General features: G+C 52.5%; 3 protein-coding genes across 10 annotated transcripts in view; 2 read left to right on the forward strand and 1 right to left on the reverse strand.

Moving 5' to 3' along the window:
- Nucleotides 1-3,616: 3,616 nt before the first annotated feature.
- On the forward strand, nt 3,617-69,969 carry ZNF710 (zinc finger protein 710). 8 transcript variants are annotated; one of them, XM_032836931.1, is made up of 5 exons: nt 3,617-3,667; nt 58,033-59,524; nt 62,746-62,937; nt 63,443-63,617; nt 67,282-69,969. In XM_032836931.1, the coding sequence occupies exons 2-5, from the start codon at nt 58,061-58,063 to the stop codon at nt 67,446-67,448; spliced, it is 1,998 nt and encodes a 665-aa protein (XP_032692822.1). In that variant the 5' UTR covers nt 3,617-3,667; nt 58,033-58,060; the 3' UTR covers nt 67,449-69,969. The 8 variants fall into 8 exon arrangements, with proteins under 8 accessions (XP_032692822.1, XP_032692827.1, XP_032692819.1 ...); XM_032836928.1 differs by lacking the exon at nt 3,617-3,667 and adding an exon at nt 47,097-47,491; XM_032836935.1 differs by lacking the exon at nt 3,617-3,667 and adding an exon at nt 48,828-48,832.
- Nucleotides 69,970-71,436: 1,467 nt separating this feature from the next.
- Nucleotides 71,437-88,624, reverse strand: IDH2 (isocitrate dehydrogenase (NADP(+)) 2). The gene is made up of 11 exons (XM_032836808.1): nt 88,448-88,624; nt 79,041-79,132; nt 78,023-78,188; nt 76,666-76,826; nt 76,437-76,580; nt 75,299-75,435; nt 74,966-75,117; nt 72,412-72,524; nt 72,146-72,243; nt 71,959-72,051; nt 71,437-71,568 (listed from the first exon to the last, which is right to left on the reverse strand). The coding sequence occupies exons 1-11, from the start codon at nt 88,572-88,574 to the stop codon at nt 71,484-71,486; spliced, it is 1,368 nt and encodes a 455-aa protein (XP_032692699.1). The 5' UTR covers nt 88,575-88,624; the 3' UTR covers nt 71,437-71,483.
- Nucleotides 88,625-136,107: 47,483 nt separating this feature from the next.
- Nucleotides 136,108-140,087, forward strand: part of SEMA4B (semaphorin 4B) — a 35,381-nt gene continuing 31,401 nt past the window's right edge. Inside the window, exon 1 of the mRNA XM_032836954.1 lies at nt 136,108-136,278. The gene's annotated coding sequence lies outside the window, so the exon portion shown is untranslated. The remainder of the gene's footprint in view (nt 136,279-140,087) is intronic.

The following is a 140,087-nucleotide window of genomic DNA, read 5'->3' on the forward strand; positions in this document are numbered from 1 at the left end:
AATGGACTTGTGTCATAAAGAAATAATAGAGATATAAAATGTTTACAATGCAGGAGCTGGAACACCAGGGTCTGCCTCCAACCAGGGGCATTTTGGTGGGGCCAAGTTCATCTGCCGGTTGCTTGGGGAATGAGGAACCCAAGCAAAGGCCTGAGAGGTTTTAAGGGATTTCATTCAGGCTCTGGAGGAGTCAATAATCTCTTTTTCTCCCTCTCTCCCCCTCGTTGTGAATGTCTGTGTCTACTTCTCTCCGCTGAGCAAACACAGCCAGGTGTCTGCTCCTAGGAGCCCTCCTGGATTTTAGGATTCCTATTTGTTCTTCGGGCAGGCCATACAACTCCACTGATCAGGCGAGGCCTCTGGAACTCCGGTCTCTACATTCCAGTCATGTTCAGGAGATGACACCCTGGGCATCCTGATCAGACATCGGTGTTACCCCAATCCCAGTCACCCACCGGGACAGGGGCCATCTTTGAAGGAATGCTTCTCCCCCAGGGAGCACATCACATTTCTGACACCATGAGTCATTCTGGTTTCAACCCAGAATGTAATGTCACTTCCAGGTTGTATGGGCACCTCCCTGTCAGTCATTCCCTGATTTATAATAACGAATAAAAGTTACCATATATCGGCGTTTCTGTCCCAGATCCTGTGCTGGGCATGGGCTCGGGCAAGGCTCACAATAACTCTGTGAGGGGCTTTCATCTTCGTTTTACAGATGAGAAAATTTGGGTCAACTTGCCCAGGGACATGCAGCAAGTAAGCCTGGGCCCTTCCACAGAAGGCCCAGTACAGGAGTGACCAAACCGAGTCTGTCATTCACTGAGGCTGCTGTTACCCAAGTTCATGAAGCTAGCAAGTGGAAGAAGTTAAAATGTGCTGTATCTCCCGCAGATACGGGGCCTCCCTCCCCGACTTACGCCCTAACACACTCCCCACCGGCCCCTCCCTGACTTGTGTGCCTGACGGCCCTCACTCCCCACTCCCCCGTTCTACTCCACACTACAGCAAATACTTGTGGCAATTCCAAGAATCTGTAAGAATGTTCTCTTTTGCCCTGGGGCCTTTGGACAGGCTGTACCTTCCCACGCATTTGCCTGGCACAGGCCTACTCATTGAGATGGCACCTCCTCCAGAAAGCCATCCCTGAGCACCCCAGCCCAAGTACCCTTAGGGGCTTCCTTGGTCATCCTGGCATGTATCACACAGCATCGTGGTTGCCTGTCTTCTTGCCACTTTTCCTCCCCTGCAGGGCTGCGAAGCCTAAGCGAGGGCCACTCCTGCCGATGGCGAGGTCTTCAGCAACCAGCAGGGTGGTAGGCACAGAGGAGGGAGCCAGTAAGCATTTGTTAATTGAATGCTTATCAGAGCTGTGTTCTGCTTTGTTTGGAGAATACAGCTTAGGTGCACTAAGTGGGGGGATATAAAATGACAGCAATGTGGCTTCCTGTCTATCCTATAAGAGGGCATAGTGGGCAAATGCTCTGGGGTCATCCTGGGCTCAGCGCTCTGATGTGAAAACCACAGTGTCCTCCTTTGCTAAAGCAAAGAAGTCTCGGGCTCCTGTTTTCTCACTCCCAGGCAGAAGCAAACAATGTTCTGAGTGACTGGAGTCATTGCTCACAACACCAGGAGCTAGCTGGTTTAGGGTGGGGCGAGGGGCAGTGGCCTTGGGGCTCCAGTCTCTAAAGGCCAGGGCCTCTGGGCTGGGGGGAGGGGTGAAGAGTGGCAGGTCCTGTCCCCGGGAGGCTGCAGTCACTGGGGGAGAGACAATGGGGCTCAGCATCTGCTCCTCGCTGGGAGAAGGGACCCTCCAGTGAAAAGCCAGGGAGAGCAGGGAAGTGTGGGAGGAATTGATGAGGAGAAGGGGTGGAGCCAAGGAGAAGCAGCCGGGAGGAAGGAAGGGAAGGGGAAGGAAGAGAGGGAGGGGTGAGGATTCAGGCTTTCCTTCCTCTTGATGACCTGGTCCTGGGCTGCAGCCGCTCTGGCATTGTTTCCTGCGGAAACCCTCGGGGCCCACGAAGACCTCACGTTTCTCCCCAGCCGCTGGCAGCAGGCCCACTCCAAGGGTCAGGCATCCAGCAGGTGCTCAATACTTACTTGGGAAAATGAGAAACGTGGCCAAGTTTGCTCTGGGAACTTTTCCCTTGTCTTCTCCCCACTTCTCCGGAGAAGCTGAGGGCAGAGCAGGTCTTGGGAGCACGCCCAGGCGCCCCATGAATAATTGACCCTTCCCGGCGGCTGTGCCCGGCTCAGTCCGAGGACTCGAGACCGGCCCAGCGTCTGAGACAAGAAGCGGCTCCGAGTGGCGGGCGTTCCGGACGTTGGAGGCCGAGGGTCCGGCCTGCCCGGGAGCGGGATCTGGGGCAGGCCAGGCTGTGCCAGAGCCCGCGGCCCCGCGGGGAGGCGCTGGGGCCTGACCCCCCGCGCTGCGAACGGCCACGCCTCGGCGCCCCCAAGCCGTGCGCCCGGTCGGGGGTGGGGGGCCGAGGCCCATGCCCAGAGATGGGAGAGCCCACGGGGGGCCGATCCCTCCTCCGAGCGCCTCCTCCGAGCCCCTTCGCAACCCGGTCCCGGCACTCGCAACCCGCTCGGCTCCCTCGAGCCTGGCCGTCCAGGGCTCTGCAAACAGCTGTTTAAAGGCTCTTTTACAGTTCAGTGCTCTGCGGGGATGTTTGTTCCAAGCCCATCTGCCTACTTTAAAAATATATAAGTAAAGAGCACACCCAGCTTTCCACCCCTGGCTGGGGAGGAGCGGACTCGGCGGCCCCCGCCCGCACTTCGGAAGGAACCGGCACCCAGCCGCCGCCGCTGCCCCCGCCCCCACCCCCGCCGACCCTCCTCTCGGGAGGACGCCCCGGGCTTCCCAGGGGGGAGGGGGCACGCAGCCCCCCGGCCCCCTTTGTGCGGGGCCGGGCCCCCCATTTCCATGCGAGGTTCTGACGCTCCCCCTCTCCCCCGCTTCAGTTAATCTTTGTTCCCCTTTTCTGCTGAGAGGAGAAAAAAAAAAAAGAAAGAAAGAAAAGGAGGAAAAAAGGCGTGACTTGATTTTCAAACGAAACTCCCACAGCAAACAAAACCCTTTTAGAGAAATAAGAAAGGAGGAAGAAGGAAGAAAAGAGGGAAGGAAAAAAAAGGAGAAAGAAAACCCTCCAGGCTTTCAATTTGAGTGGGAGAGTTGAACCGAAAGAAAGAGAAAGAAAGGAAGAAAAATCCTCTCTGCGGTAGAAAGAGAAAAGAAAACTTGGGCTGACAAGAGGGGGGTGCTGGGGGGGGTGGAAGGAAGTGAGAAAACAAAAGAGAGATAAAAGGGCTGCTTTTCTGTCTCTCTTCCTCTGCGAGCTGGGTTAGGAGGAGCTGTTTTGCATCCCTTCACGTCAGCCCTGCCTCATTCCCTTCTTCCAGGGAGGGAGAGAGCGAGCAGGAGGGAGAGAGAGCGAGAGAGGAGAGGGAGAGAGAGGAGGGAGAGAGAGAGAGAGAGAGAGAGAGAGAGAGAGAGAGAGAGAAAGAGAAGAGCCGGAGGGAGGGCGGCAGGAGCAGGCGGCGGGCGCGCGTGGAGGCGGGCGGCGGGCGCGCAGCAGCAGCCCGGGCGGTGGGCAGCCAGGAGCCCCCGGCCCCGGCCCCGGCCCGCCGAGGGCCCCAGCGCAGGAGCCGCGCCCGGAGCAGGGTGAGTGTCCCGCGCGGCCCCCCGGCCCCTGGCCCCGCAGCACCGGGCGGCGCGCCGGCGGGGGCGCGGGGGGCGCGGGGGTGGGTCGAGGCGGCCGCGGCCGACCCGCCCCCCGCCTCTCCCCGGGGACGGCCGCGCGCAGGCCCGCGCCGCGCTGCAAACATGTCGTCTTTTCCTTTCACTTCCACATTCCCTCATGCCGGGGAGCTGGAGGGAGAGAGGGAGAGCCGGGGAAAGAGGGAGAGATGGCGTCTGGGGGGTGGGGGGGGCGAGGAGGGGGAGGGGAGGGAGGGAGGGAGCGAGCGAAAGAGGGCGAGAGCGAGGAGAGCGCGCGAATGAGCGAGCGAGCGAGGAGAGAGAGAGGGAGAGAGAGAGAAGCAGAAATGAAAGGAAAGCGCCGCGGTGGCGGCGGCGGCGGCTGAGCTGGAGGCCGGGGAGGCGGTGGCGGCGGCGGCTCCCGGGCCCGCACGTGGGTGTCCCGGCGCCCCGCGCGCTCCCCCCACACCCGGCCCGGGACTCAAAGTTTCACCCCCTCGCCGCGCCGCCCCGCCCCTGCGGCTGCCCACAAACTTTATTCTCCGGGTGGCGGGGGGGGGGGGGGTTGCTGCCCCTCCCCGCCGTCCCGGGGGGGGGGGCGGGGGAGGGCCGAGCGCGCCGCCGCGGAGGAGGTGGGGGATCCAGGGCGCCCCGGAGGGCAGCAGGCGGCCACACGCGGTGCGCTGCTGGAACCCGGCGGGGCGGGCGTCGGGGCGCCCCGGGCGGGGGACCTGTTGAAGGCGCTCGCCGGCTGGCGGGGTCCCCACGGCCTGTCCCTAGGCTCCCTAGTTTCACTTCCCCTTCCTCGTCGCCGCTCTCTGTCTCCTCGCGGTCATTTTCCTAATTGGACGGAGCTGTGGGGTGTGATCGGCGGCGTCAGATTAGGGGGCCGGGAGGCTGCCGGGTGGGCGCGGGGACCCGGGGACCGACGGGGCAGCCCCTGTAGGCGCGCGGATCCCACAGATCCGGCCCTGGTGCCACCGCCCCCCGAACTGCGGACTTGCTAACTAGTGCGTATCGGGTTTTTTTCCAACTTGCCTTTTAAGATGACTTTTATGGTCGCTGCAACTGCTTCCCTCCAGTCTGAGCTGTAGTTTAGGAAGATTTAAGAGGCCTGGGAGGTGCTGGCGTGGGTTTTAACTAACCCGAAAGGGTCCTTAGTGTATCTCTAATCTCAGCGTTGGTTGGGGCAAAGGCAGAGCCGTAGTCTGGGTGCGTTTTCACAGGGACACTGCGAGGTGCTCGTCCTTCCCTGTCTGAGCGGTCCGCGAATGACCATCCTGGTGGCCCACCTTTGAGCTGCAGGCTGAGCGCCCTAACTGTTAAGAACGCCCTGAGCGCCTTTATTTCTATGCAAAGTGGAAACTCCTAGCCGGTGTGGACCTGGAGGGGACGGAAACGGTTCCCGTGGGCGCCTGGGAAATTCACAAAAAATTCCCCCACAGGTGTGCAGAGCAGGACTTTGCACCCTTGGGGGTCACCCAGTCAACTTTGAAGCTACTCTTTGAGTTCTGCCTTTGTACACGTGTAAGCAAAAACAGTCAAAGTTCATTTCTCCCAAGCAGAGGGCCTCTGGCCCTGCATCCCTGTTGTGCTTTTCTGGGGGAAGGGGGCCTTCAGAGTACCGGGTCTTATGGGAGAAGAGAAGAGAAGAGAAGAGAACCACCCCTAATTGTCATTAGACATAGAACATGTATTTTTAGTGTTTGTGATTAAGCCAGGGGCCTGTCCAGTTTTTGGGGGTGACCCACTATGATCGTACCTTTCTTGTTTATGTTATTTTATTTGTTTATTTATTTGACAGAGATCACACGTAGGCAGAGAGGCAGGTGGGCAGGGCATTGGGGGGAAGCAGGCTCCCCCACCGAGCAGAGAGCCTGATGGGGGGCTCGATCCCAGGACCCTGGGATCATGACCTGAGCCGAAGGCAGAGGCTTTAACCCACTGAGCCACCCAGGCACCCCAGCTTTCTTGTTTATTTTAAAGGGAATATTGTTTTCTAGAGTTTTCTTGATGCCTTTATCAACTGGCCCATGAGCCACATGTCACCCTGGGCCAGGCACCTGCCTGACCCTAACTGGTCACCTTCAGCTCCAGCTGCATTCCCGTGCTCCAGACACCTGCAGGATCTGCATTACCCTCACTTGAGGGCAAAGGGAGGAGAGCTGCTTTCTTTTGAGTTGGGGGTGGGGGGGTGGTTGGGCATTTGGGTCACATTTTCTTTCCTGTGGTCTCTCCTGGTTGCCCACGTGTCTATGGAGGGAGATGCATTGAGTTGAAATGGGGTAGGTGCTCACTCTTCTCCAGGCAGATTGCTAGGTGAGTCCTCGTCCTGTGGTGTGTGGCCGGCAGGCCATTTGTTCTGTAGTGGGGTCACTTCCATTCCAACCGGGCATTTCCTACCAGGGAGACTTATTTTAGGCTCGCCGTCTAGAGACAAGGAGACAGACAAGGTCTGGAGCCGTTCTCAAATTGAAGGAAGGGAGACTAATGGGACCACCGGAGATTTTGCATGACTTCTATTTTGGGTTTGCCTTGGGGCCCAGAGATATTTCTTTCAGAGTCTGCTTAAAAAGTTCAAGTTTGAAGTTATAAGGGAGTAAATAAAGGAGAAGGCGGGTGTGTCTCAGAGGGTGCTTGCTCACCACCGGGTCCCAGGCTCATGTTGCTGAATGAAGGCATCTCTGCGTCTGCTGAGTCTCCTGTTAATGATGATGATTGATCTCAACCCTAAGACTTCAGAGCTGGAAGACACATCAGAGATTTTCTAAGAGACACCTAGGCACAAGAAAAGCTCCATGCCCAGCGCCACACTCTGCGGGCAGAGTCAGCATCTGAATGTGAGCTTCCAGAGTCCATGTCCAGTGCTCTTCAACACAAGGCCATGGCCTCTCTTCCTGCGGGGGTGCCGAATCAGGCTCTGTCCAAAGAGCATGGCTCTGAGAATAAGGAAACCATGGGTGTATGTATGCTGCTTGCAGGGGACAGGTAGACGGAACGCCTTATTGTCCGGGTGTGTTGCTCATGTACTGTTCTGAAGTGTTTGACAGGCCAGCAGTGACTGCTGGGGGGAACTAGAAGCAAAGGCCCCCAGTTCCATGGGGCAGCATTTCATCTTCAGGATGTCCCCAAGTCACAGTCAGCAGTTTGGGATCTGGACTGCTTTCTTCATGCTTTGTATTCATGTGCGATTTATTTAGGACTGATCTGCTGTGAAGAATGGATGTAAGGAAGAGTCAGAGGTCTGAACTGGTATCTGTTCATGGGTCAGATCTCCTCCTAGAACGTCAGCTCGTGAGGGTAGAAAGTCTGTGTTCATTGCTGAGCCCCTGTGCCCAGAGCAAAGCATGGCACATGGTGGGCCCTCCGTACTACTTGGCGAGTAAGTGTACTGGGCACTGGGAAAGAGACCTCCCTCCCAGAAGGAACCCACGAGTGACACACAGAGGTGGGGATGGGAAGGTGATTGATGGGACCTGCAGAGTTTTGCAGTGAGTCATGGCTTCAAACAAGCTCCAGACAGGTAAGGCAGGAGGAGCTGGGAAGAGTTGGTCCAGAATAGGTGGAGGCACTGGGTAGAGATTGTGCAAAACAACAGCGAGATCTCAAATTGCACTGCATAGACAGAGAACAGTAATAATCACGTATCTGGGGCTGGGCTTGTGCTCTGTGTGTATGTCATGTCCCTTCGTATTCCCATTTGGCAGATGGGGAAACTAGAGCACAGAGAAGTTGAGTCACTTGTCCCAGGGCACAGAGCTGATAAACTTGAACCCCGGCTGTCTGGTGTCAGACTTTGCCTCACTGGCTACGAGGTCAGGCATCTGTCCCCACACCAAGGAGCTGAGGCCTCAGAGCTTTGGGGTTCCTCAAAAGGGTGGCAGCAAGAGAACTCAAAAAGGAACGTTTGGTCTGCAGTAAAGTGAGGCTGGTCAGGGCACGTGCCCTCTGCTCCCACAGCCAGAGCCCACATCGTGCTCCAAGACCATTCCCCCAAGGAAGACGTTAGGGGAATGCTTCTTTGAGAGGCCTAACTATCCCCCAAGCAGAATGGCTAGTACCAGATCTGGGACTATTTTGCTCCTGGTAAACATTTAGGAGATGTTTTTCTTTTGAAGTATCCTTTTCAGCTTAAATTTTAATTGGTATGTATTTAAAACTGCTGGGAATCCTAAAGCTAGAAGTATCATCTGTTGGCCTTTGAGGCCTCCAGAAGGTGTTTTCCATGGGTGTAAACGTTCCCTTTCTTTCTTTCTTTCTTTCTTTCTTTCTTTCTTTCTTTCTTTCTTTCTTTTTTTTTTTTTTTTAAGATTTTTTTTATTTATTTGACAGAGAGAGTACAAGCAGGGTGAGGGACAGAGGGGAGAGAGAGAAGCAGGCTCCCCATTAGCAGGGAGCCCAATGCAGGACTCAATCCCAGGACCCTGGGATCATGACCTGTGCCAAAGGCAGTCGCTTAACCAACTGAGCCACCCAGGCACCCCCAAACATTCCCTTTCTACTCCAGGATTCTGGGCCAGGCTCTCCTAGAGCACAAGGGCTCCCCTTTCATTGACAGTATGATTTACCAGTCTCTGTGCTGGGCCCGACCTCATGCAGCTTGTAGTCTCCCTGGGAGACAGACACTGAAGTAATAATTATACAAATACTCTTTAATTACAGTTGTTATAAACGCTTCAAAGGGAAAATGGTACAGAGGCCGTGGGAGCCGATAATCAGGGAGGATGGAGGAGAAGGGAAGCTTTCCTGAAGAAAGGCCGTTGAAACAGCCACGGGAAGGGTGGGCAAAGAGGCTTTAGCCAGGGTGGGATGGTCCATTAACCTTGACATAAACCCTTGCTCCTCCGAGCGGTCCCGGCACCCCCAGCATCCGCATCGTGGCCCAGGAGCCTGCTAGAAGTGCAGAAACTGCATTTTTATGCAACTCACCTGCATGGTACAGTCTGAGACATGCCAAAGGAATCCAAGTACTGAGCCGGGAGCTTGTCAGCTTGACTGTGAATGAGTGGGGTGGCCACTGGGAAAGTTACTTCTCTGGTTAATGAGGGAATTAGATCATCTCATGAGTTCCTCCTGGCCTCTGTCATCTTTGGCTTTTGCTGGTTTGCGCTCTTTCCAAGCTTATTAAGAGCAAGGGCCTGGGCATCTGCCGCTTCCACCTCTGCGGGGGCCTGGTCGGGCGTAGGAGGGCTCAGCAGGCCGAGCCATGGCCTGCTGTCAGTAGATGCTGCACAAGCGGCGCCACCATCCCATCGAGGGCTGTGGGGAAGGATCAGAATGATTCGCAGAGAGCATGTGCAGCTTTGTTGCACGCAGAGAGATGGTCTTAAGGTGACCCAGGGAGGATCTGGCCTGAATCGAGAGCAAAACGGGCAAGGGTCAGAAAGGCTTTGGGGAAGAAAGGTGTAACATTTCTGCCAAAAGCGGAACCTGAAACGGGGGAGTTGCTCAATAGCCCATTGCTTGTGAACATGAGACTTAAAGCGTTGCCACAGAGTTTCGCGCCTGAGATCCCCACATCAGTGTGGAGAGGATGGAGGGCGGGGGGTGGGGGCTCGAGGGGGTACTTGAGTTGCATGTGCAGCTGTGCCGAGGGTAACGGGGATGAGCGTGCACTCTGCGCCCAGAGCTCTTGCCAGCTTCCAAGGGGTCTGTGGCCTCCCCGAACTAGGGGCAAATGCCTTTTTATTTATTTATTTATTTATTTTAATTTATTTGACAGAGATCACAGGTAGGCAGAGAGGCAGGCAGAGAGAGAGGAAGGAAAGCAGGCTCCTTGCTGAGCAGAGAGCCCGATGCGGGGCTCGATCCCAGGACCCTGGGATCATGACCTGGGCCGAAAGCAGAGGCTTTAACCCACTGAGCCACCCAGGGGCCCCTTAAATGCCTTTCTTAACTAATCTCCCCAACTCTCTTAGGACACAGCGCTTGCCAAGGAGGTCATTTAGGTTGAAGAGCTTTCCGGAGGTCAAGTGTCAGAACCAGGCCTGGCACTGGACAGTCGGGCCCCAGAGCATCCCTGCTCACAAAGCCTCTCGTCGTTAACGGGGCAGGTGGGACTAGGGGAGAACTCTTCTGGCAGAACAGAGGTGGAGGTTATGGAAGTCCCTATGATTTCCGGTTAAATGTCTCCCGGTTGCTCATGCATAAAACAGAAAGGTTTTTCCCGAGAAAACAGGTTGCACATCGTACCAGGTTGCTGGGCTAGCCCATGAGAGCCTGTGTCACTATTGGGTCCAACTCATTTTTGTTTGCTCAGGGAAAAAAAGAAAGAAAGAAAGAAAAAAAAAGAAAAACAAATTAGAAAACAAGATGGCCAGGCTAAATTAAAAATTCTAGCTTTGGGCGGGAGCTGCTCGAAGACATGCACTGTTGAATAAGGGGTGAGTTGGTGGCAAGAGACTGGGGTAGATTCCAAAAGGGGGGTTAAAAGATGTGAGAAGCCAAAGCAGGGCCAAAAACGTATGACGAATCAGCAACTTCAAAAAGGTAAAATGACTGCTTCTTACTACTTACTAACTAATGTGTGTAGCTTGAAGACCTGACCCTTCCCCCATCCCCAGTGCCTTACCCCCAAGTACAGAAGCCTTTTGTTTTCTCTTTAATTAATTTCTGTGTTAGGTGAATTTTTATCAGTGTGTATTATCTTTCTAATCTATATATTTATAAATGGAATAAAAGGACTAGTAGAAGTGGGTTGACCTTTAAGATTTTATTTATTTATTTATTTATTTATTTGACAGAGAGATCACAAGTAGGCAGAGAGGCAGGCAGAGAGAGAGGAAGGGAAGCAGGCTCCCTGCTGAGCAGAGAGCACGATGCGGGCCCCGATGCGGGGCTCGATCCCAGGACCCTGAGATCATGACCGGAGCCGAAGGCAGAGGCTCAACCCACTAAGCCACCCAGGAGCCCCTGTACAGGGGTTTTAATTCTGTCTTCTGCAACTGATATCGTAAAGGCGTTTCTGATATTAAATCTATACGCTCTATTGTGTGTATATTTTCGAAGTACTGAGAATTGGAAACATGAGGATTTTCAGTGCCATCGGAAGCTGAGAGTAGGGGATCATGTTGTGGCCGGACTGCTTTCCCTTTCTTCCTTCCGTAGCCCCAGTGTGTAATACTTAAGGGGATCAAAATCAGGGAAGAATGATCACACAGAAAGCAGGAGTGGGTCCTCCCTCCAGATTTACATGGGAAGCTGTAACTTCTGTGATGACTCTTGGTGATGTGTGGTTTATCTTCTTTCTGGGTCATGTCTGAACGCCATCCATGACCCTTCCCTTTCCCAGTGGGGCAGCGGTGGGATGGGCCTCTAGATGGGAAGGGCTCTCCCGTGTGCCTTTGGTAAAAAACAAGAGCCAAGCTTTGGTGGTGGTTTTGTGCACCATATCACAATGTCCTCACAAGGACCACATCCCCTCCGGCCTTCTGAAAAGCATCAGGTACCCTTTGGGGGCTGACAGGGCTGGTAGGCTAACCCCCACTCTGTGATGTTTGATCCTGGAGCCGCACCTCCCATCACCAGCCACAGACCACGAGTTCACTGTGGTCTTGCCATTACCTAAAAGCAGGTCAGCTCTGAAATTCAGAATTCTTCTCATCCCCTAACACCCCTGCCTACCCCTGCCCCAAGCTGGGACGTCAGTGCCTACCATCAGTCCCATCCCTACATCCCCTGTGTCCTGCCCCAGCTGCCTCCCTAGGCCTGTGCACCCCACATTCTCCTTTGGCCCTGCCTCTCCCCAAGTCCTGTATCACTCTCTCCCCCCAGAACTTCAGAGAAGAGTTCACCCTGTCTGTCCCTCCTTCCTCTCTCCCACTCTTCTCTCCAGCTCTGAAACAGTAGAACATTTAACCCCCCTACTCCTCCCTGCCCTTCCAAAGGCCCCTGGCCCACCCCCCCGATCACACCTGGCAGCCTGTTTGAGGGCCTTTACTCATCTGACTTCGCCGTACCAGATACTGTCATGGAGAGTGTTGGCTTGTCACTTGGGGCTCTCTTCCTGCCTCCCTGATCCTACTGTTTTCTGCCATTCCCTCCTCTCCTGGCAATAGTTTGGTGCCTCTGCCATGGCTCTTTGCTGCTTGTTTCCCTTCCATGGCTGTGGTTTCAGACTCTTACCCTATGTCCCTGTCTTCATGTGTCCTGTAAACGGTCCAGAGCTGGGTTGACCTTGGTTTTAGTTTTAGATATGTATGGATTTCTTTCTGCCATCTTATTATTTTGTGCTTTCTCTTTCTTCTGTTTCTGAGTCTTCATTCATTCCTTAACTTTTTAAAGACTTTATTTTTAAGTAATCGCTACTTCCATCATGGGGTTCAAACCCACCACCCCAAGATCAAGCGTTGCACACTCCACTGACCGACTGAGCCAGCCAGGCGCCCCTGTTCATTTTTTCTGATTGATTAAAAGTTCTTTTCTTTCTTTCTTCCCTTCACTCTGTTTTTTCCTCTCCTGTGTTGCAGGTTATACACTGTTTCTATTCTTTTAATGCATGCGGACTGTAGAAGGTATAAAAGTAGTTGGTGTCTCTATCTTTTCTCAAATAATGCAACGACCTTGGAATGCTTCATGTAAAAGTCATTGTTGTGACACATTCATTTGTCACACAGGGGTTTAGATACATCTTGTTTCTCTCTTTTCAGTTCCACAAATCAGGCACTTATTTATTTATTTAAAGAGAGGGAGAGGGGAGGGCAGACGGAGATGGAGAAGGAGAGGGAGCTGACTCCACGCCCACCCAGTGCAGAGCATGACATGGGGCTCGATCTCACGACCCTGAGATAGTGACCTGAACTGAAATGAAGAGGGAGGCTTAACCGACTGAGCCACCCAGGCCCCCTGGGCATTTATTTTTAATGTTCTGTGCAGCTAACCTTTGGTTTGATTTTCCACCTGTTTTCCATTTTGTTTACTTAGATTTCTCCTTGCATCTCAGACCTACTTTCTGAGATCAGAACCCCATGTGGTGAAGACCTTTAGTCATAAACTTTTTGGTTCCTCTTTGGCTAAAATCGTGTGTCATCCTTGTTGTTAATGCATTGTTTTAGTGGGTATAAAACATTAGCTTGATAGCTATTTTCTCTGAGTATGTAAAGATAGTATTACAGACGTGGCTGGGTGGTCCTCTCATGGGACTCTTGATTTTGGCTCCAGTCATCATTTCAGGGTCCTGAAATCTGGCTCCACGCTCAGTGCAGAGCCTGCTTGTCCCTCTCCCTCTCCCTCTGCTCTCCCCCTGCTTGTGCATGAGCACTCTCTCTCTCTTAAATAAATAAATAAAATCTTTTTAAAAATAAAGTAAATAAAGATAGTATTCCATTGTCTTCTGGCCAGTTGTTGATGTTGAGAAATTGCTAGCACAATTCTCAAGTATTATCTTCTGCCTGGTTATTGTTGATGGTGTTGATGGTGGTAGTGGGGTGTGTGTGTGTGTGCACGTATGCACACTCATTTGTATGTTTTGTTGTTCATTATTATTTCCTTAGGAGTGGATTTGAATCTCTTTGGCTAAGGATTCATTGGGCTTTCTGAAACCAAAGATTGGTGACTTTTATCAGTTCTGAAGGATTTTCAGCAGTTATCTCTTAGAATGTTATCTCTCCATCATTCTCTCTCTCTCTGGTCTCTCTTTTGGGAACTACAGTTAGATGTAGGATAGATCTTACTTTGTCCTTTATGTTTCTTAACTTTCATTTCATTTTTAGTCTTTTGGGTTTTTTGAAATGTTTTCTGAATAGTATCTTACTTGTCTTCCAACTCACTAATTCTCTCTTTAGTTATCTCTAATCTTCTGGTTAGCCCTTCCACAGAAGTATCGTTAGTATCAATATTAACTCACAAATTTTAATATATTTGCATGTTTCCATTGCAGTTACAATTTTTGATGCTTATCCTTTGAGTTTTTAATCTGGATGATTATATTTTTTTATTTCTTTGTTTCTATTTTATCCTTTTCTGAGGACACATGGTAGTTTGTGTTTTTTAATAAACTCTTACTCCTTACTTGTGTTAATTCCCCGTTTTATTAATCACATTAACTATACTTACTTTTGGATTCTGTATCCGATAATTCCAGTCCCTAAAATGTTTACAGGGACAGTTCTGTCCTACGATGCTTCTGCTCATTCCCACTCTTGAGGGCTCGCTTCTTATGTGTTTCATGATTTTTGCTTTTGCTTTTAAGATTTATTTATTTATTTGAGTGAGGAGGTGGGGAGCACGCATGAGGGAGGGAGAAGCTGAGGGAGAGGAAAGAGAATCCTCAAGCAGACTCCCTGCTGAGCACAGAGCCCAAGGCAGGCTCTCACCTGAGCCAAAATCAAGAGTCACACGCTTAACCAAGTGAGCCACAAGGTGTCCCTGTATGTTTCATGATTTTTTTTTTTTTTTTAAGATTTTATTCAATTACTTGAGAGAGAGAGACAGCACAAGCAGGGGAAATGTCAGGCAGAGGGAGAGGGAGAAGCAGGTTCCCCACAGAGCAGAGAGCCTGACGTGGGTCTCCATCCCAGGACCCTGGAATCGAGACTTGAGCCAAAGGCAGATGCTTAACCGACTGAGCCACCCAGGGGCCCCACGTCTCACGATTTTTGATTGTGAGTTTATGTTTGTTGGAATTCTATCTGCGAGGATTCTTTGAAATATGGATATTTTCTTTCTTCCACAGAGGATATGTGCTTTCTACCAGACACCTGAAGGCCCTTCAGATGAGTCCATTGATTTATAATTCTTAGTGTGCTGTCTCGAGGGCTTGGCAATGATCACAGATCCTCAGAGGAGCCTTTTATTTTTTTAAGTCCACCCATAGCCAACACGAAACCAGATTACTTCCTTCCTAATTATATATGACCAGACACCCTACTTTGTCTCATCATTTCCCTATTGCCAAATAGTTTCTCTCCATATTTGGACAAAGTCCTGGTCATGCCAGGCCCAGTTAAAAACCATGTATCTTCGGAGCCATCCCTTGCAGAATCGACCTGCTCTCCCACATCCATTGGCCCTGTTGCCTTACCCCTTAGTCTGTAGATGTGCGTGTTTAGACCCCACATTGGATTCTGAGTTTCTGGAAAGCTCGGAGTGGTGTCATTTATTTCTGGAACCCCAGCACCTGGTGCACTGTTGGCCATCGTAGTTGCTTAATAGAGACCTATTCATTGAGCAGAATTTATGGCAAAATCAAGTCTTCTCTTCTTCTTGGTTAGAATTAAAAAAAAAAAAATCCAAGCACAAACCTGCCCCGTAATCTTAGACAAGTCCAGTTTACTTTTTTGGATCTCAGTATCCTCAGCTGTAAAATGAAGGGATGCTTCTGAGATCTCCACTTGTTGTGAGATGCTGGGATTCGGCACAATTTGCATGATTGTCAGTCATGATAACATGGATCAAGTCTTGGCTCACAAATGGAATTGAGGGATGTGAGGGCCATGGAGAGAAGGAGCATGATTTGAAGCAGCTGGGCAGGATTTGAAGAGGAAAAAAGAAAAAGGACTCAGAGGCAAATTAAAGGTAATCTGATATGAATAAAGATGGCATTTTAAAATTTGTGACTTGAGATGACAACTTGATGGCTTTCTTTAAAAAATAAACAAACTAGGGGCACCTGGGTGGCTCATGGGTTAAGCCTCTGCCTTTGGCTCAGGTCGAGATCTCCTGGTCCTGGGATCAAGCCCCCAATCCAGCTCTCTGCTCAGCAGGGAGCCTGCTTCCCGCTCTCTCTCCCTGCCTCTCTGCCTACTTGTGATCTCTCTCTCTTTCTCTGTTAAATAAATAAATAAAATCTTTTTTTTTTTTTTTAATGAACACACTATAACACTATAAATTTCAGATGGCTTAAAGATGGTAAATATAAAAAAATGAACCCAGGAGATACTATGGCTTAAAACCCAGAAGCCATAAAAGAAAAGATTGACGTATTTATACACAAGTAAGAAATTTCTGTGTGGCTAAAATCATCATAAATGGAATCAGAAGAGTCTCCTAGTTCTCAAAACTAGAGAACATTTTTGCAACATAGGTCATAGATAGAGCGGGTTTCCTTAATATCTAAAGAGCTCCTACAAATCATTAAGAAAAAGACTTATGTTTTATTTTATTTCATCTTTTTTTTTCCAGGTAGCTCTAGGGCCAGCGTGGGGCTTGAACTCATGACCCCAAGATCCAGAGTCACATGCTCCACCAACGGAGCCAGGCGTCCCTCAACTCAATTTTTTTTTTAAGATTTTATTTATTTGACAGCTAGAGATGACAAGTAGGCAGAACGGGGCGGGGGGGTGCGGGGGGGCAGGAAGTAGGCTCCCCGCTGAGCAGAGAGCCCAGTGCTGGGCTCCATCCCAGGACCCTGGGGTCATGACCTGAGCCGAAGGCAGAGGCTTTAACCCACTGAGCCACCGAGACACCCCTCAACTCAATTTTTAAAAGAGACTACAAACATGGAGAGTTCACAGAATAAGAAATACAAATGGTTCTTAACCTTGTAAGACCATGCTCAGCCCTCTGCTAATTAGAGAGATGCAAGGTAACTCTATTCTGGAGAAGTCCTAGTGGGGACAGATACTCCCATCATTGTCTGTAAAATGCATGTTGTACAGTGAGGATTTTGACAATATTTATTAAAATCCAGAGTGCACAAGCAATTCCAGTTCTGGGAATTTTTCTCACAGGTATGTGGCATAACATGCAAAACAAGCATTTTTCAAGACAGTTCATTGCATCATTGATTGTAAAAGCAAGAAGCCAAAAAAAAGAAAGAAAGAAAAAAAGAAAACTTTAATGTCCACCAGGAGGGAACAGATAAATAAATTGACCTGTGATCATACAATGCAGTTTGTGCAGCTGTAAAAAAGAATCTGAACGTTCCCTGTGTATCCATGTGGCCCTGGTCACTGAGATATTTTCTTAAATGAGAGAGGACAGGACAGAATTGCCTGTCTGCAGTAGCTCTGCAAGGTTACTTTTAATACATCTCAAATTTCATGCCTTATGTGCATATCCTACCTAACCCCCCCAAAAAAAATTATTTTTAAAGAAGGAAGTTAAGGGGCACCTGGGTGGCTCAGTGGGTTAAGCCTCTGCCTTGGGCTCAGGTCATGATCTCAGGGTCCTGGGATCGAGCCCCGAGTCAGGCTCTCTGCTCAGCGGGGAGCCTGCTTTCTCTCTCTCTCTGCCTGCCTCTCTGCCTATTTGTGATCTCTCTGTCAAATAAATAAATTAAATCTTTAAAAAAGAAAAGGAAGTTAAGGTTAAAAAAAAAAAGAGGAAGGTTAAGGTGGAAAGAAGGAAGGATGGGAAGAAAAACCTCACCTTTGCTCTGCATTTTCACACAGGGCATCTTAGTTACTCCCCTCACCTGTGAGGTTACCATTTTTATAGACAGAAACTGAAGCTTCAAGTCCGAAATGACGTGCTCCAGTTCACGGAGAGAGCTTTGGAACCTGGCATTGAATCTAGTTATCACTCCAGAACCACTGGGCTCCTGTCTGTAGATGAGTATTTTTTTTTTTCTTGTTTTCCTCCCTTATTTTTAACTGACATCCCATTGGTTAAAGAGCACTGGCTGTACACCATGGCCGAAGGCCCACCCCTCCCAAGGGAGAGAGTGGAAAGTTCTGTCCCACCTCCCCCAGCTGGCTTGCTGGCTCTCAAATGCCTTTGGGGCAGAGCTCAGGCTGTAGGTGGTGGAGACAGCCCCCGAGCCCAGCCAGCCACATCAGACACAATGAGGAGGATTAGGGATGGGCTTTGCAGCCCTACCTTTGAAGTTCCCAGCTTTTATCAGAGTGTCTGAACCTTAACATTATTTCAAGGGAGCTTTTATTACTGTCTGTGAACTGGCCTCAGGTAGGTACCAGCTGCCGTCAGGTGCTGAGGGAACACTTCCTGGTGCCTGAAGCCTGAAGCCCGGGCTTTCACTTTGTTAAATGGCGGAGAAGTTTTTAGGGCTAAAGGCACTTGGTACTTAGAAGATTCTGGAAGAATAATTTCCTGTTTCTATTTTTCTATCCAGAGGTGCAAGTGGATGGCATCCCTTTAATTCAAGGGAAGGAAAAGTGCTTGCCTTTTTCTTTTCTTTTCTTTTCTTTTCTTTTTCTTTTTCTTTTCCTTTTTTTTTTTTTTTTTTTTTTTTTTTTTGGTCTTCTATGCTGTTTTCAAAGTAGAGTATTGACAGCTTCTTTTTTGTCAAGGAGAAATGCTGCAGGAGAACAAAGCTAAAGGTGTTGGCCGTGTATAATACGAGGCTGTAATTTATAGGTACAGCTTCACCCGGGGGAAGAATTTGATGTCTTTAAGAGCTACAAAATCATCCAGCACCACCTGTCCTCGTGTGTGGCATCACATTTATTTTCTGAACTGGAGTCATCATTTCTTAAGAAAGAGGCAGGGTCCTTTGGGGCCGAGGACTTATTAAGGGGGTAAGAAGTCTTTAGGATCTTTGGGCCTGAGCCGGCCTGTCCAACCCCTGTCGAGATGCTACTTGGTATCTACAAGGGATCCGTCCCAGTGGCACACACTCCCACCCTGTCCATTCGTGTTTTTCTGGCTGGTAGAAGTGCCCTGAACATCACAGAGCTGTCCCCGTGTAAAGTTTGTACCCAGCCATTCACTGAGTGCATGAGCGGGTGGGAGGCACCCAGCATACGTTCCTCAAATGAATAAATTATTTTTATTATCAGAGGTGGACTTTAAAGGTTTTGATCATAAAGAGCACTGGAGAAATCTAGATGTCTGCCATGATTCCTCCTTGGGTTTTCCTGACGCTTAAAATGATTAAGACCATCTTCTGTGGAACTGTTCCTTCCTTGGGCTCTAGGTCATCTCTGTTAGGCAAAGGCCAACTTCTATAAATCGTGTGCTGAGTACTCTTAATGCCCTCCCGAGTGTTCCAGTCCCAGTCCTCCTGGGTTCCAGAACCCAGTCCTCCTGGGTTCTAGCTCATTCTTCAGGAGAACTTCTGTATAACATCAGCTAAGTTCTTTTGTTTCGGTTACAGAGCTTGTCGGAATCTGTCTTCCAAACCCCAATTTTATTTTATCTTATTTTATTGTTATTATTATTCTATTTTAGAGACAGAGAGAGCATGTGTGCGAGCAGAGGGGAGGGGAGAGGGAGAGAGAGAATCCCAAGCCAACCCCCCTCTTAGAGCTTTTATGCCTTTGTTGTAAAAATTGATTCCCTAGGGTCCCCTGCGTGGCTCAGTCAGTTAAGCGTCTACCTTCAGCTCAGCTCACGATCTCAGGGTCCTGGGATCGAGCCCTGCATCAGGCTCCCTGCTCAGTGGAGCGCTTGCTTCTCCCTCTCTCTCTGCCTGCCACTCTGCCTACTTGTGCTCTCTCTCTCTCTCTCTCTGTCAACTAAATAAATAAAATCTTAAAAAAAAAAATTTATTCCCTATCCAGGTAGGTTAACCTGTCTGAGCTCAGGAAGGGGCCTTCCCCCACCACCCTTTTTGAATTTACTGTTTAAAGAGACAGCTATTGTCCAGTCCTCCACAAAGGACAAAAGAAATGTTTGTTTTTGCCTTTTTGCACCTTGGCCCCACTGCTTGCTCTGTTTCCCTCTCCCGGTGGCAATTATTTGAAAGACCTGGACAGAGAAGTTGGGTTCTGAGTATTCTGGGGTAGGGCGGGGAGGTTGGCTGTCTGCTTATGACTCATACCCTGCCTGCACTCACTCCGACCTCCCAGAGATTTTAATTCCTCTTTGCTGGAAACTACCCCTTAGCTCTTGAAAATATTCTTAGGTGGTTTTAAGATGTCTCTGTTCAGTTTCGGGGTTTTTTGTTTGTTGTTTGTTTTCCAAATCCAGTTCAGGTTTGAATGTCCAAGGAATGAACAGTCTCTTGGTTCTTGGATCTCTTCCTTTTGTTTTTTAGAAAATAGATTTTATTGATTTTTTTTCTTGTTACAAAGAGATTTATGATTTTTGCAGAAAATTTAGGAAACATAAACAGGCAAAAAGGTGAAAGCAAAACCCTTCTATAATTATTAATATTTCAGTATATTATATGCCCTTCCAGCCTATATTTTTTTAATTAAAATGAGATCATACCATGTTTACCTTCATGTTACTTTTTTCTTTCCTTTTTTTTCCTCTTCTGTAACAGTTTGTGATTAAAATTTTCATGGAGTTAAATCTCTTCCTCCAAGTCACTTTATTTTTTTTCTTAGTTTTTTTTTTTTTAAGATTTTATTTATTTATTAGAGAGAGAGAGAGCACACACACGAGCCAGGGGGAGGGGCAGAGGGAGGGGGAGAAGCAGACTCCCGGCCCAGCAGGGAGGCCTCCGTGGGGCTCAATCCCAGGACCGCTGGACCATCCAGACACTTAACCAACCGAGCCACCCAGGCACCCCTATTTTTTTTCCCGTTTTAATTCCAGGAGAGTAAACATACAGTGTTACATTAGTTTCAGGTGTGACATATAGGGACTCAGCTTCCGTACACCTCCTGAGCTCATCGACCCTAGCTCACTTTAAAGGACTACACAACAGGGGCACTTGGGTGGCTCAGTGGGTTAAACCTCTGCCTTCGGCTCTAGGTCATGATCTCAGGGTTCTGGGATCGAGCCCCACATGGCGCTCTCTGCTCGGCAGGGAGCCCACTTCCTCCTCTCTCTCTCTGCCTGCCTCTCCGCCTACTGTGATCTCTATCTGTCCAATAAATAAAGTCTTTAAAAAAATTTTTTTTAAAAAGGGCTGCATAATATTCTTTCGAACAGAAGGACCTTAATACAGTTAAGCAGCCTCCCTACGTTTACCAGTATGTTCTCTCTTCCTGTCTTCTAAGGGACGTTGTTGGGTATTTTTGCCCACAGCCTTGATTATTCCTTGGGATCCGTTTCTAGAAGGGAATCCCTGGGCCGAGGACACCTTCTAAAGGCTCTTTTCTGATAGCTAAACAGCCCTCCAGGAAGGTTATACTGTTATTTTTACTCCTTTTGGGTAAATCCAAAGGCCTTTTCTTTTAAGCCCTGGCTGGGTGTTTCTCAGACATCACTTTTCCAAACGTGGAGCACGTGCTGATGGAAAGCGGTGTCCGGGCAGTGGCCTGAGCTGAGCGATGAGGTAGGATATCCCATCCTTGCCCCTGGGCTTGCTGGGGGACCTGAGGGCTGGGTCTGCTCAGATCGCCGGCAGCTGGGCAGGCCTTCGGCTCCCCAGGGAAACCTCCAGGTGCCCACCCTTAGAAGGCCCGGGACGATCCTGGCTTCGAGGGTTCCAGAGTGGTGGGGAACTCTGACAGTCTTTCCTCCAAGAGGATGCCCGAAAAGCAGACATCCCACCCTGAGGCCAGAGACCAAGGCTGCTCCTCTGGACCTGGCTTGGGGTTTGGGGTTACAGGTCCCGGGGATTTTCTATGCAACCCCCCCTCCTCCCCAGGGGGGGGAATGCGTCTGCCCAGACCTCCAGCCTCGCCAGCCTGACTCCTGCACCACTGGGCTGGAGGAAGGCTTGATGGAATTACGGAGGAAGTAACATTTGCTCAGGCTAAATCGGGCCTTCCTGTTCCAGCTTCAGACTCGCTCTTCCTCCTTTTCGACTCTCTTCCTCCTGCATGCCAGCCCGTTCTTTGGGGCAGTTTTGGTTGGCATGGCTTCTGAAGACCTTCCCTGCTTCTTAGCTTCCCTCCTTCCTCTCCTGTGCCAGGGACACCCAGGCTGGTGCCCACCTTCCGGATCTGGCACATTCAAGTGTGTCACCACCGCTCCTTCCTGGCTCCCCCACCACTTGCTCTCCCAGGCCTGGTGGAAAGGCCACAGGGGCTCCTGGAGGCCCAGGCTGCTCCTCTCCTACCCAGAGACACAGCATGCCAGCTGCTGCCCATTGGATTCCAAAAAACAACAACAACAAAAAAAAAACACACACAAAACCCAGCCCCCTGAGATGAGGGTCGAATGTTTCAGTTTCTATGAACCTGTGCTGGAAATGAGAGGCGCAGGCCGGGAGAGGGAGGCTGGAGGTTTCCCTTGGGTGGACTTTGTTTAAAATTTAATATGCTCTTCCTTTCTCTCGATGCACCAGCGACGGCTTCGAGCTCCTTTGTCATTGGAGCCCCGTTATCTGTCTGGTGGATGAGATCTCTTATCTGCCGGGTCCTGCCTCCTGTCTCTGAATAGCCCATCACCATCCCACCCTCGCTTGCCTGCCCCATCCCACCCCCCCATTTGTGATGCGCTCTTAGATCCCATTCCGCTGCCGGACAGAGAATGAAACCTGTCACTTCGCTTCTTAGCCAATTAAGACCTGGGGAAGATGAGGGTCCACTTTTAATGGTGTTGGGCGCACCAAGGCACAAGCGGTGGGCAACTTTAGTGTCCAGTTAGAGGGGGTGTGGAACCCCGCCCTTAGCAGTGGGGAGCGTGCTGGGTCCCAGAGTGAGGGTCCCGGCTCAGGGTGGCCAGAGACAGGGTCATGGGTTTGCCCCCCTGTGTGTTCCAGCTTCTGCCTGGGCACCGTCTTGGCCCTGGGGAGCTCTGCAGGACAGAAAGTGTTTTCACTATGGAAACAGGGAGCTGCTCTTTTTGCTACAAGCTCCCCATGGAAGTGGGCTCTGACACAGAGGGGAGGACATTACCTTAAGCCATAGGACTCGGGTTCACAGGAGCCATGGCTCTGCATCTTGGCTCACCATCTCCCAGCCCTGATGAGGCACAGCCTTCCTGACCAAGCCTTGGTTTCATGGCCTGTGAAATGGGTTTATGAGCCTACTTTTTACAGCTGTGCTCTGTGCGGGATAACACACGGAAATCGTTATTACCTGCGTACTACAGGGCCATCAAGTCAGGGAAGAGCCATCCTGAGTTCTCTTCTCTCTTACGAATCTCCTTATTCTTCATCAGAGCAGCAAACATTTACCAGGCATCTACCATGTGCTCAACTGTGTGGCATGAAGGGAAACAGCAGGGCCTTTGTGCCCAGTGAGCCCTCAGCCAGAAGGAATATTGGATTTACAAACAAGAGCACAGGAAGTTGGGAACATGGTGGGGGTAGGAGTGTATGCAGAGAAGACTGCCTGCTGGAGGTGGTATTTAGGGGAGTCTCAGCACACAAGGAGAGCAGGAGCATCCCATTGGGTACTGGAACATGCCAAGGCAGAAAGAACCGGCACATTTGAAGACTCAGTGGTGGTTTGGTATAGATGGCAGGTAGGATGTGTAGGGGAGATGGTAGAAGATGGGGCTGGAGGTGTAGGCAGGGGCTGGCCTGGGAATGTGTCCAAAGGCTTGGACTTAATTCAGAGGCTAGCCAGAGCCCCCATGGGCTCTGAGCAAAGGAGCAACATGACAGATCACTGGCATCAATCAGGAGACTTGGGACTCGTGTTGTAGTTAAATCCATGTGGGTAAATCCCTGTGGAAACGTTGACCTGAGAGTCGAGAAAGCCCTCAGAGGAAGAAGTGTAGCACTTCGGCTTGAATTCCTCCTCCTTTCCCCTAGAATTTCAGCTTTGCACCCATTGTTTACAGATAATTTACAAAAGTGCATTTTCTATGCTTGATTGTATTTCTTAAAACTCACCAAGAAATAACCCCAAGTAAAATTTTTCCACCAGGGTGTGTTCCTAATACATATTTATGGTTACCAAATTGACTTGAGAATGTAGGAAGCGCTTTTGAAATGTTGCATGAGCGCGTGAGATCTTCGCGCTGGATTTCCCCGAAGCCGGGCAAGAGAAAGAGAAGGCAGAAAAGATCCTGTGTTTGTTGAGCACCTGCTCCGGGCCCAGCACAGGGCTAGACTCTCTGAATTCAATAGCCCTGCAAGAAACAGCCTTCCGGACTAATCAGAGGCAGGGAAACAAGTTCACGCAGGCGGCCACTTCCCCAAGGCCTTGTGCCTGTAAGGGATGGTAGGGGGATTGGAACCCAGGTTTGAGAGTTCACACTCCATCCATTGAACCACTCTGCCACCCAGCCCTTAGGGCACACCAGAACAGTGAAGCAGGACATCCCGAGGTGGGCCAGGTGAGCCACTGGAGAGGCTTCTAGATGAAAATTAGACCAAAAATATGAGCTCACTCCCATTTTCCCTCTGTGAGCACTTCTGCTGGCTGACGGGCTGAGAACATGGCTCTCCTAGAGAGCCTTCTTCCAAAGGGTGATGGCTGGAAGTCCTTGGCTGCATTCTGATTGGGGTGTTTCAGCTGGCTGTGTAGACGCTACACAGAGCAGACTGCGGGAACTTGGTGCCTGCAGGGAGAACAGAAGTTTTGGGGGGAGCCGCAGGAGCTCCTGGCACACCACGCCACTGGTGAGCTCCCTTTTGCATTTGCAAGGGTCCAGTGGGGGGTTTGGACAGAGTTGCTTCAAGTTCAAGTTCAACTCTAGCAGTTGGGCTGGGGTTGGAAATGCGGTTTTAGGGGGTGGGCCTTAGAGATCATGTAGGAAGGGAAAAAATAAAAGCCCATGTGGGTCCGTTGTAGTAGTTGGATTTTGCTGTTTTTTTTTTCCTTCAAAGGACGAGTCTGCCTTCCCATTAACAAGGGCACGCTCGTGTGCGAGTGGGGACCACGGAGGATGAGGGTGACTCCCCTGGGTGCCCCTGGGAATGAACGTTCTCCTCCAGAGGGGACCTCCAGCCCCAGAGTGACTGTGGGTCCCTCCTCAGGGCTGCCATCTTCAGGTGTCATTGCCATTGTCATTACAGTTCAAATCCCGTCATTCCTCACGTTCATTTGGTGACTTCCTTAACCGCGGCCAGGGGACGGTTTGCAAAAACACTCCGTCGCAGAAGCATTTCTCTTACCAAAGCGTAGGCAAATGAGCATTCAGAGAAATCTTATTATTAAGATAGTAAATCTTGAAAATTTTAAATTTAAAAATACGGGAAAGTGTCACGGTGTCAGAGTGGCTCTTTGGGTTGAGCGTCCGAATCTTGATCGCAGGCTCGTGAGTTTAAGCCCTGTGTTGGGCTCCATGCTGCTTAAAAAAAAAAAGAAGAAGGAGAAGAAGTAGAAGAAGGGGAAGGAGGAGGGGGAGGAGGAGGAGAAGAAGAGGAAGAAGAAGGAGAAGAAGGAGGAGGGGGAGGGGGAGGAGAAGGAGAAGAAGAAGAAAATACCAGCAAGTAAAAATTGCCCATAATCTCCTCAAAGTAAAAAGTACCAACACTGTTCAGTGCCTTTATGTCTGTGGTCCCAGTCTTCTGCAGTGCACATATGTAAACATACCGTATTTTAAACGTGGTTACAAGCACATTGAACTTTGTATCCTCTTTCTCTTGCATTTGACGTAACATTATGGCAAGCAAGAACTTTTGAAAAGCCTTGTGCTTTGCAAGCGAGCATATGCTTTGCAGACATTTCTGTCAGCCCAGTAACCAACTGTAAGAACTCACGTTCCACCCACAACAGAAATTGTGCCAGTCGGGGACTTCTTTGATCCACCGTGCAGTAAACGTAGCCAAAATAATTGTAAATTTAAACAGACTAAAACCAAAATGCAACCACTTGAAAAAATTTAAAACCCTCTCCTAAATTGCTCTTTGGTCAAGGAAGAAATAAAGAATTTAGTGACAAATACTTAGAAAGCCTTGAAAACCAGAATGCCACATAACCAAACCTCTGGGAGACAGCCGCGCTATTCTCATGGACTTAAATGCTTTTATTATGAAGAAGGGAGACAGAGAAAAAGAATAAATTGAGCATTAGCCTGAGATCTTAGGGAAAAAAAAAAAAAAAAGAATAAAAAACAACCTCTAAGGAAAATGGGGAGAAAAAAAAGAGTAAAGCCAGAAATAAATGAATTAGAAAACAGAAACACATTAAAATTAGCAAATATGTTCAAGAGCTGATTCTGTTTTTAAACAAACAATAAAGTAGACTAATCTCTGGCAAATCTACTTCAGAAGTAAAAGAAAGAAGAGAAAAAAATAATAGGAACGAGAAAGGGAATATCGCGATAGAGACATTTTAAGAAATAAAAATGTAGGCACAATCGGCTTCAGTTTGAAAATCTCAAGTAAATGAAGGCTCTTCTGAAAATATGTATGTTGTTAATTGAGGGGAAAAAAACCCAAACTTGTGATTGTTATCAAAGCACTGCCCCCTTTACCCAAAGAAGACACCAGTCCCAAGTGTTTTTGCTAGGTAATTATTTCAAATTTGATAATACTGATAACATTAAGCTAGTCCATGGCTTAGCACAAGATTGATGGAATGATCCAGTTCATTCTACAAAGCAAAATAAGCCTGATATTAACCATGGCACAGAGACCATATTAAAGAATGGAAATGTTATGTTGGAAATAGAATTCAATAATGTATTAAACAAGTCATCTACCATAACCCAGTGGGGGCAATTGTCAATATCAGGAAAGCTTTATATAGTAACTACGTCATGCTAATGGGTTAAAGAAGTAAAACCAAATTGATTCCAATATATGCTGGGGAAAATTGATTAAAATCGAACAACCATTTCTACCTAATCAATACACCAAAAAAGGAATGGAAGGGTGCATTTGTAGAGTGATGAAGAGTATCTATTTCAAACCAATAGCCAATGTTGTAATTAACCATGAAACACTAGAAGCGTTCCTTTTGAAACCCATAACAAAGTAAGGAGGCCCGCCATCATATTCACTGTCTAACGTTGCTTTTAGAATCCCCAGTAATACTGAAACAGAAATACATACGAAAGAAAAAGTAAACGTTCCGTATATACAGTTTACTCTATACCAAATCTTGGGCTAGAGGTCCATTTCTAAAGTTTAGAAATTAAAAAGTCATAGGGGCACCTGGGTGGATCAGTGGGTTAAGCCTCTGCCTTCAGCTCAGGTCATGATCCCAGGGTTCTGGGATCGAGCCCCACATCTGGCTGTCTGCTCAGCCTGCCTCTCTGGATGCCACCCAGGCATCCCTACCTTTTAATTTTAAAGCAGGAGTTTTCACCAAGGTTATAATGAAAAATTGCAAATAGAAATGAAAGAACAGTACAGTAAATACTCATGCCCTCATATTTAGATGTTGCCATGATATCCGCTGCCATATTTGTTTCATCTATACATGTATGTGGTTTTTTTTTTCCTGAACCATTTTGAAGTTGCAGAATATATACACTCCTGAATTACTTCAGTTTTGAATTCCAAATTTCCTGGAATTTAGCTATCTGTGTGGAGGATTACATCTTCCAAAGTGTGTTTCTGCAGATTGTCCCAGCCCTTAAGAAGGCATTCAGGAGGGACACCTGGGTGGTTCAGTGGGTTAATAAGCCTTTGCCTTCAGCTCGGGTCATGATCTCAGGGTCCTGGGATCGAGCCCCGCATTGGGATCTCTGCTCTTTAGGGAGCCTACTCCCCCTCCCCCGCCTGCTGTTCTGCCTACATGTGATCTCTCTCTCTGTCAAAAAAAATAAATAAAATCTTAAAAAAAAAAAAAGAAAGGTGGCATTCCGGAGTCACAGTGACAACCTTCTGGTATTTAAGAGAAAAGAAAGTGCATAAAGAAAGTCAGGCCCGGGGACGCCTGGGTGGCTCAGTTGGTTAAGCGACTGCCTTCGGCTCAGGTCATGTTCCCAGGGTCCTGGGATCGAGTCCCGCGTTGGGCTCCTTGCTCCGCAGGGAGCCTGCTTCTCCATCTACCACTCTGTCTGCCTGTGCTCTCTCTCTCTCTCTCTCTCTCTCTCTCTCTCTCTGACAAATAAATAAATAAAATCTTTAAAAAAAAAAAAAGAAAGAAAGTCAGGCCCTGTACTAATGGTCTCAGCTTAATCCTCTTTCACAGCCGTATGAAGGAGGTGTTGTGCCAGTTTGGGGTACAGCTGAAGTTCAAAGAGGTTAAGTGACTTATCCAAGTGCACACAGTGGCGTTGTTCAACCCAGACCCATCTGACACCATCGAATCATACATCCACCTCTTCCCTTTATCTTCTCTCTTCATGAACACATGAAGACATTTTGTGGGCCGTATGGACAAACAGGAAGCAATCTGAGTGTCCTTGCGTGCGCGTGTGGGCAGGCAGATGGTGGTCTGTGTGTTTGTGTGGACGTGCTGTGTTTATGAACATAGACCACTGATTATGAACATATGACGTGGACGATTGCTTGGTTGCCCAGGTGAGGGGAAATGAGCCTGACACGAGGTTGTAGGTGCCACCATCAACACCTCATGAAAACCAAGAAGAAATACACAAGCAGCTGGGTTAGGGCGAGGAGTGTTAACTTTTTTTTTTCTCTTCCATCCTTTTCAAACTCTTTGCAGTGGGTAGTTTTATTAACCTTATAATAGAATTTTTTAATCAGAAAGAGAAACTTGGGGGCACCTAGGTGGCTCAGTGGGGTAAAGCCTCTGCCTTCGTCTCAGGTCGTGATCCCGGGGTCCTGGGATTGAGCCCTGCATTGGGATTTCTGCTCAGCGGTGAGCCTGCTTCCCCCTCTCTTTCTCTCTGCTTGCCTCTCTGCCTACTTGTGATCTCTGTTAAATAGGTAAATAAAATCTTAAAAAAAAAATCATTAAAAAGAAAGAAAGAAAGAGAAACTTGGGGGTACCTGGGTGGCTCAGTGGGTTAAGCCTCTGCCTTCGACTCAGGTCATGATCTCAGGGTCCTGGGATCGAGCCCCGCATGGAGCCCCACATCCGGTTCCTGCTCAGCAGGGAGCCTGCTTCCCCCTCCCCCTCTGCCTGCTTGTGATCTCTCTCTCTGTCAAATAAATAAATAAAATCTTAAAAAAAAAAGAGAGGGAAACTTGTACCCACTTTACAGTTTTGTAAGCTCGTGGCAAGGGAGGGCTCTGCTCTGTTTCTTTACTGCTATTCTTCTATTTTCCGGTGCCCACCACCATGCTTGGCATGTTATGGACATAATAAGCGTGCTGGACGGGTGCCCACTGGGCAAGCTCTCAGGGCCGGGAACGTGTTTGCAGAGAGTTTCCGCCAGCTGGTCTCCCCAGGAGCAGGCCCAGGCCAGGTGTGTGTCATGGGGTGGCCTGTTTGCAGGGTGGTGAGCTCTCCTTGTCCAACCAGAAGGGGCCCCCACTAAGGCGGAGGGCCCGTTTTGGCCATTCAGCTTCACCAGAGCATTTAATGCTAACATCCATGTGGAATAAACAAACTCCAGTCAGACAGAAGCAGATTCTCTGGCCTTCTCAGACTTTCAAAATTGAGAGTGCTGGTTCTGTGGACAGTTTCCGTTTGTTGAGTGCTCCCAGGAGGGCAGGCTACTAAACATGGTCTCAAAGCCGCCCTCTCCTTTAGTTCTTACAACTACGTAAGCATCAGCAACTACATCAGCTCCATTTTACAGATCAGGAAACTGAGGCACAGAGGAACGAGGCCTGAATTCCAGGGCAGGTCTTGGTTTTGCCAAGAGCTTAACTTTCAGTGAATCGAAAGCACTTCTGGGAGTTAATTTCCTCGTTCGTGAACAACAGCCGCTGACGTTAGTTGAGTGTTTACTACGTGCCAGGTTCAGCTGAGCGGAGAAGGGGAGGCCGCTCTTCTCAGCAAACAAATGGGATTTATGCCACTAGCGTCTCTACGCCAGGGGTTGACACAGCACTTGCCCCGTGCAGTAAACCCAGCTTCTCTTGTTGGTTTGGGCTTGTTTTGCTTTCCCCAGGCCAAAGCTTCTGAGGAGCCCCGTGGCACCCCGTCACTCCGGGTTCTCACATACCCAGGCCATCTTCAGTAGCCATGTCATTCATTATTCCCTGCTCAGGAGGGAATTGTTAAAATGCAGTTTCTTTGGGAAGCCTGGGCGGCTCAGTCGGTTAAGCATCTGCTTTCGGCTTAGGTCAGGATCCCAGGGTCCTGGGATCGAGTCCCGCATTAGGCTCCTTGCTCAACAGGGAGTCTGCTTCTCTCTCTTCCTCTGCTGCTCCCCTGCTCGTGCAAATAAAGTCTTTAAAAAATATATAGAAATGCAGTTCCCTGTGTCCAGCCCCAAGTGCACTGGATCCAGGCAGGACCGAAGAGATCGCACCTTAAAGTAACGTCGGGTGGTTCCTAGCTGCCGGTCTTGTCGCAGCCAACACGGGCCAACCCTCGACTGTCACAGTGGCCTTGTCCTTCTGAGATGAAACCTCCAGATGCTTGGGCTAGTATAAACCGGAGTCCATTTCCATCTGGAGGAACCCAGCAGAGCGATGAATGTGGCTAAGGATTGCAAATTTTGTACTCCGAGTGAACACTTGTGAATTTCCCATTGACAGAACATTCTCTTCAAACCTTAGCTCCGTGGAGCTCAGCAGGCCGTGTGCAGTTGAATGTAAATTCCAAGAACACTTAAGAAACTTAAATGTATGTCTTTTTTCCTGTTTTAAGAGAGAGGAGAGGCAAGCAAGATGACCTTCGAAAGGGCAAATTTGAGGCTCTCTTACCTAGCAGTGGAGTGTCCCCCTAAGAGGAAAGCTACACATCTACATTTAATTTCTTTTTTTTTTTTTTTAAAGATTTTATTTATTTATTTGACAGAGATCACAAGTAGGCAGACAGGCAGGCAGAGAGAGAGGAAGGGAAGCAGGCTCCCTGCCTAGCAGAGAGCCCGATGCGGGGCTCGATCCCAGGACCCTGGGATCATGACCTGAGCTGAAGGCAGAGGCTTTAACCCACTGAGCCACCCAGGCGCCACCTCTTTTTTTTTTTTTTTTAAGTATTATTTTTTTTTTTAGAGAGAGAGAGAGAGCACGAGCAAGAGAAACAGACTTCTGGCTGAGCAGGGAGCCCCATGTGGGGCTCAGTCTCAGGACCCTGAGATCATGACATGAGCTGAAGGCACACGCTTAACCGTCTGAGCCACCCAGGTGCCCCTACGTTTAATTTCTTTTTTTTTTTTTTTTAAAGATTTTATTTATTTACTTAACAGACAGAGATCACAAGTAGGCAGAGAGGCAGGCAGAGAGAGAGGAGGAAGCAGGCTCCCCGCTGAGCAGGGACCCTGATGCGGGGCTCGATCCCAGGACCCTGGGATCATGACCCAAGCTGAAGGCAGAGGGTTTAACCCACTGAGCCACCCAAGCGCCCCGCTACGTTTAATTTCTTAAATGTATAAGCACTGTCCTACCTTCTTGGGCTAGAGCCACACAAAAGGATGGGCCATGGGCCGATGGTGCTGTTCTGCACTGGGTCACCCAGCCCAGAGAAATTGAGAATAAGCCTTAGCAATGTATGGGGCACCACCTGCCAGGACAGCATCCGAGGGCGTGACCGGCAGCTGCATCGTGAGCCCGGCGTGGACCATGTGGGCATCACACGCCTCCTGCCACGGTCGGGGTTGGGGGGCCAGGAACCACCCGTTAGTTCTTGCTCTTCACGGGAGCCCCACAGGCTGGTTCGTGCAGACGGGGGTCAGCTGCTACACCAGCTGGCCACTCCGTTGTGAGCCCTTCTGCGTGTCCCCAAAGATTCGGGGAAAGCCTGGTCGGGCATCCTGGGGGGAGAGATTTGTTGGTCCGGGGTCAGCGAGGGCCAGGTCCCTCGGAGGACTTGCAGGACTGGCTTGGGAAATGCACACTGAGTGAGGACTTTGGCCCTGGGGCCTTCCTTCTCCCCGTCTCGTCTCAGAGTTTAGGAAACGGGCAGTGACAGTCCCTCCTGGAAGGGCTTCCGTGCGAGATAAAAATGAGATGACGCTGGGGGACTCTGCACTTGGGAAAGGGAGGGTTCTCGGTGCTGCTTTGTCTGTGTTGTTTGAAAGAAGTGGGTTGCATTGTGGGTCTCCAGGAAGTTGCCGGCTGCCCTCCCTGTTTCTGAATTCCTGTGTGTGTGTCTGTGTGTGTGTGTGTGTGTGTATTTTCTGTGCCCCTGGTGGGGGGAAACAGTCATCGGTTTCCTGCTGATTAATCCAGTTCCTGGAGGGCCCTTCCCTGGCAGAGAGGGAGGCCTGGCCTCCTGCCTCACTGCCTCACTCTCCTGGCCCCTTCCATGAGGCCCGCCTGCCCTCCGGTCCCCTAAGGCCCAAGACGCCCTTTGCAGGCCTGGTGAGCCCGGCTTTGTTCTGATGGGGCTACCCGGCTTGCAGCTGCCTTGGACTTTGCCTGCAGGTGTGTTCCTTTGCCCACCTGACACCTGTGGGGACCTGGGCTTCTTCCAGTCGCCCCCAGGTTGGGGACAAGAGGTTTTGATCATCTGAACTATAGGCCCTTGGAAATGAGGCTGTTGGGGTCCTCTGCCCCTTCGGAGCAGGAGGCTGATGGCAGGGGCTCCAGAAAGGCACCAGACCCCAGGGTCTCCCTGCTGGTAGGAAGGGAATCTGGAGAGTATGCCTTTGGTTTTCAGAAGGAAAGTTCTGGCAGTGGGGAGAGGCCAGTGTGTTGGGATGTGGCGTCCCTGGCCTGCAGCTTGGCCTTTGAGTGAAGGACCGTGGAGAATAGGAGGGCAGCACGGGACGGGGCTGGGCTGTCAGGCCTGCACTCGCCGTGTGGGACTGGATCCGCCTGTCAGTTCATTTCGAGACTTGGTGACCGCACGGTGGTCCCGTGAATGGTGCAGGGGCCGCACATGAATCCATGGTCTTGTCCCCAAACCCCATAGCTCTCTGGCTGCTGCGTGCCGGCCATGAGCTGAGCCTCCCTTCTTGGAGCCCTCAGCACCCATGGACATGGTGTCTCCGCTCTGTGCAGAGGAGCCCAGACGTCCCTGGTTGGGGACCCTCAGTGCCCATGAACTGTGGAAGGCAGGCCTCCGGGACTGGGTGGTGTACAGCCTGAGTTTGGGGCCTGAGGACCACCCGTGCCTCCTCCATGGAGGGATGGGGTCACTACTGTCTTGTGCCCGGTGTGGGGCGGACCCTTGGAGCTTCTGGAACGATGCCACCCCATCAGGCACGCAGAGCTCCTCACACTTCATCTGGGGCCGGCCGGCTCTCAGCCAGCCTGGGAAGCCCCGTCCTTGCTAATATGGGCTGGCTGAGTCAACATGGCCAGGATGCGTATTTGGTTAGCAAACACGGAGCCACAGCCGGAGCCGGCCCACTGCCTTCCTGCTCCTGCCTTTCTAGCAAAAATGTCCTCTGGAAAGGTCAGCCAGGACCGGCTACATAATTTGCTGTTGCACAATGAAAATGAGGGCCCCTGGTTTGAAAATGAGGAAGAATTTCAAGATAGCTAGTGCAGAGCACAGGAGAACCAAGCACAGACCCTCCTGAGCCTGGTGCCGTTGTGGGGGTGGGCTGCACCCTGAGGTCAGCAATGCTCTGCCTGACGGATTTCTGAGGCTTCTGGCGTGGCCACACTGGGCTTCTTTTCGGAAGAACAGGGACTTGGGCTCCACCCAGCTGTGAGTTCTGCGACGTGCTCTCCCCGCGCTGTCCCTGGGCAGCTCTTCTCAAGGACTAGAGTGACTCTTGCTTCTCCTTTTTCTCCTCCACCCGGTTTCCCCTTTCCTGGGTTAAACTCAGAAACGCCGGACCCTCCCTCCCATTCCTCCTCCTCCTTCCTTTCCTCCCCTCTTTCTGGGCCATCCTCCCCCTCGCTCCAGCTCTGTTTCCCTCTTCCTACCCCATTGCTTCCTACCCCTCTTCCTACCCCATTGCTTTCATCTGGGGGGAAACCCTTCCCGTGTTTGCTGGGTGACATTTCCCAACCGTTCATGCGGTGCTGTTTGATTTTAATGCCCCTTTGAATGAGCAAGAATGCTCCTTGGATTTCCAGAGCCTCTCTCTGAAGTGGCTGAAGCCAGCACCTTCCCCCACCAAGCCAGCACCTTCCCCCACCAAGGGACGTCCCTTCAGTGGCCTCTGGCTCCGTCCAGATGGTCTCTGCCCATTGGGAGCCTGGAATGAATTCTCATTGTTAGCATTTGTCACTCACCATGTCCTGCCCACATTCAGCTGTCAGCCCTCCTGGCCACAGTGGAAAGAAACCTGCTCTATTCTTCCTTGCGATACTGCTTGTGCCCCAGTGACAAACCTGGCCATGTTTCCCAAAGACGGAAGTTTCCAGGCTTCCACGGAGGGCCAGGAGTGGGGGGTGGGGACAGTGGAAGAGTTGACCAGATAAGCCCAGTGGACGCTGTCCCAGCCTGCCTGCACCGTGGCCACACTGTAACCAGAAGGACGTTCCGAGCAGCCACTGGGTCACCATGGTCCCTTGCCTAAAACCGTCCTCTGGCTTCCTGATGCCTGAGAATGGCATCCAGATGCTCGTGTGCCTTCAAGGCCCTGTCCTCCCGGAGAGGCGGGCAGCACGGGGTTGCTGAAGGGACCTTTGAGCCCCACCTTTGGGGAGGTAGAGAGGGGAGAGGACCTGAGAGGGGCAGCAGGAAGGAGAGAAGGTCTGTCTCACCTCTGATCTGGTTCCTTAAGGGATGGTACTGCACCCCGGAGCACATTCCAATCACCCAGGGGCTTTGGAAATTACCAGAACCTCTGGGGATGGGCCCATTCTGGGTGTTTTCATTTGCTCCCCCAGGGTAGCAAGTCCAGGCATCCCCTGTGAGCACTTGCGGAAGATGTCCTCAGTGAGAACACACTAGCACTTTTCTCTCGTGGCGACGGGAGGGCTGCTTTGCTCAATCAACCCTGAGCCTCTGGCCAGAATGAGCTAATAAGCAAGCACTAAGCAGGGATGGTTAGAGATCCTGAAGAGTCACCGGGCAGGGCCCATGTTCAGAAAGGGAAACTGAGGCCTCCTCTCCAGGGAACATCACCACTGGGTAGCAGAGCCTGGGGTTTCCAGCCTTTGCCAGCACCCGGCTAGCATGGGAGGAGGGCGGAGCTGGTGTGTTCCAGCCCAAATGGTCTCCAGCGGGCACCTTGAGGTCCTGTTAGAGCATCATCAGCTCCGTGATCCCCGCAATCTGGATCCTTTTCTCTGACCTTCAGACGTACCCCTATCTGGGCTTCTGTCCTCCAAGAACTCCAGATCCAGGGGGCCAGTGGGCCCAGGTATAAAGTATTGAAATCTGGGGACGCCTGGGTGGCTCAGTTCATTGGGCAGCTGCCTTTGGCTTGGGTCGTGGTCCCGGGGTCCTGGAATTGGGTGCCCCGTCTGGCTCTTGATTCGGCAGAGGACCCACTCTTCCTGCTCTCCCTGCTTGTGCTCTCCCTCTCTGTCAAATGAATACATAAAACCTTAAAAAAATTATTAAAGTATTGAAATCTGGACACACAGGAGATGGGCTTGAAGGGGAAGAGATGAGCTCCCCCCGGGGCCGACCCAAGAGGAAGCCGTGCCCAGGTGCTGACTCCCCCTCGCACCCCCGCCCCCCGCTGTGGCCCGCTGTGACCGAGGCTGGCGGGGAGCAGCCTTGCCTGCGGAGTCCCGCGTGCCGTCCAGGGATTCCCCATGTGTGCCATGCAGACAGATTGGGGAGCGTGACCCCCGTCCTCATCGAGTCGAGTCTGCGTTGGGCAGGTTGGGTAACAAACCAAAGATGGGCCCCAAAAGCACAAAGAACAAGTCACAATTCACCTGCAGGGTCTATTTCTTCATCACTTTGTATTTTGAAAATGTCAAGCCAAACCCAAAAGCTAAGAACCTTCATCTAGGTTCCCCAGTTAACATCTTTGCTACGTTTGCTTTATCTCGCTCTCTTTCAGATGGTTTTGCTGAATCATTTGAAAGTGAGTTTGGGGCAGCATGATACTTCACCCCTCCATACCTCGGCAGGTGTCTTTAGGACCAAGAACTTTCCCCTTGTAGCTGCAGTGCCGTCATCATGCCTAAAGAAATGACCGCTATCCAATAATATAATACATATAATCAGATGATCTTCCCCAGTTGTCCTCTGAACACGTTTTTTAGGTTCTTCTCCTGATCCAAAAAGGCTCACGCGTTGCGTTTGGTTGTTACGTTTCTTTGGTTTCTTTTAGTCTAGAACAGTCCCCCTGCTTTGTGTGCGTGAGCCGGTGCCTTTGAAGAGCCCAGGCAGGCCGGCTGTCTTGTAGAATGGATTCTGGCTTTGTCTTTGATTGCGTCCGTGCAAGTTAAGTTTGTGTGGTTTTGAAACTGTGCCCAATAATTGCTTCATTGTGTCCAAAAGAGTCCGAAGGCAGAGGGTACAGTTGAGGGTAACTCCTTTGTCCCCTGCCCTTGTGCGCGTCATGGGATGTCCCGTCCAGCCGCCAGAAGAAGAGGCGGCCTTAGTGATATCACGTTATATTTATGAAATGTTTCAGCCAACTGGGAAGATTATTTCACTTGATCCACCCCAAGCCTGGCCCGATCGGGCAGGGGTTCTCTAGCCGCTGAGTGGAAGAGGTTCTGAGAGATTGAGTTCATGCCCAGGTCCCCACGGCGGGCAGAGCTGGCCCGGAGCCCAGCCCTTCTGGCTCACGCCGGGGCTTCCCATGGGCCCTGCACTGAGCTGGCAGCTGGGAGACCGGGTAAGGTACAAGGTCATGTCACCGAACCTCAGCCCTGGGCCCAGCCTCTGCGTCCCCGAGTGCTAAACAGAGCCCTGGATGTACTTTCATAGGACTGAACCCGTCTGGACGGTCAGGAGCTCAGTGACTGAACTGATGGACGGAGGCGCTAGAGCTGCCCGTCCCCGCCCTGACCGGTCCCATGCTGTCACCTTCCTACTGGTCCTTCTCATCTGGGGCCTGCGTCTGCTGGTCTGGGAAGCCAGACGCACAAGCTTGTTAGAGCTGAGGTCAGGGGCGCCTGGGTGGCTCAGTCCGTGAAGCGTCTGCCTTCGGCTCAGGTCATGATCTCAGGGTCCTGGGATCGAGCCCCGCGTTGGGCTCCCTGCTCAGCGGGGAGTCTGCTTCTCCCTTTGCCTCTGCCTGCTGCTCCCCCTGCTTGTGTGCTCTCTCTCGCTGTCTCTCTCTCTCTCTCCATGTCAAATAAATAAAATCTTTAAACAAACAAACAAACAAGAACTGAGCCCAGAGGCTGCAGGGGAGAGGGGCATTGTCCGTGTAGGGAAGAGTGCGTGTAACTGCTAAGACCCCTCTCAGAGGCATCCTCAGTCCGATGATCAACTTCCAGGCTTTCTGAGCTGGCTGGTACCTCCACCGGTCCCTGGTCTGGGGGGAAGCGAGGTTGCCAGAGAAGGGACTTCTGGACAGTGAGGTGTTGCTATCACACGATTCAAGTTTAAAAGGCCTAGAAAAGACTGTGACGTACAGCAGAGTGGCGGGTGGGAACTAGTCAGTGTGGGCGTGTGTGCGCGTGTGCACGTGCATGTGCGTGCCAGAGCGTGAGGGAGCTTTGGACATGGTGGCCTCCAGGATGAGCATTGGGGTGGGGGTGGTGAGCTCAGGCTGGGGTGTGGCCAGGGGTCCCGGGGCAGGCCAGCGTGCCCCCGCCACCACCCTCCCTGCAGGGGCATATCATGCTGCCTTTCGCCCAAGTGAGCTGTAGTCACACACACCCCAGTTTTCCTGAGGATCTAGGCCCCTGCCCGAGACGGCACCCCAGTCTCTGGATCTCCTCGTCCCCCAGGACAGGGTCCCTAGTGCTCCAGATCTTGTTGTCAAAGCCACATACCAATATCCTTAAGGTTTTTTTCCCCCAAGGTGCTTCCCCCCCTTTCTCTTCTAATCGCGTTACCTTGGGCAGGAGCCCACTGAACCGTGCTCTTCTTTCTCGAAGAAATTTCTGTTCCCATAAATGTATAAGCATGGTGCCCTTTCTGTTTCTCGGCTGAGTACTCCAGAAAGATCCCCGTTCGGCTTACAGTGCCAAGTCTTTTTTGGTTGTTTGCTCGCTTTTCATTTTGTTTTTTATCAAACTAATCCATATGCATCTTTTTTTAATGTCAGACAATACTAAAGGCCTGATCAGGAGGAAGCGGCAGGCCCCGCCCCCCTCGTTGGCCACTCCAGCCCTCCAGGCCCAGAAATGAATTGTCAGTTCCTTTCATTTCCCCTCTGTTATTCACCTCCATATTTTGAAACAATATGTTTATCCTACCACTTCTCCATTTAGCAATTTTGGATATTATCTGTCGCCTCCATACTCTTGTCCTTCCTGCTTAATATTATTCTATCACAATTTGGGACTAAATTCACAATGTTAATAACACAGTGTTCATCATGGAGCCTAGTACTGAGCTACATTTCTTCTTTAAAAAGAGTTCATTATTTTTCTCAGCAGCTTAGTTTTCTGGATCTATTTCTGATTTTTCCCAATACACCAAAGGATTGAGAAAACATTTATCAGATGTTTTATCTGTAGTTCATTGATCAATTTTTCTTTTTCTTTTTTTTTCCTAGACACTGGGGTGTCTTGCCGGTGAAATTCTTTAAAGCTTTCTCAAAACAAATGAAAATCGAGTTCGTTTTAACGGATTACAATAACTCCATGCTCCCTCCTCTGAAAAGGTTTTCCTGACCCCCTCCCCGCAGCCTCGCTCTCCCCAAGGCGGCCCTTCCTCGGGGCCCCCATGCCTCCCTCCCACAAGATTGTAATCACCTGTTTCCTTGCCTCTGCTCCCCCTATACCGTGAGTTGAGTTCTCGAGGGCAAGCCTTGTTCACCACGTTCTCAAGGAATGCACAAGAGCCGGCTGGCACATAGCAGGCACTCGATAAATATTTGTGGGAATTTGCGTTTATTGGATTGAAAAGCAAGAGTAGTTACTTGATCCTGGTGGTGCAGAGAAATGTCCTACCCTGCACGCCTTTGCATTTTCCATGTGCCTCATCTCTCGGCTTCCTTGTTGAGTTTGGAGGCCTTTCTGGGCCCATTCCAACTTAACAGCCCTTCCCAGATGAAGCTAGCAAAGGCAGGGTTTCCTTTCCCAGCACGATGGTGCACCCCACCCCCACCCCCCACTAGTTTGCCCTCAAGCGTGTCGGGGGGCCTCTGATTGGTCCTTGTCACTTTCGAGTCCCAGCCCACGCCACTGAGCTCCGCACAGACTGATTGCTCAACAGAGGAGCGAGGGTGAGACTCGCTCAATCAATCAATCAATAAACCAATCAGTCTTCCTGCACCCGGCCTCTCTGTTCCCAGGCATTTCTCATTATCCGGCGTCTGGGTGATCAGAAGGAAAAAGGAACTTCTGCATAAAGGTGACCCCATTTCGGGTTTCGTCATGACTCGCTGAGTATTGAAAGACAAGGAGAGCGAGACCAGGAAAGACAAAGACAGGGGGACCGGGGACATTCACCTGTGATCTCAGAGGGACGTCTTGGGAGCCACTCCAGTCACTGGACGGAGGGCTGTGTGCAGGTAGGCAGGGGCCTGTGTGCTGTGTTACCCAGAGCCTAGCACTGGACTGAGCACGCAGGAGATACTGGGTCCTGACTGACATCTGACTGCAGGGAGGAATGAGGGACGTGGGGCCCTCGGGGCACCCACATATCCCACAGTCTTTGGGTCCTAGCTAACTCAGGAAAGTGCTGATCTGTGCGGAGGCCACAGAGGCCCGTCCCTTGTAAGCACAGAGATCCCACACCACACATCTCACCCTCTCAGCCGGAGTCCCTGCAGAGGACACCCCCCCCCCATTCCCAGAGCCACTAGAGTGTCATTCACTCCACAAGTACCATGTACCTCCCGCTAGGCTTGGCCCAACAGCCCGGCCTCCCCGCTCAGACCCTCCTCCTGGGCCCTCAGCTCTCAGCCAGAGCAGGACGACCACGAGGGCCAAGCCGCCCATGGGGACCAGGCCTCCCCAACAGCGTCGCACCCTGAGGCCCTCCCCGCCTTGGCTCACCCAGGACCCTGAAATAAAGCAGCAGGCCGAGGGCCTGTGCCCCCGCTCCCCAAGAGGGAGCCCCGCTCTCGTGGGTGTAGTGAGTTTGGGGGGGGGAGGGGAAGCCTTTCAAGTGCCCTTTGATGCTTCTCCGATGGAACTGAATTTATTTTTTGTATTTTTAGGAATTAACTTGCAGTTCTCAGCCTCTCCCTCCCTCCCTTTCTCCCCCAGAAAGGGGAGAAGGAAAAATGAAGGAAAGGGTCTGCATTGTCACCGTGATTGGCACGAGTGTGAATGAGGGGGTCACCGCCTCGGCTGCTCCTTTTCAAGTGCCCCCTCTCCCCTGCACCGTATTCACACAGCACACTCTTCCTTTCAAAGCTCCCGTCTTTCCCTCCCGCTTTGTCTCTCTGCTCTCCTTCCCTTCACGCTCCGCCTTTCATTCCGAGCCCTGCCCGGCTCCCTCGGGGACCACTCTCCTCCCGCTCTCCTTCCCCCCTTCTTCCTCTTCTATTCAGTTCTTTTTGCCTCTTTCTTTCTTCTTTTTTCTTTTTCTTTTTGAATAGTGCTTCTGTTTTCAAGGGATGGAACGAACAGAGAAGTCGGTTTATTTGAGCAGGGAGAATGTGAATGTGTTCATTTTCCTCCGTTGCTCTAAATGTGTAAAAGGGAAGAAAAAAAAAAAAAAAAAGCCCGCCGTGTGGGACATGGTTTCCTCTAGGCTCCCACTTTGAGAGGGGAAGGGGCTTTGGAAAGGGGCTTCGCCAGACCAGAGGGAGCTGCGCACAGGCGGACCGTTCTCGCCGGGAAGGGCCAGTCCTGCCACCTGCAGGATTCAGAGGTGGCCCTGGGGACCGGCTCCATCTCTGCCTGGCCCTAGGGGGGACTTCGATGGGAGGGTCGAGGTCCCAGGTGATGCAGACCCCCCCACCACCACCCAAACCACCCTCCTCTGTGAGAACTTGGCTTTCCTTTAAGGGATCTGGTGCGAGGGCTGAGCACGAGAAGGCCGGGTCCGCACGCACTGCCTCGGTTGTGTAGCATGTGACCCCCATCCCCTGGGGGCGGCAGGTCCCGCATCGCCTGGCCCTGGAGTGCTGCAGAGGGGACTGAGAACCTGGAACAGCAGAGAGGAGGATGCTGAGAGGCGAGCCCTCTGTGGAGTTCAGAGGGATGGTTGGCAGAGGTTTGATGCCTAGGAAATGGCGGGGTGGGGACCAGAGGCTTCAGTCTAGTGACATCAGCACAGAGGGGAGAGTCTGAGGAAGCCCCGGTAAGACAGGACAGCAGAGCCCACCAGGAGGAAGGAGGAGAGATGGAGGGAAGCCATGAGTGGCCTGGAGCCCAGACAACATGGCAGGGCTGCCTCCAGATCAGGGGGAAGGCCCAGATCAAAGCCTCTGTGTTTAGAAGCATTCGCCTCGGATGTCCAGTGGAGGGGACAGAGAACAGGGGTGCAAGCGGCGGTGGAGGACGTGGGACCTGACCCCCTGCTCAGGGGGTAGCAAGAAGGCAAAACATGGGGCACCTCCGGAGGCTGAAGCCGGGGTGTGGTGAAGGCCTCGAGCCTGAGGCCGGAGAGGGACGGCCTATGAGTGGGTTACCTGAGGAGTGTGGGGGAGGCAGGCCTGCAGGAGAGAGCGGCCAGGTCTGGGGGTCCATTTCTTGCCCGCAGAGGGCTGGCTTCAGGCTGCCGGTCTGGGAGACCCTCTGCCCCGCCTCAGAGCCCAGGAGGAATGGCTAGGTGACCTGTGGGGGATACAGGGAGCCCTGGGGTGCGAGGGACCCAGGTGATGTGGAACGAGCATGCTGGCATAAGCCACAAGGCCCAAGGGGAGGCCTGGGCTAGTGGGAGGCTGCCCAGGGCAAGCTCTGTGTCTCCCTCCTCTGCCACACCCAGGCCCGCTGGCCCAGGGCAGGGGCTTCATAAATATTTGCTGAGGCGTGAACGGATGTGGGATGGTTCTAGCACAGCACAAATCTGAGTGCAAGGTAGGATGGAAAGCCCCATACCCCTACCCCTTGAGGGCATCAGGTGTTGAGGGAAAGGGGCTGTCTCCTCCCCAAAGGAGACTGGGACAAGGTTCCAGCCATGTCTGTGGAGGAAGGTAGAAGGACAAGTCAGCACCAGACATGGAGGGTGGCCCGGCCAAGAACAGCTAGTGACCAAGCCAGAGAGCAGGACAGGTAGGGACAGAGAACCGGCTCACCTGGGGCCACCGGGGTCCAGGTGGAGGAAGACCATCGGGGAGGTAGATCTGAACCACCACCCCTCCCCCAACACCCCCAAAGGTGATTTGTTCAGGAAACATGCCTGGAGCATGGACTGTGTCCTCACTCTGGGTCTGGGGAACTGGACGAAGTGGACTATGGGTAAAGGTAGCAGGGAATAGGGTTATCCGGGGAAGTCTGAGATCTGGACTCCAGGGAAGGATGGAGCAGCCTGGGAAGCCGGTGTCATCCCTGCTGGAGAGATCGGAGACTGGCACGTGGCCAGAAGGCCACCACTGCTCTTCCTGGCCCCACCTGCCTCTCAGGATACCTGCTGGCAAAACTGGAGGTTGCAAGAGTTGGGGTGTGGGCAGCCCGGCAGGTTTTTCCGGTTTGGGCTGGACGATCTCCTCACACCCTGGGAAGGCACCCACAGCCACCCTGGCCTGGAGATGAACGGGCAGCAGCTCCCGGCAGAGGGATGAGGGTCTGCGTCTGTGGAAAGGCTTTTGAGAGGCAGACGTGTTTCCTGGGCCCCGGCCACCAGGGTTGCAGAGGAGCCGGGGGTCAGCCCCCCTTCGAGGACTGCCATCAAGGGGTGCTGTGGCCCTAGAAGGGTGCTGAGTGCCAATAATAGCAGCCAGCAGGCGTGCCGGGTTCTTCTGTGGGCTCTCTCTGTTTTTCAGCGTGTGAGGCTGGGGCTGTCCATGCCACTGCACGTTGGGAGAGAGAAATGGTCACACCTCTGGGCATGAACAGGGGCAGGACTGAACTTAGGCCTTCGGAAACCAGTATGGGCTCTAAACTGGCGCTTCTACTTTTAAAACCACTCTTCTCTGTAATCCTTACAGACCAACACCTTACCAACCCTGCCCGGATGTCTTAGCAATTTCATGTTGCTCTAGAAGTTTCTAAACACCACCTGCCTGGGGCACCTGGGTGGCCCAGGAGGTTAAGTGTCCCAGTCTTCATTTCGGCTCAGGTCATGATCTCGGGGTGGTGAGATCAAGTCCTGCTGTTCTGAATCTTTCCGTTCCTCAGTTTCCTTATGTGTAGGACAGGGGGTGATGGTACCGGTACCAACCACACAGACAGTGGTCAGTACTAGGTCAGGTGGTGCCCTTTGAGCCGGCACGGGCCAGCACTGTAGCTCCCAGGACAGCCGGAACCCTCATCCCTGTTGTGTAGAGCGGGAATAGGCCCTGCCCACACCCGGGGCTGCCCGGAGGGAGGCCATACTGGCCCCCAGCAGAGATGTTCCCAAGGCAGGGTGCCCTGGAGGGCTGTGCATGCCCCGGCGGGCGTATTCCCTCCCCGGCGCGGCCTGGCTCTCCGAGTCCCGGAAGAGCCTGTGTTCATCCTGCACTTGGCACCCAGCTTGGGGGGTGTTTGGAGGAGGGGCTCTGCCCAGCCTCCCAGAGGCAGGCCCGTGCTGCAGTGCAGGGAAGAGAGTGACCCTTGTCCCCTGACCTGTGTGTGTGTCCCTGAGTGTGGTTTTCTCATAAGAAGCTTCGTGGGCATTTTCCTTTCAGGGAATCCGGGTTCGGGGTGGGGAGTCCCATTCTCAGCGTCTTCCCTTCACCTTGTGACCATCAGGATTGTTTGCTGACGGTGGGCCATCCCAGCTCTGAGAGACTGAGCAGGTGCCCAGGGATCCCAGAAATCAACTATTTGCGGGAGGAGAGTTGGGCTTTGTGACTTGTTTAGGAATTTGGTCTTTGGGGCTGCCTTGATGGGTTGTAATGTTTCTTTCTTTCTTTTTTTTTTTTTTAAGATTTTTATTTATTTATTTGACAGAGATCACAAGTAGGCAGAGAGGCAGGCAGAGATAGGAGGAAGCAGTCTCCCTGCTGAGCAGAGAGCCCAAAGCAGGGCTCCATCCCAGGACCCTGGGACCATGACCTGAGCTGAAGGCAGAGCTTTAACTCACTGAGCCACCCAGGCGCCCCGGGTTGTAATGTTTCTGAAAAGAGACAATGTCTGGCACCTGTGAAGAGGGCTCCCACGTCTGGTGGGGAGAGGCCTTCCTGACTCTCCAAGGGCTCCGCTCTGGGCCCTGGGCCCAAGGGACCCTCACAGCCCACAAGCCCTGGGGTCGGGAATGCCGGTCCCCAGACAAGCCAGGGGCTCCTTTGTGAGCTGAGAACTAAACTGGAACCTTGCATGAGGTCAGGTTCATTTCCAGCCTCTCTCTCCATGTCCCTGATTTGGCTACTTTCTCTCCTTCACGATAGGAGATGCTTTTCCCACGTGGTCGTGCTCATTCAAGGGAGTGGTGAGAGCATATTTTTAGTAGTATTAAAGACATGCCAGATATTCTAGGGTCTTAGGTGACACACATCATGTGTGCACAAATATTGTAGTGGTGAAACCAAAAAAACCCGCCATTTACCAAACGCCAGCCCACATGCCGGGTACTTTCACCCCGTGATGCTGTTTAGTCTTCTCTACCCCTTCTGTAGGGCGGGCAGCTTATCCCCATTTTACAGTTGAGCAAACTGAGGCTCTGCTAGGTCAAGCGAATCACCTAAGGCCATTCAGCTAGGCAGTGGCCCAGCTGACTCCACATCCCGCAGGACGGTGGGGAGGAAGCCTTCAAGCTGGACCAGTCACCCCTACTGAAGGCCAGATAGCTGTTTGTTTTATGATTGTCACCTCCACTAAAGTCACTTTGGCCCTTGGGTCCCGGGACCACATGCATTTGAAGTTTCGCGCCTGGGGATCCACGACCCAGAGCTCACGGCTCTGCAGCTGAGGCCTCTGGAGCCCCCGAGTGCCGTCATCATCCTTTGTGATCTAGACTGAAGAGGGAACCAGATAGCGCTCTGGGCTGAGTGGGCCACTCGCCCAGCACTTCTTCTCTGGGTCTGCGGATCCGCCTCCCTGGTGGGGACCTGCGCTCCAGGGCCCCTCCTGGCTCTCCCTCCCAGGACCCCCTACCTTCCCGGACTCCCCTCACCTCTCCTCCAGCCTGCAGATGAGGCCTGCCGTGGCCCACTGAGTTTGCTCCCAGGACTGGGCAGACTCAGCAGCCCCCACCCCCCTGGGATGCCCCGCCCACCCACCCACCCTGCCTCTTCTGGCACAGTCGCATGTGGCTTCCCTCCACCCCCACGTGCATTCCTCCCCGGCCAGCCTGCGGGGTCCGCGAGTGTGCGTGTGCATGCCGGCTCCCGCCCCTTGCGTGGGTCCCCTCCCTTGCTGCATGAAGGTGACTAAGAATGGATGGATTTGCACGTGGCTCCCGCTCGCCGCTGATTCCAGCCCGTGTGGCCGGCGTGCGTGTCTGACGTCTGCCTGTGTACGCTGTCAGCCGAAACGTTGGGCCAGCTGTCCCTCCCCGCCCCCCGGGAGCTACATGGAGGCTTTCCGTGAATGAGAGGCATTTTCTACTCCTCTCCTGGCATAAATCTGTTCTCGAGTTGGGTGTGTGGGTGTGCAAAATAAATGTTGATTACGGCCTGGGCATCGGGAGACAGCCTTGCCGGGGGCTGACTCACACCGGCAGTGGTGGTGGAGAAGAAGGGGAGGGCTCTGGGCCCAGGCCTCCCTCCTCCACCCTCATCCCCCAGCACTTTCGCTGCCCGCTGCTCTTCTGTTCTCCTTACTGTCCCTTGTACACCCTCTGCCTCCAACCGGGCAGACCCTCTTCCGTCCTTCTGCATCTCTGGGGATGGGGGCTTCTTAGCCAGCCTCCCCCATCTCGAGGCTTCCCTGCCCCTCCGCCCGACGTCCATATACAGAGCAGCAGGGATCATACTCGCTGGGTTTAGTGGGCTCAGGGAAACCTCCTGAAAGCTCTGGAAAAGGGGAACCTCGGTCCTCTGTTGCAGAAGAGACAGGCTCACACCAACGGTCGACTCTGCAGCCCGAGCCTCCATGGCCTCCTGAAGTGCCACACGACAAGGAAGAAGGTTCCTGACCCCCCCAGGCTGAAATGGGGAGGCAACGTTACTTTGTCCTTTTGTGGCACCTCCACACATTGCGGGCTCATTTCCAGCCTGCTCTTCTGTTCCGTGGTTCTTAGTCTTGTCCTTCTAACCAAACTGTGAGGTCCCTGAGAGTGGGGATCTTGGGGTCCCGCCAACAGCCTGCACCAGCCTGGCCCAGCAGAGTGGATGGTGATGGGAAGAAGACAAACGGGAGCTCCTAGAAACCTAGTCCTTACTATGCTCCAGCATTGTTACCAGATTCTGTCTCCCTGATCTCCTTGCCCTTAAAAGCACTGGCCAAGAAGAAAACCCAAACTCCACTTTTTTCTGGCGATATGGTGGCTTCAGGGCAGGTCACCAGACTCCGCTGTGAAGTGGGTCCTGTTGTGAGGCTCCCACACCTCCCAGACACGATCTCATCAGCTACAAGCCTGACCTGAAGGAGAAGCTTTAAGGCAGGGCCTTGCCATATCCCTCCTCCCATTTTAAGGATGGGAAAACCGAGTGCCAGGGAGGTTGAGGAAATTGCTCAAGGCCACACAGCTCATAAGTGGCAGAGACAGGGGGATAGGCCGAGCCTGCCAGCCTGAGGGCCAGGTTCCCCCCTTCACTCGGTTCATCTGCAGAGCCAGGGGCTGTCCCTCCCTACTCGCCCATCCCTGTTTGCTGCTTCCTGTCTCTTCCTCCTCGGCCTTGCTCCCAGGGTTCCTGAGGTGCTAAGCCGGCCTCTTGGGGGAGAAGCAGAGCTGTTGTGTCATTCTTGCCTCTGTGGGCTCAGCAGGCCTGTTGTCTCCTGTGGCCGGCCTTGCCAGCTGCACCCGACGGGGTGGGCCAGAAGGCCCTCTAGCAGAGCCTTTGAGTCCCGGGACTTAGGGAACCAATACCAGGCCCGAGACCCTGGCCCAGCAACGGGTCACAGCGTCCACAGAGGCTCATAGGCCTGTGGGGCGCCCGATGATCCAGTGCTCTTTCTTCTCCAGGTGACTTTGGTCTCGGAGGAGAGTAATACCATTTTCCACTGAGCTATCTATCCTCTCTGTCACTTTGAGACGCTGGGGCCACGGCGATAATCAGCTTCCTTGTCATTTCCGTGGTAAATCTCTTTGTTTCTCCTGTCATTTCTGATCACTCCAGATTGAACACAGAAATGCAGAAGGCAGGATGGGGGGGTGCGGTTGGCTGGGCCAGAGGGGGGCCTGACTCTCCCCTCCTGGGGACACAGGCAGAAGGGACCTAACTGGGGAAGAACATGATTGTAACCAGTGCAAAGTCCACCTTCACCTCTAACTGACGGTGTGATTTGGACAAGTGACCGCTTTTCCAAGCCTCGGTCTTCCCATCTGTGAAATGAAAATTAAGATGCCCGTCTCCATGGGATGGCCCGCATCACGTGCCCGGTCCATCACAGAAGCTTGGTAGATGATGGCTGGAGGGAAATGGGCCGACCACCTTCTATCTGCCTTAGACTGGGGAGATGCAGAGCTGGTTAGCAGAGGGGACGTGTCCTCTTCTCAGAGACAGGTTAGGATTTTGGTGAAGAGCGAATCTTGAGGAAGAAATGGATCCGCCATCCCGTCTGGAGCGGGAGTGTGTGTCGCCTGGTAGATTGGGCATCTCGCATGTGGGGCTAGGGCGGGCGGCGCAGGGCCGTGTGCGCGTGGGCTTTTGTGGGCTCCCTGGAGGAGGGATTCCGGACCTGGCTCATCCCACACTCTAGTTCCTGCCCTTGCTGCATCCTGAAGGGAACTCCGGCGTCTCCCCCAGCTCAGGAGAGCAGGGTGCAGGCCCCTGGAGTGCCTCCCCCCAGTGAGCCCTCACCCAGACACCTCCCAGATATCCTCCCCACCATGCATCTGCCTCCTCCCCTCTGCAGGTGAGGTCCGTGGGGAGCCTGCAGGGTGGCGGGCAATGGGCCCATTCTGGGGTGACTCTGCATCTGTGTCTCTAGGTTCTGGAGAAGCTGGGCTGGTGAAACTGGGGTTTCTTTTCCCTCCTTCCCTCCTTTTTCTTTTTTCTTAAGCAAGAGATAAATAAATGTCGCCCTGAGATGACAGGAGAACATTGAAGGAGATAAAAAGCACAGCAAAAGGGAATGAGAGACCAGAAGCAAAGGACAGAGTGGTATGTGGACCATACCCCGCGCGGAGGGGAGAGATGAAAGAGGAAAGAGGAGATGGGAGCGCAGGACCAAGTGGCAGAGCAGAGGATGGGGTTGCCACGGAAACGGAAGGAGGGGAGGAATGGAGGGAGAGGAAGACAGGATGGAGAAGGCTGAGGTCCCTGTGAGGGCGGGGCTTGGTGAGGAAGAAGGGAAGCCATGAGGGGCTCCCACGGCTGACTCCGGCCCTGGCAGGGAAACTGAGGTCAGCAGGAGTAGAAGATGCAACTGGACACCTCATCCCCGCCCAGAGCTGGCCCAGGTCCTAGGAACACAGTCCCCCTTCCCTGCCCCCCCACAGGGGCTGCCTCTCTCCAAGCCTCCATTTCCACAACCGCACAACAGAAATGGTCCTCCCAACCCCACAGGGCTTCCCAGAAGCCGAGAGATTGTGTGCGCTCATCACAGGGCCTGACAGAGTTCAAGCCCAATAAAATGCCCTGTCGTTCCATCATCTGTGATTCTTATCTTTGTCCCATGAACTTGTAAGCCCAAGTTTTGTTTGTTTTTCCCTGTGATATGAAGCTGGTGATCTTTGGGTCCAGCACAGGGTAGTTGTCTGGAGAGCAGATGTGCTTTTTGCTTCTGGAACTGGAGGAAAGACATGGAGTTTTCTGGAAACAAGAGGCCTGCTGTCCCTTCTCCTGGGAACTGGCGCTGGTCCTGGAGTTCAAGGAGCGGAAGTCTAGGCTCAGGGGAGGAGGCTGGTTCCACCTGGGGCTCAGCAAAGGGCTTCTTTTTTTTTCTTTCCACTTGAATATGCGTCTTTGCAAAAGGACAGCCTTCGTTCTGGGTGCGCACTCTGCTAGGAACAGACCACGGGGTGGGCGGTGGGGAGCACACAGACATTGCTCTTTGCTCTGGCCTTGTCAGGGTGAGCTAACCGCAGGGCCAGACAGCAAGCCAAGAGTTACATAAAGAGATACAGCATTATGATTTTTAATAAGGTCCAGGAAGGGAAAGTATTACATGCCTAGCTTCTTAGAACTTGGGGGAGTCTGGCCTGACTGGGGGTTATGGGGAGAGTTAGGGACAGCTTCCTGAGGAAGGGCAGCCCCCTAGAAAGGCAAAAGATGAGGAAGAACATTCCATTCAGGGGGAACAGCGTATGAAAAGGCTATGTGCGGGCAGGTCTATTAAAGATGAAAAAAGCCCATGTTTCTGGGGTCATAAGTCAGGGAACGAGCAGCACGCCCCGAAGCGGTCACATGGGCAGAAACCAATCACGCAAGTTCCTCTAAGTCCTTGGTGGAGGTGTTTGCACTTGACTGCGGGAACAGGGCGCACTTGACACCCTGAGCAGGGTGGGGAGCTAGGACTGTTCTAGCATTGGAGGCCAAGGGTCAGCTGTGAGGGCCAACTCTCGAGAGCTCAGGACCCTTCCTGCAGGTTGGTTGACTCCACTGCTGCCCGAGCCCACCATGCCCACCCTCGAGGCCCTCAGACCATGGAAACAGACACCCCAGGGGGAGCCTGAGTGTGGAGTGACCACCATGTTTGTTGACATGGTTGGACAGAAATGTAGCCAGAATCAAGAGCTCTCAGGTTCCTCTTTGAGGTGGGGGCAGGGCTCGGGGCCTGGTTCCAACATCTCCAAATGATGCCGGTGGACAGGAGGGTCCACAGAGTTCCTTCCAGCCCTGCCGATGAAGATTCCAAGGCCAGCCTTGAGGGTACACAGGGACAGTGTGCGCGCCGAGGGACTTCAGCAGGGCCACTGTCCCACTGTGGCAGAACCGAGCTTTCTTCCTTTGTGGTGAAGAAACAGACGCATCTGCCCAGGGAGCCTGTGGGGCATCAGGTGGGAGGGCCGGGGGCCCACGGCTTCAGGGGGCCTGGTGACTTCAGATCAGAGACACCGCATCACTCGCACACCGGCATCTCTGCAGGCGGCATGACATTTGCTCCCCTAATTTCTGCCTCAGATGCCTGGGTCGTTTCTAGTCAGGCTCATTTCTATAAGGATCAGAGACCCTCCCGACCCATCTCGGGACAAGGGGGGTTGATGGTCAGCAAGGGGTCAAGCTAAAAGCAGGGGTTGGGCCCATCCAGGGAACGGGGCTCCCCAGGCTCTCACGAAGGTGCCTCAGTCCACCTCTGGCTAGGGCTCTTCTCCTCAGAGACGCAGGCACAGCCCCCAGCCCTCCTCTCCCACTCCCCCTGCCTCAGGCTCACTCAGCTCTGCCCACTCTTGACCTGGCCTGACTCCGTCTCACGGCGTGCCTGCGTGAATTCCCCGGATATCCCTGTGGTTGAGGGCTTGAGGCCTGATTCATAGCCAGGTTTCCAGAGAGGAGCCCATCTGGCCCAAGTCCATTTGGGGCATGGGGAGGAGCAGGCCAGGATCTGGGTCCAGCTCCCATGGGTACCGCCTGTGTGGGGTGGCCCCACACTGGGAGTGGGGCAGCTGCCCTTAGGGGAGGGAGAGGAAGGAGCCCACGCAGGGTGGGCTGTTACAGCTTCAAGAAGGTAGGTCCCCCTTTTTAATCCCAGTTACCTAACATGGGGTTACGTTAGTTTCAGGTGTGCACGATAGTGACTCAGCATTTCCATACGTCACCCTGTGCGTATCACCTGTGCGCTTCTGAATCCCCAGCACCTGTTTCCCCCACGCCCCTCTCCTCCCCTCGGGTCACCAGCAGTGTTTTCACTAGAGTTACCTCTTTCTTGGTTTGTGTCTCTCTTTTTTTTCTCTTTGCTTTGTTTTTCCTTTGTTTTGTTTCTTAAATTCCACCTATTAATAAAGTAGGATACTCCTAATTCACCCTCGAGGCCAGGTCACTTCGAGGGTGCTCGTCAGATCTTACTAATGAACTGGGAGAATCAGGATCAGCTGGGGAGCTTTTGGAACGCTAGGATGCCCAGGGGCGCCTGGCTGGCTCAGTCAGAAGAGCGTGCGACACTTGATCTCGGGGTCATGAGTTCGAGCCCCCGCGTTGGGTGTAGAGATTACTAAAAATAAATAAACTTAAAAAGAAAATATCTCAGAAGATTCCAGGCCCAGGCGCTGGTCCTCTTAATCAAATGAGGCCTTTGGACCCTGTGAAGCCAGGATGTCTGCCCTCGGGACAGTTTGCGAGGTCACACAAATACAGGGAGCCCAAGGTTGTGCCTCTCACCACGGGACTCCATCCCTTGTTTCTTTGGGTGCAGGCGTCACCGTGGCCTCCTGGAGGAGGGGACCTTACACAGTGGCTGTCAGCTCTTCCCTCCTCCTTCCCCTAGCTTGGTGCCTCTCTCCCAGGGCACTCCCCGGCGGGCCCACTCTGCTCCCCTACAGTCTCTGTCCTCTGGGTGGGCCGGCTGCTGGCGAGATGATCGTAAACATACAGTCATGAATCAGCGTGATTGTACCAAGTTCTCCAGAGAAGCAGCACCAGTAGGATATATATATACAAAGAGAGAGAGAGATTTATTTTAAGGAATTGGCTCACCCAATTGTGGGGGCTGGCACGTCCGAAATCTGCAGGGCAGGCTGGCAAGCTGGCAGGATCCCTTCTTCTCTGGGAAACCTCGGCTGTTCTCTGGAGGCTTCCACTGATTGGATAAGAGCTGCCAACATTAAGGAGGGCAGTCTGCTTTACTTCGGGTCAGCTGATTGTAGATGTTAATCACATCCACAGAAGCGTTCACAGCAACATGTAGATTAGTGTTTGAGCAAACAGCGGGTGCCACGGCCCAGCCAAGTCTACAGGAATATTAACCTGAGGGCCTCAGGCTGTAGAAGAGGCCCTCACCCTGCCCTCAGGCTAAGGAATGCTTCCTTGGAAGCATTGCCTGTGCTGAACCCTAAAGGATGAGGGGTTATTCACTCAGGCCTGGCAGAGGAATCAGCCTGTGCAAAGGCCCTGAGGTTGGAGACAGGCATATGTGTGTGTACATGTGCACACACACACTGTAGTCAGGAAGGCTTGGGGAGGATCAGGTGTAGCTCAGCTGGCCATAGCACCGAGCAGCCCGCTAGGCCATGAGGACTTTATCCCACAGGCCATGTGACTGAGGGTAGGCTCCAGGGCCTACAACCTATACCCTAGTCCTTGCCTCATGCTCTCACTGAATGACACTGGGCCAGTCCCCTCCCTGAGCCTCACCTGTAAAAAGAAGTGGCTAGACACAGTGTACGTGTACATCAGGCCCTTGTGTGGTTTGTGGGTTGGTGACACTCTGCTGGTGGCCCAGCCACCCCGACTCCTGGAGGCAGGCTCAGCAAATCTGTCCCTAGAGAAAAGGGGAAGCTGAGGCAGACAGAGACTCCCACACTTCCCCCTTGGCTGCTGCGCCCCACCCCCACCCGTGCCCTCAGCTCGGGCCTTAGGCTGCTGCGTCCAGTGAAGGCCCCGGGCTGGCAGAAGTGAGACTGTGGCAAGGAGCCCCGAGGTTTGCACAAGACTCCAGCCCTGGCTTTTGCTTCCTCTTCCTTTCTGGGGATTCACCTTGAAGTCTGCAGTGAGGAAGACAGCCGAGGACACAGACGGCAGTTTTGCTACAAGTTGAAGTCCAGGAGTGCTCACCGCCCGGGTCATACCTGTAACCACCTTTTTCCTTCCCTGGGCTCAGCTACCCGTCCCCTCCACACCCAGGGGCAGAGGGCCCAGCGGCCCACACCCGCGCGCATGCGCACACCCCACCCCCACCAGCACAGCTGGTGACTGGGGCAGAAAGGGGAGCCTGAACCACATTCCAGAAGGTGCAAATGCCAGACCAAGATGTGAGACCATCCTCTGCTCTCTACGGGGCCCTGAACCGTCTCTACTGGGCCCTGGGGCCTCAGCCCTGCCCCTACCCCATCCTAGTAATGCACTCCCCCTGCTCCCCATGCCCTCCCCTACCCCGCCAGATCCTGGTGCTTCCACTGTAACTGAGTTCACTCAGGGCAGCTGCTTGAGTGCTGTCTGCTGTATCCCTACAACCAAGACCAGTACCAGCCCCTAGTGGGTACCCAGGAGCTCTGGCTGAGTTAGTGATTGAGTTGCCAGACTGGAGACATAGCGTGTCAGCCACCTGGTGCCTCAAGGCCAAAATGAAGGGGCCGAGGGCCAAACCTGCCTCCCAGCAGAAGCCTGGAGCCCCCTGCAGCCTGTGTGTGGGCACAGGTGGGGGCACCGTCTAGACCCTCAGGGTAGTCATCGCAGTGAGTGGATCACAGGCGCATGGGGACATCCCAAAGGGGGATCCTGTGCTGTCAGTTGGTTTTGAGATGTCCTGGTGGTAGAATTTAGTCAAGGAATAACCTGGTCACTTCCTTCCCAGGGGCCCTGAGGCAGACCAGGCTCCAGTGCCTTCCTCCCGAGCTCTGCCCTGCCGTCTGTGTTCTAGGGACACTGGCCACCCCGCGCTTCCCAGACCTCTCCTGCTCTCAGAGTGGGGATGCGTGAAGGGGCTCTCACTGACAGGAAAGGCACCTTCAAGAACAATGGGGGTGGGTAACAGAGGTGCTGCCCCATCTTGCAGAGGGGGTGCTGGGGGACAGGCAGGTAGGCCAAGGATTAACCTGCCCTCAGTGTTCCGAGAAGCCACGTGTGCCCTTTTTACAGACAAGGAAACCAATACCTTGTGTGGTCAGGTGACTCGTCCAGGGTCACACAGCAAGTCGCCCTTAATGCATTTGACGAGAATGTCGGTGTTGACAGGAACCCTTATAGTACAGCAGTAGGTGAAGTGACAGCACTCTGGGGGCCGGGGGTCCCTGTCCAGGCAGGGAAGGCCTCCTGCTGGGCCCCAGGGTGAGGCTTGGGGCCCTCCCCAGGGGGCTGGCCTGGGTGATGCCTGGCCCCGGGGAAGTAGGGCTGCTCCTCCTTCCCTCCCCTTCCTCTACTTTCGTTTCTTGGCCTCCACAGCTCCCCACCCCCTCCCTCCTTCCCCCTCTTCCCCTCTCTTCCTTCCTTCTCCCCCTCTTTCTCTTCCCCGTTCCCTTTTCTCCCTCCCTCTCCTCCTACTCTCTCTCCCTTCCCCCTCCCTCTCTCTCTCCTCTTCCCTACCCCCTCCATGGCCTCCCATCCCCCCCAGTCCCAGTCCCAGTCCCAGTTCCAGTGTTTAAGCTACCACCAACCAGCTATTCTATCTCCTCTCTTTTCCTGCCTTTGCCATATCCTTTCTCTCCACGCTGGGAACCCAGGGTGCCCTGGCAGGAGGCTGAGCTGCAGCCTGCCCAGAAGAGAGCCCAGGAAGGTCTGAGCTCCCCTTTCTCAGGGTCACCGCGGGGAGCTTTTGTTCTGAGTGCCATTTAAGTTGGGGGGCGGGCTGGCCTTGTCCTGAGAGGGGAGGCCACAAGGGGGGCCGTGAGGAGGGGGCGCCTGGCCCACAGGTGGTGCACACCTGGCAGGCTCTCCTCCAGGCCTGGGCAGTGTCGAGCTAGGGCATAAAACAGAAGGGCTGTAGCCAGTGGGGGGTGGGGGGGATGCCCAAAAGAGGACCCAGGAGAGAGAAATGGGGACACTGGTTTGCAGAGTCCCCACCTTTGCACTCCTTGTTTCTGTGTCTGGTAGACAGAGTTTGCATGCACAATGCAGGTAAATTAGATTCCCTCTGTTTCTTTCTCCGAGCCTCTGTCTCAGCAAACAGAGCCCCTCTGAAACATACACGCAGACGCAGGCGTGCACTCATAGCTGGCCCTGTTGCCCCACTGAACATGCACTGATGGGGTGCGGGGGGTGTTCTGCTCAGCCAAGTGGAAGCACAGGGGTCTGACGGGCCACGCAGGCACGGGCTGGTGCAGGGTTCCAGCAAGAAGTGCAGTCCAAGTAGAGGTGCCCTGGAGGGGTCCCCGCACCAGCTGGACAGGGACAGCTCTGAGGCCTCCCAGTTGCAGGTCACCTGGGCGCCCCCATCTGAGCACCTGCTGGCTCCTCGGAACCTGGGGGTGACCCGGCATCACCTGGGAGCCAAGGCCGGGCTCAGAGCCGTGACACGACCTACCAGGTCACACAGACTAAAGGAGCAGAGCTGGAGGCCTGGGGCCCTGATGGGGCCGGGCTGGAGGGCCCCCTGGGCCTGCACAGCCCAGCTCTGCCATGATTGAGGGGACACTCGAGCCTGTGACTGAGGCCCTGGGTTCCTGGGCTTCGTGGAGTGCATCCCGCCCAACCCCCCAGGGGGTTGTTTCAGGATTGAATGGCTCCCCTGGGACCTTGTGAGCACTCGGTAATGGGAAGTTAGCTCTTCTGCCCATATTTAGGGTTAGTTGTTGGCACCCGTGTGCTCTATCCCACATGGGCACAAGCCCCTCTCGAGCGAGAAACCCGGGCAGGTCGCCTTTCACACCCGGGCCAAGGCTCCTGTCACAGAAACACTGGCTCAGCCTGCCTGCTCCCAGAGGCAGGGCACGCCCGCTCGGCCAGAGGCTGGTGTGATCATTAGGAGTAGTCCCTTGCACTCTTAAAGGCCACTCCTAGCAGGGACGATAAGCCGGACGATGCCCCGCCCCACGGAGGACCACCTGTGCTCCCACGCCCCTTCGGCTGCCAGAGGCCTGATGGTTTCTTTGCTCCCCTTCCCTCAAGGTCGCCAGGAGGGGAGGGTGCCGGCTTTGGGGCCGCAGAGAGAAGCGCAGAGAGGGAACGAACATCCACACTGCCGTTCTCATCTCTTTTCACCACCCCACCACACCGATGAAGAAGCAGGCTGGGGAGGCTGTGGGATGTGCCTGAGCAAGGAAAGGGCAAAATCTGGTTTTGAATTCCAGACCCAGGGCCAAGTCCCCAGCACTGGTTCCGCTGCTGGCGGTCAGTGGCTCCCTCCCTGGCCCTGACTTCACGGGGAGTCTAGAAAAAGTGCTAAGCGGGTTCTTTGCTCAAACCCACAGTCAGCATGAGGGCTGCTCCTGGGTGCTGTGTCAGACTGGTGGCCCAGGGGGGCGGGGAGGCGACGATGCTGCCCCACAGGGTGGCCATGGTGGGCACAGCGGTCTCTAAGGATCCACCCACTGCCTCCCCCAGCTCGCATCTCCCTCCGAGCACAGGGCCGGACCCAGAGCAGGGATTTTATTAGCAAGCATTTGTGGCACAAAGAAATGAATGGGTTCTCATCCCAGAAGCACCCCAACCTTTGCTGAATTGGGGGCCCCGGGAGGGAGACGTCTCTCTGCTCTGTGGCCTTCCTCAGGAAGCTCTTCTTCCAGAGATCTGGGCGAATAAATAAGTTTAATTGTTTGCATTTTGTGAGTGCTTGATAATTAACAAATCCCCTTCATCTAGTTACGACCTCTGGGCTCTCACGATCCTTCCATGGGTAGGTCTTTCCATCGCCATGTTTTGTTGTTGTTGTTAAGATTTTATTTATTTATTTGACAGGCAGAGATCACAAGTAGGCAGAGGGGCAGGCAGAGGGGGATGGGGAAGCAGGCTCCCTGCTGAGCTGAGAGCGGACACTCGGGGCTCAATCCCAGAACCCTGGGATCATGACCTGAGCCGAAGGCAGAGGCTTTAACCCACTGAGCCTCCCCGGCGCCCCACATTGCCATGTTTTAGATGGAGAAACTGAGGTGCAGAAGAGACTTTTAAGTGACCTTTCTTAGTCCCTCGTAAGTGACAGAGCTCGGACTTGGGGCCAAGCTGCCCACCCCCATTCCATGCTCTTTCCAACAGGAGCAGTGGGGCAGGGCTGAATGAGGTTTAGCCCTTCTGGCCTGTTCCAGATGGACCCTGAGCCGAGTCAGGTTCCGTTCCACCTGACCCTCCCACGAGAGCCTGACTTTAAGATTAATAGTTTAATCTTTAGTGTCCATTTCAAGGAAGCTAAATTCCTGTCTGGGGTGTTTTATTTTTAGCCGGCTTCAGGAAGGGGAAGCTCCATTGGCCTGTGGGGGGAGGAAGACAGGAGGCCCAGAGCCGGTTTCCTGAGGAAGGGCCGAAGCCCGCCATGCCCCTGACCCTGACCCTGGGACCAGAGCTGGCTGGGCAGCCAGGAGCCACCCCAGAAATAATCTTTCCCTCCCTATGGAGCACTTCTGATGGGACCACACCGAGCGAGGATGGGCCTTGCAATCAGGCCAAGTGTCCCAGGCCGGGGAGGAGGCCCTCCCACATCCGGGGCACACACAGCAGTCCTGGGGAGGCCTGGAGAGGGTACCCGGGCCCACGGGAGGGCCAGGGAGTCCCAGGAACAGGTGGAATTTGAGGGAAGCCTGGGAGGCTGGTGGGAGGAGCCATGTGCAAAGGCCGGTTACCCAGAGTGCGCCCCCAGGAAGGCAGGCAGCCCGTGCACCAGGGTTTGGACGCCGACAGATGAGAGCATTGGCTTTTTTAGGAGAACCGGTCAGGTCAGAGCGTGTGCCTGCGAACCTGAGGGCTGACTCTTGGTCTTTGTTTCCGACAGTGCTCTCAAACGTTGGCTTTAGCCATCATGGGGCCTTCTGTCAGATCGCATTTTACATGGAACACCAGTGTACAAATCAGAGGAAAGGCGTACTTTTAATCGGCATAAATTTAGATATCTAAATGTGTGATACTTTGCTAATCCAGAACAATCACCTGTTGGAGAGACACAGTCGTGGAGCATCAGGCTTCATAGATAGGTGGTAGTCCCCGAGATCGACCTTGGCACCTGATTTATTTTTTCTGTTACCTTATTTTTGCCATATATTTGTTTTCTTTTCCCCCACCTCAATATAGATATAGATATAGATATATTGATATTTTTTGAAAATAAAAAACAAAACGAGGTGCCTGGGTGGCTCAGTTAAGTGTCTGCTTTCGGCTCAGGTCATGATCTCGGGGTCCTGAGATCAAGTCCCGCATCAGGCTCCCTGCTCAGTGGGGAGCCTGCTTCTCCCTCTCCCTCTGCCCTTCCGCCTGCTTATTCTCTCTCTCTTTCTCAAATAAATGAGTAAATAATCTTTATATATATGTATATATACGTGTATATATATATATATATATATGTAGTAATAATGAAAACACATTTAAAAAAATAAAAACTAAAAACCACAACAACTCATTCATATGGTCAAGCCCTTACTCTGATGGTCATGGTTGTTTAACGCCTCACTATATGGTCTCAAGGTCTGTGCAAAATTCATTACCTTGGGGAACAAAGCCAGTGGGGCTACAAAATGTGCTTGGGGAAGTAGTATATTACGTTTGAGGAAATGGGTTCTCTAAAATCGATTTTTGAAAGAGAGGAATCTTTATTTTTTTACAATTTCAAATCAGCTTTTTGGAGGAACTCTCTGGAAGGACGTTCTGGGGAACATAGTTTGAGAGCCACTGTGGAAATGCCACCTTCCTGTTAACAGGTGGGAAGACTGAGGCCGGCGAGGGGGCACAGCTTATCTGGGATCCCACAGGGAGATGGAGATGATGGACAGATCCACAGAGGGCGTCCCCATGAAGACAAGGGTGTCCTGTTCCCAAGGCAGCGGGAGAAACACACCAGGGACAGACACAGCCCAAATTAGCCAAGTCTCTGCTGAACGTGTGTGTGTGTGTGTGTGTGTGTGTGTGTGTGTGTGTCTGTTCTGTGTGCAGCCTGGAGCCGGCTGTGTTGACACTCCCTTCTCCTCCTGCAGCGATGCCCTCCTAGCCAGCCGCCACGGGATGGAGGGCTTCATGGACTCAGGGACACAGACGGATGCCGTGGTGGTGCTGTCCTTGGCTCAGGCCGCCGTGCTAGGCCTGGTCTCGGAAAATGAGCTCTTCGGAGCCACCATAAGCGCCGAAGCCTTCTACCCCGACCTGGGGCCCGAGCTGTCCGGGACGGCCATGGGGGAGCCCGGGCCCCCCGGCCCCGACGTCTACCAGCTGGCCTGCAACGGGAGGGCCCTGGAGGAGCCAGTGGAAGAGGAGGTGCTGGAGGTGGAGGCCGCCTTCGAGAAGCACACCCGGCGGAAGACGCGGCCACCTGTGCGGCTGGTGCCCAAGGTCAAGTTTGAGAAGGTGGAGGAGGAAGAGGAGCAGGAGGTCTACGAGGTGTCCGTGCCCGGTGACGACAAGGATGTGGGCCCTCCGGAGGCCCCTGCTGAGGTGGCTGGTGGCGGTGGCGAGGCCCTGGTGCAGAGCAGCGCCGTCAAGATGATCGACCTGAGCGCCTTCAGCCGCAAGCCCCGGACACTGCGCCACCTGCCCCGAGCCCCGCGGCCGGAGCTGGATGCCGCCGCCTACGACCCCCACTTCCCCGACCCGGCCCGGGACGGCTTCCCGGAGCCCGGCGTGGCGCTGCCCGGGCCGGAGCCCCTGCCGTCCTCCGAGTGCGGCTTCGAAGCGCCCCACCTGGCCCCACTGGGCGACCCCGAGGCCCCCGCCCTGGAGTCGCCGGAGCCCGTGAAGCCGGAGCAGGGCTTCGTGTGGCAGGAGGCCAGCGAGTTCGAGGCGGACGCGGCCGGCTCCACGGTGGAGCGCCACAAGAAGGCGCAGCTGGACCGGCTGGACATCAACGTGCAGATTGACGACTCGTACCTGGTGGAGGCCGGCGACCGGCAGAAGCGCTGGCAGTGCCGCATGTGCGAGAAGTCCTACACGTCCAAGTACAACCTGGTAACGCACATCCTGGGCCACAACGGCATCAAGCCGCACTCGTGCCCGCACTGCAGCAAGCTCTTCAAGCAGCCCAGCCACCTGCAGACGCACCTGCTGACGCACCAGGGCACCCGGCCCCACAAGTGCCAGGTGTGCCAGAAGGCCTTCACGCAGACCAGCCACCTCAAGCGCCACATGCTGCTGCACTCGGAGGTCAAGCCCTACAGCTGCCACTTCTGCGGCCGCGGCTTCGCCTACCCCAGCGAGCTCAAGGCGCACGAGGTGAAGCACGAGAGCGGCCGCTGTCACGTCTGCGTGGAGTGCGGCCTGGACTTCTCCACGCTGACGCAGCTCAAGCGCCACCTGGCCTCCCACCAGGGCCCCACCCTGTACCAGTGCCTCGAGTGCGACAAGTCCTTCCACTACCGCAGCCAGCTGCAGAACCACATGCTCAAGCACCAGAACGTGCGGCCCTTCGTGTGCACGGAGTGCGGCATGGAGTTCAGCCAGATCCACCACCTGAAGCAGCACTCCCTCACCCACAAGGTAGGGGGGCCGGTGGGGGGTACCAAGCCACCTGCACTGGGAGGTTGGCAGGGGGGAGGGGGGCGCTAGCCACTTGCCCTCCTGGGGCTGTTGGGGGAGGGGACCTACCTGCCAGCCCTCCCCGGGGGCTGCCCTGGCGCTTCTGCCCCTCCCCCCACATCCTCCCCAGCGCCTCTCCTTCCCCCACAGGGGCCTGGCCCCAGGCCTGACCTCTTCCCTCTCCTCCTGCAGGCCTTGTCCAGTGCTCCCCAAAGTCCTGCTTCAGATCCCTTAGGGAGCTATAGAGACGGGAGACAGATGAACCTGTCATGTTTATGATTACATATTCTTTCGGAGCCATATTAGAAAAAAAAAAAACAGTTGAAACTCAGGGCTTTTTTTTTTTTTTAAGATTTTATTTATTTATTTGACAGACAGAGATCACAAGCAGGCAGAGAGGCAGGCAGAGAGAGAGGAAGGGAAGCAGGCTCCCTGCTGAGCAGAGAGCCCGATGTGGGGCTCCATCCCAGGACCCTGAGATCATGACCTGAGCCGAAGGCAGAGGCTTTAACCCACTGAGCCACCCAGGCGCCCAGGGCTTTTTTTTTTTTTAACAGTAAAACTTAATTTTTTGAAGTTTTTGAATGAAATGTTGGAGGAGCCCCGGCAGGTCCCCGGGGAACCCAGTTGGAGAACCTCTGAAGCAGCCTGCTCTCCCAGAGGGCGGAGGCCACGGGGCAGTGGATGAGACGGTCAGAAGTGGAGATTTTCTTTGCCCCTTGTAATTACTGAACTGTGTCCAAACCTGTGGTTTCCTTTTAGGAAAAAGCTTAAATATATTTCATTTTAAAAGGGAACCGAAAGAAGGAAAAATAATCTGTTAGGGAAAAGGGACACAAAACAGGCAGAGCGGTTTGGAGGGATGAAAGATGGAGCACACTGGCCTTGTCCACTGTGTCCTCCAGACATCACTTTGACCCACTGTGCCCCACCGTCCTCTTCCTCCCCTCAGGCCACCCTGCCTTTCAGCCACTGTCACCCCTTCCCAGAGGCCCTTCTGTCCAGGCTGATGGAATGAGGCCTTTTGGGTCCCACAGCCTCGCTCGGCCCTCAGCCTGCACCATCATTTCCACCCTGAATCCAACCAACTTCACGTTTTGCAGCTCAACGTGCAATAGCTCCCTGGTTCCATAATGGCAGCCGTAGGCCACTCCGGGTCCAGCCTGCGTCCTCACCTCTCCCAGTGGACGCCGCAGCGAGTGGCGGGGTTGTGGGGGTACAGCCTGCTAGCCTGAGAATCCCTCCTTCCCCACCCGGGGACTGTCTTCCTCTAGAGCAGAGATGACTTGTAGGCTTTGGCCGCTGCTCCCCAGTCAGTAGGGTATAGCTACGCGGAGTGTGAGGTTAAGAAGGATTCTGAAGCTGAGTCTAGGCTCGGCCATAGAAGTGGGACCGTGCGTCGAGTGAAACCAGACGATTGACTGACTTCATGTCTGCAGTGGGGAGGGTGGGAGCCATAAGCACATGGACCCTCTCTGTGCCATTTTTCTCCTCTGCTAAAAAGCCCCACGAGTCTGCAAAGTGTTAAAAGAGAAATAATACCGTGAAGAAAAACTGAGAACAAAAATCAGAGGCCAGCAAGATGGAAAACATGCCTGTCGTCAGCCTGGGTTTGCACAGTGCGTGCATATATGCACTTAGGGAGTCAGCGACCTGAGGCGGGGCCCCCTGGTGGTCAGACACACCTTCAGTGTGTCCCCCGAGTGCAGACACACGACGCACAGCCCCGTCTGCTGAAGGAAGTAGACACAGGCGCTGCCACCTTGTAATACAAAACTCTGTCCCACGTAAGCAGTCTGGACAGCAGCTGTGACCCCACACACATGTCTGTCCCACTAGGGTTCTACTATGTGACTGGCTCAGCAGAGAGATCAGGTCCCAGCATTTATCCTGACTTTATCCCCCCCAACAATACCTCGGACCCCCTGTGCCCACAACACCCTCTCCCATTCTGGGGTCCCCTCCAGACCATGGACAAGCCTGTTACAGTCAAACTAGAGGCTTTGCCGCTGGAAGCACTGTCTCCCGGGGCACATGTCCCAAACTATTTCAATGATAAGAATCATCTCGGCGACCTGTTGAGACCAAAAATTCCTGGGCCTGCTGGCCCAGCCCCTCCAGGGAGGAATCTTCCAGAGGCTGTGTGAGCAACAAGGTGGTAGGTTCTTATCACCAGGGAAGCTTGGGAAACTCTCAAGGGGTCAACTAGATGGGCTCCAGAGGTTTGAGAACTCTGCATTCAGACGGAAGTGTCTTTTTTTTTTTTTTAAGATTTTATTTATTTATTTGACAAGAGAGATCACAAGCAGGCAGAGAGGCAGGCAGAGAGAGAGGAGGAAGCAGGCTCCCTGCTGAGCAGAGAGCCCGATGCGGGGCTCAATCCCAGGATTCTGAGATCATGACCTGAGCCGAAGACAGCGGCTTAACCCACTGAGCCACCCAGGCGCCCCACTTTTTTTTTTTTTTTAAGATTTTATTTATTTGACAGAGAGAGACACAGTGAGAGAGGGAACACAAGCAGGGGCTTAGGAGAGGGAGAAGCAGGCTTCCCGCTGAGAAGGGAGCCCGAAGCAGGGCTCAATCCCAGGACCCCAGGATCACGACCCGAGCTGAGGGCAGACGCTTAACTGGCTGAGCCACCCAGGCGCCCCTGAAGTGTCATTTTTTCCTTAGTGTCCATACTTTCCATCAGATTCTCAAGGGGGATCCGTGAACCAGAAGAACCGCTGAGACAGAACACTGAGGGGAGAAACACATACGTGTGCCCTTGGCCTGAGGACAGTCCACCAGGCTGTGGCTGTCTCCTTGACCACAGATCCCAGGTGCCTGGCATGATGCTGCCCAGTAGATGGTTCCTGGATGAACGAATGAATGAATGAATGAACGAGTGAACACATTTGCCTTGGGGCAGACCTAGAGGTATACCTGTCCAGGTGGGCAGGAGACAGCAGGTGTGTGGGTAGGAACCGGAAGGCTTTCTGGAGTCGGTGGCCCTGACCCGACATTCTCCCAGTGCCTCCACGAGTGGGACCCACCCAGAACACCCCCAGGAAGTCGGTTTCTGGAAGCCGTGCATACACTCAGACACTGTGCCCCCGCCCCCGCACACACCCACACTCTTCCAGAGGCTGTGCCCATCGTGTGGCCTGACCATCATCTCTACCCCCCCCCACCCCCTCCAGGGCGTGAAGGAGTTCAAGTGTGAGGTGTGCGGCCGGGAGTTCACCCTGCAGGCAAACATGAAGCGACACATGCTGATCCACACCAGCGTCCGGCCCTATCAGTGCCACATCTGCTTCAAGACCTTCGTGCAGAAGCAGACCCTCAAGACCCACATGATTGTACACTCGCCTGTGAAGCCATTCAAATGCAAGGTATGAGGCTGTCGGGGTCCCCGGGCAGGACGTCCCCATGGGCGGCCCTGGGTGGGCATGATGGCAGCAGCTGGGACCTCCCCAGAGCTGACCAAGCAGGGGGAGCCCAGTTTGGGGTGAAAATGCCTAGGCTCAGGGTTGCGGGGGTGGGTCACTGTGGGTCATGGTGTTCAGAGCCTGTATGCTGTTGAGGTTGTATTTTTTTGGAAGGTGGGGAGGGGGTGAAGGTCCCGGCACAGCCAGAGGGGAGAAGCCCAGGCATGGGACTCAGTGTGGCTGGAGACCCCAGCCCTGGGTTTCTGGTAACTCTGGCTCAGGTAGAGTGGAGCAGTGACCTTGGTTCTATGACTCTCAGGCCTCTGGGGTTGGTCACCTAGGAAAGGACAGAGTGAGCACTGTCCATAGCGAATGGGATTCAAGCCCCAGCAGGGAGGTGGGAGAGGGCTGGAGGTGGGGGAGTGGCGGGCCCCCCGAAGGCTCCTGATGCCCAGTCGGCGTGTTGCAGGTGTGTGGCAAGTCCTTCAACCGCATGTACAACCTGCTGGGTCACATGCACCTGCACGCGGGCAGCAAGCCCTTCAAGTGCCCCTACTGCTCCAGCAAGTTTAACCTCAAGGGCAACCTGAGCCGGCACATGAAGGTCAAGCACGGTGTTATGGACATCGGCCTGGACAGCCAAGGTGGGTGGGCCACGCACAGTGGGCGGTGCCGGAGCGGTCCTATCGCAGCTCACTCGGGAGCCTCCTGTCCAATCAGGGGCGGGGGGAAGCTGGCCAGGCCTGAGACCTCACTGGGCTGGGCTGCGGGCTGGCGGGGAGGCGCCCTGGAAGGTGGCGCTGGCGATGGGGCGTGTATGTATGCTTCAGAGGACTTCAGCGGGCTCACGTAAACTATGATAAATAAAAATACTAACCACTATTGATTGAGTGCTGACTGTGTGCCAGGCCTTTATTAACTCAGGGGCTCCACACGGGGAGGTCGGCTCTGCTAATCATACCCATCTTACAGATGCGGAAACTGAAGGACAGAGAAGTTAGGTACTCAGGGAGAATCACAACACCTGGGCGTGGGGGGAGGACAGACACTTGTATGACGGTGACAGTGACATTTAAAAGAAACGCTTGGCTGGGAAAGAAAATAACAAAAAGGGATAGGGCAGCCGGAGAGATGAGGGAAGCTGGGTGAGGTCCCAGTCCCAACTACGGGATGGTGTGTGGACAGCCCCGGGGAGAGCTCTGAGCTTCCCAGCGGCCAAGGCAAAAAGTGTGACCACAATCTGTCACACTTTTCATGGTGCTTGCCAAAGACGATGTAGGCCACGCACTTAGAGGAGGAGCCTCACCTCTGCAGTCGGTAGCCGTTTCATAGGCTGGTGTTGTGACATCCCTAAGTGTGAGCAACAGCCTGTGCCCTCCACATTCATCAGCTGTGGAAGAACATTAGTCTCTCTGGCCTTATTGAGGGGAGAAGGGACTTTAGAGATTCTACTGGAAGAAAAAGCTGGTGGCACCTCGGAAAGGCTCCCTGGGCGGTCTGGAGCTAGCTGACTGTCTGGCACGCCTTCTCAGACCAAGTAGTGGGGAGCAATACGGGTGAGTTAACCTGCCTGGATGGCATTACTCGCTGGCAGTCAGTCAGAGGTTGGGGGATGGCTGCGGGCACCCTAACTTGGTTTTGCCGCAGCTAACTAGGGAGTGGCCTGGGTTTTCTGGCAGAAACGGATGCCCTCAGTTTTCTATTCTTGTGAGCAAGGATGCAACCCCATTAGCTGCACAGACGTGCTCTGTGCAGCCCCTTCCAGCTCAAAATGTGGTATGAGAACCAACAGTATCAGCATCGCCTGGGATGTTGCTGGAACTGCAGACTCAGCCCTCCCTCACACCTGCCGAATCAGAATCTGCATTTCAAAAAAAGATCCCAGGGCAATCTGTCACACAGTAGAGTTTTAGAGGCCCGAACTTTGGTTTGCATTGGAATCACCTGGAAATCTGTTAAAACAAATGGCAGGGCTCCACCCCCGGAGCATCTGAATCTGTAGGTCTGCGGTAGAGTTGCAGAATTTGCATTTCCAGCAAGTTCTCAGGGGATACCAAAGCTGCCAATCAAGGACCCCACTTGGAGAACCTTTGATCTGGACTCTAAAGGTCTGATTCTCTAACTTGGCCGTGCATCGGAAGCATCTGGGGAATTTTTAAAATGCTGATGCCTGAGTCCCAACTCCAGAGATTCCGACGTAAGTGATCTGGCATATGGCCTGGGATCAGCACTTTAAAGCACTTTAGATAATTCTGTGTGTACTAGGGTCTGACAAGCCACAGTCTAGCAGACCTGCCAGGTACCTAACCCAACCAGGAGGGACAGGAGCAGAATTTGTCCTTTTGGAAACAGCTGTCCCTGCACACGTTGCTCCCAGGGGATGGTGAAGGCACACACTCTTTCTGTCTGAGGTCAGTAACCAGGGATGCATAGGACTGTTTTCTTCCTGTCTGCTCCAGATGACAGGCAGTAAAGGAGTGATTGGCACTGGAATGGCTGGGACCCAAGCCAGCTCATCTCTCACATACAACCTTGGTCTAAAAAGCTCGGGCTTCACACTGATGCAGGAGGAAGGTAGTGTATATTCTAGATGGAACCATCTAATAAACTGGAACTATAATTTGGGAGATGGATCAATGTCCTTGTAAAAAGCGGTATGCTATTAGCTTGTTTTTAATGTTTAATCAAATGCATTATATGATGGTATGGCACTAGGATTTTCAGGAAGACACAGCCTTAGTGTATTTAAGATTTCAAACCGCTGACCTTGTTTTATAAAGTCAGGAAGACTCATGGTGGGTCAGATGCTCGGGGCATGCCTAGTAGACCTGCCACACTCGGACTGACGTAAGCAATAATGAAGTAGATTCACAAAGGACTTGAAATCCCAGCTGTCTTCAGAGTTGGCTGATTGAGCCCCTCAACAATGACACCAGGGCGAGGCTCCCTCTGTCTGTTCACAGCATTAGCTCTGATTAGCTCTGATTTTCCTCATGGTCACAAGATGGCTGCCATTGCTCTTCTTTCCCTTTGCACAACCAGTGGGAAAGTAAGATCCTCTTCCCTTTGCTCTGTGAAACTGATGAGAATTGTGTGAATTCAAAGATTTCACAAGCAGTCCTCTCCTCATGATTCACTGGCCTGAATTCATTCCTGAACCACTCGTTGGCAAGGGACAGAATTGCCCTTAGACCATTGGTTCTCAGCTGGGGGTGAGTTTGCCCCCTGGAGACATTTGGCCAAGTGTAGAAACATTTTTGGTTGCTGTTCCTGCGGTGATGCTACCAGCATCTGGCTGATAGAGACCAGGGAAACTGCTAGCCATCGTACCATGCACATCCTAGCGCCCCCCCGCAGCAAAGAATTATGGCCCAAAATGTTAATAGTGCCAAAACCCTGCCTTAGACTTGTTAGGGCCACCCCCTTGACCGGGGTCTGTTTGTCCCCAAAACACATCACTTCTCCTAGGTGCACTGGGACTCAGCCACAGTCCTTGCCGGCCAGCTTCCCAGGGTCCCCAGATCATACCCCGGGCTTCCCTCCCTCCCTCTGACAGAAGGCAGCCCCGGGCCGCCCTGTGGAGCTTTCCATCTGGCTTTTGTTCTGACGCTAAGAACTTTATAGTAAGATTTCAAATTGACTAAATTACAAGAGGCCTCTTCGAGTTTTTGCCTCGTGCATCTCTGTTGACCTACCTTGGGTGTTTGTCCTTGAAGAGTAAGGCCCAGGGAGACCACTGGGCAGAGCCCGTTTAAAGCACTAAGGCTGGTAGAAAGCCAGAGGTTAGAAAGGGCTCCCTCTGGCCATTTGAGGCAGAGCAGCAGAGTGGATCAAAACAACAGCTGGGTGCCCTTTGGCAAGTTGATTAACCTCTCTGAACTTCCTTTTGGCCTCCTCCATGGGATTGCTGTGCGTGTTCAGGAGACAGTGTTTGGAAAGTTCCGGGTATGCAGTAGGGGCTAAATGAGTGTATAAACATGATGTAGAGCCACAGGCTTTCATGTGGCCAAGGGGACCAATGCAAAACACTGCAGAGGATGCATAGGAGGGCAAACGAGAGTTCAAGGCCAAGCCTGCACCGCTCCCCCTTCCCCAAGCCCCCCCTCCCCAGTTTCAGTGCTCAGGTCTGGTGACACATCTGAGAAGCCTGGGGCTTCCTGGCGCAGGAAGGAAGAGAAGCCGTGGAGAATCCTCTGGAAGCAATGACTAGGAAGCCCTTTCTTGACAAAGGCCCTCGGCGTCCATGTAGAAGTGACTGGCTCTTCCCGGGAGGCGGCCTCCGGGCCTAACTGTGCCCCTGTCTTGCAGACCCCATGATGGAGCTGACGGGCACTGACCCCTCCGAGCTCGACAGCCAGCAGGAGATGGAGGACTTCGAGAACGCCTACGCCTACGCCGGTGTGGATAGCAGCGCCGAGGCCAGCGTCCTCACCGAACAGGCCATGAAGGAGATGGCCTACTACAACGTGCTATAGCACAAGCTGGGCCGTCCAGAGGGGGCGGGGAGGGCGGGGGACGTGGGGGGAGACCCACGTGCTGCGGGCCACCCCCTCCCGCAGCGGAGAAGCTACTGCCCCACTGTCCTAAGCCCTCCTCCCCTCCCACTGAGTCGTTTGCACCACTAGGGACTTGTAGACCAAATGGAGACTGTACTGGCCTCAGCTGTGACCCAGGCACAGGCCCCAGGCAACTGGGGAAGGAAGGAGAACACAGGGGGCCCAGCTCTGGGTCGCCCTGGCCTGCTGCTGCGGGAGAGTGGGGAAAATGCTGGCGGGGGCCATATGGGGCCAAGACAGTAGGGCCCGGGTCCTCAGGTCTGTCCAGGCCCCACAGAGCTGGGGCAGTGGTGTGGGCGGGGCCTCCTGATAGCTCCTCAGGGGTCCTGGCACTGGAGGAAGACAGAGCTTGAGCCTGGCCTTGTTTCCTTTCCCCACCAACTCCTGCCTCTAGGGATGTCTGAGCTCCTGTGCTGGTCAGCATTGCCCGCCCCACCCCTGCCCTATCCCCCAACCAGGCCCTGGGCTGGGAAACGCTCAGGCCCCAGAGCCCCCTTCCCCACTTCATCCGTCAACAGCCAGGCAGGGCCCCCTGCCTTCTACCTCCTGGTGCCTCCCACGCTCTCTGGAGCCAGGCATGCATGCAGCCCGGTCCTGGCCTCAGGAAAGCGGGGTATAGCCCAGCCCCCAGCCGGTGTCCTCCCCAGCCAGCCCCCCGAAGGCCCCCACCTTCCAGCAGTTTGAAAGTGGGTGTCCCTAAAGTAGATTTCAGCAGTTGTCATCCAGTTCCTTGCTGAACGGGTCACTGCACCGGGTCCCCCAACGTTGAGTAGAGCAGGGACGTGCCTTTGGCTGGGCACTCGCTAAGCAGACGGAGGCCCCTCGAATGAGGGGCAGGGGACCGAGAGGGGCTGTCCTCAGAGGCGGCCCAGGACCACCTTGGGGTTGCTGGGGTGCTGTATTATTGACAAGTATCCGTGTTGAGGAAGTGGACAGCCAAGAGTCAACAGGTTCCCAAGAAGAGCCACTTAGTTAAAAAGAAAATGAAGACCATAGAGAAAAAAAAAATTTTTTTGAGCAAATGGGGTATTTTGAAGGTAATTTATTTTTTTTCCTTGCCACTTCTGTGTCGCCTGTTCTTTTCTGATGGAGATCATTTTCTTTTTCCAAATGGAAGCTCCCTCATGTGCTGTGCGTGCTTCGTGCCTGCCCAACCTCGAGCGGGCGGCTGGCGGGGCAGGGCTCGGGCGTGGAGGGGACGGGCTGCCAGCAGGGAGCCTCGGGGCCGGGGCAGGAGGCGGGAGGCCGAACCGGGCAGGCCCTTGGCCCCCGCCCGGCCCCTCCAGCCAGTGACTCGCGCGGCACCAGTGGCAGGAGCCGCTTGGTTCTGCTCAGCCGGCGGCTCGCTCCCTCGCTTGCCCGCTCTCCTGGCCTCTGTCCCCGGGGCCAGCTGCCGCCCCAGGAACTGAAGACAGGCCGCCTGAGGCATGAAGTAGCACATTCAGGAACCGCTAGGGCACCCGGACTCCTGCCCACTCGCCTCCCGAGGCCTCGGTGGGGAGGGGCAGGCGGGGCTGTCCCCAAAGGCACGAAGGAGGCGAAGCCACCAGCTTCAGCCCGGAAACCAGGAAAGGAGGGGTAACCGCTGGGGAGGACGGGAGGACCAGCCAGAAATGCAGCTGCCCCCAAAGCTGTATCCTTAGTGAAGGACCAAACCAGGCTTCAGGGTGGCCGTGATCAGGACTGAGGGGAGGACAAGGTGGCCTCGCGAGCAGGCAGTCAGGTGCCCCTTCCTTCTCTGCTAAGCCTCCCGCTAAGAGGCAGCAGACGAAAGGGCTGGGGGCTCACGGGAGCCTTTCCCCTCCAGAACCCCGAGGCCCTCCCCCCGGCCCCCCAGGTGCCCGCCATGATGACCCTCAGGTGGCAGTGACCCCGTCACTGTAGAAGACATTTTCTCCTGCTGAGCAGAAGCCTCACCCCCTGCAAACTACCTCTTCCCACAATGTCTTTCTCCCCTGGTACCAAAAAGAACCCTGTACCTCCTCGTCCTCCTCCTCTTTCCTGCCAGTGCAGTGGCCTTGGTCGTGGAAACCCAAGGGAGAAGGTCTGGCCCCCAGGGTGGGGCTGTCCTTTCCTCCCACAGCCCTGCCATCAGCACCGGCCCTCTGCGAGGTTCGATACTTGAACGCCCCCCTGCCCTGTGCCTTGGACCCGGGCAAATCGAAGAGAAGGAAACGGCACAACTCACACACCTGAGCTGGGGGGTGGTCTCGGCAAGGCTCCTGTCCTCACCCCTCCCCCGACCTTTCAAGAGAGGCACCCGCGCGGCCTCTTGGGTGACTTGGAAACTCCTGGACAAATTCCATCCTAACTTATTTTGACGTGTATACAAACCACCTGTTTAGAAATTCCACTTGTGCAAAGCCCTACTGTGTTTTTATGTTCCTGTTTAAAAGAGAAGTTTACTTAGCAATAATTATAAATAAATGAATATTCTTTAGCGAGGTGACTGTGAGTGCTTCTTCCCCTGGTTCTTGAGGACTCGGTCCTCACCCCTCCCCCACAAGGAACCCGCAACAAGGCTTCCCAAACCCCGCACAGCTGGGGGATCGCTCTCCAAGGAGGGGAAGAAACCCAGACCATCCTTTACCTCATTGGGGGTGGCCACCTGCAAGGGCCAGGCACCTACCAGGAGCTGTTCCCAGAGCCCCCCCAAGAGCTAAAGGCCCAGGCCCCAGAATTCCCACCACCTGCAGAGGAAAGCTGCTTCCCCTCCTGACCTACCAACAGGGCACCAGGACCGAAGCCAGCTCACGATGCCAGACTGCACTCGGAGGCTGCCAGCTCCCTGTGATGGGCAAGAAAGGGCCGGAAACCTTGCACTTTGCCCCAGGAGATGGGCCTACACGGAGCTAGCACACTAGCTTTCCTCCTACAGCCCCAGGGAGTTCAGTGGGGTTGGTGAAGGGAGCAAGTAGTCCCTCGACCAGATGGAGGCCACTGGAGCGAGTGGGGACTAGAGCCCATCTCCAGGCTCCCAAGGTCCCAACTGTCCAGTGTCAGGAGCCAGGAGAGTCCCCCGGAGACTGGGGAAATGGACTTAAGGTTGCCAAGTATTTATTGTAGCAAGTGAACGGGACCAGACACCAAGTCGAACGCAATCCCTGCATGAAAGCCAGCCCTTCCGACGGTCTCTCCAGCTTTACAGCAATAATTTGATCATCTTACCTTTCCAGTTTTGCCAAAGAACAGTGAAGATGAACCCGAGTCTGGGACCCAGTGGTCTAGACTGCGTGGGGCCCCCCCAGTCCGGGTCCGAGCCCCAAGCCCCAGGCAGCTGTGGAGGGGACGTAGGGGCAGCTGCTGTGTGGGATCCATTTTGAAGACCAAGAAAAGGCCACAGAAAGAGGTCTGGAGATGTTCAGGTTAGAACCAACAAAGTAAAAAACCAAAATCTCACGGGAAGTGATGGCAATCCCAAAGCAGAGAGAGAGGAGGGTACAGTAACAGGATTGTGCTAGGTCATTCCAGGGAGCCCAGAGGCCTGCACGCCACAGGTCCCAGCGGCTCGTCCGGTAGCTATGAGGGAATTCAGGACACTCACGCTGCTGCCTGGTCCCCTCCCCTCGAGGTGGCCCTTGACGGATGGAGGCCCGGGACACAGGCCTGCGGTGTCCCTGTCTGTCCTGGGTACAACCTACCAGCCCTGGAGGCCCTCTGTCTCCGGGGCCCGGGCTGGGCGGCCTCCTTCCCCCGGGCACAAACACAGCAGCCGATTTTTGTGAAGAGTGTTTTAGTAGCTAAATGTGGCACCGTGTGTTCCAAGGGCAATATAAATTACAGTATGCAAAACACACTGACGGGCTGAGGTAAAACACACTGTTCCCTCACATCACCATGAGGGGAAACACAAAGATATTAAAAACATCTTGCTTATAAAAAATGTCCCCTAGAAAGGCCTGGGGGGTGGGGGGGGGGTCACTCAGCAGCCAGCTTGGCCCGGCCCAGCCCCCACTAGTGGCCCAGAGCCTTGTCCAGGTTGTTCTTGATGGTGTCCAGGAAGTCGGAGGTGTTCAGGAAGTGCTCGTTCAGCTTCACACTGCCAAGAGAACATGGTTCGCATGAGAAACAGCTCCCGTCAGGCCCTTCCAGGGCAGAGCCGGGACTCAGGAACCTGGGCCTGGGGGCGGGGGGGCTGCCCTCCTGGGCCTGCGGGGAGCAGCGCACCCAGGCCACCTGTCAGAGGCTGCCTAGAGCCCACCGTGGCCAGGAGTTGAGCAGGCACTCGTACGGAAGGGGAGGGCAAAGCTCGAGCCAATAGGGATGGGGACAAACTCACTGGGCCTCAGGACTGTGGACCTGTCCCACCTCAGGCCCTTGGCAGTGAAGCCCATTCCAGAAGCAGCCTCCAAGAGGAGCCTCGGGCTTCTCCCCACCCAGCCCTGAGGTCCCCGAAGGCCAGCCCCACCCTCTGCCACAGGCCACTCACTTGCTGAGGCCATGGATGCAGCCCGCCAGGTCCTTGGTCATGGCTCCGCTCTCCACTGTCTGGACACACACTTTCTCCAGGGTCTGCGCAAACCTGCAGGCGGTGGGGCAGAGTGAGGCCCCAGCTTACGGAGCCTGGGCCCGGACCCCGCCCTGGGCCAGCGCAGGCCCCCTCCTGCTCCGCTCACCTGATGAGGTCCTGGTTCCCATCCAGCTTCCCCCGGTGCTCCAGGCCACGTGTCCAGGCAAAGATGCTGGCAATGGGGTTCGTGCTGGTAGGCCGGCCCTGGGGGGGTAGGGGCAGGGGTCACAGGGGGCTCAGGAGCCAAACAGCCGACAAGGGGGCCACCTGGATGCAGGTGCCCACCCCCAGACTGACAAGCCAGACCCAGCTTCCCAGTGGGTCCTGAGCCCCTGGGGTAGAAGCGCATGTGACCACAGTCTTCCCACTCACTTTCTGGTGCTCTCGATAGTGGCGGGTGACCGTTCCATGAGCAGCCTCGGCCTCGATGGTCTTCCCGTCTGGGCAGACCAGCACAGACGTCATTAGGCCAAGGGAGCCAAAGCCTGTGGATGGGAAAGGCCCTCCTTTCAGTGCCAACACCACTCCGCAGACCACTGGGTTGAGCCCACCTGCCCTCCTGCTTGGGAGCTGCCTCTCAGCTCAGGACCCCCGACGATGCCTGGGAGGACAGCCCCCGTTTCTGGCTCGTCTACCCTTGTCATGGGTCTCCGGAGCCCCGTACAGGGCATCGGGTGTTCATCAGCCTGTGAACATACATCTGTGTCCCCGCCGCCAGGTGCCCCCGAGCCTGTGGCCTCCAGGGCCCCCGATCCTAAGAGTTTCATCCCCCCATCGCCCCGTGCCAGGCTCATACCCAAACAGCCCGTTCAAGCAGAGAGCAGACGACTGCATAACCATCACTTTTATCCACTGCTCTTTTAGGTGACTTTAAACTTGAGACTTAATCCAAATCTTCCCAAATCCAGATGTCAACCTTTCCTTTGGTCAAGGTCTCCTGGGGTTCAAAAGCACCCCATGGCACCAAAATAAGAATTCTAAATCCCAAGAATTAGAAAAAAGTGAAAAAAAATTTTTTTACTGGGGCACCTGGGTGACTCAGTGGGTTAAAGCCTCTGCCTTCAGCTCAGGTCATGATCTCAGGGTCCTGGGATCGAGCCCCGCATTGGGCTCTCTGCTCTGCGGGGAGCCTGCTTCCTCCTCTCTCTCTGCCTGCCTCTCTGCCTACTTGTGATCTCTGTCTGTCATATAAATAAAAGAGTAAATGCCAAAAACTTATAAAAAATATTTTTTATTAATTTTATTTGTCAGAGGGCTAGCGACAGCACACGCACAAGCAGGGGGAGCGCCAGGCAGAGGGAGAAGCAGACTCCCTGCTGAGGAGGGAGCACAATGCAGGGCTCCATCCCGGACCCGGAGATCATATCCTGAGCTGAAGGCAGATGCTTAACTGACTGAGCGACCCAGGCGTCCCAAAAAAGTAAAAAACTTCTTTAAGAAAACTAGTTGTCTAAGGGGTACCTGTGTGGCTCAGTCAGTTAAGAGTCTGCCTTCGGCTCAGATCATGATCCTGGGGGGTCCTGGGATGGAGCCCCATGTCGGTCCCTCTGCTCATTGGGAAGCCTGCTTCTCCCTCTCCCTCTACTCAACCCCTTGCCCCCCATCCCACTTGTATTCTCTCACTTTCTCTCAAATAAATGAATTAGTAAAAAACTTTTGTTAAGATTTTATTTATTGGACGGAGACAGCAAGAGAGAAAAAGCACAAGCTCGTGGAATAGCAGAGGCAGAAGGAGAAGCAGGCTCTCCACTGAGTAGGGCTTAACAACTGAGCCACCCAGGTGCCCCAATAAATAAAATCTTTAAAAAAAAAGAAAAAAAAAGGCTGGGGGGGGGGGCCGCCTGCGTGGCTCAGTGGGTTAAACCTCTGCCTTCAGTTCAGGTCATGATCTCAGGGTCCTGGGATCAAGTCCCGCATCTGGCTCTCTGCTCTGCGGGGAGCCTGCTTCCCCCTCCCCCTCTGCCTGCCGCTCTGCCTACTTGTGATCTCTCTGTCAAATAAATAAATAAAATCTTAAAAAAAAAAAAAGAATGTCTGTGGCTGGGGGGAAGGTGTCTCTTCTCTGTGTTTACTGGACCCTCACACTCACCAATTCCTTATTACTTAAGGGTAAGTTTCATGCCTTTCTCTTGTCTGCTATGTCTTTTCATCCTTCCCTCCTAGACAGGAATTGTTCTAGCAAGAGGATCACCACTGCACTTACTGAAATAATAAAGCCAAAGGTTTTTATAAAGCATCAGGCCCCTAGGCTTTTTCCTCACAACCTGGGTGGAGTTCACTTTCCTCCTTATCAGGAGCTAGACTTCAGCCCATCTCTTGTAACCTTGCTTCTCCTCCCTTTCTGTACTTCCCCTGTTGTCAACTCCCACAGCCTTTCCAGCTCTCATTCCCAACAGGACTGGGCTAGTTCTCACACTACCTATCTGACGGCCTCATTCACACTCCTGCTGCAATCCAATTTGTCTCGTAAGACACTCCAGGGCTTGGGGCTTTGCCACCTTCCCCAATACTCTGCATCCAACAGATTTACTGTGCAAAATGAATTCTCTGTGCCTCAAAAAGCACCCGGTTGTGCTCAATCCCATTTTTCTCCCAGAGCCAAACCTAGCCCAAACCCGGAGCCACAGTCACCTGGCCTATGGACAGGGACAACCTCAAAGCTGACACACCTAGCCCTTTAGAACTTGAATTCCTACGTTCTCCTCTTCTCTGTTAACAGTAGCCTTAGTAATGCACTAGTCCAAACCTAATTTGGGAAGCCTTCCTCCCTCAGATGTCAGAGTTCCTGCCCCCTGCTGTCCATGGGAAACCCTGCAATGAGCCAGTGGGCCACACAGAGAAGTTTTCTACGAAAAGGGTCTGAAAAATCCCGCAGCCAGAGAAGACCAACAACCCACCCCCTTGGGGAACAATGCTCCCAGCATACCCTGCGCCAGGATGTCCGACTGCACATCTCCGTCATAGTTCTTGCAGGCCCACACGAAGCCGCCCGAAGACTTGAGGACCTGAGCCACCATGTCATCAATGAGCCGGTGCTCATACCAGATCTTATTCTTGTCAAAGTCAGTCTTGTAGTGCCTGGGGGCAAAGGGGCCTGTTGTGGGGAGACGGCGGGAGGCTGATAGGTTGGGGCTCTCCCCCCAAGCTCAGAGCTGAGCCAAATGCACTGGGACAGTGGCCCCCCTGTAGGCTGGGGACTAGGGGACAGGCCAGAAAGGCTGTGGAATCCTTAGGGAGCAATAAAGCGAGAGGCTGTTACTTCTCAAAGATCTCCTGGAAGATGTCCTTGAAGCGCCCGTCGTAGGCTTTCAGGATGGTGTTCTTGGTGCTCATGTAGAGCGGCCACTTCTTCTGGATGGCGTACTGGAAGCAGCTGTGTGCGAAACCCGAGATGGACTGCAGGGGGAGAGAGAGAGGTCCCTGGTGTGCTCCCCAGCCTGGGGACTGCCAGCCTTTTCTGGTCACTGGGCACCAGGCCCGACCCCTGGAGTGGCATCCCTTCCCTCCACACCACCCGCCCTGACACCCTGGAGGGAGCAGCAGCTGTTTCTACTGGCCCAGCAGCCTCCTCCCAACTTCTGGGAGAAAGCAGCCCCTCAAGTTTGCTTTGGGAAACTACCCTCCTCTCCCCAGTTCTTAGACCATATGGCTGGGGTGGGTCTCATTCTCCCCGTCCACCTGCCTGTCTCTAGAATGTACCGGTGTCCGGGCTCATCCTCTCTGAGCCCTCCATGACTGGCTCAGAGGTGGTCCTATGCCCAGGCCAGGCACTCTTGGCAGAACCATGAACAAAAAGGCTCTTTTCTGATAGGGCAACGAAGTTGGCAGGGGACAAGCCTGGGGTTCCTTGTGGCCACTTCCTCACAGCCAGAGAATGAGGGCAACCACGGAAGACATGAAAGCCAAGAGTTGGGGAAGGGGAAATGCTTATCCAGCTGGCTAAGCCAACCATGCTGCCAACTAACGTGACCCCGGGAGTGTGTCGGGAGAAGGAGCACAGGAGGTCGTGGGGTCGGAGAAGGAGCACAGGAGGTTGGGGTGTCGGGAAAAGGAGCACAGAAAGTTGGGGTGTTGGAGAAGGAACACAGGAGGTTGGGGTGTCGGGAGAAGGAGCACAGAAAGTCGGGGTGTCAGGGGAGCACAAGAGGTCAGGGTGTCGGGAGAAGGAGCACAGAAAGTCGGGGAGCGGGCAGCTCACTAAGCAGGAGTCTTCCCGCCCCACTCCGCCCCAGGCACACTGCGGGCTCCCCTGAACGTGTCCTGGTTGCATTTGCTCACGGGCCTCAGACCTGCCTCAGCCACGAACGCAGGGGGAGTGAGAACCCACAGTCCGCAGCGGCCCAAGAGGGGTCCAGGCTCGGGGAGGGGTGCACTCAGGAGCCGCACGGGGGCCTCACCTCGTCGGTATTGTACATGCCCATCCCCACGCCGCCGCCAGGGAAGTTGTACACCTCCCACTCCTTCGTGCCACTGCCGTCCTTCGGGGAGAAGACCATCTTGAACGTGCCAGCCCGGTCCACCACAAAGTCCGTGGCCTTGTACTACGGAGACGAGAACGCGGCTCAGGCCGGGGGGTCCAGGTGACGGTGCCCCGGCCAGTACGAGCCCACCCTCGCCAGCACCCACCTGGTCGCCGTGGGCATGCCTGCCGATGGTGATGGGCTTGGTCCAGCCCGGGACCAGGCGGGGGATGTTTTTGCAAATGATGGGTTCCCGGAAGACGGTCCCCCCGAGGATGTTCCGAATGGTCCCATTGGGACTCTTCCACATCTTCTTCAGCTTGAACTCTGTGAGGACAGAGTCAAAGTGGCCCCGCTGCAGCCCCCACCTTCCAACCAAAATCTGAACCCTCAGCAAGAATGCAGCCAGACGGGAGCCCTGGAAGTCGGCCCGGGGCCGTCTGGGATACCAATGTGCGGGCTGTGGGATCAGATTTCTTGGCTTCTGGGTCTAACTCCACCACCTCAAACTGTGAATTTTATGCAAGTGGCTTAACCTGAGCTGGAAAATGAAATGATTGCTAAAACACTTAGCCTTTGGGCAATTAAATAAACTTAGAAATGGCTAGCATCTGCTGTTTTTCCCACATCACGCTCAGATGCAGCAGCACCTGGCCGGACTGCAGACGTGCCCTTCCAGCCACCAGGTCCAGCCCACATTACTGAGAGGGTGACTCCCTACTTCCTTGTCCACAAAACAGGGATGCGTAAATCCCAGGAGTCTGGAGAAGTGAGAGAAAAACTGCAAAAAGAGCTTCACACTAAGATAATTCCAACAGCCTATGGTCAGGTTTCCACCTGAAAGACAGGAGGAGCTCTGGGGCATTTGGAAATGGGCATTTGGAAACGGGCCTTGAATGCCTCCTCCCAGAGCCCTCACACTGCAGGACGTAGCAAGAGAGAAAGAATTCTGCAAACCCCTAAGCCACTCTTTCTCGAATTTTCCAAACCTGGCCCCTCTGTCCACACAATGGTCCCCGAGTTCATGGAACCCTTGAAAGTGGTCGCCAGAACCAGGGCCCAGCAGCCAGTCCAAGCCTGGTGAGGACACCTCTCTGAGACCCTTCCCTGGCCACAGAGCTGTGGTGCCAAGACGGTGGTGAGATATAAGCCAGAGAGAGAGCCCTGAGGCTCTCAAGGATACATGCCTGACACAGAGCACTCTGCTGGACAGGGGTGGCCCCAGTGTCTCCTTAAACCTGCCTGCGGAACAGTCTAGAAGGCCAGAGGGGCAGGCTGCCCAGAGAGCCTGTCCTTACTATAACAGCATCAGCATGAACTTCCTCCTCACTGTCGCCAATGACCCCTACCCCGGCCAGAGCCACACAGCACAGCACAAACACCACAAACCTGGTAGCACCACCCCACCCAGCCTCATCTGCAAGAACCCCTAGGGTTCCCCTATCCTCCAGGCTGTTGCAGGGAGACGGGGCTCATGGCACAGCCCCCACTGCCCCGACCCACCCACCTCCACACCCTCACACCTTCCACACGGGCCTCATCGGGGGTGATGGTGGCACACTTGACGGCCACACTGTACTTCTGGGTGGCCAACGCCGAGTCTATGGTGACCTGGTCATCGGTCTGGTCACGGTGTGGGAGCCCCAGATCGAAATACTTGAGCTGGACGTCCACATGGGGTAGGATGAGCTAGAGACAGATGACCAGGGCAAGGCATCAGTGTGTGTGTGTCTCAGGAGCTTGTAAGGGCCATAGCACAGGACACCCAGGAAGGGCAGGATGAGGGAAGGGGACAGCATGGCAGGGGGGCTGGGATCAGCCATTCCTCAGAGGGGCCAGGAGGAAGTTGTCAGGATGCCAGGGCTCTCTGGAAAGAGGCCAGCGGACCAGGCTGCAGCCCCTCAGAGGACCCAGCCCCTAGCATGGACTGCAATGGCCCACAACTCGAGATGTATCTAGATTTCTCCGTACAATGGGTTCCCTCTTCTTCCCCGTTCAGAAGTGGCCATTCTCGACCTTTTTCTTACAGACACACACACAATACAGGACAGGGGTCTTTACATGGACAACAAGCTCTCCAGGCAGATCCAGACCACGAGACTCTGGAGAAGCCCAGCAGCCATGCTGGGAGCCATCTGCCATGATGCCTCAGACCCGTTGCTGTCAGGACACACCACAGCCCCGACCCCAGATAACGTCCCTGAACCACTCAGGAAAGGTGAGCACCCACCCTGCTCTTTCCACTCCCTTGAGAACGCCCATTGGACCGTGGGACATCAAGACGGACACCATACAGGATGCCTTGAGTGTGCACCCCCATTCTGGAAAACACGCGGGCTTTGGCACCGGCACAAGACAGATGGCTGAGGAAGGGCCACTGCCCGACGTCGTGAAAACCATGCATGGTGTGGACATGACAGCAAGGTGGATGGAAGGATGGAAACGGGGCTGCGGCTGCCCACCAGGGTGGCACGTGAGCCCCGGGGGCTGTCACAGGGATCAGGGGCCGTGCGGAGAGCCACCCGCTTTGGGAGGGGCTACCTTCTCCTTGATGAACTGCCAGATGATCCGGGTCATCTCGTCGCCGTCCATCTCCACCACCGGCTTCGCCACCTTGATCCTCTTGTCGGCATCTGGAACCAGGCACACACAGTGATCACAGCTCTAGGAGGCTCGCGGGGGAGCCCTTCTCCTACCTGGCCGGACTTGCCCTTCACCAAGGAGGGAGCAGTGTCAGCCAGGACCCCATTACCCACGTCCCCTCCCCCTCCGCAGGAGCAGCTCCCCGGCCACCTGAGGGGCCTGGATTCCCCCACCCAGGACAGATGCCCAGGACTGGCCAGCAGGATGCCAGTCTGGCCCATCAGACCTCTGCAGAAACCAACACAGAGCCTAACAGCCAGCTGGGGCCACCCCATCCAGCAGTAAGTCAGGGAGGGACACCTACGAGCCACTGCCACCCCGTTCCCAGTTACACCGCTTGAAGACAACACATCCAGGATTCACACCTTTCGAAATCCATGGAAGGCATAGGCTTAGGGCACCTGGAACAGAACTCAGAATCCTTGAGCCAAGCTGGCTCAGGGGGCCAGTCCTGTCAGAGAAGCATCTGAGGTCCAGGGAGATGGTAGAGGACAAGAGAAGGGGGGGGGGGAGGCTCTCCAAAGAAAGTCTGACTCACGAGACAAACCAATAGTCTGAGCAGTGAATTCCAAGGAAAACTCAAGGAAACCGCCCACCCCCTTCAATCAGCACAGGCTACCTGCGATGAACCTTAGCCTGTAGCAGACAGAGAGGTATCCTGTTCCAGCACGTCGCTCTGCCCACAGCCGGGGAAGAAGCAGGGCCTCCAGAGTCAGGCAAGCGGGTCTGTGTAAAACCTACAGTCGGGCCTCTGTCACCAGAAAGCTCAACAGGAGGAGGACAGCTGAGAGCGGGACTCTGTCCCCAGCAGCCGCCTCAGCCCTCACTCAGGGCCCACGGACTCTTACGTTGCACACAATCCTTACAGACACTGTTCTGGGTCTTCCGCCTCACCAGAGATTAGACAGCAAGTCCCAAGAGGGGACCAGGACATTCACTTAAAAACACCAGAAGTGACCACCGCTGGGAGGCTGGCAAGGGAAAGAAATCTCTGAAAAGCAGGCCTGAGACTAAACAAGCAGGACCACCTACGCACCTTTAAAACAGAAATGACCAAAACCCCACAACCGCAAGCCTATCACCGTCCTACAACACGCACCAGCGTGTGACTGACTCATGCTGACATCCCCGGCCCGCCAAGAAAGAGGTGAATTATGTGCAGCAAAAATGACTCACTTTCCAAAGATGTGCACAGATTTTTTTTTAATCTAAAAATAATCTCCCAAGGATATGCAAACAGATTTTTTTTTTAACCTAAAAAGAATGGGAGAGATTATTTAGGAAGAAAAATGAGACCCAGGGAGTGTGGCTTGTGTCAGAAGTCAGACTAGATCCCAGGTCTCTGGTTGAAGAGTGGCTCTGGACACCCTCGTGGGTCACACGCAGAGAAGCGCAGAGCAAACACAGACTCCAAACATTCTGTTCCCTAGAGAACAAGGCGGACGCAGCTGGCTGGTGGCGATCTACCACCCCTTCCAGGACGCGAAGGGGCCTTTGGACCCAAGTTAAAAAATTCCTCCACCATTCTTGGTTGAAAGCTTGAGTATGGGGACGCCTGGGTGGCTCAGTTGGTTAAGCAGCTGCCTTCGGCTCGGGTCATGATCCCAGAGTCCTGGGATCGAGTCCCACATCAGGCTCCTTGCTCATCAGGGAGCCTGCTTCTCCCTCTGCCTCTGCCTGCCATTCTGTCTGCCTGTGCTCTCTCTCTCTCTCTCTCTGGCAAATAAATAAATAAAATCTTAAAAAAAAAAAATTAAAAAAAAAAAAAAAAAAAAAAAAAGAAAGCTTGAGTATAAAAGGGCTTTAGGAACTGCAGAAAGTCTACTGGGCTGTTGTACAGCCAGCTTAGTTTTTAAGAGCATCTCTTATGAGTTAATGTCATGAGAGCGAATGAAGATTTTTTTTTTTTAACTGTACTGAATCTGCCGTAATTATAATCCCAAAGGAGAATTCATCTGGGGCCAGTCCTAAAGGTTTCAGCCTCACCTGGGCTCCACTCAAGTTTTGGGTTTCAGACACAGTAACCTGTGGGCCGTGGACACCCTGCACTCAGGGCTCAATGTCAAGATCACAGCGGGCAGCCCTCCCTGCTGTGCCGGCAGGTGTCAAACCCTAAGAGAACACAGGGCCCACTTATTTACAACCAGGTGTTAAGTACCTCTTCCTGAAACACTGAGAAAAACCTAACAGTGGCAGGCCTCAAGGAGTGAGTATGTAAGGGGAAACCTACAGATGGAGAGAGCGAGCAAGCAGGGGCTATTAACAGAGGCAGGAGTGGGGCGCTGGAAGGCTCAGTTGGTTAAGCGCCTGCCTTTGGCTTCAGTCATGATCCCAGTGTCCTGAGATCAAGCCCCACATCGGGCTCCCTGCTTAGCCAAGACCCTGCTTCTCCCTCTCCCTGTGTCGGCCGCTCCCCTTGCTTATGCTCTCTCTCTCACTTGCTCTGTCAAATAAATAAATAAAATCTTTAAGGGAAAAAAAAAAAAACCACAAGTAGAGCCTCCCTGAAAGCACACTTGCCAGAGATGGGAGCAGCCATGGGAGGCAAAGCAGCAGAGGCTTGGGGCACCTGGGTGGCTCAGTCAGTGTAGCAAGCAACTCCTGATCTCAAGGTTGTGAGTTCAAGCCCCACACTGGGCATGGAACCTACTTTAAAAAATAAAATAAAAACCACCAACAATGGGGCACCTGCATGGCTCAGTGGGTTAAAGCCTCTGCCTTCGGCAGGGAGCCTGCTTCTCTTCCTCTCTCCCTGCCTGCCTCTCTGCATACCTGTGATCTCTGTCTGTCAAATAAATAAATAAAATCTTAAAAAAAAAAAAAACAACAATTACAAAATCATGAAAAATTTACAAAAAAAAAAAAGACACTGCTCAGGTAGGGTTTCTAAAAATATATTAATTGGTGACCAAGGTTTTAAAATCAGGTGATTTCAAACAACAATAACAACACATAACCAATTAATAAATGGGCAAAGGACTTGAATAGGTATTTATTCAAAAATGATACATAAATGGAGGGCTCCTGGGTGGCTCAATGGGTTGAGCCTCTGCCTTCGGCTCGGGTCATGATCTCAGGGTCCTGGAATCGAATCCCACATTGGGCTCTCTGCTCGACGGGAAACCTGCTTCTCCCTCTCTCTCCACCTGCCTCTCTGCCTACTTGTGATCTCTCTCTCTCGCTGTCAAATAAATAAATAAAATATTTTTTTAAATGATATATAAATGGCCAATAAGCATATGAAAAGTCACCCCACAGTACTAATCATTAGGGAAATACAAATGAAAATCACAATGAGATACCACCTCACACCCATGAGGATGGCTACTATCAAAAAACACAAACTAACTTAACAAACCTACCCCAAACAGAAAACAACAGGTGCTGGTGAGGATGTGGAGAAACCAGAATCCTGTGTAAGACAGCTGGTGAGAATGGAAATGTTGCAGCCACTATGGAAAACAGTATGATGGTTCCTCAAAAAATTAAAGATAGAAAAAAAAATTAAGGATAGAATGGCCATATTGTCCAGGGGCCCCCGGGGGCTCAGTCGGTTAAGCATCCAATTCTTGATTTTGGCTCAGGTCATCATCTCAGGGTGGGGAGACAGAGTTGGGGGTGGGGGGTACTTGGGCTCTGCTCTGGGCATGAAGCCTGCTTGGGATTCTCTCTCTCCCTTTCCCTCTGCCCTTCCCCCCTTAAAAAAAAGAAAGAAAAGAACTGCCACACCGTCTAGCAATCCCACTTCTAGATATATATCCAAAATAATTAAAAGCAGGGTCTTAAAGAGATATTTGTACACTCATGTCCATAGCAGAATTATTCACAACAGCCAAGAGGCAGAAGCAACTCAAGTGTCTGTCAAGGAACGAACGGATGAACAAAATGTGACAGGAGCCTTGGAAAGAAGACTCTGGAAACAAATCCAGGAAGGTTAAGAGAAACATCCCTCTAAATGTTAAACAATGTTCCTAATTCCAAGTTTCTCCAAGACTGGGGTCCTCACCACTCAAATGTAAATGGACTTGCTCGGAAGCTAAAAAAGGCAACACTGCCAAGGTTTCTGACAGCGATGGATGGGATCTGGAGCTAAGTCAACAGCTTTTGCTGCTCAAGTTCTTTAGGTTCAAATTCCACAAAGTCCGTTTCCCCCCGGATGGCCCACAGACTCATCATGTGGAATACTTACACAGACAGACAGCACCGCTACATCCCAAACACTTCCAATCCAGCTGCAAGTAACATACATAAGAGGTAACTTACTAGAAATTAGAAGCAGTAATAAACACGCAAGGAATTAATAACCATACTGCCTATGCTTTTCCCAATTCCTGTACCTTACTCAGAAGGTCAACAAATTTCAGATGGACTTTTTTTTTTAAGATTTTATTTATTTGACAGACAGAGATCACAAGTAGGCAGAGAAGCAGGCAGAGAGAGAGAGGAGGAAGCAGGCTCCCTGCTGAGCAGAGAGCCCAATGTGGGGCTCCATCCCAGGACCCTGGAATCAAGACCTAAGCCGAAGGCAGAAGCTTTAACCCACTGAGCCACCCAAGCACCCCTAAATGGACTATTTTTTTTAAATGAGTATATCAAGAATGGACTATTCAGCCGTAAAAATTAAGAAAATGCTGACACAAGCTATGACAGGGATAAACCTGGAGCACATTATGAGGACCCAAATAAGCTAGTTACTTTATTTATTTATTTATTTATTTATTTATTTATTTATTTATTTTTATTTACAGGAGGTACCTAGAGTAGTCAAATTCATAGAAACAGAAAGTGGAACGGAGACTGCCAGGAGCTGGGGGGAGGAGGGGGTGGGGCATTGTTGTTTAACCGGTACAGAGTTTCAGTTTTGCAAGATTACAGAGCTCTGGGGATTGGTTGTACAACAACAATGTGAAAATATTTAACACTAGTGAAATGCACTCTTAAAAGTGGTCAAGATGGAGATTTTTGTTGTGTAGTTGTTTACCACGATACAAAATAAGAAATAAGATTTTTTAAGTTTTTAAAAATTTAAACCCATGGTGGTGGGGGGGGGGGAGACAACCCAGGAGCTTTTACATAAAAATCCAGTCTCTTCTTCTTTTTTCTTTTTTTCTTTTTAAATATTTTATTTATTTATTTATTTGAGAGAGAAAGAGAGCACAAGCAGGGGGAGTGGCAGAGGGAGAGGGAGAAGCAGGCACTCCTCAGTAAGCAGGGAGCCTGATCCGGCATTTCCAGGAACTCCTGGAATGTCACAAGCCAGAGGCAGACGCTCAACCCACTGAGCCCCCCAGGTGCCCCCCAGTCTCTTCCTGAAGCATGAGTTGCTTTCCCCACACAGAGCTGGCGCTCACCTACAGCTAGAATGGGCTGTGCAGGGCACAGCTTCTCCTTCATTCCAGGCCTATCACCTACCCTCCAAGGACATGCGCCCCAAGGCATCGGAGTTGGAAGACTTGGTGTGTGGTTCAGCCAATATGGCAGAGACACCCCTAGCATCTGCCCCTCTCTGGGAGACAATGATGACAAGTAATCTGAAATCCAAGGAACAGAGCGCATGGGCCTCCCTGACAGCTTCCAAGGGCCAGCTACCATGCAATACTGCACGCTATCCTCTTGGCCAGAGTGCGGGATGGAATTACAGCAGCCACAGGCGGCCCAGTAGGCCAATTCTCCTCCCCATCTAGACTGTTAGCACCCAACACCAAGTAAGGATTTCAAAGCCTGTCCCTCCAAACTCAAGGCTGAAGGTCTCTCTGTCCCGAGAGAGCCACCCCGAAGAGTGAGTGCTTTACCACTTTCCCACCTTGGCTTCGGGTCAGCAGAGAAGCTAAGATCAACAAAGGTAAGGGGCTCTTCCTTCAAAATGCATGTGGAATCCAAGCCTTTCTCACCACCCCCCAGCGCTACTTCCCTCTTTTTTCTTTTGTCCAACTCTTGCGAGATTAGGACTACAAGCCTCCTACAAAGACCTTGAAGCCAGAGCACTCCTGTTTAATGTAAATCTTCTCAAAACCCTCCAAAACTTCCCCTTGCACTCAGAGTAAAGGTCAAAGCCCTCAGAAATGCAAGGCCCCCCACAAGGCCTGACCTAATTGGTCCCTAACCACCCCTCCTAACTCCGTGTCAGCCTCAGGCACTCCTCCCCAAGCAAAGGTGGTGCCCTCCAGCATGGCCTTGGCACCAGACAACCAAATGGCCTGTTGTTTGCTTCCTTCCCTTAGGACTTCATTCAAGGTCTTTTCCCGCCGTCCCATCCAAACTTTCTCACACACCTGCCTGTCTGATTTGTTCCCCTCAGCTCGTGTTACTTTACACCACACTAGCCAACTCTGGCCTTGTTTTACTGACTGTCCCCGCATTAGAATTCGGGCTCCCCAAGGGCAGAAATCTTTGCCTCTTACCCCTGGCTCTAACCCCAGCACCGTGCACCGTGCCTGACCCACAGGAGAACACAGTAGTTGTTTAAGTCACAAATGAAATGTCAAGTCACAGTCAATCTGGTCTATAGTAAATTGCTACCCTGCCCTTGCCTCCTGTTGGGATGAAATGCGCTCCGCGCCCCCCCCCCCACCACCATCCTGGAATGCACAGCCACAGGGACTGGGGAATTCTCATCAGCAGACTGCACCAGACCATCACAAATGCAGTCAAATGCTCTACCACTGAGCTATACCCTAGCCCCTAGTCCATCACAAATGTACATGGGGGCCATCTCTGCCAGGCAATGGGCAACTTGCCCTGGAAAAGCTCACACTTTTACACTGTGTTAAAATGTGCAATCCACTGGCATTTTATATTCTTTTAAAGATTTTACTTATTTGAGAGAGAGAGAGACAATGAGTGGGGTGAAGGGCAGAGGGAGTAGGAGGTTCCCCACTGAGCTTGGGAGCCCGATGCTAGGCTGGATCCCAGGACCCTGAGATCATGACCTGAGCCAAAGGCAGGTGCTTAACGGGCTGAGCCACCCAGGGGTCCCTGCACTGGCATTTTCAACATGCATTTCCATTAGTGTAAACTCCTGGACAGGTCACAGAGCCTGGCTTCCAGGAACCAGAGGGCAGTGTCCAGCACCTCATACCCTGAATGGACCCAGCGCAATAGGCTTCAACCTCCCAGGGAGGATATGAGGGCTGGCCCCAGGCCTTCTGGAAGATGTTCCTCTAAACCTGCCAGGCCTAAACACGCCCACCCAAAATACCTCTGATGGGGCAGCAGTGGTCCTACCTGCTGTGGTTGAAACCAGCTTCAGCAGAGAACACATAATAACTCCACCAGTGGGGGTGCCTGGGTGACCCAGTGGGTTGGATAATTGCCTTCGGCTCAGGAGTCTGGGGAACAAGTCCCACATCAGGCTCAGCCGCTCAGCAGGGAGTCTGCTTCTCCCTCTGGCCCTCCCCCCTCCTGTTCTCTCTCTCAAATAAATAAGTAAAATCTTATAAAAACAATAACAAAATCCCTCCACTGGTGGGTCTGCAGAACTTTGAACAATCATTAAGTGACTCCCTGAAATCTGAGTGCAGGCAAGTCACCAAGATCTGAAAAGTTAAGAGGTAGGGTGAGAAAATCAAGAAGTTCCCAGGTGAGGAGTGGAGGTAATGCAGGCCAGACAAGACCATTCTCCCCGTGAGTGCTTGGGCTGAGCCTACCCTCACTTTCCCAAAAGCCGAGAAAGCCAGTATATGGGAACCACCACCAGCAGTCACTGGAGGCCTAGAAATTCCAAAATTAGAGCCATGCATGAATTACCGAGCAGCAAAGACACACGAGTGTTTTAGCCAAAAAAAATATATTCTTTCCCTGTCCTCGAGGGGAATGCCAAATCATTCGGTCTCCTACAGCGTTGCCAGGTAACAAGCTAGCAGAAAGCCCAGTTGGAATCTCTTGTCCAACTCAAATACTACGTATTGGCCCCATTAATAAACCAACGGCTTGGGGACTTCTGGAAAGACCTATGACTAAAAAAGCTTTCTTTCTTACCATCAGTGCAGGGAGAAATAGGAAGAACTGGAGAATGTCTTTAACTCCCACTCTATTTTGCTAAAGTTGGTACCATATGGGAAACTCCGTTTTGAGGCCTGTGGCCACTTGGAACCTTGAGAGTTGCAAGACTGACTACTTAGAGACAAATCCCAGAAATACAAAAGCAGAAATGCCCCCTTTCTTCTGGGAAGGAGAAGGGGGGTGGGCAAGCGATCCCCCCTCCCCTCCTCAATTCTGGTCTGCTGCTCCCACACTCGTTAAAGATTACTCTACCCTAACTGTAAGGCCAGGCTGCCTGGGCCCCACTCCCTCTTCCTCACTGTCCTGGCTCACCCGGAGGGGCTGCAGGCAAGGTCAGGAAAGAGGTTTCCGTGGCAACAGGCAAGAGACAGGGCCAAGGGACCCACATTCTCCCTGCCTTTTGTAGCTGGCAATGGAGAGTCACAGTGCCGGCCAATGCCCACATGGCACGGGGTTGGGGGTGGGGGGCAGCCGAGGCTGGTAAAGGAGGTTCAGGCTAAATCCTGCTTATTCTGACCTGTTTACTGTCTTCTCTCCTAAGCGGGACATTAAGGGTGCCACAGAAGCAGTGAGGAACTATTCAGGAAAGTGGCATTTTTGGTGCCGCTGCCCAACCGCCCAGTTGCCCAGGCGGGAGAGAGAAGCGTGCCAAGGCGCAGTGCAGGGGCGGACTGGTGAGAAAAGGCGGTCGGGCCGCGGAGAGGCCCCTGGATGGAGACTTAAGTGAGACCGGAGCGGAGCGGGGTGGGGGGTGGGGGTCATCCAAACAATAGGGAAAATAAAAAGGACGCTCCTCCAGCTGTCGCGTGAAAAGCTCCAAAAATAGCGGCCGCGGGCCTGACAGTGGGGAGGGATTACGGAGCGCCCGGCTGCAAAGGAAGGGGAAGTGGATGCCTCCTCCCCGCCTTTGTCTGAGCCGGGCCCGCGCCGCGACCCTCGCTCTCACCGGAACACCGGGCCGGGTGCACCCGCCCCCTACTCGCTCGCCTGTCCCTCTCCCGGGGACGCAGGGCAGGCAAGATACCCTCCGGGCCCGGGACCCCGCCCGCGCAGGGCCGCAGGACCCGCCGCGCCAGGGCCACCAGTTGCCACCGTCCTTCAAGTCCCCACCCCTGCGCCTGGCGCGGCCAGAGAGCCTGGGGCCGGGGAGCGCGTCGCCGCCCCCCGCTCTTTGTGTGTGTGCCAAGCCCGCCGTCCCCAGTCCCGCGATTGTCCCGACTCGGGCTCTCAGGTCTCCGCCCGGGAGGCCGCCACGTCGCGGTACCGGGCGCGCGCCCCGCCCGGACCCTCCTCGTGGCACTCACAGTGGCGCCGCGGCTGCTCCTGCAAGTTGGGGCCCGTCGGGGCTGCCGACGCCCAGGCCGGCCCGGAGCCGGAAGCTCTGCAGAGCGAGCGTACGACCCGCAGGTAGCCAGCCATCCCGCCAAGCATGCCAGATGCGAGCGCCGGTGCTGCCCCCGGCTGCCTGGCTGCGAGCAGCCCGGGCCAGCCCGGCGCCCCGGCGCGGACAGGGGTGGGGCGGGGCTGCCGGAGGCCGCCACCCGATTGGGCCTCTTCGGGGAGGAGGCGGGGCCGGGGCCCGGCCGGGCCGGACTTCTCCGCCCCCACAACCCCGCACTAACCCGACCCCGCCCCAGCGCCCAGCGCGCGCTTCCATTGGCGCCAAGGGGCTGCCGCGAGAGGCCGAGAGACCCACCCGGACCCGCGCGCTGGGGCGGGAGCTGAGGGCTTAGGGCTCCTGTCAACGAGGCTAAACCCCTCTCTCCGGGATTCCCTATTTAAACCTGGGTGTCCGTTGCTGACAAATCAGCTTAAACCCCCAAAGTGAGCAAACGACTGCGCCCTTCGCGTCGGCTGGGCTGAAACTCCTTGGCATGAACCAAGTGCGGCTTCGGTGTTCTTGGACTGAGGCCACCGGCACGTCGGCTCTCAAGTTCGCGCTCGCGGATACTCCGGTCCCGTCCACGAGTTGTGCAGACTGACCCGAGTCAAGAGCTGAAATCTCTCCTCCTCTGCTTCTCACCAGAAGGTCAAGCTGCTAATCCTCGAAGTCCTTCAGCCCGGCCAGACTCTGTTTTCTCCCGTCCGAAATGGGAACTACCACGGTAGCCGGGCTGCCAGGAGAGGTGGGTGACATAACGCAAGGAAAAGTGTTGGGGCACACCCTCGGCGCAACGGTTGTGGTTGGTGCTTATCACGATTTATCTGGAAGCGGTCAGGATCCACCCTGGCAAACAGTCCCATCTTTGCCTGTTGGCCTGCGGAAGACAATATGATTGGTTCTGTTACAGGCGACCCAAGTCTCATCGCCCCTGTTCTGGAAATGAGACACCAGCTGGGTCGGGTTTTATTTAGAAAAATCTGACCCCAGCCCCCACTTACCCCGTCACACCAACTCCACATACTAGCAACCTCTTTCTGCCCTGTGTCCCCAGCTCTCCCCTTCATTGCCTCACCGTCCCCACTGCCAGATGGGGCTGGGCCAAGAAAGCGACCTTGAGTTACTGACTTCAATGCTTACTTCTCCCTGTCCCAACCAGGCAGAACTACTGCTTTGGCCCTGAGGTCCAGTAGACTGGATCCAAAGGGAGATTGATTTTGGACACCCCTCCCCGCCAAAGTCTGAGGTCTCAGTCAAAGGCCTGATCTTGGGCCAGCCTGTCCCAGAATGACTCATGATGCCTTTCACTCTGTTCCTAGTCCTCTTGTTCAAAACAGAGGTAAAGACCTTGAGAGCCCCTGGTATTTGCCTTTTTGCCATCCTGGTATTATCAGGCACCTGGGCTTCTGTGTCCATACCTGTCAACAGGGAGCGTGGACCCCCTGAAGATCCTTGTAGCCTAAACAGTGAGATTGGGTTATGGATGTCAGCTGCCCATACTACCACTTCGGAAATGGCCGTGAAGAAATTGCTGCTCCCCCCAAGGGGCTCATCTATTCCTTTGTGTGGCAGACTAGGGTGTCAGGAGCCCTAGTGAGAGGCAGACCTGAAGCCTAGGGGTGTTCCAGAGTCAAAACGTCACCTGCAGAGAGGGTGGGGGCCCATGTATCCTTTGCAAACCCAGCAGTAGCCCAGGACTGTGAGACGAGGTCTTCTGATTAAACCTCCTCTTGCTTCCTGCGTCCCTGGGTTCCCGCTCTATGCCAGCCCTCCCCATAAGGTGCCTGTTTGGTGAGACAGTTCACATTTGTTCAAAGAGATTAGGACACACACTCAAAGTCACAGAGCTGGGAAGCACCAGAACCCTAGCTCATACCCATATACCCGGCTCACAGTCTGTTACTCTTTTAAGAAGAAAGAAGGAGCAAACAGAGTCCCTATTTACTGTACTTGTTTGGAATTCCTGGCAGTGCCAGCTACTGGACCAGAAAGCCACTTTATAGAAAGATGGTGTGTAAAGGAAAAATGCCCAGATCCTCCAGTGTGGGGTCAGCGGAATTGCAAACTCATACACTTCCATGTTCTAATCAAATGGCAATTAGTTACTGAATCGAGGTTTTCTGCAAGTTTCACGTGGAGGCACCAGACTCAGTCTCTACCCCTGGGGAGCCAGACACAAAGCTGTGCCATCCCCACAAACCGGGTACAGGAAGAAGGTGTCCCAAGAGGAGCTTAAGTGGGGAGCAAAGCACCAAAGACAAAATTACTTCTGATGGGGGAGACCCTGGTTGGTTTAGGGCAGGACTGCACATCAGGCTGGCTCTTAAGGATATTTACCACCTGGGAGGAGCTTGGACAGACTGTCTGGGAGAGGGAGGGACTTGAACTTCCCCCGGTGGACCCTCTAGAGCACAGTGTGTTTGTTGGCAGGGGTAACATCTGGCAACAGCAGTGACAAGACGTTGAGGACTTGGGGATCGGCCCTGGGCTGGGGAGGTCTGAGTCCCTGAAGGAGGGCCGGGCCTCACCCAAGGTCCTGGCAGGACCCTCAAGACCTGAGGTGTTATAGAGATGGAATCGGCAGGAATCGCTGCGGGCAGGACTTGGGCTGGGGGAGGAGTCAGAGTGACTCAGACTTCCATCCCTGGGGCTGGAGGGATAGTCATGCCATTATTAGAATCAGAAAAGAGGAGAAGGCAGGGTATGTGTGTGTGTGGGGGGGGGTATGTGTGCCTGTGTTGATAGCCAAGCTATTTATGGTTCGTTCGTTCTTTCTTTCTTTCTTTCTTTCTTTCTTTTTTTCTTTTTTAAGATTTTATTTATTTGACACAGAGAGAGATAGCAAGAGAGGGAACACAAGCAGGGGGAGTGGGAGAGGGAGAAGCAGGCTCCCCGCCGAGCAGGGAGCCTGTTGTGGGGCTCCATCCCAGGACTCCAGCCAGGATCATGACCTGAGCCACCCAGGTGCCCCTATTTATGGTCATTTCTAAACTGATGTCCCTGCCCGAAGTCTGTCCCTTCCCCTTCCCAGTCACACTGCCGCAGGCCTGAAGCACAGCCCTGAGCAGTCACTCCCCAGCCAGCTCTGGACAGTAGCTCTCCAGACCCCATACAGTCAAGTCTGATGGCTTGTAACATTTACCGACCTTCACCTCCTCACCATCCTTCTCTCCTACTATTTCCTCTCCCCCAAAACTCTAAATTTAGCCATTCCTCCAAGTAGTCCCTGACTCTGAGCCTTCCTACAGCCCGTCCTTCCAGCAAGTCCCACACCCACCCCACCATCCCACCCCACACTCCCCAACCCCCCACACCAGTCAAGACCACCTTCTCAAGCCTGCTCTGGTGTTGAGGGGCACACAGCATTCATATACACCTAAGTCATCATGCAAGGTAAACAATTCCCCCACAATAAAAGAGCACCATTTACTACTTTATTTTTTTTAAGATTTTATTTATTTATTTGACAGATCACAAGTAGGCAGAGAGGCAGGCAGAGAGAGAAGAGGAAGAAGGCTCCCTGCTGAGCAGAGAGCCCGATGCGGGGCTCAATCCCAGGACCCTGAGATCATGACCTGAGCCAAAGGCAGAGGCTTTAACCCACTGAGCCACCCAGGCGCCCCACCATATACTACTTTAATTTTAACTTTGTCAAAGAAATCTGTGGACAATAATAGGCAGGGTCCAGAAGTGAACTTGGAAGATTTTATTTTTTTTTAAGATTTATTTATTTATTTGACAGAGAGAGAGAGAGAGAGAACACAAGCAGGGGGAGTGGGAGAAGGAGAAGCAGGGTGTGGGGACCTCAAGCCACTGGGGGTGTCAGGGAGATGGATGTGTAAAGAGGCCATTTTAAAATTACCGTGGATGTGGTTAGAGGGAGTGTGGGCTAGTATCTCTCTGGAGGGTAACTGGGTAGCCTCCATCCTTTTATAAAATGCACATTCACGTTCATCCAGAAATTCCACTCTGAAGGACTGACACCATGGAAATACTCACCAGATTGTTTAGAGACATAAAAGAGCAAGGTATTCACTGCGACACTGTTTATATACCAGGGGAAAATTAGGAATGACTTTATGTCCATTGTCAGTTATACTAAGAATGAGGTAGACTTATATTTGCTGATGTGAAAAATTGTAATGTGATACATTAAGTGAAAATAGAATGTTGCGGGGATGCCTGGGTGGCTCAGTCCATTAAGTGGCTGCCTTCAAGCCCTGGTCACGATCCCAGAGTTCTGGGATCAATCCTGCATCAGGCTCCTTGCTCATCGGGGAGCCTGCTTCTCTGCCTCTGCCTGCCACTCTGCCTGCTTGCGCTCTCTCTCTCTCTCTCTGACAATTAAGTAAATAAATAGATCTTAAAAAAAAAAAAAGTTGCAGACAACTACCCTATCAATATATACATACATATGTGTGAAAATTACATATATGTGAAAAATTGAAGCCACATAAACGGGGGGGAGGGGTGAGGGGAGACTCTCAATTTCTACTATATACAATTCTGTGTTTGAATATGATATAATAAGCCCCTATTAGTTTTATAACCAGAAAACGAACAATCAAGATGCAGGTTTTTGGGGGTTTTTTAAAGATTTTATTTATTTATTTGACAGAGCTATCACAAGTAGGCAGAGAGAGAGGGGGAAGCAGTTTCCCTGCCAAGCAGAGAGCCCAATGCGGGACTCGATCCAAGGACCCTGAGATCATGACCCCAGCCAAAGGCAGAGGCTTAACCCACTGAGCCACCCAGGCGTCCCAAGATGTAGATTTTTTATTTTTTAAAACAAATCGCCCCAGTAAATTAGGTGTGGTACAGCAGGAGTACTCCAGGAGCTTCCCTTCCATCCAGGGGGACGTGAAGGGTTAAAGAGGCTGGGGGAGGGGAAGAGGAAGTGAGGTCAGGAAAGAAGAGTGAGGGGCCCTGCGAGCAATGCTGGCTGCCTGGCGGCAGGCCACGCCCCTCCGCTGGGAGCCGCCGCCCCCCGGCCTGCTGCCTCTGTGCCCCGGCGCAGTTCCGAGGAGCACAGGATGAGGAATGGTGATAACTTAAGTAAACTGAGGTGGAGAGGAGGATAAGATGGTGCCACCTAGAGCAACAGTTCTCATAGTGTGGTCCGCGGACCTGGAGGGGGAGGAGCGGCGGTATCCAGGAGGGCAAACCTGTTTTCATGCTATAGTCACATGCCTTTCCGGCTGTGTTGTTGTTTGCACAGGTGGGAAAACAGCTGCATCTTACCGTGAATCATGACACAGAGGCGCCTGGCTACAGAAGCAGTGATTTTATTGCCCACCACCTGCCCTTTTTGGCTTTTAAAGAAAGCAGTATGAAGGTATCTTTAATAAAGCAGTAAAAAGGGTGCCTAGGTGGCTCAACCCCGATGGGGTCTCACCCAGTCTCAGAGACCAGGAAACCCCAGGAAATGCAGAAAACCAAGGCTGGGCAGTGGCGCACGGCGCACCCGGATACCTGGAGAAGAAAAGCCATCTTGGCCTTGGTCCAGATTGACCCATGCAAGTTGGGGTGGCCCTGGTGCTTGCCGTGTTTACCATCCCAGGTGCACCCCTGGGGAAGGACCGTGGTGCAGGCATGATGCAGGGGTGAGTCCCAGGACCCCCCAAGGTAGCCCTATAACCCAAGAGCCTGGCCACATGGTCAGCCTGGATGGAGCAGCCCTGCAGCTCAGAGCCCTTTCCTGGAAATTTGACACATGTGAGCATGGTCCAGAATTAGAATTCTCCAGAACAAGAAACTACTCCTGGGTGGACATAATAACCACATGCAAAGACAAATTGGAAGAAAGGAAGAAAGATAAAGGCATTTGGTAAGAAGCAGTTATACTTGGATGTAAGACTTGCTGCCCCCTTGGCTGGCAGGGGATCTCTTGATGTCAGCGATGAAGAGGACTAGTGGATCCAGATTTTCACGGGAAAGGGCAACCTTAGAACTCCTCCTGCTTCACACTGAATGAAAACAACCCCGTGACAGTCACAAGACTGTTGGTGGGAGGACCAGTGCAGACCGCGTACCACCAGCTGACTGTTTGTTTGCATGCTCAAGGACAATACAACAAATTTTTGGCACAGATGGCATAGCGTAGCGGTGCTCTTGAAAGCTAATGTGCTTCTTGTAAAGATCCTAAACCTGATAAGTGAGCAGAAAAGTGATCATTCATTCTCTGTTTTTACATTGCAGCCTTGAAACTAGACTATCTGGCCTAAGATTATCTGATCAGGAGGTGTCTTTTTGTTTCTTTGTTTTTTTGTTTCTTTTTTTTTTTAATAAGATTTTATTTGACAGAGACAGCAAGGGAGGAAATACAAGTGGGGGAGTAGGAGAGGGAGAAGCAGGCTTCCTGCAGAGCAGGGAGCCCAGTGTGGGGCCTGAATCATGACCCTGGAATCATGACCCAAGCTGAAGACAGACACTTAACGACTGAGCCACCCAGGCACCCCCAGAATATGTTTTAATGAAAGGAACTAGAAAGCTGATTTTTTTTTAATTTTTTATTTATTTGAAAGAGATCATAAGTCGGCAGAATGACAGGCAGAAGCAGAGAGAGGGGGAAGCAGGCTCCCCGCTGAGCAGAGACCCCGATGCGGGGCTCGATCCCAGGACCCTGGGATCATGACCTGAGTTGAAGTCAGATACTTAACTGACTGAGCCACCCAGGCACCCCTCTTCTTTTTTTAAAGATTTTATTTATTTAAAAAAAAAATTTATTTGTTTATTTGAGAGAGAGAGGGAGCCCTTGAGCAGGGGGGAGGAGCAGAGGGAAAAGCAGACTCTCTGCTGAGCAGGGAGCCCTACGTGGGGCTGGAACTCAGGACCGTGGGTTCGGATCATGACCAAAGCCGAAGTCAGGCTCTTAGGCAACGGAGCCACCCAGGTGCCCCAGGGCACCCCTCTTAATAAGTCTTTTGATTGCACAGAAATTCTTAATTTTAAGTTATCCCACTTTTTATGGTTATGCTTTGTTTCCTTATTCAATCTTTTCCTACCCTGAGACTATGAAGATATTCTCCTATAGTATCTTCTAGAATCTTCTAGAACCTTTATTATTTCACCTTTTACGTTAATATCTGTAATTTACCTGGAACTGATTTTTGATGCACTGTATTTCAGATATGCTAAAATGTGAAAAACAACATGTACCCCAAATTTATAAAATACAGTTGTTGTTGTTTTTTTTTAAGATTTTATTTATTTATTTGACAGAGATCACAAGTAGGCAGAGAGGCAGGCAGAGAGAGAGAGAGGAGGAAGCAGGCTGCCTGCAGAGCAGAGAGCCCGATGTGAGGCTCGATCCCAGGACCCTGGGATCATGACCTGAGCCGAAGGCAGAGCCTTTAACCCACTGAGCCACCCAGGCGCCCCAAAATACAGTTACGTTTTAAACTCCGTTTGTGAGTTTTTTTGTTGCGTTTTGTTTTGTTTTTGTTTTACTTCATACTTTATGGGCATTTTTCTTGGCCATTAGGTGTTCTTCTATAAGAGGTTTTGGTTTGTTTGTTTTTCTAGGTTTATTTTTTTTTCTTTGAAGATTTTATTTATCTGGGGGCACCTGGGTGGCTCAGTGGGTTAAGCCTGTGCCTTCGGCCCAGGTCATGATCTCAGGGTCCTGGGATCGAGCCCCGCATCAGGTTTTCTGCTCAGCAGGGAGCCTGCTTCCTCCTCTCTCTCTGCCCGCCTCTCTGCCTACTTGTGATCTCTCTCTCTCTGTCAAATAAATAAATAAAATCTTTTTAAAAAAAAGAATAAATAAAATCTTAAAAAAAAAAAAAAGATTTTATTTATCTGGGCACCTGGGTGGCTCACTTGGTTGAGTGACTACCCTCAGCTCAGGTTAAAATCCTGAAGCCCCAGGATCCAGTCCCGCAGAGAGTCTGCTTCTCCTTCCGACCCTCCCCCCTCGCATGCTCTCTCTGTCTTTCTCTCATTCTCTCTCTCTCACAAATAAAATCTTTTAAAAAATTTATTTATCGGAGAGAAAGAGAGCACACAAGCAGGGAGAGCTGCAGACAGAGGGAGAAGCGGGCTCCCTGCTGAGCAAGGAGCCTGATGCAGGACTCGATCCCAGGACCCTGAGATCATGACCTGAGCCGAAGGCAAACACTTAACCGACTGAGCCACCCAGGCGTCCCATCATGAAAGGTGTTTGTTTGTTTGTTTGAATGGCTGCCAAATACTCATCACATGCCTCCCCCCGACACAGGGGCTCTGGACTCAGACAGGGCTGGTGAATACACGGTCCTAATCTCTTCCAAGCTGTGTAACTTTCAACACGTTATTTAAATGCTCTTGGTTTTAGGGGCGCCTGGGTGGCTCAGTGGGTTAAGCCGCTGCCTTCGGCTCAGGTCATGATCTCAGGGTCCTGGGATCGAGTCCCGCATCGGGCTCTCTGCTCAGCAGGGAGCCTGCTTCCCTCTCTCTCTCTCTCTACCTGCCTCTCCATCTACTTGTGATCTCTGTCTGTCAAATAAATAAATAAAATCTTTAAAAAAAAAAAAAATAAATAAATGCTCTTGGTTTTAGGGCATCTGGGTGGCTCAGGCGGTTCAGTGTTTTGCCTTCAGCTCAGGTCATGGTCCCAGGATGCGGGGGATCGAGTCCCGCATTAGGCTCTGCTCTGAGGGGTGCCTGCTTCTCCCTTTCCCTCTGCCTGTCACTCTGCCTACTTGTGCTCTCTCTCTGTCATAGAAATAAATAATATCTTTTTTTTTAATTAAAAAAATAAAAATAAAATAAACTCCTCCAGGTTTTAGCTTTCCCGGGGATGTCCAGATCCTGAACCGAGGTGGGTGTGTAGTTCCTCAACTGCTAATTAATAATTGATTGGCTTAGAAGGACTGTGTCCACTGAAACTGTGGATCATTAACTCGAGAACAGCCTTACTTACTCCTGAAAGTCTCCTAAAGACCTGGGAGTGGCCTCCTGTTGTCCTCAGTTTCATTGGATGTGACCAGGGACGATCAAACCATAGGGAAACGAATGCGCCGTGGTAGTTGGAAACCAAAGCCGAAGGAATAGCACCTGAGCCTCTGAAGCCGCATCCCTTGTCGGATCAGGGGATTAGTCCTTAGTGGCAGAGCTGGAGGTTCTAAGAGGATTCTACAAAGATCTTAGCTGACAGCCTCAGGGGAGAGCTGCTGGCTTCTCGGTGGCTTGCTCTAGCATCTGTGAAATGGGCAGAGTCAAAGTTCAGGGCCCACCTCCCAGGGTTGTTGTCAAAGTGAATGGAGAGCTCACTGAGGGAGGACGCGGCGAGTGCCGGTCTGTAGTGGCCACCAGTGTTCTCACCGCTGGCGGTATGGACCGGGGACAGTTGCCCGTTAGAGGCGTTAGACTCTGGGTCCGAGTGTGGTGGGGAAACCGAAAGACTGGGGTGCTTGTATATCTGGGGCAGATGCGGATTATTGGAACTGATGAGACGTGGCTAAGACCAAACTCCTGACCTGAGTTTGTCGCGTGAGGTGCTGGTCAATGTCACGAACAGCCAGCTCCCGGAAGGCGTGTGCGTGCGTGCGTGTGTGTGCGTGTGCGCGTGCACGCTGATTTCCTGACCTAAACACTTCAGCCCCCGTCAGTTTCAAACTACTCACGTAAGATCACTGAACAGAGTTTATAGTGTTTCTCTTATATCGTATTTCTATCATATGGATACAATAGATGTAGATATCCTCAAGGGAAGAGATAACTAGTAAAATAAATAAGAAGCGATGAGTTTTGAGTTTTAAAATATCATTTATTGGGGTGCCTGGGTGGCTCAGTGGGTTAAAGCTTCTGCCTTCGGCTCAGGTCATGATCCCAGGGTCCTGGGATCGAGCCCCACATCGGGCTCTCTGCTCAGTGGGGAGCCTGTTTCCCCCTCTCTCTGCCTGCCTCTCTGCCTACTTGTGATCTCTGTCAAATAAATAAATAAAATCTTTAAAATATCATTTAATTACAGGTTTATATAACCTAATTTTTTAAAGTTTAGTTATTTATTTAAGTAATCCCTATGCCCGATGTGGGGCTCGAATTCATGACCCCGAGATTCATAGTCTCACACTCCGCTGACTGAGCCAGCCAGGCATCCCTCTGTAATTTAATTTTTAATGTTAACTGTGTTTAACTGGCTTGCAGAATTCCTGAAAATGTCATAATTAACTCTTATGTACCTGTATAAACTGGCTTTGGCCATCAGTGATTTGGTCCTCAGGTGTTCCTTTGGAGCCCATAATCACGGACAAATAACATTCATGTTTGTAGTCCAGGACCTGGCACCACGACAAGTGCTGAGGACAGGCTCAATGTACTTCTTAAGGACCAGGGCTCGTTACCCTGGGAACTGTGTTCCCTCCCCCACAACACAGTCCAGAAGGTGACCTTTTCCTTTCCTGGCTCTAGGCTATTTATCTTACCAAGCCACCAGCACCCCCCCACACACACACACACTAAAGGACAGACTATCTCAGGAATGCCTGGGACGGGTGCGCAGGGCACCATGGCCAGCCATTTGCTGAACCATGTCAGGTGCTCCCAAGGTCGTCCAGACGGCTAGAAGGAGAGCCGAAGCCTGCTCCTTGGCTCCCAGCCCCATGACTGTGTTCATGGGTTAGGCATGCCCTTGACAGACAGGTCCCACCAGCCCACTGTCCTCAAATGTTTCCAAGCCTGGATCCAAACTACCATTTCTCATTGGGCTTCTCTTCACTCCCTGGCGTCTCTCCCCCTGCGAGTCACAGAGACAGTTGTGTGGTATTGACTGCTCCATGCCCTGGGAGCTTGCTCTAGAATTATCCCACTTAAGCCTCATAGCAACTCTGTGAAGTAGGTACTATTCTTGTCCCCAGTCCTGTGGATGAGAAACCCAGGGTTGGGGTGGTGTGCTGACCTCCCCACAGCGGTATGGGCAGGAACCTGGGATTTTTCCTTTTCTCTCAAGTATCTTCCTCGTGTGGGTGGTATCCTCCTCAGGTCCTGCACAGTTTTTCGGCATTCTTTTTAGCACGCTGCTTACTACTAAGCATCCTCAGGCATATAGTTGGTAGTAGAAGCCATGGGTCTGAAAAGATTGTTCGGGAGAGGGTGTGCCGTGGAACGGGGCAGCGGAGGGACCGCTGATGAGACCTGGGGCGATGCCAGCACCTCAGGGCTCCCGAGGAAGAGAGGGCCCAGGAGGGCTGTCACAGAAAGTGCAAGCTGTCCAGGTGATGGTTTGCAGTAGGGAGGCTACACATTGAATTAGTAGATGGAGATCAAAGGTGTCCCCTGGACTGGGTGATCCTGAGACCATCAGTGATCTTGTTAGGGGCCTTTTCTTAATTCCTTTACCAGAGGATGAGGGAGCCAGAGCAGGACAAGGAGGAACCCAACCACAGTGGGTTGAAGTAAGGCCGGGAGGTAGAAGACTAGGGTCCAGTGGTGTAAACCTCTCTCCGAGCAAGAACACAGGAGGCACACACTAGACAGAAGGAGGGCATTGGGGGTGTAGCTTTTCCGTCGTTGGTGTTTTAAACTGGGAATATCCTTAGCAAATCTAGATTCTGAAGAAAAGGCATTGGCAGAGGTGAGGCGGAAGATGTCCATGACAGAGGAGAATGGTGATGGGTTGGGGGAGGGTGCAGCGGGAGCCACCCTGGGGGGAGGGGAGGGAGGATAGGGCTGTGCTGGGTGCTGCCTGGTGGCCTGTAATCCTTCTGATGAGTAGGAGAGTGAGGGGGGTGGATAGTTGGGGGCACCCAGGGGAGTGGTGGGGCTTGTAACTGGCGGTTTGGCGCTGTAAGGCTGTGACTGAAGACACACCCGAAGTAAGAGGTAAAGCGTGTGTGGGACAGTCCCCTAGCAGTCCTCTCTCTGGACTTCTCTGCAGAAGCTGGTTATGTCTATGGTCAGTAAGCTCATCAGGCTCATTGGTCATCTCCTTTCTTAGTGCTTCCATCCCCAGGAGGTGACACTGTCTCGAGGTTCTAAGGACAGCTCATCGTGGCTGTCCAGTAAGCAGTGAGGGATTTTCTTTCCACCATGGGAAGGTCCAAGAAGTCGGTGGTCTGCAGCCTGGGAAAGAGCTCTCGTCAGACACAGCATCAGCCAGCCCCTTGATCTTGGAGCTCCCAGCGCTCCAAACTGTCAGGATTCAATACTTGTTTTTTCAGTCACCCGGTCTATGGTAATTGCTCCAGTAGCCCGAGCTGTGACCCTGTGTGCAGAATGAGGAAGTGAGTTGTTTTGCCCCTAACAGGACAGGACTTCCAGCTCTAGGCCAGTGACTTTCCACTGTGTCGCGGGATGTACCCCAAGGTGCTGTGGTCTCCCAAGGTCTCCCCTTACTTGATCAAACAGAAAATATGTCCTTGCAATTGGCCTCCCTGGGCTTAGCCTAGATGGAGGAATTCATTGCAAGCACTGGCCCTTTTCCTCTGAAACAGATTTCACCTCTTCTATGATCTCTTTTTTTTTTTAAGATTTTTATTTATTTATTTGACAGACAGAGATCACAAGTAGGCAGAGAGGCAGGCTCCCCGCTGAGCAGAGAGCCCAATGTGAGGCTCGATCCCAGGACCCTGAGATCATGACCTGAGCCAAAGGCAGAGGCTTAAACCACTGAGCCACCCAGGCGCCCTTCTTCTATGATCTTTAAAAAAAAATCGTATTTATTTATTAGAGAGAGTGCGTGCGCCCGAGTGGGGAATGGGCAGAGGGAGGGGAAAGGGCAGACTCCCCACTGAGCATGCAACCACCCCATGCAGGGCTCGATCCAGGACCCTGAGATCATGACCTGAGCCGAAGGCAGACACTTAATTAACTGAGCCTCCCAGGCGTCCCCTTCTTCAATAATTCAGACCTGACTTTGATGAAGAGGCAGATAGGTTTCCTCCCTGATCTATGGGTAGTGGCTGCCCAGGAGCCCATCTGGAAAGAGTTCTGTGATCGACTAGCCAGGTCTGCTAAGGGCAAGGCAGTGGGAGAGTTAATCCTGTCTGCTAAATATTTGCCCAAGCTGGTAAGAGGTGGGGTAGGTGGGAGACTGAAGGTTTAGCTTTGCAGAAGAGTTTGGGAAGGGAAGACATGAAAGATTCCATGCCAAGTCCGTTCTGTGTCACCCTGCTGAGCAGTCTGGCGCTGTAAGGCTGTTGACTGAGAATATCTATGTCTCTCAGGGGCGTCAAGGCAGGGGTCCTCCAGGAAGAGAAGGACAAACAGAAGCTCTGGTCATCCTACCCTCTGTTGACTCCAGGGCCAGTCTTGTTACCAAGATTTCTGCACAAGGCTTACTCTTGGCACCCAGGCCTGAGGAGACAGGGAGGCCAAGGGCCTGTCAAAATAGCCTGGCAGAGGGAAAGCTGAGTGTGTTTCCCTGCCAGAGACAGGCACAGGACGTCCCCAGGGCAGCCTGGTCCTTTGCTCTGGCTACAGACATATTCAGGTTCTGGGAGACCTTAAGCTTGCACAGTGGGGTCACCCAATGCAAGGGGCTCCTTTCAAGAAAAGAATACAAAATTAGGTACTGACCTTTGGTGGAGGCCCTGTCAGAAAAGGATCTGTATGGAGAAGAAAATAAAATAGGATGGAGGGACAGGGTACAAGGGAAAGGAAAATCTGCCCTAGACTGGGTAGGCCTTGAGCGACAAGGCGGATGACAGGGAGCCAGCCATGCGGAGGTCAGGCTGAAGACCGTTATGAGCTGAAGGAACAGCAAGTGCAAAGCCCTGAGGTCGAAACAGGCTTGGGATGCCACTGGCCCCAAAAGATCAGTGAGCCTGGAGTACAGTGAGTCAGGAGATCCACAAAGGGAGTGAGTCCAGAGCAGGGTTCACACTGGGCCTTGAGGGCATGGGAAGGGTTACCACTATTCCAGATCTGTGGAAAGTCATTGAGGGCTTTTAAGGGAGGCTGACTGTGAAAAGAGCATTATGGGGGGAACGAAATGGCCTGCACAAACCTCAAAGAGGGAGTGGAGGTGGGGGTGCATCAGCAGAACCCCGTCCTTCTAGGTCTGACGGTCAGGACAGTCATCAGGACGAAAGGGCATTCCTCCTGTTTCCTAAAGGGCCTCCCATCCTTGCTCAAGTTCACCCCACAGAGTCCTTTGGGAACAAAAGGGCCGATGCATATCGGTGCTACTGGGCTTCCTGTCTTTGGGCAGCTTCAGAAGTCCCAGGTCAAACCCATGGGATACAGACAACCTCAGGGTGCCCTTAGCAGCCCGTAGGGACCCCAGGAATGAGCACTCTTGTTTCCAGAATATCTAACAGGCACACACGGGGTGGAAGGGAAGGTGAGTGCCTTTCTGTAGTCTGTTCCCTCTTCAGGTGTGAGTCCTGGGCCTCAGGAACACTGGTCTCCAGACTGATATCCATGGGAACCGTGGCTGTACCCCAGCCTCTAGCGGAAAGCATGTGTTATGGGGTAAGGGTTGGGGAGAAGAAGGAGGAACTGTATTGCTGGTGGTGCCCGGCAAGTAGGTCTGCCCTGTGGAGAAGGGCAGAGGAAGACATGGATTAAGAGGGTCTTCAAGCCCAGGGAAAGGGAGCAGATGGGGGCCTACAGGGGATGAGCAGTGAGGATGGATGGAATGTGGTCCCTCCACCAGCTCCCCATCCCCCATCCCCCCATCTTCTGCGGAGTCTGAGGGAACTAAGGGCCTTCCCAGGCCAATCAACATGATAGCCCAAGTTCAAGTCCCTGTCTGGGACTTGAGAGTGGGAAGATGGAAAGTCGAGAAGAGCTGGGTCTCCCGGCGGTGCCTGCTGGGAGAGAGTTCGAGTTTCAGCCCTGAGTTTGTGACATCCAAACAGAGGGCTTTGGGCCAAGTTGGGGAGGAGGGTTGGGCAGGAGGAAAGTGCTCACAGTTCAGGTAACAGAGACAGAGAGGCAACAAACTATGGAAGGGCAGGGAGAAAAGCACCTTGACTGACTCGAGAACCTGGTTAACTGGGTACAGGGATCCCCGCCGGCTGCCTAAGAGGGAACGATAGTTGGGAGGCGCTGGGGATTCCCAGCAAGAGCAACCAACCGGCTATCGGACTGAGGGACAGTGGAGAAGGATCCCAGTGGCTCAGTGGTCACAGCTCTCCACAGTGAGGCCCTGCCCCTCTTCTGCTAAAAATGAAGGCACATAAAACTCTCTGTGGGGAGGCAGAACTCTGAGGGTGTTAAGCCATCCCTGGGAGGAGACCAAAGGATGAAAGGTTGGGACCAGACCAGTTCTCCTAGGTGGGGCTGCAGAGACTAGGATTGTTTGCAGGTAAAGGAAACCTCATTGCCTCTCTTGTTTCCTGGTCAGGAGAAAGTTCTCGGAATGGGGTGGGGCAGTGGGTCAACAAAGAGCCAGAAGGTGGCAGTGTCTACCCAGGGAGGGGTGTGCACAGGGCCCCTGGCTGGGGAGGCGTCCCTCACCCACAGCCCCTGGCTGTGGTCGGAGCCTGCCAGGCCTTCCTCTCTGAGGTCTGGGCCCAGTCTCCTCCAATCTCCTCCCTCTCCTGTCCCACAGGCAGTGGGACCCCCAGCATTCTCCGTACTGCCCCCAGGGTTCAGAAGGGCTCTTTCCCGTACCTCTGGCCAGAGTCCTGTGCTGCTGATCTGAGGCCCTGCCTCTCAGTCCTGGGCCCCTGCTCCCCACATTGCTGTGTAGCCAGCGTAGACTCGAAGTGAGCCTCTCCTCGGAGATCCCTGTTCACACAGGGTACGGCGTGGGGCAAAGGAGGAGTCCATCTCGCAGGAACACAAGCCATTCAAAATGCACTGTTACGGATTCTGGTCTTACAAGGCCTGTAGTATCTGGGTGCTGGAATGGCTCAGTCGGTTAAGTGTTTGACTCTTGATTTTGGCTCAGGTCATGATCTCGGGGTCCTGGGGTCAAGCCCCACATTGGGCTCCACACGCAGCAGACAGTTTGCCTGAGATTCTCTCACTCTCCCTGTCCCCACCCCCTGCTTGTTCATTCTCTTTCTCTCAAAAAAAATTTTTTTTCTGGTAAGATTTTATTTGGGGCACCTGGGTGCCCCCCAAAAACCTCCCGCTGCTTATTCCCTCTCTCTGTGTCAAATAAAAAGAATCTTTAAAAATAATAATAATACATAAATTTTGAAAAGATTTATTTGGGAGAGAGAGATAAGGGAGAGGGAGGAGGGTCAGAGGGGAGACTCCCCACTGAGCAGGAAGTCCGATGCAGGGCTGGATCCCGGGACCCTGGGATCACGACCTGAGCCAAAGGCAGACATTTAACCAACTGAACCACCCAGGTGCCCCTAAAAAAAAAAATTAATTCTTTAAAAAAAGAAAAGTCCATCATAAAATTCATACAAAATCTCAAGGGACCCTGAATAGCCAAACAATTTTGACAAAGAAGCACAAAGTTGGAGGTCTCACACTTCCCTAACTTCAAGAAGTTACTGCAGGGGCACCTGGGTGGTTCAGTCGGTTGAGCGGCTGCCTTGGGCTCAGGTCATGATCTCAGAATCCTGGGATGGAGCCCCACGTTTGTCTCTGTGCTCAGCGGGCAGTCTGCTTCTCCCTCTCCCTCTCTCTCTCTGTGCTTTCTCTCTCTTGCTCTCAAATAAATAAAATCTTTTTTTAAAAAGTTACACAAAGCTGCAGTAATCAAGACAGCATGTTACTGGCATAAAGACAGGCCATAAGCTGACGGGATAGAGTAGAGAGCCCACAAATAAGCCCTCGTGCATGTGGTCAGTTGATCTTCAACTAGAGTGCCAAGACCACTCAGTGGGAAAAGGGTAGTCTTTTCCACCAACGGTGCTGGAAGAATTGGACATCCACATATAAGAGAACGAAGGTGGACCCTTTCCTCACGCCATATACATAAATTAACTCAAACTGGATCAAAAACACAAGAGGTAAAACTATAAAACTCTTAAAACATAACAGAAAAGTGTATGCCTTTCTGGATTTGGATTTGGTAATTATTTTCTGGACATGATAGTCCACAAAAGGAAAAACAGTTAAGTAGGGCTGCATCACAAAAGGAAACAATTAACAGAATGAAAAGGCAACCCACAGAATGGAAGAGAATATTTAGAGATTATAGATCTGATATGGGCTTAATAACCAAAAACTAGAAATAACTCCAACAGCTCAACACTGGGGAAACAGTTAAAAAATGGACAGAGGTGGGACGCCTGGGTGGCTCAGTCGGTTAAGTGTCTGCCTTCAACTCAGGTCACGATCCCAAGGTCCTGGGATCGAGTCCCACATCGGGCTCCTTGCTCAGCAGGGAGCCTGCTTCTCCCTCTGCCTCTGCCTGCCTCTCTGCCTCTCTGCCTGCCTGTGCTCGTTTGCTCTCTCTCTCCTCTCTCTCTGACAAATAAATAAATAAAATCTTCAAAAAAAAAAAAAGTATACAGAGGTGAGGCACCTGGGTGTCTCAGTTGTTGGACGTCTGCCTTCGGCTCAGGTCATGATCCCAGAGTCCTGGGATCGAGCCCTGCATCGGGCTCCCTGCTCAGCAGGAAGCCTGCTTCTCCCTCTCTCACTCCCCCTGCTTATGTTCCCTTTCTCACTTTGTCTCTCTCTGTCAAATAAACAAAATATTTTTTAAAAAGGACTTGAATAGACAGTCCTCCAAAGATTATTTTTTTAGCTTTTTTTTTTAAGATTTTATTTATTTATTTGACAGAGATCACAAGTAGGCAGAGAGGCAGGCAGAGAGAGAGAGAGGAAGCAGGCTCCCCACTGAGCAGAGAGCCCGATGCAGGACTCGATCCCAGGACCCTGAGATCATGACCTGAGCTGAAGGCAGAGGCTCAACCCACTGAGCCACCCAGGCGGCCCTAGCTTTTTTTTTATTGAAGTGTAGTTGACACACGATGTAACAATATCAGATTAGTTTCAAGTGTACAAGTAGCGATTCAGGAGCTCTGTATGTTATCCTAGGCTCACTGCAAGTGTAGCTCCCGCCTGTCCCCGGCCAAAACTCCTATGATTCCATAGACTCTATGCCCTGTGCTGTACTTTCATCCCTGTGACTTGTTCATCCCATAACTGGAAGCCTGAGCCTCCCATTCCCCTTCACCTTTTAAAGATGATACATAAGGTGCCTGGGTGGCTCAGTGGGTTAAAGCCTCTGCCCTCCGCTCAGGTCATGATCCCAGGGTTCTGGGATCGAGTCCTGCATCGGGCTCTCTGCTCAGTGGGGAGCCTGCTTCCTCTCTCTCTCTCTGCCTGCCTCTCTGCCTACTTGTGATCTCTGTCTGTCAAACAAATAAATAAAATCTTTAAAAAAAATAAAATAAAGATGATATATAAGTGGCCAATAATCAAATAAAAAGTTGATCGACATAACCAGTCACTAGGGAGACACAGTTCACACACCTTAGGATGGCTACTATTTTTTTTAATTTAATTTATTGATTTATTAGAGCATGAGCTTGGGGAGGGGCAGCAGGGGAGGGAGAGAATCCTCAAGCAGACTCCCCCACTGAACGAGGAGCTGGACATGGGGCTTGATCCCAGGACAGTGGAATCATGACCTGAGCTAAAGGCAGATGCTTATCCCACTAAGCCACCCAGGCACCCCAGGATGACGACTGTTTTTAAAAAGAAGGAAAAAGGGAGCACCTGGGTGGCTCAGTGGGTTGAGCCTCTGCCTTCAGCTCAGGTCATGATCTCAGGGTCCTGGGATCGAGCCCCGCATTGGGCTCTCTGCTCAGCGGGGAGCCTGCTTCCTCCTCTCTCTCTGCCTGCCTCTCTGCCTACTTGTGATCTCTCTCTGTCAAATAAATAAAATCTTAAAAAAAAGAAGTGGGGGGTAATCAGTCCATCCGTCCGTCCGTCCTTTGGTGTCCCTGCCACTGGAAATTTCTCACTGGAATTCATCCCAGGCTGTGGCTCCCGCCATTTTGTTTTGCGTTGCAATCCCCCCTTCATATCATTTCTCTGACCTTCCCTGTCTTCTCTCTTCTTGGGGTCTCTTCTCCCCAGGCTCCTGTGAAGACGCCCATAAAGCTCTTTAGTCCTCGTGTGTTTAACCGTGTCCCTTCAGCCATGTCCCAGGCTCCGCCCTCCCCTTCCTCAACCAAAGTGGCTGATCGAGATGTTTTCCTAAACAAAACTGTTCTCGCCCTGCTAAATGCATTGAAAATGTGCCATCTGGTGCATTCGCTGGTCTCCCGAGAGCTGGAGGAGTCCAAGCTCGCAGCTGAGGCTCAGATCTCCTCTCCACCAGCTGCTGGGCCGAGGCTAGCCCGGGGCCCCAGGAGTGAATTTGTCAGAGTAAAGGCCGCTGTGGGGCAGCCTCTTGGCAGCCTGCCCGCAGCCTCTGCTGGCGACGATCCGTCTGTCTGAGCAGCACGGATCGAGCCTCCGACGTGCGGGGCCTGACGAGAAAACCGAGAAGGATGACAGGAGGGGACGGTGGACTGGATGTCCAGAAAGTTTGCCCCTGCCCAGAAACCCTGAGTCATATGTGTCGGTGTGAGGGTGTGAGAGTGTGTGGGGGGGTGGGGGGCAGTGGGGGTGACGCCTCTGCGGAGGTCCCTGGCGGGGGGGAAGCTAAAAGGGAAGGCCGGGAGCTCTCTCTGGGTGAAGGAAGATGACAAGGTAGGCAGGGAAACAGATAATGCCTTCCAGGCAGAGATCAGCAATGTGGAGCCAAGAGAGGGCACAGGGAGAAGTTTCTGGAACAAAAGTGGCCGTGCAATAAGTACTTACCGTTCACCAGGCACTCAACGCTTAGAGTCGCTACAATGACTCTTCCTATGTTCTAGGTGTTCTCCTGGGCCAGCGCTGTCTAGTAAACACAGCGCAAGCTACGGATGTCATTGTAAATATACTAGGAGCTGCATTGTATCTTATTTCTTTATTAAAATACAAACAAACAGGGCGCCTGGGTGGCTCAGTGGGTTAAGCCTCTGCCTTCAGCTCAAGTCATGATCTCAGGGTTCTGGGATCGAGCCCCGCATCGGGCTCTCTGCTCAGCAGGAAGCCTGCTTCCCCCTCTCTCTGCCTGCCTCTCTGCCTACTTGTGATCTCTGTCTGTCAAATTAATAGATAAATAAGTAAATAAATCTTGAAAAATATAAAGAAAATAAAATACAAACAAACAGGGAGCCTTGGTGGCTCCGTGGGTTGAGCATCTGCCTTTGGCTCAGGTCATGATCCCAGGGTCCTGAGATCAAGTCCCGCATGGGGCTCCCTGCTCAGCAAGGGGTCCGCTTCTCCCTCTGCCCTCCCTCTGTTATGCTTAACCCACTGAGCCACCCAGGAGCCCCCACATCCTTTTTCAAATAACACACCATCGATCCCACTGGTCCCTATTTGAGGACAATGTTTCACTAATATAGATAACCCTGCAGTGAACCTTCTTGCAGAATTTTTTCCCGTCATCCAATGTGCAGCCCAGAAGTTTTTATTCTCTGCCCCTTCATTGTCTGGTGTTCAAAGAGTGTAAGAGAGAGCCGTGCAAATGCCCGAAGCCTGATGTGTCGCCACAGCACCCAAGAGTCCTTGAACGTGTCCACCTAAACCCTGGTGTGTTGTGTTCATGACTTCACTTTCTCATCCTACAGGCCAGTCTCCTCTGCATCCGACCCTTGGTTCCACCTATCTTTCTGCTCTCTGATGAGCTGCAGCTGGAGAGGAAACATAGCCGGGGCCACACCGTCGGCTGGGGCCGTCTCTCCCATGCTTGTTACACGGAAAGATGCTTCTTCAGCCCCTGCTATCAGGCAAGTTGCATTTAGAGCCACGTGGAGCCTTCACCGTTCTGCTTCATGGAAATGTTTGTGCAGGTTCCTTGGCTTCTTTCCAAGCTATATCTGACCGCCCTTTTACCTTTCAGTTAGTCTTATCTCTAACTGGGGGGGCCAGGGGTGGGGAGGGCAGTTTTGCACAGCAGAACTCCAACTGAAACATCGGTTCCTGAAATTAACTTTTTCTGTTTTTAACTAGAGCAAAGGTGTGTTTCGTTTTTGTTGTTTTTTTTTTTTTTTTTCATGCTGGGCATGGAGCCCAACACAGGGCTTGAACTCATGCCTTGAGATCAAGACCTGAGCCGAGATTAAGAGTCGGACACTTAACTGACTGAGCCACCTGGACGCCCCGAGAGCAGAGGTTTTTAATTAGCATACACAGATGTTGGGAAGGAGGAAGACACAAACCACTGAATTAGTGTGCAAAATCTGTGTGTGGATCTTTGTAGGGAGAGGTTGCTTATTTTCATTCAATTTTCCAAGGGGCCTGGAACCCACCTAGAGTATGTGATGGGTCCAAGCGGCCCATGGATCGGACCAGCACTGTCTGCTCCTTTGCAAACTTCTCTGGCCAAGAACCACCCTTCTGGACTCCTCCGTTTCTCTTTCCCAGCCCAGCCCCAGGCTTTCCGTTGAAGACCATTATCACAAAGACCTGTTTTCGGGCTCCATGAACCTGTGTGTGTGTGTGTGTGTGTGTGTGTGCGCACACGTGTGTGGATTAAGTGGTGGCTGGTGGCAGTTTGGAACCAAGAGGCCTCACCTTGGCTTGTTGGATCCTCCGTTTCTCCAGGCCCCACAGGCTGAGGCTCAAATTCTAGCTGCAAAAAGGAGGGAAAAAAAAAAAATTACAGATGACTTCCTGAACCCCTGGGTTTCTCATGACCAGCAAAATCTTTCAGTGTGAAAACTTGAAATACCAAGTACTTGTATCTGCTTGCCTTTCTTTCCTTTTAATTACGTAGTGTCTTCATTTGCCGGGCCGCGGTAGCAAAGAACCACAGACTGGATGGTTCAAACAGCAAAAATTCGTTTTCTGACCATTCTGGACTCTAGAAGTCCCAGAGCAAGGTGTTGGCAGGGTTAGTTCCATCTGAGGCCTCTCTCCTTAGCTCACAGACGGCTGTCTTATCCCTGTGTCTTCACATGGTCTTCCCTCTGTGTGTCCTAATCTCTTCCTATAGGGACCTCCGTCAGATTGGATTAGGGCCTACCCCAATACCTTCACCTCACCTTAATGGCCTCTTTAAACACCCTCTCTCCAAATACAGTCCTATTCTGAGCTGCTGGGGATTAGGACTTAAACTAATGGATTTGGGGGCCAGGGGGGACACCATTCATCCACTAACACCTCTGTTACACTTCTGTGATTCTAAAAATAACATATATTCTCCATAGAAGATGTAGAAACTTCACAAATGGAGAAATTAAGGAAAGGATCTCTGCAAAAATCAGTCTTAATTTCTTTAGGCCTATAAAGGAAAAAGTGAAAGCCTACCCCTTTCTCCATTTCCAACCCCTTCTCCCCAAAGAACACCCATAAGATGTTTTGTAATAATAGGGACGTGTCCTTTCAAACCTTTTCTGTGCTTGCACAAGCTACTTCTAGGAACACCCTTGTCCCGGCATCTCGACCCATTCGAGTAGCTATCCTAGAGAACACAGCACTCCTGCTGGGAATTAAATCCTTGTGCACCTTCACACCGACTCTAGAATTATTCTGCTGAACGCTGTACAAAACATTAACAAGTAGAGCTCAGATTGTTTTTTATTTACTTTAAGTAAGTAACCTCCACAGCCAATGTGGGACTTGAACCCACGACCCCGAGGTCCAGTCACGTGCTTCTCCAGCAGAGCCAGCCAGGCACTGCTAGAGCTCAGATTTGTTTGTTGTTGTTTTTTTTAAGATTTTATTGATTTGACAGACACAGATCACATGTAAGCAAATAGGCAGGGCAGGCAGAGGGGGAGGGGGAAACAGGCCCCTTGCTGAGCAGCTAGGCAGGGAGCCCGATACAGGGCTGGATCCCAGGACCCTAAGATCAGGACCTGAGCTGAAGGCAGAGGCCCAACCCACTGAGCCACCCAGGCACCCCCAGAGCTCAGATTTAAAAGGAAATTCTATAGTGATTTACTCATTGGCATTTCGTTACTCATTTTATGGTTGTTTTTGTAGTTCTCTGCTCCTGTCTTCTCTTGCTCTCTTCTCTCACCATGAGCTGGGTTAGGAAATTCTAGAAAGGAGGCACGTAAAAGTGAATGAGACATGTCAGAAGGGCTTCTGATACGTTAACCAGGCTTGAGTTTAGGTAATGGGGCAGAAGGCTCTTTTTCTCACTTCGTCTTCCTACTTAGTTGGATCTTCTACATTTCCTTTAATGAGCTTATATTACTTTTTATAATGGAGGAAATAAACAACCGTAATAGAATCCTGCCAGCGGGGACAATTAGAAGGAGCTTTGAGCTCTGCTCAGAGCAGGAAGATGAAAGAAAGAGCAAGCCAGCTGTCACGGAGCTGAGCGAGGGCTGCTGAGGTGGGGGCCACAGGGAAGACGGAAGCCCGTCGGGCGACGGGCCCCTTGCCTTTCAGACCTGGCAGAGAAGAGTGTGCGTGACCGATCCCTGCCAGGGAGGAACTAGATCTTAGCTGGTGCAAGGTGGGTTGCAGAGTTTGCAAATGGGCGCCTGGCTTCTTGAAATCAGGGCCTTGGGTCCGGGCTAATTATACCCCCGCTACTGAGAGGAGGATACTGAGTCACTGCTGGTGGTCTTTGAAACACTGCAGCGGAAAATGAGCTGGAACTTCAGCGAGGGTCACAAGTCTTCTTCCTCCTGCCCCCCCCTCCCCATTTTGTAAGGGAAGGAAGTAGAGACTTCAGATACTGGGTCAGAGGGCTGAACAAGGGTAAAGAGGTGATCTGGAAAGCCCCAGAAAGAAATCGATGATTCCTGAGAACCGAATGGGTTCACCAGCTCCGGCTGTAGACCAGTCTCCGTTTGTCATCCTGGGGCCGAGACGGGGAAATACGGAGCAGCTGTTAGTATAGTTAGGTCAGATGGTGGCAGACGGAGTTATCCTAACCCCCAGTCAGTGGGTTGCTATTGGAGCGAAGGCAGTTCTCAAAGGTCTGTGGAAAGGTTCTGTCCTGTTCAACATGTCTTCTCAGTTGCTAGGGATGGGGGATGAAGTAGAAAACAAGAAAATTGTACCCCTGCCCCATGGAATTGATGAACTAGTGTAATCTATTCATAGATTGAGGAAAGTTTATTTCTGCTTTAAGGGGGGCGGGGATCAGCATTTCTTTGACCTCACTGAGAGAGGTGTAGCTCATAGAACTAACTGTCCATTAGTGGTTTCGATGACCTTGTTGCCTCACAGGTGAGGTACTTGGCCACCTCTGCACACAGCAGGATTCCAGCAGAGCCCTAGAGCAGCCTGAATGGGCAACAGGTACATGTAGGTGAGGCACAGATTGCTACCCCCTCCCCAGTCCCGAAATTGAGCTAATGGCACGCATGGGGCCCTGCTGGCGGCCTCCCCAGCAGCCATGCTTGCCTCTTCCTTTCTAAAAGTGCCACATCTCCCCCTGCCACCACCGTTTTTCTTCCTTGCATCCATTTGTCTCAGGGAAAGGTGACCCCCATACCTCAAGAGTCACCCCGTTGGCCTACGGGGAATTCTCTTCCACTTGAGGGCAGTTGCTTCTGGAAAGGGCATATAATCCAGTCTGATATCCTGAGGAGGAATCCAGGGAGAAGGGAAGGTGACTTCCTGGGAGGTTTTCATCAGTTAGTAATGTTTTTATCAGCAAGTAACAGAACCCCCTCCCCACCACTGACAAACAATGTATGGTTCAAGAGTGAAGATACTTAAAAAAAAAAAAAAAGCAAAGATACTTAATGAGCTCAGCATAAAAGACTGGAGGTAGGTGGTTCCTGGCATTGGTTTGGTGACTCAAGTAATAGCAGGATCAACATCTCTTGGGGGTGCCTGACGGGTTCAGTCTGAAGAGTGTGTGACTCTTGATCTCAGGGTTGTGAGTTCAAGCCCCATGTGCAGGGTAGAGACTACTTAAATACTTTTTCTTTTTTTTAAAGGATCGACATCTCTGTGATTCTTGTCTTTTGCTTATGGTGTCAAAAAGGCTGCCACTCCGGCCATTATGTCCATGGTAAGGCAGGGGAAGAAAGGAACTTGGCCAGTGACTGACACCTGTCTTTCTAATCAAAGATTTCCCAGAAATGCCCTGGCTTTCTTTCACTCTCTTTTCTTTTTTTTTTTTTTTTAATTGAGGGAGAAGCAGGCTCCCTGCTTGCAGGACTTGATCCCAGGACTCTGGGATCATGACCTGAGCCAAAGGCAGATGCTTAACCGACTGAGCCACCCACGTGTCCCATCACTTTCATCTCACTAAACAGGACTGTGTCACGTGGCCACTCTTAGCTGCAAGGCAGACTGGGAAAGTGAGTTTTGGGCTCTTTTTGTCTATAGACAAACAGGAAAGAGAAAAGGGTGTTGGAAAGTAGAAGTAGATTGGCTACATGTAGGACACTCCTGTTTTCCAGGTTCCATCTAAGTGCCTGGAACTACGGCTGCGATCTTGGTTCTGGCAGAGCGGAGAGAGAAAGAACCTGCATCCAAGGTCAACAGCCCAGATGAAAAGCAAGCAGAGCAGATAAAGACAATGTTCCCAGATGGGCTCCTGGGTGGCTCAGCCGGTTGAGCATCTGTCTTCTGCTCATGTCATAATCCCAGGGTTGTGGGATCGAGCCCTGCACTGGGTTCCCTGCTCAGTGGGGAGTCTACTTCTTCTCCGTCTCTCACATACATAAATAAAATATTTTTTTTAAAAGACGACATTCACAGAAAAAGGAAAACCAAGTAGCCCTTAAGCATATGAGAAAATGCTTGACTTCACTCATCATAAGAACAATGAACACCAAAATAACACGACGATACTACTTTTCACCTATCAGATTGGCAAAAATCCAAATGTTTGGCAACCCGCCCTGTTGATGAGGTTGTGTGGAAGCAGGGACTCTCATGCATGAAGGGCAAAATGGCACAGTCTCCTGTGGTGGGAAAAGTAAAGAGGGGAACACATGAACTGGGATCTTTATGTCCTCACCAAGATGCTACATCAACTGGCCTGGAGCCCAGCCTCCTGGGGGACTTCCTATTAAGTTCCTCACTGACGAGGCCAGTTTGAGTAGAGTTTTTGTTACCTAGAACCCAAACTATCCCAAGCAGTGCCCCTGCCTCCCACCTGAAGCCCAGGAGCCAAGTTGTTCTGTCCAGAAGCCAGATCACGGAATCTCACTGGGTCACCCAGTGACTAGCCAAAACCGAGCAGGTACAGATCCAAGAGCTGAGATCATTGCTGACAGAAGAATCCCTCCCAGAGAATGGGCCATGAGCCCATTCCAAAATCAGTGGGTGGGTAACTGCCTAGGGTAGTATTTAACCCGTGTGGTCGTGAGAGGGGGCTGCATCTTGAGTGGTTGAAAGGCCTGTCAGAATCCAAATGTAGAGGGGCACCTGGGTGGCTCAGTTATTAGGCATCTGCCTTTGGCTCAGGTCATGATCCCAGAGTCCTGAGATCAAGCCCCGCGTCGGGCTCGTCAGGCTCCCTGCTCAGCGGGGAGCCTGCTTCTCCCTCTCGCACTCCCCCTGCTCATGTTCCCTCTCTCTGTCAAATAAATAAAATCTTAAAAAAAAAAATCCAAATGTAGAGATAATCCTGAGATGTTAGATCTTGAGGTTGTAAGATGGCTGCTTTGGTCTTTTTTTTTTTTTTTAAGATTTTATTTATTTATTTGGCAGAGATCAGAAGTAGGCAGACAAGCAGGCAGAAGCGGGGGAAGCAGGCCCGATGTGCAGCTCGATCCCAGGATCCTGAGATCATGACCTGAGCCAAAGGCAGAAGCTTAACCCACTGAGCCACCCAGGTGCCCCAGGCTGCCTTGGTCTTGCTTGACCCGATGTCCTGATGTCTCGTTAGGTATGTGGTTTATTGGTTTATTTGATTATCTTTATTTGAATTTCTTTTTCTTTCTTTTTAAGGATTTATTTATTTAAGAAAGAGAGAGAGAGAGCTCACGTGCATTGGGGGAGGGACAGAGAGAGGGAAGGAAGCAGACCCCCTGCTGAGCGCAGAGCCCTGACGCAGGGCTCCATCCCAGGACCATGAGACCACAGCCCAAGCCCAAATCAAGGGCCAGACACTCAAACAACTGAGCCACCTAGGCTCCCCTTTATTTGAATTTCTTTTTCCACTGAGCAACTTCCTGGTCCCTGAATATTTCCAAACTGTGTGGCTATTGCACACCCCACTGTAAAGGAGCAAATCAGTGTTCAGTTTGTCTTTTGAAAAATTGCTAGTGGAGAATGGATAGGCCCAGTGGAATCCCTTAACCCTCGGATCCAACATTCCTCAGTAATGACCTTCCTAGTCTGAGATGTGGTTAAAGACAGATGGCCCTTGCCCTCGGGCTACACCTCTTCATACTCTGCATTTCAGAATACATGCCCTCTGTGCTGAATGCCATATGCAGGACGGGCTTCCAGGATATTCAGAACATGGCGGCCACTCGCCGGGCGGGCCCCATCCCCATGTAGGCCAATTCTGACCAACCCTTGGGCAGGTGAGAGTGAGACTATCTGGCTATCTCAGGTTGAGAGCCTTCATGGCCCTGGGGACCCAAAGGACGTGGTTTGCTCCCTTCTAAGATGGGCCAAGGCAAGGACAAAGGCATAACCAGTAGAACCTCCTTGAGCTTATACTGCCGAAGGATACTCTGATGTCCACAGGTAGAGCCTTGGGTCTGCCAGGGGCAGTAAGAGGTGTCTAAGTGGGCTAGTATCTGCGGTGGGGTTCACATTTGATCACGGGGCAGCCCCATGGTGGTAGCAGGGAGGTGCCAAGGGCGCCCCCGTGCTTGGGGAGCATGATGGTTGTACGTCCAAAGATGTATAGATGCTGGCTTCTTCCTTGACATTTCCCTAGCCCCCAGAAGTCCTCAGTCCGTGGGCCTGGCAATCGTCCAGAGTCCCCTCGAGCCTTCCTTCCAGCCAGTGTCCTGTCACCAGCCTCATACCCGCTCTGTTTACTGTTGTCAGCATGTGTGTGTTTAGCGTGTACTCGGCTGTTAATTTGCGATTGTTTGCCCATTGTGTCATATGTGTATGTTGTGTCTACGTTGGCTACAGGCCCCTGAGATCAGGGTCTGTCTTCTAGTTTTTGTGAATCACCCTCCTCCTCCTGCACAAACCCCACCACCCCCACCAATAACAACTCGTCTCTCGTACAGGGCATTACATACCATAGACAAAAATGCTTGTAAATAGGTTAACGTTACTGGCACTCAGAGGTTTGCCCCCACTGTGCTCTCAGCTTTTCGGGAAGGTATTTCTTCAAAGAAAACAAAAAACAAGCACAAAAACGAACATTGAACAAGGGTGCAAAATCATGGGATGCCCCGGGAAGACCAAGGTGCTGGGCGGGTCCTGGCCACCAGGGGGCGCGGTCTCCCCAGGCCTCGGCTGCAGAGCCCGCCATGGCGACTACAGCCGGGCTCAGCGTCAGCCTAGTCGACCGGCGGAGTGTGCACCCTGCTCCCGGTAGCCCAGGTCCAGGGGTTCAAGGTGGCCCCCGGACCTCGTCTCCTCTTTGGGCAGACCCTGGAGCGGGTATGTCTGGGGTGCAAAAGGCCAGGAGCGGTCAGGCTGGGAGGAGGCCATGTGAAATTACAGACTGGGCAGGAGTGCTGTGCTGGCAGCTTCGCGCAGGAGCCAGGAAGGCGGTGGTGTCTGGGGCATGACCTCGGGTGGCTGTGGTGCTGGGTCGGGTGCTGGGCAGAGTCCCACCGGCAAGACCCGGGAGAGTGTGGGTGTGGCAACCACAACAGAGATGCCCCACCCCACCCCCCAGGGTCCCCAGGGCCTCCGGGCTCACAGGGCACAGGGCTGTTGGGCCGGCTCTTCCCAGCCCTCTGCCAGAATTGGCATGGTGTGGTGTGGTGTGGCCGGGCCGAGTCCACGCTTCCCAGCGAGGTCCGCTGTGGGCTCCCTTCCTCAGCATTACTCCACTCTCCAGCCACGCCAACCAGACACTCTTCCCCCAGATGACTTGAACGGTAGTTCATTCACTTAACTCGTATACGCAGCAAACACTGTTGAGTGCTCCCCGTGGCCAGGAGCTTGGGAGATACAAAACATGATGCCTTCACGGACACTGGTCTTACGCCTCTGTGTCTTTCTTTCTTTCTTTCTTTCTTTTTTAAGATTTTTAAAATTTATTTGACAGACATAGATCACAAGTAGGCAGAGAGGGAGGTGGGGAAGCAGGCTCCCTGCTGAGCAGAGAACCTGATGCGGGGCTCGATCCCAGAACTCTGGGATCACGACCTGAGCCGAAGGCAGAGGCTTAACCCACTGAGCCACCCAGGCACCCCCCCACTTTTTTTTAATAACATTTAATTTATTTGTGAGCCAGCATGAGCTGGGGGGAGGTGCAGGGCAGAGTGAGAGGTAGAAGATACCCCGCTGAGCAGGGAGCCTCATGTGGGACTAGATCCCAGGACCCTGGGATCATGACCCGAGCCGACTGAGCCACACAGGCGCCCAACCTCCATGTCTTTATTCCCACGTTTCCACCCACCCTTAGCCTGGCCAGGTTTCACCATCCCTCAGTGAGGTCCTGAAGTCTCACTGCCCACAGAAAGCCCCTTCCAATGACTCCAGAGTGAGGAAAAGGACCTAGTCTGTCCCCAACGCTGTTATATCCTGAGTGCCCAATCCTACGCCCCGCACAGTGGGACTCAAAAATATTGGTTGACGTGAATCATTGAGGCAGTCTTGTCTGCCTCTGACTTCACAGGTGATGATTGCCTAAAACTTTCACCTGGCAAGTCATCAAGTCTTGCCTGTGCCATCTGTCCTACTGAACTGTTGAGTTTATGACCCATGAGTGCCCAGTGGTTGGGTTAGGCAGGGGACCAAAAGGAATTTATTGGCTCATTGAACCACACCACAGGGAGATGAGCAGGAAAGGTTGAGACTTTTTTCGGGACAGCAGAACCTCGGCTATAATGTCAGGACAGTTGCTACACATCATGTCTTCTCTCTTTGATGGCTTACCTCCCTGCTTCTGCAAACAGGCTTTCACCACCCAGATAGTCCAGGAATAGAACTGGACTTCAAGTTCACCAATCCAAGAGGAATAGAATTTTCCTCTTCAGCTACCCCTTTATTTTTTATTTTTTTTATTTTTAAAGAGGTTTTTTTTTTTTTTTTAAAGATTTTATTTATTTATTTGACAGGGATCACAAGTAGGCAGAGAGCCAGGCAGAGAGAGAAGGAGGGAAGCAGGCTCCCTGCTAAGCAGAGAGCCCGACGTGGGGCTCAATCCCAGGACCCTGGGATCATGACCTGAGCGGAAGGCAGAGTCTTTAACCCACTGGGCCACCCAGGCGCCCCTAACCCTTTATTTTTTTTAAGATTTTATTGTTTAGGGGTGCCTAGATGGCTCAGTCAGCAAAGTGTCTACCTTTGGCTCAGGTCATGATCTCAGGGTCTTGGGATGGAGCCCCATGTCTGGTTCCCTGCTTAGCGGGGAGCCTGCTTCTCCCTCTCCCTCTGCTCCTCCCAACTCTCTCAAATAAATAAATAAAATCTTTTTTTTATTTACTTATTTTAGATTTTATTTATTTATTTGTCAAAGAGAGAGGTAGAGAGCACACACAAGCAGGCAGAGTGGCAGGCAGAGGCAGAGAGAGAAGCAGGCTCCCTGCAGAGCAAGGACCCCGATGCGGGACTCAGTCCCAGGACCCTGAGATCATGGGCTGAGCCGAAGGCAACGGCTTAACTGAGTGAGCCACTCAAGCGTCCCAGTAAATAAATATATATATATTTTTTTAAGGATTTTATTTTTTAAGCAGTCTCCACGTCCAACGTGAAACTCGAACTCACAACCCCGAGGTCTGGAGTGGCACACTTCACGGACTCAGCCAGCCAGGTGCCCTTCAGGCCCAAATTTAAAATCTTGAGAAAAGCTCTGATAGGCTTGGTTTTTCTGGATTTCAGACCCTTCTCTTGCACCAGTCACTGTGGCTAGGGACAGTGATGTAGGATGTAGGATGTTTGACAGCTCCTACTTGAGTGGTGGAGTTCCACCAGGGAAGGAGCAGTTGAACCCCCAAAACAGGAGAGAAACAGACGTGGTCACTCAGAAGGTCTGGGGCCACCACCCTGATGTGTATCCACAATGATTCACGATAATTCCCTCCTACTGAGGACAAAGATCATCTATACCCATGGGGGCCTTCACTGAAGATGAAAACTTGATAAAATACAGCTTGATTTATAGGAAAGGGAGTCGTGCATGAGTGTGTGCACACGTGCTCACTCGCGCGTGTGTGTGTATGTGTTAGGCTGAAATCCCCGGGGGATCTTCCCTACACTTTGCATGAACGTGCAACCGTCCGTCCCTCTTGCTGTGGGTGGGGTCATTTGTCCCAGGGCGTGGAACTGGACAGAATCTCCGTCGCCACATTATGGCTTGAGCTGTCACTTCTGGTTTCCCTCCCGAGACGATCTTCGGAGCCCAGCGGTGTAATACTGGCTTTTTGTTTCAAGTGGGGAATGGCTCTAAGACTGGTTTTTCTATTTGTGTTGTTGTTGCTGTTGTTTCTTTTGGCAGCGAGCAAAAGAGGGCAGTTCTGTAAGATGGCATCTTCCCTGGATGGTCCCAGGAGTGTGGCCGTTTTAAATGAGGCATTCGGGACACCCGGGGGGCTCAGTCGGTTAAGGGTCTTGCCTTCGGATCCCAGGGTTCTGGGATCGAGTCCCGCATCGGGCTCCCTGCTCAGCGGAGGGGCCTGCTTCTCCTTCTCCCTCTAATCCTCCCCTGCTCCTGTTCTCTGTCTCCCTCCTTCCCTCAAATAAATAGTCTTTAAAAAAAAAAAAAAAGGAAAGAAAGAAAAACGAGGCACAAACGAGGTACTCCTCTCCGGGGAGCCTCAGGCTTTCACCGGTGCTCTTAGGTAATCCTATTTACCTGTTTTCTTGGATGAGGAAACTGAGGCTCAGCCCAGAAACAGGCTCCTGTGGGAAGTGGGGAGAAGAACAGGACAGGTTGGGGGTTGGGATTAGGACTCGCATCCGAGGCTTCGCACACCTCCTTGGATCCCTTACGCTCAATTGCAGGGCTTGGGTAAATATGAATGCCTTGCCCAAGGCCAGCAGGGCTGAGATTAGTTGATTCCAGAGCCCCTACTGTTTGGACTTCCTCCGCTGTGTGACCTTGCCCAGGTCCCTTGACCTCCGTGTGCCTCCGTTTCCTCCTCTGTAAAGCGGGGAGGATACGAGCTCCTCCCTCCTGAGGGTGATTGGAGTGACACCCAGCCGGCAGTTAAGAGCTCCTAGGCGGACGCTAGTTTGGTTGTTTTTGTTCTTGTTCTACGGGCCCTCCCTCAGGGCCACGAGTCGGACCCCTCCCTGTGGCAGGAGAACCAGATCCCGTGGGAGCCCCTTCCTGGCCCAGGTGCTCCGAGGCCCCGCTGCAGGTGCCTGGGAAAGTCTGCATCGGGGATAAAGGGAACAAAGGCTGCAGGTGCTCGGTTGCTGCTTTCTCTGGCTGAAGGCCCGCTTCCTGCTCTATCAGGTTGCTCCGGGGCGTGGGCTGGGCTCCTGGAGCTGACACCCCCACCCCCGGCCTGCCCTTGGCCCTGCCAGCTGAGAGCTGAGGGCTGGGCCTTGATGATGCAGGACCCGGCCCAGCTGGGCAACACACTTCCTTTCTGGAACTCAGCCCTGGAGTTTCACTGGCTGAAGCAGGAAGCCTTGGGGCACTGGGCCCTCCTTCCGCCTCTGTGGTTTCAGTGAACCCCCTCCCATTCCCCTCTAGGTGGGGGTGGCCTGGGTTGGGGGGGGAGTCTTGAATCCTGGCCCCAAAATGGAGCAGGAACCCAAGGCAAGCTGCCTTTCTCTCTGCAGCTCTCCTGGCATGGATGTTCGGAAGGTTGGGCTGGGTCACGGGTAGAACCCTTGCAAGCCCTAATGATTCCCTGGGCCCCCCAACCCGGCCTGGAGGAACTGGAACTTCCGACCCAATGCAGGGTGATCCTAGAGCCACACTAACTGCCTCAAACCCACCGCAGGCCCAGGGCCGCCCCCTCCAGCTGTCCTCCCTCCCCTGCTGCTGTTCTGTGCCTTCAGCCCATTCAAGGCCTTAGAATAGGAGTTTGTTCCTGCCTCAGGGCCTTTGCGCTTGCCACGGCCTAGCCCTGGAACAGTATGTGCTCCAGGCGTTCATGGGACTGTCCTTCTCACTCAGGCTTGAGCTCTGAACTGTTACCACTTAGAGAGGCCTTGTCACCCTCTACACTAATCTCCACCTTGTCCCTCGCTATCAACCTCCTCCTGTTTCCTTCCACTCAGCGCTCACCTCTCTCTCCAAGTTTCTTGTTCTGACATCTCTGCCTTTTTCTTATCTGCCTCTCCCACTGGCATCTAAGCTCCCTAAGGTGAGCACGGGCCTGTCTTTCCTTCCACTGTCTCCTCTGCACCACCGGAGCAGGGCCTGGCCCGAGGCAGTCAGGTGTTCTCCAGAGCTCTCCCCAGCCGCGGGGCCCACCTTGGGGGGGGGCCCCCTTGGAACAAGGGTTTGGGCATCTGGGCCCCTTCAGGCCTGTCTGCTCTGGACACTGGGCTCCTGAGGAGGCAGCTTTGTGGGTATGAAAACACCAGATTCCCAAAACACTTTGACATGCGCTACCTCACTGGAACCTCGTGTCACAACGACCTGCCGGACAGGTGGGGCAACATCAGAAACCCTGTTTTGTAGATGAGAAAATTGAGGCGCCCAGAGGCTTAAGGAGCTTTGCCTCAGGCCGTAGGCGTCACAAGGCACAAAACAAAGACTAGAACTCGGGTCTTAGGAAACTCTTGCCAGGACTCCAGGCCACACAGGAATGTCTTCAAAGAGAAAAATGCACATTTCAAACCAATTTTTCCATTGAGTTAGGTTACAGATGGACAGATATTCTGAGTCACTGCGGGGGGGTGGGGTAGTACTCTAATCTCCCAGATTCTTTTCTGCTCCAGATTCTTCTAGGGCTCTGCGATTCACGTGTCAAGTCTCACCCAGGGAAACTCCAAAACGCTTGCTCTCTTCGTGGCTGGGAAATCCCAGTTTCTTCCCCGGTCTTCTGCCTTGAAACCAGAGCGGTGCGCCTCAACTGCACAGGGTGCTTCGTGCTTAGCCTTCCTTATGGGCAGCTTCACGTAGTTCAGCTGTGAGGGAGGCTGGCAGTGCAGTGGCCAGGGCGGGTCTAGAACCCAGCGGTAGAACCGGCGGGTCTGACCCCAGCGAGCAGGGTGTCCTTCCCACTGCGCTCATCTGCTTGTGAATTTGCTTCCAGCTGCCCGGGAGATGGAGTGACCATCATCTTCACCGTGTAAATGGCCAGAATCATCACGCCATCTTTAATTTAGGTGCCTTTATTAAGCTCATTAGGGCTTATTAAGTCTTGCCATGGCCTTCTGCTCCATCTTGCAGCTGAAGAGTGGGGAGGGGTGGGGAGGCTCCCAGCTGCACCCGTGTGAGGGAACATACATGTCGGCCCTTCCAAAGGGCATCAGAAAACTGTACTTACCGGGAACTTTGTAAATAATGTGCTTGTGTGGGTGCAATTCTGTGTGGAAGGATGCGTTTCCGAACGCCAACGGCGGCCTCTCTGGGGATGGCCTTGGCGGTGATCTACGGTCTCTATGCTTTTCGGAATTGTCTGAAATTTCTTTTTTTCTTTTTCTTTCTTTTTTTTTTTTTAAATAATGAGCAAGAATGTCCTTTATAATCAGGAAAAAATAACAATAAAGCCATTTTCATCTTGGAAAGGAACTGAAGAAAGCCAGTGCACAGACGTAAAGGAGCGGGAGGAGTTCTTATTTTGCGCGTGGTCTGTGGTCTCGGTCAGATTGCTTGCGGGGGGGGGGGTGATCACAGCTGGAATCTGTGTCAGCTGCTAACAGGCCCTCTGCTGCGGGGGGGACATTCCCCCTGTACATGAAACAAGGACTAAGTAGACATCTTCTGTGAATGAGGCCAATCCTTATAATCCTGTCTTGGCCCTCTCTTTGAGCGGCTCTCCCCTTTCTCAAGATCCCAGTGATTGTTGGGGCGCCTGAGTGGCTCAGTGGGTTAAAGCCTCTGCCTTCGGCCAAGGTCATGATCCCAGAGTCCTGGGATCGAGCCCTGAATCGGGCTTTCTGCCCAGCGGGGAGTCGGCTTCCCGCCACCCCCCCCAACCTCCCGCCTGCCTCTCTGCCTACTTGTAATCTCCGTCTGTCAAATAAACAAATAAAATCTTAAAAAAAAAAAAAAAAGATCCCAGTGATTGCTGTCACTGGCCCTTCCTGGAGAGGGAAACGGAGAAAGGAGTGAGTCCTGAGTCAGCGCTGGTTCAGAACCGCGGAGTTTCCCCGCCGCTCGCTCATATGCCTGAACCTGTGAGTCAGGGTCACGCCGCCCGAGCTGTGTGTACGTGCTTCGCTGCCCTGTTCTGCGGGGCAAAGCTCCCGGCCTTCACGCGTGCACACACACCGGGGCCCGGGCCAGCCCCAGCCGGATGGCCTGGGAAGGGTGCGGGCACACTTGGCTTATTCATTCATCCCCTGGAGGGGTGCACATCCCTCTTGAGTGCTGAGCTCAGGCTGCAAAGTGCCAGAGATGATCCAAAAAAAAAAGAAGAAGAAGAAATATTAGTACTTCCTTTCCCACGAGTGTTGCAACAGTCAAGCTGTAGCTTAGAGCCTGTATTTTGTGAATAAGCAGAAACAAACTCACACGTCCAGCGCCAGTGGTCTGTTACAATACGTTACGGCGATCCAGGACTAGAATGCCATGCAGGTACTCAACGGAATGAAGTAGATCTGGGTAAAGTGACAGGAAGTGGTCAGTTGTGAGAGTAAGAAGGAAATGGCACGGCAGTGTGGACCCGGAGGACCCGTTTGCGTGAACCTGTATTATAAGCCTTGTTTTTTTGTTTTTAATTTTTTGAAAAAGATTTTATTTATTTATTTTAAGATTTTATTTATTTATTTGTCAAAGAGAGAGCGAGAGTGAGCACAAGCAGACAGAGTGGCAGGCTGAGGCAGAGGGAGAAGCAGACTCCTTGCCGAGCAAGGAGCCCAATGTGGGACTTGATCCCAAGACGCTGGGATCATGATCTGAGCCAAAGGCAGACGCTTAACCAACGGAGCCATCCAGACGTCCCTTCTTTATTTATTTGAGAGAGAGAATGAGAGATAGCATGAGAGGGGAGAAGGTCAGAGGGAGAAGCAACTCCCCATGGAGCTGGGAGCCCGATGTGGGACTCGATTCCTGGACTCTGGGATCATGACCCGAGCTGAAGGCAGCTGCTCAACCAACTGAGCCACCCAGGAGCCCTATGAGTCTTGTTTTAAAAATTGTAAGTGGGGGCACCTGGGTGGCTCAGCTGTTAAGTGTCTGCCTTTAAAAAAAAGGGCAATGTATATACTTCGAAAATATGAAAAGACAAATGACAGATTATTAGCAGCTATTAACTCTAGGGAATGGAGATCTAAATTTTTCATTTAAGATTTTATTTATTTATTTGACAGAGAGAGAGACAGCCAGAGAGGGAACACAAGCAGGGGCAGAGGGAGAGAGAGAAGCAGGCTTCCCACAGAGCAGAGAGCCTGATGCGGGGCTAGATCCCAGGACCCTCGGTTTATGATATGGGCCGAAGGCAGACGCTTAATGACTGAGCCACCCAGGCGCCCCCGAGTGTTAATTTTTCTACAAAGAACACGATTAAGTAATAAAAGCCAGAGTTTATTTAAATGGGTCTTCAGCTACATTTTACGATCTCTCAATGCTCAAGGTAATCTGCTCACCTCTAGAGGGTCCCGGGCAGGCAGCCAGGAGTAAGGAAACCTTGGTTTGTACTGTGTGACCTTCAGCAAGCCACCAGCAGTGAGAGGTATTTGTATCCACTTTTTCCAGATGGACACAGATACACATAAAGGACCTACTTTGTCCAGGATCCCATCGCTCGTGGTCCCAGAACTGGATTTTGAACACAGGTTTTCTGATTCCCAGTCCAGGATTTTCTACACTACATGACAGTCACTGCTGTCTGAGCCTCTTCTCTGAAGGACAGGGTCAAGAGCACCTGGGTGGCTCAGGGGGTTGAGCGACTGCCTTTGGCTCAGGTCATGATCCTGGAGTCCTGGAATCCAGTACCCTGTGGAGCTCCTTGCTCAGCAGGGGGCCTGCTTCTCCCTTTGACCCTCCCCCTCTCATGCTCTCTCTCTCTCTCTCTCTCTCAAATAAATAAAATCTTTTTAAAAAATAAATAAATAAAGCACAGGGTCAGAATACAGTCCCCTCCAGCTGACGACAATCAGTGTGCACAGGAAGTTGCCTCCCTGCCCCCATCACTCCTGGTGCATCAGAGGCCCTGGCAGTTGGTGTGTATGCCCTGTTTGTCGGATGCCAGTTTTCTCCAGGCTGGCAGGAATCCAGCCTCTGGGGTTTGGAGAACTCTGGCCTGCTCCTGGCCATCTCGAGGGGGAGGAAGGCTTTTTGGCCAGGCTTCTGGCCGGGTGCCTTGCAGAACCAGGCAAGAACTGCCCACGAAGGCTGGCAGGGGGCCGAGAACTCGTTGTCTTCCCTTTACACAGACACAGGCTGTCTGTTGAGATTCTGGAAACATCTGACCTTTTGCAGAGCATCTCAAGAGTGGTCAAGGAGGGCCAGAGGGAGGTCCCTCCATTTCTGCAAACGCTTTAACCCTTTCCGCACAGCCCTTCACAACAACGAAAGACAGATCGGTTTTCAAGGAACTAGAAGGATTTGCTGCACCTGTTTTCCCAGATTTGGGGGGTGGGGAGGGTGGGCAGTGGGTAGATCAACCCTGGAGGCACAGACTTCGCTCGCAGACCTCCTGCACCATTTTCTCCACTCTCGGTCTCAAGGACGGGAGGCCCAAGGCAGGAAAGGTGCTGGAAGGGAAAATAAGGCAGCCCCACCGGCCCTGAGCAGAGGTCCTACTGGAGGGCTCCCCCCCAACATCAGGACAGGAGCAGACACTACTCCTTTGACTGACTGGTTAATGTATTCCTTCACTCATCCGACATGTTTGTAGGGCACCGCCATGTGCCAGGCTCCTTGTGATCTATACACACACTCAAGTTGTGCTCGGTGTTGAAGAGAGGTTGCCCGTCCAGGTACAGCTGGAAACTGGAAGAGAACCTTCCAGAGAGAGCCCTGGGGTGGCAAGGCCTTGCAGTGGGATGTGGAAATCAAGGAATGTGTGTGTGTGTGTGTGTGTGTGTGTGTGTGTGTGTGTGTGTGTAACTTATTTTTTAAATGGGAGAGGTTTGAGAACATTTCAAAACTATTGGGAATAAAGCAGTGAAGAGGGAGGGTGTGGCACACAAAAGTACTGGGGAGGGGACGCCCGGAAGGAGGGGAAGTTCCTATGGGGGCAGCTTCTCCACCCCCGCTTCTAGCTGGGGTCACCTGGGAGCTTAAAACAATACTGAGGCGGAGTCTGCCCCAAAAGTCTCAGATTTAAATGGTCTGCAGGTGGGGTGTCTGCCTGGCGCAGTGAGCCCAGCATGGGACTCTTGATCTTGGGGTCTTGAGTTCAAGGCCTAGATTGGCCTTAAGCTTTGCCCTGATGGACATAGACGGATAGGTAGTCTACAGGAATAGCCAGCTTCCCAATGATGGCAATAGTGTAGCCGGGGTGGGGACCCTCTGCGGTGGTGGAAACAAGGCCAGGAGGGGAAAGGTGGTGGGTTGGAAGAAGATGGGGCCTTTCAAGGCTCTGGAGGGCCCTTTGACTGGGTCTCCCATTCAGGAAAGGTCTCAGCTTTAGACTTGGGATATTATTGTCAAGTATATCCGTACCTATAGCCATTGTATTTGTGTGGACGTGTTGAAAAGCACTGCTTTATTGTGCCTGAACAGTTAAAATAGCTGCAATCTTTATTAACTGTTTTTTTTTTTAAGATTTTATTTATTTATTTAATTGACAGAGATCACAAGTAGGCAGAGGCAGGCAGAGAGAGAGAGAGAGAGGAGAAAGCAGGCTCCCTGCTGAGCAGAGAGCCCAATGCAGGGCTCCATCCCAGGACCCTGAGATCATGACCTGAGCTGAAGGCAGAGGCTTTAACCCACTGAGCCACCCAGGCGCCCTATTAACTGGTTTTTGATGTGCTGTCTGTCCCAAGACTATCACCCTCTTGGCGAAGGTGGCCTGGGTCTTTCTCTCTCTCTCATGCAAATAGGAAAAAGATAATGGAGAACCCCTTTGTTGACTTGTTCGTTGCATGGGGAGAGAAGGGAGGGCATTGAAAGCTGGGAGAGGAAGGAAAGATATTGCAGACAGTGGGCACCAAGAAGTGAGCAGAGAACCCAGCTGGCCAGGCAGGCAGTGTGGAGGGTCCATGGCAAGTGGTGACCCAGGTTTGCAGTGGAGCCTTCCCCTCCGTGAGTGAAGCTCCCACTGCCGCTCAGAAAGAGGTAGTGGGAAGGTAGAGCCCAGAGGTGAAAATACGGCAGTGGGGGAGTTCAGGAAAGGTTGTTGCAAGGGTGAGTCATAGCATCTAAGTTGGGTTGGGAGGGAATGAAGAAAGGCTAATGGCTGGGGAGGAGGAGGAGATGCTCGTAAGGTCCCGAAAAGGTCAGAGGGAGTGTGGTAAACCAGAAAGTTGGAAGGAACAGAGATTATGGCCAGGGACAGAGATGCCTGAATTTGGGATCTTGGTGATGAGCCATTATTGATGGTAAAAGGGGGGGATGGGGGAAGTCCCTGGAGACCTGAGCAACCAATGTCTACCATGTGGTTGTTGGAAGTCACCCAAGATGATGATGGGGCTTTAGGTGGAAAAAAGGATGGGGAGCCATGCTCCAGAGTCTCCAGTGACTACGGGGGTGTGGCCAGGAGGCTGGACAACCTTAAGGCTTTTACCACAGGTTGGAAGACTGTGGTTCAGGAGGGGCATGGGGATGTGATCACAAAATGTGTGGTTGGAGCCCCAGGTCCTGGGAGACCTTGGGGAAGTTAGGGGAGGAGTGTAGCATGGAGCACAGCCCAGAAGCATAGGCCATTATGGAGGCGCCAGTGAGCTAGAGAACAAAATCCATGAGGTTCAGGGTTCTTTGTTGAGGGCAGCTGTTCTCTGAGTATGCTTTCTCTGCCTGAGTCCGGGCATCACCTCATTACCTGGGAACTTATTAGATATGCAGATACTGTGGGCCCAGCCCAGACCTACTGAGTCAGCGGGGCGGAGCCTGGCAATGTGCTTTCCCTTGGTTCCTTTTGCTTTCCCCTGATTCCGATAGAGGCGCGAGTCTGAGAACCACAGGAATATAATATGGGGAAAGTGGTTCGCTCTGGAAAAACAGAAAACTGGATTCCAGACTTAGCATCTGCGTGGCACAGTCGGTTGAGTGTTGGACTCTTGGTGTTGGTAGAAGTCATTATCTCCAGGTTGTGGGATGGAGTCACGCATTGGGCTCTGTGCCTCTCAGTGCAGAGTCGTCTTGAGTTTCTCTCTCCTTCGCTCTCTCTCTCAAATTAATAAATAAATTGTTAAAAAAACACAACTTACCATCACATGAAAAAGTGGACTTCATATGGACTAATTCCTAAATGTGTCCAGAAAAACCATGAAGTTAATAATATAAAATGTTGGGGCACCTGGGTGGCTCAGAGGGTTAAGCCTCTGCCTTCAGCTCGGGTTGTGACCTCGGGGTCCTGGGATTGAGCCTCGCATTGGGTTCTCTGCTCAACAGGAAGCCTGCTTCCCCCTCTCTCTCTGCCTGCCTCTCTGCCTACTTGTGGTCTCTCTCTCTATGTCAAATAAATAAATAAAATCTTTAAAAATATATATATAAAACGTTGAAAAATATCTTTATGACCTTGGGGCGGGAATGAACTTCCTTTTTTTCTTATTTTAAGATTTCACTTATTTATTTGAGAGAGAGAAGCAGGAAGAGTAGAGGGAGAAGGAGATAATCTCCAGCAGATTGCACTCGATTCCATGACCCTGAGATCACAACCTGAGCTGAAACCAAGAGTCAGACGCTCAACCGACTAAGCCAGCCAGGCGTCCCAGGAATTAACTTTTTTTTTTTCCCCCAGGAATGAACTTCTTAAATAAAATTTCAAAACCGCATACTAGGGGCGCCTGGGTGGCTCAGGTGGTTAAGCATCTGCCTTCAGCTCAGGTCATGATCCCAGGCTCCTGGGATCGTGTTGGGCTCTCTGCTCCGTGGGGAGTCTGCTTCTATCTCTCCCTCTATGCTCTCTCTCTCTCAAATAAATAAATCTTAAAAAAAAAAAAAAAATTAGGGGCACCTGGGTGGCTCAGTGGGTTAAAGCCTCTACCTTCGGCTTAGGTCATGATCCCCAGGTCCTGGGATCCAGCCCGGCTTCAGGCTCTCTGCTCAGCGGGGAGCCTGCTTCCCCCCTCTCTTTGCCTCCCTCTCTGCCCACTTGTGATCTCTGTCAAATAAATAAATAAAATCTTTTTAAAAATACTATAATGCAAAGAGATCCATCAGTTTGATAATTAGAATTAAAGATTTCTGCCCAAGGATGGCTACATTGACAAGGTTAACAGACGAGATTGGGAGAATATATTTGTGATATCTAAAGCTGATAAGAGGGGTGGGTGTCTAGCTGGCTCAGTCAGTGGAGCATGAAACTCTGATCTAGGGGTGTGGGTTCGAGCCCAACCTTGGGCGTAGAGATGACTTAATGATAAAATCTTTAAAGCTGATAAGGGACTAACATCTAAATTCACAATATGCTAAGAACTTCTACAAGTCCATAAGAAAAAGATGAGACTCAAATGGGGAAAAATGGGGAAAGATGCAAATAGGTGATTTACACAAGGAGAAATTAAAAAGCTAATCAACATAGGAAATGTTAAGATACATTAGAAATCTGAGAAATACAAATTAAAACATTTGTTGGCAGCTTTGGTCATTGGACCCCCAAACTTCCCAAACTGGAAACACCCAGATGTTCACCGATAGGTGAGACGAATTGGTATTCGTACAATAAATACTATTTAATGACAGAAAAAGAATGAATCGTTGACACAACTCTCAGAAGTTTTTTGCTGTGTGGAAGCAACCAGACACAAAAGACTATATACTGTACAATTGCATTTATTTGACGTTCTAGAAGAGGCATAAGTAATTTGTAGTGATAGGAATCAGATCGGTGGCTGTGGGGAGTAGGGAGGGGAGATTGAGAGCAAGGGGCACAGGGAACATTTTGGAGTGATGAAAATATTTCACATTTTTATTTGGATTGTGTTTACAAGTGTAAGTATGTGTCAAGTGTGTTAGTATTATAGAATGCAAATTATGCCTGGGTAAGGTTTATTTATTTTTAACTTTTTAAAAGATTTTAGTTATTTATTTGACAGAGATCACAAGTAGGCAGAGAGGCAGGCAGAGAGAGAGGGGGAAGCAGGCCCCCCGCTGAGCAGAGAGCCCGATGTAGGGCTCTATCCCAGAACCCTGAGATCATGACCCGAGCCGAAGGCAGAGGCTTTAACCCACTGAGCCACCCAGGAGCCCCTATTTTTAATTTTTTAAAAGATTTTATTTATTTGAGAACAAGAGAGCGTGCAAATAAGAGAGAGCATGAGCAGGGCAGGGGGAGGAGGGAGAGGGAGAGAGAGAAGTGGAATCCCTGATGAGCAGGGACCCCAACACAGGGCTCAATCCCAGGACCCCAAGATCACAACCTGAACCAAGGACAAGTGCTTAACCGACTGAGCCACCCAGGCACCCAGATAAAGTTGACTGAAAAGCAACATTATAGGGGCACCTGGATGGCTCAGTTGGTTAAGCATCTGACTCTTGATTTTTTTTTTTTTTAAAGATTTTATTTATTTATTTGACAGAGAGAGATCACAAGTAGGCAGAGAGGCAGGCAGAGAGAGAGGAAGAAGCAGGCTCCCCACTGAGCAGAGAGCCCGATGCGGGGCTCGATCCCAGGACCCTGCGATCATGACCTGAGCCGAAGGCAGCAGCTTAACCCGCTGAGCCACCCAGGCGCCCCCTGACTCTTGATTTTGGCTCAGATCTTGATCTCAGGGTCTTGAGTTCAAACCCCATGTTGGGCTCCATGCTGGGTGTGGAGCCCACTTATATAGATAGACAGCCAGATAAAACAACGTAATAACTTTATATCATTTAGATTGTTAAAATGAGACAGCTGGATAATGCCAGGAATTGGGAGGGTACAGGGGTGCACAGCGGTAGGCTTGGAGGGAGGGTGGCCTGTGACTCCAGAGCAAGTCATATCCTGTAAATAATCTCGAAGAAAACTCCTACAAGGTAGAGAGGCCAGAAGACATTCAGGGCAGAGTTATTTACCAGGGTGGGAGTTGTAGACAATTTGGGGGTCCGTTCCTGGGGGAGTAGATAGATAAAATGTGGATGTACACCTTGGGGCACACTCTGCAGCAACTAGGAGCAGCAGATTAAACGTACCCAGAGCAGCGTGGATGGGTCTAAGAAGTAAAACACTAAGGAATTGAATGAGGTATACAAGAAGATGTCATTATGTAAATTAAAAATAGAAAACAGGGGCGCCTGGGTGGCTCTGTGGGTTAAAGCCTCTGCCTTCAGCTCAGGTCATGATCCCGAGGTCCTGGGATCGAGCCCCGCTTCGGTCTCTCTGCTCAGCGGGGAGCCTGCTTCCCTCTCTCTCTCTCTCTGTCTCTCTGCCTGCCTCTCTGCCTGCTTGTGATCTCTGTCAAATAAATAAATAAATAAATCTTAAAGAAAAAAAAAAAACAAGAAAGAAAGCGCTCCAAGTAGAAATGGGCCAAAGACATGAACAGACATTTCACAAAGAAGAAATACGGATGGTGGGGCGCCTGGATGGCTCAGTTGGTTAAGCATCTGCCATCAGCTCCGTTCATGTTCCCAGGGTCCTGGGATCGAGCCCCTGGAGCCCCATGTTCTGGGGCTCCCTGCTCAGCAGGGAGTTTGTTTCTCCCTCTCCCTCTGCCTGTCGCTCCACCTGCTTGTGCTCTCTCTTAAATAAATATTTTCCAAAAAATAGAGCCTATTCAAAAAAAAAAGAAGAGCTTTGAATGACAAATAAGCACATGAAAAGATGTTCAACATTATTAGCCATCAGGGAAATGCAAATTAAAACCACAGTGAGCTGTCACTATACACCTATCAGAACGGCTGAAAAATAAAACAGTGATAACACTAAATGCTGGCAAGGATGTAGAGAAACTGGATCTTTTCTGTACTCCTGATGGGAATGTAAAATGGTATAGTCACTCTGGAAAATAACGTGGTCATTTCTTATAAAACTAAACATGCACTTACCACAAGACAATGACAGCCTTGGGCCATATACCCAAAGCAATGAAACTTACGTTCAGGATGTACGTATCACCTGTATTTGTAACAGCCCCAAACAACCCATATGGGCATTATGGTTCGTAAGAAAAGCCGATCTTAAAAGGTTTTATTTATTTAACATTCTCGAAATGACAAAACCATGCAGATGGGGAAGAGATTAGTCAGGGTTTAGGGATCAAAAGGGAGGGGGTGTGGCAATGAAAGGGTGCCAGGAAGGAGACCGTTTGTGGTACTGGAACATTTCTGTATCTTGATTGCGGCAGTGGTTACGCAAATGTATTCAGGGGGTCGAGTAGCATAGAACTATGCACACACACTCACAAATAAAGGCATTATAAAAATTGGTGAAAACTGAATGATAAAGTCTGCCGTCTGTTTAACGATATTGTATGGATGTCAGTTTCTTTGGTTTTGCTATTGTAGGACACAGCTATATGACATCACCGTGGGGGGGAGCTGGGGGAAGTATTTGCAGGATGCTGTGTACTATTTTGTCTTTTGTCACTTTAGGGGAGTCCGTAGTTATTTCAAAATACAGAAGATTTTTAAAAGCATATGCCTTCAATTCTGCAATGCATTCTGCAAGAATGCTTAGGAACAAAGGCATGTATATTAAACACCTTAGAATAGTAGCCTATGGGGGAAGGAGAGGGAGGAGGAGTAGAGTGGATAAAAGGAAATGAACAGCTACATTAATCAAGGGACCCTGTGTTGACCAAGGGGGACCCTGTGCTAGGAACTGAGGTGATTAACTCAAGCCTTTCTGCACCTGAGGTCCCCACAGCCAGGAAAGGAGGTGGGAGTGGGGGAGGGGGTGGTCAAAAACATTAAAAATAAGTTCTTTATTCAATGCGTTAAAGATTTTTCCCTTTTTTCATTAGAAGGCTGGAAGAAGGTTAGAGGTGGGGAGGCAGGAAAGTGGGACAGGCAGAAGGGTCAGAAAAGGGAGGGGAAGAGGAAGTTAGAAAGGATGACAGGAAGAGAAGGAAGTAAGGGGAGGTCATGGACAGCATTCTTTTCCGGAGGGCTTGGGGCTGGTCCGGGGACTGGGGATGGAATGGGTCACCGTTGCGTAACGCCTCTGGAGCCCATGGGGGCTGAGGTCCTGAGGCCCCATGGGGGAGGCCTAGATTCCAGGAACTTCTCTGAGCAGCCCTGGCTCAGATGGACACAGTGTGCCCTGTGGTGGGACCTCGGAGGTGCTGAATTTTGCCATCTCCTCCTATACCCCTCCATTGTTGGGAAGGCTGTGGTAATAAAACTAATGGACGGGTTTTAAATCTTGCACAAATGAAGTGCACCACTTTAGCTATAAATGCAGCATGTTTTACTACTAAGTGTAGACTATGAGGAGGAAGGAAGAATATGAGACACAAAAAGATATAATTGAGGGAGGATGGAAAAGCTTATTGTTAAGGATGCTCCTAGGGACATTACTGACCATAGTGAACAGAAACAAGAGATAACGCACGATAGTAGATCTGGTTAAAAATGTGTGCTAAGCTCCTGTGATAGAATAGATTAAAAATGAAGGTGTGCGAGGATTTTTAATGTTACAGAAAAGTGCTGTGATATACCGCTGTCCTGGGGAAAAGTGACAAAAGGCTATACACTGACTAATCCTTTTCTCTAAACGTTTGTTTGGGGTTTTTTGGGTAGTTTTCGTTTCAGTAGGCTCCATGACCAACGTGGTGGGGCTTGAACTCATGCCCCAAGATCAAGTGTTGCATGCTGCACCAACTAAGCCAGCCGGGTGCTTTTTCTAAAAGTTTTAAATGCAAACTATGCATAGAAAAGAGACAGGAGGGGCGCCCGGTGGCTCAGATGGTGCAGCATGCAACACTTGATCTTGGGGTCCTGGGATCCAGCCCCACATTGGGCTCCCTGCCCGGCAGGAAGCCTGCTTTCCCTCTCCCACTCCCCCTGCTTGTGTTCCCTCTCTCTCTGTCTCTGTCAAATAAATCAAATCTTAGGAAGGAAGGAAGAAAGAAGAAAAAGAAAGAAAATAATAGAAGAGACAGGATAGTCACCAAAATACTAACCCAGTAGGCTTTAGATCTGTGAGCTTTATTCCATATAAATTATTTCTCAAAAGAAGTTTTGGAAAATATTAATACAGGCTGCTCTAGTGGCCACTCTGGCGTCATTCTGGTCTGGCAGGTGAAATTATGGGTATTTTTTTTCTTTTTTTTTTTTAAGGATTTTATTAATTTAATTTAGAGAGCAAGCGAGCAAGTGCACACGCCCGCAAGGCGGGGTTGGGGGGGAGGGACAAAGAGGGAGAGAATCTCAAGCAGACTCCCCAAGTCTAACTTAGACTGGATCTCAAGGACCCTGAGATCATGACCTGTGCCAAATCAAAAGTCAGACACTTAACAGACTGAGCCACCCAAGCACCCCTAATTATGGGTATTTTTCACTATGTTTTCTGTTTTCAAACGTTTTTGTAGTAAATATGTAGATGGACAACAAAGGTACTACTCTTCATCTGTTACGGGGGAGCAGTATCTGGGGGAGTCTGGCTGACCTTGCTGGCAGAACAGTGCGCAGGCACTGAAGCCTGGCCTGCCTGGCCTGCCAGGTGGGGGGAAGAGGCTGACAGTTGCCCTCTGGTTTCTCCATCCCCTTGACCAGCCAGCTCTGGCCGGCTCAGCCACTTACACGCCCAGAACTGGTTGTTTCAGGAACCGCCCTGAGAGCCGCTGTGGCTTTCCTGGAAGATGGAGCCAGGATGCGGGCCGGGAGAGGGACGAGCCAAGGTCACTTGATAAATGCTGGATATTTATAGCCCTCTGTCTCACCCCTCCCGCAGATCTCTTGGTTTGGTTTCACTCTCACAGCGTGGCCGGTCGCTAGTTAAAGGGGCGCGGTGAGCAGTATTTACCGCGGGCGGAGACGTGGGTGGTTTCGTGGAGGGTGGCTCTGAGCTCGGCTCTCCCTTGCCTCTTACTGGAAACAATACTGCCATTATTGAGAGCTGACCATGTGCCAGTTGTGTGCCTTCATAATTGCATTTCTCACCACAACCCTGTGAGGTCCTACTGTTCCGATGCCCATTCGCAGATAAACTGGAGGCTCAGAGAGGGGAAGGAGCCCGCCCGAGGTAACACAGCCAGTTAGGTGGTAGTAGATCTCGGCAGGACTCCACCCCCAACCCGCCGGTTCCAGCGAGTGAGCCTGCCCCCTACGGGACCCAGGACGCGCGAGGCCGGGCCTCCCAAGGTCAGGGAGGGCGCAGCCCCGCAGACCCCGCGGCCGTCGTGGGGCCAGGTCCCGACTCGGGGAGGCGAGCACAGCCGCGAGCGCGGAGTGGCCGTCGCCGCCCGGGGCTGGTGGCAGCGGCGGGGCCCCGCTGGGCAGCGGGCGAGCCCGCGGGCGCCACCGGACAGTTCCCATAAACAGGGGCGGGGCGGGGCGGGGCTTGGCCGCGGGCCCGCATTTCCGGGGACGCCGCGCGCGACGGAGGGTGTTCGCGGGGACACTCTGCGTCCCCCCGGGAGCGCGCGGGGCCGGCCAGGCAGGCGGGGCGAGCCTGGGGGCGGTCCGGGAAGAGGAGCCGCGCGGCAGAGGTGGCCCTGCCGTGGGCTGTGGTCGCGCGGGGGCCGTGACCCTCGCAGGTAGGCGCGGGAAAGGGCGTCCGGGAGCCGCGGCCCCGGGAGGGGGCGGACGAGGGCGAGGCAGCCGCGGCCGCCGCCGCCGCCGCCCCCGCTTGCCGCCGGGCTCCTCTCCCGAGAGGGCGCCACCTGCACGCTCTGATGGGCACCGGCGCCAGCCACTTGGGGAGCTGGTTGCCATGGCAGCGCGGAGGCTGGGCCCTCGTTTCCTAGGCCACCCGGGGCCCCTGCACGGAGTTCTTTTAGCGGTGCCCCAGACCTCTCCCGTACTCCCTACTCCCAAATCCGGAATGGAGAAAGTGTCAGGAATCCTGGCCCGGGAGGGAGATCATTTGGGATTTGTAAGAAGCCTGGGCCCTTCCTCGGAATGGTCGTGGTGTGGCCTTTGAATTAGGCTTTTGTCTTGGCTGTTTCTGAGTGACACGTGGGTGTAGGGGTTAGGAAGGAAAGACGTTGGGATCCTGGAAATGAGACTAATGTAGTGGCCACTCTGGAGTCGTTCTGGTCTTGCCAAAAGACTCAGAAGCCCCGCACCGCCCCCCACGCCCAAGGGAAGGTCATCAACCGTCTGCTCACATTTCCGAACCTGATTGTGAGTAGGTAATTTGACTTAGGAATCACAGGATTCTTTTAAGTGTCAAATGCCCCAAGAACGGGGAAGCATGTAAGTTTTTAAAAATTGTTTGTTTGTTTTTTTTTTCCGTTGATGCTTAAGAACTGGAAGAGGTTTAGGAATCTGCCTAGTAACAGCTTTTCACTTTTATCATAAGAGAAACTGGACCCAGAGAAGCTGAATTACTTCCCAAGATGACAGTAGGTTGAAGCTAGTATCCCAACTTGTAGGCTATGGCTTTTGCCTTTGGTGGCTCAGGGAAGTCTGGATAAGACCCCTGGCAACCCTAGGGTTCAAGCTTTTGGTGTCAGGTGATCTAAAGATGGGACACTGGCAACAGGTGACCTAAAGATGGGCCATGGAGGCTGGAGCCTTGGGGAGATCTGAAAGAGCTGTTCTCCCTCATGCGTAGGTCCCGTGCCTTGGGGCTTGCTTTAATGTAGCATCTGACAGGACTGCCTTAAATAAATCCCCCAGAGCCGCGCATTCAGCAGCTCTCCAAAATACTGTTTCTTCTGAAGCCAACAAATCTGTTCAGACTGAGCAAGAAACCCTTTGGCTGCCCTAAAGCGGGGAAGTGGGACTTCCCACATCAGTGAGGTTCCTTTTGCTTTGAAAAGGTTAAGAGGGAGGTGGGAAGAGAGATCCAGGAAGGAACACTTGAATGAATCATTTGGAAATGATTTGAGGCAGTCAACTAGAGCAGAAAACTCACGTATTCATTTATTAAACATTTACTGGGTACCCACTGTTTCCAACCTCTGACTGGGGCAGAAGATTAAAAACCTGTGTTAGGCAGGCCTGGTCCCTACACTCAAGAAGCTTGTAAAAGAGAGGGATGTGATGTGTAAATGAGCATTTCACTAGAGCACAATGCGGTCCTTAACGGAAATCTGAGCACAGTGCAGCAGGAGCCCAGACGAAGGGCTCTGGAAATCAGCTGAAAACAGCATGAGTCTAGCCTGCGCTGCCTGGGAGCACTTCTGGGGCTCTGCCAAGGGGGCCCTGGCCAGTACCTTTGTTGGGAGAAAAAGGAATGAATGAGTGGAAGTGTCTAGACAAATGTGGACCGGGGTGGGGATTCTCTGGAAAGAAGAGTTTTAGGGATCCTGATAAACTGTAAACTATGAAGGCAGCGACCTGTCAATTTCCTTCTGTTTCAGCAGCACTTACAAGGTCATATGTGCACAAGAAATGTCTGTTGAGGGGATGAAAAAAGGAAGGAAGGGAAGGAAAGAGGGAGGGAAAAGGGAGAGAAGAGGAAGGAAGTAAGGAAAGGGACAGCAGTTTATGTGATCAAGAGGAGGATGGCTGTAAGTTCAGACAAAACCCTGCTTCAAATTCTGACTCTAGGTTCTGGAGTCAGATCCGGGTTCTGGTGCTGCTCCTGACTTCCCACTTGTGTGACCTTAAGGAAGTCCCTGAACCTCTCCCTGCCCCAGTTTCTCATCTCGGGAGTGGGGATATGATAATCTGTCGTGAGAATTACATGAACGATTGAACAGAAAAAGCTCATCACAGTGCCTGCCTCAATGAGTAGTAAGTATTCAGTAATAGCCTTAGACGTGTCAACTTTGCTTTCAGAGAAATCGTTTGCCACGGGATTCATGTCAACGGTTATAAAACTACTCCAAAATAAGATACTTCTTTTTACCTGCTAAGGTAATTGTGAAAGGTACCTGTGTCTGCAGATAAGCACACCTTCAAGAAATGGTTCTTTACCTTTTTTTTCTATTTAAGATTTTATTTATTCATTTGACAGAGATCACAAGTAGGCAGAGAAGCAGGCAGGGGGGGTGGGTGGGGGAAGCAGGCTCCCTGCGGAGCAGAGAACCGGATGTGGGGTTACATCCCAGACCCTGAGATCATGACCTCAGCCAAAGGCAGAGGCTTAACCCACTGAGCCACCCAGGCGCCCCACCTTTTTTTTTTTTTTTTAAATAGGGGGAAGGGAATAGTGATCTTTTTGAAATCAGATGAAAGCTCTGATCTCTCTTGCCAGAGGCGATATACCATTCTTAGGGTTCACAGCTCCCTTGAAGCCCACCCTTGTTGCGTATAGACTGTCATGAAAGAACTAAGGCAGAATTCAGAGAGGAAGAGGCTGGGAACAGCAAGGTGGGCCTGCTCTCATTCCGGGGGCTTATGGGGTCCCTGCAGAGGCCACAGCAGGGGGGAGCTGGAGCTCTGCCTATGCAGCTGGGTGGTCCAGGGCCCAGGCCTAGGCCCCTTAGAGCCCCTTCTCTTCTAGCAACAAGTGGGGCCCACTTGGAGCCTCATAGTGTCCTCAGGCTCAGTGTTTCGTCCCTGGCATCAGTGGTGCTGCCAGAGTCCTAGGCCAGGATGCCTGGTGTGCAAGATAATTGTCCAAGCACGGATCTTTGGTGTCACCACGCCAGCTCTGTGAGTGTTATCTCTTGATACCACTGCTTTCGGGTGTGGCAGGGGACATCTACCTCCACTACAGCAAACAGGGCCCTAATTCCGTCTTTGGAGGGGCAGGAAGTCCATGGAAACTGCTTGGTGATCCCCCAGCACCCTTGGCCCATTCTAGGAAGCACTGGAACCAAGAGCAAGGTCATATCACTGGGAGAAAGAGTGGCAGCCACCAGGTGACCAAGGTGACCAGGAAACTATAGGGATCAGCGAGCCCCTCATCTTTGGGAAGGGGACGTCTTGGGCTTCTGGAAAGGAGATTAGTTCATGGGTGGAGGAAGGGCCCCAGTCTGGGCCGCCTTTCCCTTCATGGGGCAGTGGCGAGGAGTCAGGAGCTCAAAGTGGGGTTCAAGGAGGAAAAACGTGGTGGCAAAGGGGGAAACGGAGTGCTGATTTCTTGGGATCTTGGGAAGGGAAGGGCCTCACGCTTGATAAGCCAAAATGGAAACCAAGTTTTCCTAGATCCTTAGAACACCTGCCTCCCACCCATGACAGATGTCATGGTAATCAGAGAAGGACAGTCCCTGAGCAGTCACTGTGCCTCTTCTGGGTGGCAGGTGCCAAGCATCAGCCGGACCAACTATCCAGACCCCCGAGGTCCCCCCTGTGAGCAAGCCTGCAGGCCCAGGCAGACAGCCACCCCTCCCCCGCCAAACTGGTGTTCGGGGCAGGGGAGTGACAGTGGTAACTTCATGTTCTACCCTGTCAGGCCTGGGACAGGTTGGGCCTTGCTGGTTGCACCACAGCCCCGTGGGGCAGGGGG

This window comes from Lontra canadensis, unplaced genomic scaffold (assembly GCF_010015895.1).
Source record: "Lontra canadensis isolate GAN:19392208 unplaced genomic scaffold, GSC_riverotter_1.0 scaffold94, whole genome shotgun sequence".
In the NCBI taxonomy this organism is placed as follows: Eukaryota; Metazoa; Chordata; class Mammalia; order Carnivora; family Mustelidae; genus Lontra; species Lontra canadensis.

Excerpts from the sequence above, each read along its gene's own strand:
- ZNF710 (XM_032836928.1), top strand. The coding sequence starts at position 47,463 with ATGAGAGACCAGAAGCAAAGGACAGAGTG. Across the intron at positions 47,492-58,032 it reads CAGAAGCAAAGGACAGAGTG|CGATGCCCTCCTAGCCAGCC; the intron begins GTATGTGGACCA and ends CTCCTCCTGCAG. Across the intron at positions 59,525-62,745 it reads AGCACTCCCTCACCCACAAG|GGCGTGAAGGAGTTCAAGTG; the intron begins GTAGGGGGGCCG and ends CACCCCCTCCAG.
- IDH2 (XM_032836808.1), bottom strand. The coding sequence starts at position 88,574 with ATGCTTGGCGGGATGGCTGGCTACCTGCGGGTCGTACGCTCGCTCTGC. Across the intron at positions 75,118-75,298 it reads TTCCAGGAGATCTTTGAGAA|GCACTACAAGACTGACTTTG; the intron begins GTAACAGCCTCT and ends CTTTGCCCCCAG. Across the intron at positions 72,525-74,965 it reads GTCGGACATCCTGGCGCAGG|GCTTTGGCTCCCTTGGCCTA; the intron begins GTATGCTGGGAG and ends TCCCATCCACAG.